This window comes from Corythoichthys intestinalis, chromosome 8, assembly GCF_030265065.1.
Source record: "Corythoichthys intestinalis isolate RoL2023-P3 chromosome 8, ASM3026506v1, whole genome shotgun sequence".
Classification (NCBI taxonomy): Eukaryota; Metazoa; Chordata; class Actinopteri; order Syngnathiformes; family Syngnathidae; genus Corythoichthys; species Corythoichthys intestinalis.
In genome coordinates, this window is record NC_080402.1 from 41,547,212 (window position 1) to 41,666,900 (window position 119,689).

The 119,689-nt window shown below is 38.8% G+C and overlaps 2 protein-coding genes across 3 annotated transcripts; one reads left to right on the plus strand and one right to left on the minus strand.

Moving 5' to 3' along the window:
- Positions 1-41,379: 41,379 nt before the first annotated feature.
- ccdc85al (coiled-coil domain containing 85A, like) lies at positions 41,380-76,986 on the minus strand. Of its 2 annotated transcripts, XM_057843961.1 has the most exons (4): positions 76,382-76,986; positions 74,060-75,143; positions 55,087-55,144; positions 45,584-45,747 (listed from the first exon to the last, which is right to left on the minus strand). In XM_057843961.1, the coding sequence occupies exons 1-4, from the start codon at positions 76,625-76,627 to the stop codon at positions 45,729-45,731; spliced, it is 1,407 nt and encodes a 468-aa protein (XP_057699944.1). In that variant the 5' UTR covers positions 76,628-76,986; the 3' UTR covers positions 45,584-45,728. The 2 variants fall into 2 exon arrangements, with proteins under 2 accessions (XP_057699943.1, XP_057699944.1); XM_057843960.1 differs by lacking the exon at positions 55,087-55,144 and having other exon boundaries at positions 41,380-45,747.
- Positions 76,987-80,663: 3,677 nt separating this feature from the next.
- On the plus strand, positions 80,664-97,235 carry sec23b (SEC23 homolog B, coat complex II component). The gene is made up of 19 exons (XM_057844463.1): positions 80,664-80,825; positions 81,955-82,182; positions 84,427-84,484; positions 84,576-84,662; positions 84,786-85,022; positions 85,321-85,403; positions 85,531-85,675; positions 87,560-87,718; positions 87,821-87,936; positions 89,650-89,773; positions 89,905-89,985; positions 90,064-90,153; positions 90,333-90,439; positions 90,654-90,807; positions 90,904-90,981; positions 91,125-91,286; positions 91,378-91,464; positions 91,580-91,801; positions 96,779-97,235. The coding sequence occupies exons 2-19, from the start codon at positions 81,962-81,964 to the stop codon at positions 96,866-96,868; spliced, it is 2,301 nt and encodes a 766-aa protein (XP_057700446.1). The 5' UTR covers positions 80,664-80,825; positions 81,955-81,961; the 3' UTR covers positions 96,869-97,235.
- Positions 97,236-119,689: the final 22,454 nt, after the last annotated feature.

Below are 119,689 nucleotides of genomic sequence, written 5' to 3' on the forward strand. Positions count from 1 at the left end.
CAAATACTGTATGTATTGATTCCTAAAACTGGGTGAACTGGGTGTTCAGAAGTAATAGGGGGTGTGGAGCTTATACTGAAGGAATAGTATTTTTTCTTGTATTTACGTTTTGACTGTTTGTATTACTCTAACGTACCCAATATAAAATAAATAGCATTTATATCATAGTTTAAGGAAAACAAGCAGAATATATTTGACATAGGGCATAAGAGATACATGACGTTTTCTGACCACGGAAGCCCAATGTGTGTGTCATGCAGCTGACTGAGCAAGATTGACGCTGACTACCAAGTGATAGGCAAGCCTACGTCTGCAACTCCTGCAATCACTTCTTCCGGACAGTTCAGAACAAATGGCTTGACATCTTGTCTTGACAAGAAGTGAACCCTCAGCACTCACATGGCGCTGAGGTGGCAAAATCCACAACCCTCGTTGCCCTGACAACAGTAACACCCGAATCCTCCTGTCCAATCCACAAACAGACAAGAATCCTAAACAACGCCCAAACACACCCTTCTTCCTGCCTGCCCACAGCCCAAGCGAGAGCCTTTAAAAAGACTGAATGTTTAACTAATCGTTGTCATTTTTTCTCAGGAATCTTTTGTTGACTTGTGATATGTCGACCCTGGGACCCGTCTGCCTCCGCACCTGGGTCTGTTGTTGTTATGCCATGCCGTTTCATCGCTGTCGACCTTAATAAATTGTCAACTTGTGTTTCGAAGCCTTTTTCCAGCTTTCAAAATGGAGTCAGTACAAGGGGTTAAGACGAAGGTGAACACGCGGAGTTTGGCCATTTGGCCGGGTTGTCAGGTTTTCAGCGCCCGGTTCGTTGGATCTGCGCCAACGCAGGTCAGGCGATTCAACCGGCATGATTCAGGCAAACTGGCTAAAAGGTCAGCCTTCTTCAATTCTAATGTAGGCATTTGATAATGTAGTGTATTTAAATTGGATCCCCCATTTTTCTGACCAGATGACTGAAAACCTTCTTTCTTTCACCTGCAATAGATTACATGACTAGTATGTACTAACATTTGTAGCTCATTCATCCACATTGAGTCAGAAAATTATTAAACTACATAGTTATATTCATCTCTTTGAAGTAATACTCTTTTTACTGGTAGCAAAATTGAGGAGACAAAATCTTCCACCTCAGCGTTTTACTGTTTGTATTAAATTCTAGAAGCACCATATTTTAGTAATGTTGTGAATTGCTTTGAAATTGAATGAGACGTTCTTTCACTGAGCTGTAAAGTACCTTACAGGGTTGAGGCCAATCTCTGTTCCTTAATTACCCCTTTTCCCCTCAGACCACACATCGCTTTGTTGAACATTCATTTTGTCACGGCTATCGGTGACCCACCTGACAGAAAAATAAATAAATAACATCAACGCAGTCCAAGATGGTGTTTGGTTGAAATTTGCTGTTTAAATTGAAACAACGAGAGAGAGGAAAATATAAAAAGCACAAATATATATTTATTCAAAAAAGAAAAACATTTTGACCCTTTGTTTTCAAAAATTGTAAACCAACGTGCAGCTTCAACAAGCCAACAAACGAAATTGAACAGAATACGCAGCTGAATAGACTGGAACACTGCCTTCTTTGGCACCAATAGGCAGGATTCTTTGCTTATCATTAACTGCTGCGTGCCCACTGCGCACTGTTAATTATCACGCATTGCTTTTTTTGGAAGTTGTAGAACGACTCTAGACATTACGACACATGAAGGATGTTTTCTTCATATGTTTCCGGAAACCAAAAACTCGGGAGGAAAAAATGTGAAGACCGAATCAACTTGGCCAGACTTTAACACCAGCTCGGTGAATCCATTCACATTTCATATGCAGTAAACATTTTGTTGGGTTGGCATGGTCTTTCAGAAGACAAAGAGGTAAGCCATTTTTATATTTTTAACTTATGTTTTACGTTGTGCCGTACTGCTTCTGTCTAACAATGAATGACCTGAAAATAATTACAATGGTATCTGACTGCCACTGTTACCGTTACTGTTATATATATATATATATATATATATATATATATATATATATATATATATATATATATATATATATATATATACAAACAACTTTAGTAAGGGGGGAAGTGTAAAAAAAATATAGAATTAAGATATGTTATCAATGAAAAAATTAAAAGTGTTCGTTGGTTGTCACTGAGTAGCATTTGCCATCGCTACATAAAGCTAACTAAATTACCCCCTAGAACAGTAAGAGACGTAGGACAACCAGAGGATATATAAGAAAGACAGGGCTGATGGTAAAGGATAGCTTGTTGAAACAGGAAAATGTCATTGTCAGTCGCGTCGATAAAAAAGCTAAGGCTATGCTTAGGTCGGCTTGGTTTTTTTCGTCTTTTTCAGCCTTCGACACTCAAGCCATCTCTTTAACTGAACATTTTTATGTTCTTCCACATCTTTGCCAGTGAATTTGGCACCAGGCACATCATTTTCGGAGAGAATTGGTAGGTTTAGCTCTGTAAACATCTCCTTCGTACACGATTTCCATTCTTTTCCTATTAGGGACAAAGGGTGGCTTGTCCCTACTTAGCAACAGTAGCTAAAGTCATGAATATTAATGAGCGCAAGTGACGTGTTGCTTGCGGTACGCCATTGATAGTCAGACAGGTAAGACCAACTAGGAATTTGAATTTAGATTATTTTCTCAAACGCTGAAACCCGCAGTAGCTATTTGATTTGCTTGGCTAAGATGGGGCTCTTTTTTTCTCTCCTTTTGGTCAGCCTTCAGACTAACCCTGGCAGGCCAAGTACTCTGGCTCTTGGAACCACCTTGATGCCCCCTTATACATTCCCTATTTTAGACAGCTTTTTTGTTTCCTAGTGAGCTGATAACAGTTGATTTTGTCAAGATGTCAAGTGTTTTTGTTAGTTGCGTTGTTTCTTTTTATGTTATCAAGAATTTTTGTTCCCCGTGCTGTTGGTGGCTTACTAGCTATTGCCTGGTCTCATCCTTCCCGTTACCGTTGTGTATCAGCCAAATCAGATGTCTTCTCCCTCTAGTTGTCCTTTAGCGGCTTTAGCAGATGATAACATGTCATCAGACTGGTTTAAGCAGGTTCCGGAGGATGGCTATGGTCAAGGTTGGCTGAGTGCAAGTGTCAGCATCTTGATTGCAGTGGACAAGCTATCAGGAAGTAGTTCTCAGCACAGCCTAATCTCTGATTGGCTACGACTGGGCGGATGGCAGTTGAAAATGGGGTTGTCTTCCTCTACTTGTCAGAGAAAAGACAACATTCTCCTCAAAATCATTGGCCTATTGAAAAAGAAAAGTAAAAGCAAATGAATTTTATACAAAAAAAGGACATGAAATTGAATGACTGATAACTTGCACTTGGGTCTTTCCTACAAATTTGCAAAATAATTCACTGAAAAGAAGGCGTGATAGAGGCTAAAATTTCTTGCCGGAATTCCTTAACATATAGATAGCCACAAAGCCAATTTTTTAAATTATTTATTTATTTATTTATTTGTTGTGTCAAGAAAACAGCTTTTGGCACAATTATACCTATAACACACAGTCAAGCACAAGTTTTTAAAAATGGATAATGGTACTGGATTACACCAATTTTTAAATGATGTGCAAAATAGCAATCAACAGAAACACCAACAACCTCTACTTCCATCTACTAATATTTATTTTCCCTCATTTCCTCACATCTAAAAAAAACCCCCTCAATTTTAACTACTTTAAAGAACAAAACTTAAAAACGTGCAATTGCATTTAAAATTAAAGAGAATGTAAACATTGACTTTTTTTTTTTTTTTTTTTAAATCATAAACATACTAGCAACATTTGTTAGCAAAAATAAGTACAAATGACTCATGTTATGCATACTGAAATGGAGTATACTTGAAAAAGATTTTTTAATTTTTTAAATTATAAGTAAATAAATAAGTAGCGTAATATACATGAATTTAAAAAAATGACTTCAAATGTGCACATTTACATGGAGGTTGTGTCCCTCCTTTCTCCTAAGTTTCCTTTGACCTTTTTTATTGGATTAATTCAACAAGTTGTTCATTACCTCTCTATTTTTTTGTGTGAGTGCATTTGTTGTTACAGAAAACGTGCATTTGAGCTAATCAGAGATGACTATCCATCCTGATCACATGTCAGTCTGTCATCCAATTGAACGGACAACTGCTGCACGCGTGTGCACATCAATGCGACTCATCAGACTGAGATATACTGAGACGGAGCCACTGGGCAGAGCTCCGCGGAATAAATAAATATCAGTGGAAATAGATTTCGCTAAACAAACCCTTTATAAGGCTATGTTGTTAACACTTGTGGATGTAAATTTATAGTAGATTGTTTTCGTCTTGGAGATGCATATGTGGCTGCATACGTGTTGCAGCCTGGCAGGTTTTTGTTAAAACAGTTTTGACAGTTGAAGTCATATTTTCGGGATCAAAGCACCATTATGGCCCGTTCAGACCCCGAATATTTTACTGGAATGGTGTACTGGACTGTTCCGCCTCACTTTCACCACTTCTGAAGACAGCAAAACCAACCAAATCGGGAAAAAGTGGCAATTTATAACAATTCAATGCTCATAATGAAGAAAGAAACAATTTGCAGCATTATCACTTGGCTGAATATGGTGCTCTGATTTTAATATTTATTTTGAACTTAAAAGCAAAAACAAAATAGTGATATGACCAATGACAAAAAAAACCTTTTTCAGTGTTTAAACTAGAAGAGGAAGCCAAGAGACAACAATAAACATTGGTACCTCTACTTACAAACGTCTCTACATACAGAATTTTCAGGTTAAGACGCGTCTCAACGGGAAAATATTGCCTTTTGTTACAAAGAAATTTCAGGGTAAGAAAGGTAAAAATACAGTATGGCTGGTACTCGCAGCTTTACTGAACGTAAGATACTTATAGCTGCTCTGCCATTGGCTATTGCCTAGCATTCCTGGCATTCAATTGGCTAAGAGGGACCTCTACTTTATGTTTTTGTGTGTATCCCAGCGTCCTCTTCATTCGCCCTTTGTGTTCCGACAGCTTTACATGAGTGTATTAACTTTTATTCTTTACTCTATTCTTTGTTTTTTCATTATCCACAACTTTGATTTTATGTTATTGTGTAGAGTTATTGTGCAATAATTTAATTGTAACATTTATTTGTTACATGATGCATTTATATGCATTATAAAAGATTTATGTCTTGGCTTGGCATTTACATGGAAAACGCGTCTCTACTTACAGAATTTTCTACTTTACTACTTCCATAACCAATTAATGTTGTAAATTGAGCCACCACTGTATGCTGACTACGTGTACAACTATAACTGTCATGTGTTGAAAATTTGAAGATCAGGTCAATTATGGGAATTTGAAATTGTATCAATACAAAACACAAGATAACATTGGATGAAGATAAATCTTTTGCTCTTTTCCAGAACCTTGACAACTCAACCTCCTTAATTCCATCCTTGGAGCTAGTTGTTTCTATTACACAGTGCACTACAAGCATAAACCACCTATGATGGGTGTAGCTGTAAAGCTTAAGGTTATATGTAAATGGCTGCGAGAAAAGGTCATGCGTCATTCTCAAGACACTACGATCAGTCTTGTGGGTTTTTATTATGGAGGTGAAATACTTCATATTTGATCTTGAATGTTTCAGTAATATATACCATCATCTGAAAGAATATGTAGAAAAATAATCATCTGGAAGTCCTCATTGCTGCCAAATGATATCATTGCACACTGCTAAATGTGCAGACGGGTACTGCAACAAATGCTTTTACCAAAGCAGCCCAGCTGTAAAATATTTATTTGAAACCAAATGTAGTCTAAGATCTGTGCCAGGAGCAGAGACTCATGAATCAATTCAATAAATCTAGGGTAGAGAAGAAATTCACGACCATCCATTTTGGCTCTTATGGATAGTAAGTAGGTGGGCAGGAAACCCAAAGTCTTTCTGTAAGCAGTTTCTGCTCTTGCACCCCTCCTTAAAATAAAATGCTGCATTTTAAGCCAAAAGAACAATATGTCTATATGCTGCCGTAGCAGATTCATGGCGCATGAAGCCCCTGAACTATTTTTAATTTGTCCATTTTACCCTAGAAACCCACATACACAGACATCGCGCAACCACTTTTGTTTCAACCTAGCCATAAAAAGAAGCTCAGTAATTATATTTATTATTCGAAATGTCTGTCATTTTTAGCTTAGAATCATTTATCGATGTCTAATATTTAGATTAAAAAAAAAAAAAAACGACTTTAAAATATTATTCTATTTTAAACTTAAATCACGTCACGATGAAAAAAATGGTGTCTGTAAAAAGGTCATGGATATCTACATCATAACTATTTCTTAATTGTATTTTTTGTTACCTGTCGCATTTCCCCTAATATTTTAGATCGGGGGTGCCCAAGTCCAGTCCTCGAGAGCCCCTATCCAGCTTGTTTTCCATTTCTCCCAACTCCAGCACACCTGACTCAAATAATCAGGATCGTTATCAGGCTCCTGCAGAGCTTGCTGATGAGCTGATCATTTGATTCGGGTATGTTCAAGGAGGGAGACATGGAAAACAAGCTGGATAGGGGCTCTGGAGGACCGGACTTGGGCACCCCTGTTTTAGATGATAAATAATCGATCCAAACAAAGAAAATTTTTAAAATAAACGTTTGAAAGCGTAAATACATGAAAAAGAAAATCTCAACCGCTCCTCGATGTCTGCGATTTCTGCATCGCGACCCTTCTTATATTCCGTGTTATTCAAACGCATCAATCGGCATACGGGAGCAAGAGTAGTGCTCGGCTCCTTGTTTTTACAAACAGTCCTGTTACGGCTCACTCATCATCACCTTAAGGGCCCAAATACACCAGATGCACGATCGTTGCGGTTCCGGTCCGACTCCGGTAAAAAATAGCGCCGGAGCCAATCCGTTCCCATTATATCCTATTGTTCAACGTATACCGGCCGCGTCAGTGCTCCAGATTGACTGCAGACCATCTCCGGCGTGCCACAGCCCGCCGGATGGTATAGGCCAGGGGTTCCCAACCTATTCCACTAAGGCACACTGTGGGTGCAGGATTTCATTCTTACCAAACAAGATGACAACACTTTTTCCCCAATCTGGTGTTTTACAAGTGCAATCAGTTGATTGCAGTCAGGTGTGGCTTGTTTTAGCAGAAGCCTCATTGGTTCAACTGTCTCTGCTGGATCGGCTGGAACAAAAACCAGGACCCACAGTGTGCCTTGAGGACTGGGTTGAAAACCCCTGGTATAGGCTATTTTCTATTTTTGCCGGACACGCATCCGGCAAAATGGGCGGAGCTGGGCCTGGACGTAACAGCCCAGTTGCTTATTCACGGTTTAAACACCAGCGAACATGGACGAAGAAAGTTTCATCATGGAGGTGGAAAGTCACAAAGTGATATACGATGCAGCAGATCGTTATTATAAGGACAGCATTAAAAGCGAAGCTGCAAGGTGTCCTATTATGTGTGTTTTTCTGGCAATGATATCAAACACACGACGTGCTGACAACTTTGAACGAACAAAAAAAGCAGCGTATGTGGAAGTGGTTCCACTGCAGAAATTCTCGTGCCCGGCGCACACACAATGTCGGTTTGTATACAGACTCAAGGGGGAAAAGTACGAAAGAGAATAAAGAGACACCCACAAGTTTCGACCTGGTGGTCTATTAAAGACGTTTCTCTTTCTTTCCTACATTTGACTTGACTTTTCATTGAAAAACCAACAGTTCGCGCTGGGCACAGGAATCTGCAGTGTTGAGACACCAATTCCAAGTACACTGTTTTTTAGTTCGTGTAGTATGTAATTCGCTATCCATTTTATAAATATTGAAGAATATTTAACAGTTGTTCATAACAGCTCTATGAGATGTTATGTGCCATAAATTTTAAATGTGCACAAAGATATAAACCCACCGACACAACCAAGGGCATAATAGGGCCCCGACCCCCTACCCCCTAGCCCCCACAGGAGGAGCCCTGATCTCAACATGATGCAGTCAATCTGGAATTAAGAGACAGGCATAACATAAATATCAATATGCAAAGAAAAAATGTGCTCTCTCTCTGCTTCTCCGATGAGTATAGACTCCGTGTGTTTTTCGTTGTTTTAAATGGCACATTATAGCGCGCGATCACGCGAGCGCTCACGAGGGAACGGAGTTGGCGGACCGCAGCCGTGCACAGCCGGTATGATTTGCCTGTTTTTGACGTACTGCGTGGCACGCAGTTAACACCGGAACCGCAACGATCATGCATCTGGTCTATTTGGGCCCATACATCGTCCTCCCCCTCCTCTGCACACCTGTCACCAATCTCCACACCTGCCTCCACTCAGCAATCAACTGCCTGCCACTGTAAGAGACTGGTCGGCATATCATTTGTCGCCAGAGTTTCACCTAACCACGTATGATAAAAGGCTGCTCTACTTCATGCTTACTAACCTTGCGATTCATCTGTACTTACTTTCTTCACACAATAACAAACCAACTCAGCCTTCCAGCACAGTTAAGAAATCAGCAGAGCCACCTGCTTTCCCTTTTTTGTCTTTATATAATAAAAACACCCTTGGACTTCAGATCTCCGACTTCTCATTGCTGAGCTTTTGGGTCGCACCCTCCAGCCACCATAACAAGTCGCTGTGTTGTAAGTCTAATAAATCAACAACTAAGCCTAATTTTGTTTACATAAATGGAATTTGAGACTACACACTTGCCCTTTGGCCGTCCTGCACTGATGTATATAGCTGGTAGGGAAGTGATGTGTTTTAATAAAAGCACTGTCACTACTACCCGATCGTGACGGGCTACCTGATCGCAACGGATTGGTACTGCGCATTTGTGAAACGATGTCACTTCCTCTTGAATGATGATGGCAGATAGATTTAACAATAAAAATACTTTTTTATTTTTCTGGGATTATAACAGAGTATGTAACGTTAAAATAAAGCTTTTCATTTAAGTTTTAACAGTGTGCATGGTCTCTGAAGCGTTTAATGGGGGTTAGGAGGGAGGAAAACTGTTAGGCAGCCTATGTAAGGAAAGCACTTTTTAATTTCTTGAAAGACGTTGACAACAGACAAGTTGATATATAGATTATCAGGGTAGAGGAATGGGTGCTGCAAATTTCTGTACACTAGATGGCGGTATGCACCTGAAAGTTGCTTGCAACTCGCCAGTAATCACACGAAGAAGAATTTTAACATGCGCAGTACAGCTGCCCAATTTTGACCGGCCTTCCACGTGACTGTGCTACGGCACTTCCTCCATTGGTTTATGCTTTAAATGCGAGAGTTTGGATGTATGTAAAACCAATTATTTTTCGAATGGAATGGCATGTGAGTTGAATAATAATGTTTTTATATGTCTGAATTTGACACATAAATCAATTTAGGGACATTGCGGCATGCTAAAATTCTCTTTCTGGTTCCACCCTTACGATCTACCAGTATATTTTTAAACAGTGTTTTCCGTAGTTACCTAACTGTCTTTCTCTCTCTTCCTCACAAGTAAACCCTTCAGAGACCATTATAGCTCCACAAAAAGAAAATGTATTTTTTATATTTTAATCTATCACGTACATATACATATATCTGCCATCATAGCTCGATAGGATGTGATGTCAGTTTGTGCATGCACAAAACTAATCATGAAAATTCTGTCTTGTGTATGACTTGAGGTCCCACACAGTTAATTTTCGTAATTAAATTTTCGAGATGCATTTTAAAATACTCCAATTTGCTGGCAAGCCCCATCGCTGGCTAAGTGGCCTGTGACAAACGAGCTTTCTCACCAAACAGCTCAGTCTCAGATAGCAAAGTCTACATCCCGTCTCCATGTAATCCACAAGGGGCAGACCTCCGATGGCTGCCGAATTGAAGCATAATGCGATGTACGTTTCAAATGTCCAAGCTCAATGTGTCAATGCAAGAGCAACTTGTCACAGATCGTTATTGTCAGGCGAGCAAGCCGGTTCCCACACTCCAGATGTCGAAGTTGTTGGAGAGACAGATGCGCCCATCAAACCCCAAGAGAAATTGTATTCTCATGCCGGAGACAATAAATACTATTCACAACTGACTTCAGTGAATTGTTCTTTGCACTCGAGTCATGCCGTCTGAACCCCCGCAACAGGTGACCCGGAAATGCCTCTAAATCAAGAGAAAGTGACCTTTAGCCCCAAAATCAACAAGAAGTCACTCGGAATTGCCCTAAAACCAATAGGAAAGGACTCAAAATCAACAAGAAGTGTCCCGAAAGCAATGAGAGTTTGTCGATCGTCATCAAAACATTGTTTTGTAATTTCACCAGAAATTGCATTTACGAGTTGGTATATGGTATTAAGTTTAAAGGCATGATCCCGAAGTGTGTTTTGTTATGCATGAGTCACTTATGAGTAATATAATTTTTTTTCTAGTGCACAATGAAATGGCATTCGTATTAAACATTTCTTAGCAACACGATTGCCACCAAGGGTAATCATGTCAGGCCAATTTACCGACTCTAAATAGGATTCGCCATTAAGTGACGTATTATGACACAGCTTTAGGGGTAAATGCATACCAAGGAAATTAAACCAAATCCCTGTGGCCTCCGGGCCTGTGATAAACTAATTGAAATCAATCAGGGGTCTCTCATTAAAGCAATAATCAACTCTCTACAGAAGTTGGATTGATTGGAAACAACTTTGAGTGACAGTCTTGAGATCCTCAGGGGCAGTTCGAGATGAGTCATGGTGAGTGGGACTTCTGAAGCATCCTGTGTCACTTGTCATCTCCTCACTCATCCAGTGTAATGCTCCAGGTTGCATATTGTGACACTGTCTGTGAACTGTATATTAGAAAGTGATAGAAATTGGGAAGCTTTGGCAAAACATGAGCACGCAAATAGAATTACATGACTGTGCACCATTTAATGCTGACAAATACCAGCAAGTGCTTTCTTTTCTACACTTCGTACATTAAGATAATCTAGTCGGTCTGATGATACGCTTTTAACAAAAGTGGGCAAATGCCTCATTATGAATGTAATGTCAGGGCAAGACAAGCACAGACACAGGCTTCATTGTCAGTATATATCCTGTGCTTTATCTGAAATAGGCACGTAGATGCAGGGACTCAAAACATGAATGGCTAGTATTATACATATCCTGTATCTTCTGTATCTAGGAGTTAACCCTTTTGACTTATGCCAAAGCACACTGTGGAAAACTGGCAAAACCGTCACCTACTGATGGATTATTACAGGGTTTTTTTTTCTTAATTGTTAAATTATAATTCACAAAAATTCCCTATATTGACCTCAAACACTTAAAACAACACACTTTTTGGCACATGCACGTTACTGAATCAGAATGCCTTTTATTGTCATTTCACAAGTTGCAAAATGAAGTTGGAATTCTCCCTACCAGTGCGGAGATTACCAGATATAATAATAAAAACATGAATACTAAGACAGCGAACAGCTATCGAGCAAGTATAAAATATAATTTATAAAAAATATAATAATAATAATGAATTAATTTGATAAAAATTGAAGAGTACACAGGTCTAAGTTTAAATATGACAATTGTAAGAATGAATATTAATGATTAATAGAGCACTACAGTTGTATTGCATTAGTGAAACAATATACAGTATATACACATATGATAATACACAAACTATAATAAAAATACAAAACTAACAAGGAAAACAACTACACAACAGACCTCTGTGATATGTATAAAGTCTAAAGTATAATGTCTTTCACTTTCACCCCACCCATGAAATACACAGAAATACTAATTGTTTGATATTACAAAATTTTAAATCATAAAATTACCCATGTTATCAATTTTGTGATAATCCAACCTGCTCCTGTATTAGTTGAATAGTGCAAAATTGAGACAGCCATAATACAGTTACAGTATAGTGTGTTGGAAAGAGAGGTGTAGCACATTCTGTGCTCCAGAAGGTAACTAAATAACAGTCCACAAGGGAAATCACTATCTAACTGTGGGAGATGTTTGCCTGCCCTGACCCCAGTGGGTGACCAGTCGACTTAGCTTTGCCACATGACCATTACTTGTGTGGGGATGACGATAGATAGATTTGTGTGTTCTTGTAAAGGGTGTACAAATGTTAACATGTCACCATATCAATGAATTGGTGTGTGTGTGTGTGTTCATTTCTAATACACAGGCCACATAATTTAAAAAAATAAAAAAATAATAAATAAATAAAACAAAAAAATAAAACAAAACAAACAACTGAAATATTCACTGGTCTGACTAAACTGGTCTACAAGCAAAATGCTTCCTGGATCAGAGTAGTGGGACTTTACACCATTTAGGTCACTAAAAAAGAAAAATGAGGTCAAAAGTGTCAATTGGCTATAGTTTTTGAGACACGGTATCTGGCTGAAATATTACAATCCAAGCAATTTAGACAAAATGTTTTTCTTAAATCCTGGTGTTTTGAAAGTGGACAAATTAATGTAGATAACATTTCTTCAGCAGTGGAACACACTGATATATCCACCTCTTGTCAACTGTAGCAACTTGTAAAATCAATATAATTACACAAATGTATATTTGTAATAACTAGCACTAAAATATCTTAAATACTTTACCCAACCAGCACTAAAATCTTTTATTTTACAATCCATGGCACCACAGCAAGTACGATTTCGCCATTTTCATCTCTGAAGCAGATCTTTTCCAAAAGTTGGTTGACCAGTGCTATTAGAACATACTACATATATGCTTAATGAGCTAAAGTCCCATTTTAGCATGCCTTGCATGTTGTAACATCAAGACTGTGCCATCATACAAGTTATAATGTTTTGAGATGTGTGTCTCCATAAAATATTGGTCAAACTCGGTTGCATTGTATGTCATAAGAATTTGTTTTTTACAATATCAAACTTGCCTGTAGACTGATTTTTGTGTGCTCAGTGGCAAATAAGCTTGACTTTATGGACTCGTTTTGAGACAGCCAAAACGTCATCCAAGTACAGTATATCACTCTGACAGATTATTGGTTGTGGTGAAGCAGACAATAGTCAAGCCTCTTAAAGCTAATCTAGCGAGAAATATACCATAAAAGGTTAACAAAAGTCACCTCTCTGACTCTTCTTTGTCGATTAATCACAGTAAGTCTATTACGTAAGAGCAATTATCTATCAGTGTGGCCTAAGACAGGTCACTTGGGTATTTGCACAAATTTAGCTTGAAAATATGTTTGGAAATTTTTCTGGTTACAGATAGTGTGATGATTGAGACCACACTAGGTCAGAAGACCACATGATCAAGACCACACTAGGTCCGGGACCAAGATTAGCCAGAGACCAGAAGGCCCCGAGATCAAGACTTTTGGGAGTTACCAAGAAAAGCTGAGACCGAAACAAGATCGATACCATAAATATATATTTAAAATGTTTTATGTGAAATGTGATCACAATTTGATAATGAGTATGTGCTCTTTTATTATTTAAATACATCAAATAAAACCCATTTTAATTTGAAATATAATGGCTTTTTCTTTTTAACAATGTATATACAGTGATCCCTCGCTACTTCGCGCTTCAAACTTCGTGCCCTCAGTCATTGAAGATTTTTTTTTTAAATTAAAGAATATATATATACAGTGGGGCAAATAAGTATTTAGTCAACCACTAATTGTGCAAGTTATCCCACTTGAAATGCTTCTTACGAAGCCACTCTTTTTTTGCCCTGGCTGTGTGTTTGGGATCATTGTCATGCTGAAAGACCCAGCCACGTCTCATCTTCAATGCCCTCGCTGATGGAAGGAGATTTTCACTAAAAATCTCTCGATACATGGCCCTTTTCATTCTTTCCTTTACACAGATCAGTCGTCCTGGTCCCTTTGCAGAAAAATAGCCCCAAAGCATGATGTTTCCACCCCTATGCTTCAAAGTGGATATGGTGTTCTTCGGATACAATTCAGTATTCTTTCTCCTCCAAACACGAGAACCTGTTTCTACCAAAAAGTTCTATTTTGGTTTCATATGACCATAACACATTCTCCCAGTCCTCTTCTGGATCATCCAAATGCTCTCTAGCGAACCGCAGACGGGCCTGGACGTGTACTTTCTTCAGCAGGGGGACACGTCTGGCAGTGCAGGATTTGAGTCCCTGGCCTTTGAGTAGCCTTTGTTACTGTGGTCCCAGCTCTCTGTAGGTCATTCACTTGGTCCCTCCGTGTGGTTCTGGGATTTTTGCTCACTGTTCTTGTTATCATTTTGACTCCACAGGGTGAGATCTTGCATGGAGCCCCAGATCGAGGGAGATTATCAGTGGTCTTGTATGTCTTCCATTTTCTAATAGTTGATTTCTTTACACCAAGCGAAGAGTGAAGAGTTACAGAAAACGTTTGGCCTCCGTTATTGCCAACAAAGGGTACATAACAAAGTATTGGGATGAATTTTTGGTATTGACCAAATACTTTTTTACTCTATGATTTGCAAATAAATTCTTTAAAAATCAAACAAAGTGATTTTCTGTTTTTTTTTTCCACATTCTGTCTCTCATGGTTGAGGTTTACCCATGTTGACAATTACAGGCCTCTCTAATCTTTTCAAGTAGGAGAACTTGCAAAATTGGTGGTTGACTAAATACTTATTTGCCCCACTGTATATACGGATGAGCTGTCCCGAGCCGATCACGTAGTCTCCCTCTTCCTCCCTCCCTCCGTCTCCCTGCTCTTGGTTTGCCAGGCAATGCACTGGGGTTTCTTATTAAAGTTAATGATGATTGACAGATGTTTGGGTTTGAGCTTGCTAGAGACATGAACTTCAAAGTGCAGCATGCGTCAATCATCGTTTAACTTGTTAAATAGTTGCTGTGGCAATTCATTGTGTGTAAGTAAGCAGCTTGAGTGGATTTGAGTGGACTCAATCAATGAAGCATTTAATGACGCCAAGCATTTTTCTACTACTTTACTATTGTTTAAAAGTAATTAGATGGGAAGGTAACATGTTTAAAACTTATCATAATTATTACATTTGAATTGCTTAAAAACCATGTATTAAAATTCATAATACATACTGTATATATATTTTATTTTTATTTTTTTTATTTGGGGGGGAAAATGAAAAGGCATGTCTTATATCTCTCTTTCCAATGCTAAATCTGAATAAATACACTGAACTCACACAAAAAAAATTATTTTGATTTATTTATTTTTTGTTTGTTTGTTTGTTTTCTGCGTGGGGGTGCACAGCTTCGTGGTTTTACACTTATCGCGGCAGGTTCTTTACCTCATTAACCGCAAAAAACGAAGGATCATTGTACTGCATATTCAATGGATGGATAGAGTAAGATATTTGTTAAAAACACCCATGTGCTAAATTATGACAAAGTACACTACAAAAGCATGAAAATATCATAATTTCACTGTTTACATTTATCAATACTGCTGGTCCAACAAAGAGTAGCTACAGAAGAGTCTCCAGCCAGCCTCTTCTCTGCCAGATAACAGGCCGCTCCTGCTGTTTTTGAGTTCATCACAAGTCCCCTACAGTGTAAGGTATAACATGCATCAGTCTGCAGGGTGTTGATTAGTGTGACATCTTTCCTCACACTTCCAACTGCATCTCGTTTCCTAGACTTCCACAGTGATAGACTTTGACATCCTGCTTAATTTTGTGCGACGAGTGGTAACACAATTGCTTCAGAGTTCTGAAGTTGTAGGTTTAAAATCAGGAATTGGCCTACATGTATGGAGTTTGCATGTTCTCCCCATCCTTGTGTGAGACCTGGGGCAAAATATTGAGTTGGTGATTTGATGACTAAAAAGGTGTGAAATTGTGTGTCTCTATATGAGGCCTGCAGTTGGTTGGCAACCACCTGAGGCCCCTTGCTCAAAACTGGAACAACCGTCCCTTAAAAAACAGAATCGTCTCGTATTCAGAAACAGAAAGTACGCATCCCGTATTGAGCTTTTAAGAGATGCGCTTTGTTTTATATTATCATGAAACTCGAAAATAGTGTCTTATTTGTAGAACCAACGAATACTGGTATGCTGCTTTTCAAGAATATGCATGGAAATGCATTCCCCCAACTCTCCTGCTTTTTGACCAATGAGCTGACGGAACAATGACAATACGAAATTATACTCATCTAATTTGTCGAGGTACTGTCGCTTGCCATGATGACAACAGAATACAACATGTTAGGGCCTCTGTCCCTCTCTCCTGAGACCTGGCCCATCTTGGGCAGGTATGCGGGTTTTTATATGATTGCAGGTTGGGTGTCAGACGACAACGCCACCTCATCACCGGATCGACTGTCTGTTTCCTACGTCAGTTGCATCTTTATTTATTTCTCTGATCACCGCCTCACAACTTATTTGCTCCCACCCCAGGTCCTGCTTTTGCACAACTCTTCTGATTCTTTGCCTGTCACCTTCCTAAGCTTCATCGCTTCACGCCGGCTCGACTACCCCAATCGGAAAGCTACGCTATCTGGTTTTGATGCAAATAATTTGTTTTGGTCATCAATACATTGTGCTTGAGTCTACCCAGAGATCATCACCATTCTGCAAATCCTGACACAACATACAGTATGTGTGGGAGATAAGAGGTATTTTTTCATTCGTTTATTTCAGGCCATGATTTTCCTTGTCAAGACAGCAAATATATACAGATCATATAGTCATATAACAAAAAAGAGCAGCAAAACTACCGTAAGCAACATAGCAACATCAACTGAATGCCTGAAAAGGAGTGGGAAGAAGAAAATGTATTTAATCCCACCCCTATTCTCATCTAATTAAGAACAACAACAAAAAATGTAGCTACTTCCTTCCATAAATGTAGGCAACCAAAATCAGTTCAAACAGTTTTGTACATATGCATTTTTATAACAGATGTTGTCCTTTGTGATGAAGTTACCACAGGTAACACCCAAACCAAAAACAATTTCGTACCAACACGGTAAATGAAAGTAAAACCATACCAACTATGGTAAAGGCAACACACACAGGACAAACAAATTATAAATGGCAACAATAACTATACCAACAATGGTAACGGACAATATACCAGCAATGGTAAGAAACATCCAGAACTCATACCAAAACAGCTTATTGATGTAATTAAGACCTTAAATCAGTATACTGTGACGTGACCATAAATTTGTATAACCGTTTAAATATGTAGTTTGGCATTTGCTTGTGTTGCATTCCCAGATTATTCCAAAGTTTCACTCCACACACAGACACACAAAAACTTTTACGTGTTGTTCAAATTTTTGGTATTATGAAGTCTCCATATCCTCTTAAGTTATGAGTTCTCTCTTTCATTGTAAAAAAAAAAATGCAATTTAATTGGTAATAATTTGTTGAATGCTTTATACAGGATTAAATAGGTATTATACTTTTCAAGATCGTTAAATTTTAGCAGCTTTGAGTAAATAAACAAATTATGTGTGTGCTCCAGAAACTCGACTTAACGGATGATCCGCACAGCCCGTTTCTGTAAGGTGACTAAAGGATTTATTGTGCTCTGGTAGGTGTTTCCCCAGACTTCAACACAATATGAGAAGCATGGGAGAACCAAAGAGCAGTATAAAATGTGGAGTCCGTTCTCGTCAAGAAATTGTTTAGCTTTATTTATAATTGAGAGCTCTTGGAAATCTTTGTTTTTATATATCTGATGTGGGGTTTCCATGTCAGTTTGCTGTCGATTGTGACACCCAAAAATGTGTTCACATCTACGTTTTCAATTTGGATACCGTCAATAATTACACGCAAATCAGAATTAGTTTTAAAGCTACCAAATATCATAGCTTTGGTTTTACTTAAATTTAACGATAATTTATTTACATCCATCCATTTTTTAATTTTAATTAGCTCCTTGTTCACGACCTTTACCAACTCATTATAAGTACTACTACCATAGAATACATTAGGGTCATCTGCAAAAAGAATTTATATATAGATTAAACAGTTTTGGCCCCAACACAGACCCCTGAGGAACACCAAAAGCAATATCAAGTTGTTTTGATGTATACTGTCCCATTTTGACATACTGCACCCTTTCACTTAAATAACCTTTTAACCAATCCCCTGCAAACACCGCAAATTCCATATTTTTTCCAGTTTATGAATTACAATTCGGTGATTGATCGTATCGAAGGCCTTTTTAAGATCACAGAAAATACCAATTGCATAGTTTTTTCTGATCCAGGGCATTCGCGATTTCTTCAATTGCTTCAATCATTGCCATAGAGGTTGTTCTTCCAGTTCTAAAGCCATACTGGCATTAATTTATTAAAAATTGGGGCAACAGAGAAATTGGTCTGTAATTATTAAAGCTATGTTTATCGCCACTTTTAAATAACGGTATAGCTTTTGCAATTTTCATTTGTTCAGGGAAACACCCAGATTGAAATGATAAATTTAAAATATAAGTTAATGTTTTTGCAATATTAATGATGACTCTCTTAACCAACGTCATGTCAATGTCATGACAATCAGTAGATCGCTTACTTTTATACTTGAGGACAGTATTAATCACTTCCTGCTCTTCTGTTGCTGAGAGGAAGAGTGAGTATGGATTTGGTTTACTTTTCACACACCCTTCAACACCTCCGTGATCCGGAATATCAAAAGCCAACTCTGGGCCAATATTTACCAAAAAAAATCATTGAAACCATTTACTATATTGTTCATTTTATGTTGTTTGCCATTTTTGCCATAGGTATGAGTGAAGCTTGCGTAAAAAGCATGTTCAAAATGATGATAATTTGTTTTCTTGTTCTTCTGTGTACTTTATTTTTACTAATTGTATTATTTTTTTGTGTTCTGTCAATTTCGTTTGTATTTACACATTATAATTTGGAGTGATCATTTGTGAAAATGTTATTGCTGAGGGGACTTTGTTGTTACACACACACAAAATAAAAAGGTTTAACTCAGAGTTTATGTTTGCACTTTTTGAAAAAAAAAAAAATAAGAATAAGAATAAGAATAATAAATAATTTTTAAAAAATGGCCAAAAACACAGACACAATAAGCCTCAATTATTATATTATAATCACGATTTTTACAAAAATCACTCTTCACCAACAACAACAACAACAAAAAATAAATAAAGGGTGACGATTATCGGACCGGCCGGCTCGACCAATGAGGTGCCCCTTTATGTTTTTTCAGCGAGTTGGCAATCAAAGCCTTCAACTATATACTGGTAAGTACCTTGTTGGGGACAAAAAATGGATAAGTTTATGTACTCTTTCCCACATACTCACTGTGTGTGTGTGTGTGTGTGTGTGTGTGTGTGTGTGTGTGTGTGTGTGTGTGTGTGTGTGTGTGTGTGTGTGTGTGTGTGTGTGTGTGTGCATTTGCACGTTTGTGACAATTGTGATCATTAGTTATTCACATTTATTCCAAATTTCTGAATATTGATGAAATATGAGGAAGTCAAACTGAAAATAAAATAATACATCATATTCTGATAAGAATAATACGGATATGTGATTACTGAATACGCTCATCGCTTCAAGTCCTATTGTATGATGACAGATTTTTGTCTGGTATTGTAACCACACTAAAAAAACATTAAACAGCAAGTCTGCTTTCCCTGTTTGTTTGTTGCTTTTTGTAATGCATTTGCTCCTTGTGTTTTTGTAATATAAAATGCATTGCTTTTGCATCTTTAATCCTCATTAAACATAAGTGTCCCAGGTCCATGGTAAGCACATTTCGGAGTAGCATCAATTATCTCTCTAGACAGCTCATTAGAGATTCTAGCCACAGTTTGGTTGCTTCTGTTGGTGTTGTTCCCTTTACATTGGCAAGTGCCCTTCTACTACGACAGACGAAAGTGCTTCGTCATAAAGAAGAAAATGCCTACAGTTCTAATCTGTCTCTCAAGTTTACAACTTATATCCTTTCCAGTCATTTTGAAAACTGGCACTGCATTAAGAAGAATGTAATTTTTTAATGTATTAAAATTATTTACTGTTAGTTCCTATCTCATTTAAATGCTAAATAGGAGCTGTCAGATGTGATCTGTACAATAGATTGATTGATCAATTACATTAGTGTTATTTCCAGGAGAAATTATTATATGGTACTAAAATTTATGGTATACTTAACGCTGCAGTGACAGTTTTAGGGGCCAACTGGTGATCCCTTTACAATGGCGTCGGTAGTTCTTGTTTACATTTGCAAAATATTTTTAAACATCTGCTCTTGCTGGCAATTTCCATTCATGACTCACTGATATGTTAAAGGGAAAGCGCTGAGATCTGTCATGACACAAATGCCAAAAGCATACACACATTGTGTTTATCATACCCAAACAAGAGGACTGCAGGGTAAAAAGAGCCGATTAATTTCAAGGGACTTGTAAGATTATTCTTAATACTATCTCAAGGCCGATTTTTTTGTTTGTTTTTAAATGTAACATAAAACTACTTAAATGTTAATTTAATACAAAATAAGCAGCACATTGAGAGCTCTATTGGCTGGAGTCACACAGCATCTATTACTGTACATTTTTAAGCCAGATCCTCCAGGATACCTTGTGAGCCAAACAAAGCCTGACACATTGTTGAATATGACTCCAAAACATTGCAGCTAAGGCTTCATTTGCCTAAACTTCACCCTTTTGGGCCCAGAACTTAAGGGGAAATTTGGACAAATGTGAACCGACATATGGATTTTATAAGATGTCAGAATGATATTATTATATGTTTTGTATTCATGAAGAACAAGCAGTCTTTTGACATTACCATGGAAGTTGAACAATATAGTGAAGGACGAAAGTTATGTATGTAACTACGGTTCTATGAATCCCGAATGACCGCCAGAGGCGGTGCTGAAAGCACTGAATGATCCCTTCGCGCATGCGCAGTGCGAGTATTAATACCAAAAAAGTCACCTGTGACCCCAGGTTGACCTCCTGCCGGGGTATAAGTTCCGGCGTCAACCTCGTACCAGCCCCTACAGAATCTTCTCGCGTGTGGCACGAGGATTCTGAGTGACGGAACGCTCTGGCGGTCATTCGGGATTCATAGAACCGTAGTTACATACGTAACTTTCGTTCTATTTCATCCCTGCTAACCGCCAGAGGCGGTGCTGAAAGCACTGAATGACCAATACCAGCGGGGTCACGAAGAAACAGACACAAACCTCACAGGGAAGTCCCCTCCGATCCGAAGACCGCACCCAGCGGGTGGGGAGAGGTGACGTCCAAACAGTAGAACCTGAAGAAGGTGCCAGGCGCCGACCATGAGGCGACGGCACAGATGTCCTCCAGAGGCACCCCTTTCAGGGCAGCCCAGGATGTGGCCACGCCCCTGGTAGAGTGACAGCGCACACCCGACGGCAGGGGGCGACAAGCCATCTGATAGGAGTAAGAAATAGTATCAACGACCCAATGAGAGAGGCGCTGCTTGGAGAGGGCAGAGCCCCGACCACGTGCCCCGTAGCAGACAAAAAGTTGGGACGACCTACGAAAACTTGCCGTGGAGTCCACATAAAGCCTCAGGGCCCTCACCGGGCACAACAGCTCCGGTCTGCTCCCACCCTCCCCAGGCGGGGGGCGGTAACGAGCAAGGCGTAAGGGACGATTGCAACGGGAGTCAGTCAACACCTTGGGCATAAACGCAACGTTAGGCCACAGTGTGACACCTGAACCCTCGGGGTGCCAAAACATGCACGACGGGCTAACCGAGAGTGCGTGCAGTTCGCCAACCCGCTTAGCAGAGGCAACGGCTAGCAGGAACGCCGCCTTGCGGGCGACCCACTGAGGCCCGGCCGCATCCATAGGCTCGAAGGGGGGGCGGCACAAGCTGTCAAGCACCAGCTGCAGATCCCAGACCGGGGCGCGAGGACACCTGCGGGGGTGGAGCCTCAGAGCCCCCTTGAGGAATGTAGCGACCAGGCCGTGGTTCCCCACAGATCCACCAGAGACCTTGGCGTGATGAGCAGAGATGGCAGCGACGTAGACCTTGAGGGTGGACGGAGAGCGACCAATATCAAGGAGGGACTGTAAGAAGTCCAGAACAGTGGGGACAGAACAACTCACCGGGTCATCCCCACGATCCCCGCACCACTTCACGAACAACCTCCACCGGCCAGCGTACTGCAGCCGGGTGGAGGGCGCCCGGGCGTTCAAAAGCGTCCGCCTGACTGAACTCGAGCAGGCGTCAAACAGCGAGTCGGTCCCCTCAGCGGCCAGACGTGCAGGCGGAGACGGCGAGGATCGGGATGCCATAAATGGCCCCCCAACTGGGACAGTAGATCCCGCCTCTCGGGGAGGCACCAAGGCTCGCCGACACACAGGCTGCGCCATAGGCGAGCCGGCCAGAAGGGGGCCACCAGCAGCAATGAGTGCCCCTCCAAAGACACCCTCCGAAGCGTCAGCCAGATCAGAGGGAGTGGCGGGAAGGCGTAGAGCAGGACCCTCGGCCAGGGGTGGGCCAGCGCGTCCTGACCGAGAGGGCTGGAGCGCTCCCCCAGGGAAAACCAGAGAGGGCAATGGGCCGACTCCCGGGAGGCGAAGAGGTCCACCTCGGCTTGGCCGAAAACTCCCCAAATCGCGCGCACCACCTCGGGATGGAGGCGCCACTCCCCCGGCGGGAGGCGACGGCGGGACAAGGAGTCCGCCAGACGGTTCAACTGGCCGGGAAGATAGGCGGCCCGCAGACTCGCAAGACGAGGGGCCGCCCACACAAGAAGACGGCGGGAGGCCTCCAAGAGATGAGCGGACCTCGTGCCCCCCTGGTGGTTGATGTGGTACACGGCGGCAGCGTTGTCTGAACGCACCAGCACGTGCCTTCCCCGTAGGAAAGAGTAAAAGTGCCGAAGAGCCAGGTGAACCGCACGCAGCTCCAGGACGTTGATGTGGACAGCGTGGTCCCGCAGAGACCAGCTGCCCCGAGCAGCCCTGCGCTGCCAGACGGCACCCCATCCCAAGCGACTGGCGTCCGTAGTGACCACCTCGCGACGGACTGGGGCAACCCCCAATGGAACGCCCTCCAACAAGAAAGCCCCGTTCCTCCACGGCGCCAAGGCCACCGCGCACCGGCCGGAGACTCTCAGTAACCGTCGCCGGTGCCGCCTGGCGTCCAGGCGAAAGCCATTCAGCCACTGCTGCAGGGGGCGCAAGAAGAGAAGACCAAGGGGCACGACCGTGGTCAGGGACGTCAGCACGCCCAAAAGACGCAGAAAGGTCAGACACGGACGTACCTGACCCACCGGAAAATGCGAGAGGAGGCGAAGAGCGGCCTCCACCCGACGGGACGACGGTCGAGCCAACATGGCCACCGAGTCCAGAGACACCCCGAGGAAGGTCGCCTGCTGGGAAGGAACCAGACACGACTTCCCCAAATTCACCCTGATGCCCAAGCGATCCACGTGGGCAAGAAGGACTGCCGTATCGCCGTACGCCTGAGCGCGCGACGGCGCACACAGCAGCCAGTCGTCGAGGTAGGGCAGAATCTTCATGCCCACCGACTGGAGGGGAGCCAGACCAGCCCGCACAACACGGGTGAACACCCTCGGGGAAAGGGAGAGCCCGAAGGGGAGCACCCTGAACTGCCAGTGGCGACCCCTGTAGGCGAAGTGGAGGAACCGCCTGTGGCGAGGAGCGACCGGCACATGAAAGTAGGCGTCCTTCAGGTCCACGGAGGTGAACCACTCCCCCCGGGCAACCACCCGCAATACATCCGCGACGGTCAACATGCGGAACGGAAGTACCTTCAGGTACCGATTGAGGCCCCGCAAATCCAGAACCGGCCGAAAACCGCCGGTCTTCTTCGGAACCAGGAAATAAGCCCGGGGATCCACAGGCTCGATGGCCCCCATGGCCAGGAGAGAAGACAGCTCCCGGCTCAGAGCCAGAGCCCTCGCCGGGTCCGAGACAGTAGTCACCCGGACCCGGCGGGACACGGGGGGCCGGCGTCGGAACTGGAGCACGTACCCATGGGTCAAGGTGGATATCACCCAGGGGTCCAAAACTCGAGCAGCCCAGTACCTGAGCTGCTGGTGGGAAAAAAATCCGACGGCCGGCCCAACGGCCTCAGTCCCTGCCCCTCCGGCCCCGACGGGCCCTGGGGGGCTGGCGGGCGGGAGGCACCGCCTGTGCCCGACGTGGAGGCAAGCGGGCGGGTCACGAAAGGAATCGGCTGAATGCCGGGAGGCTGGCTGGGCACCATAGCCCCCATCAGGGGAAAGGTGCGCCGTACGGCGAGGACGAAAACCAGCAGAGGGAGCCCCCAGCCCACCTGCAGAAGCGGAGCCCCGACGCAGGCCCGACAGCTGTTGCCTGGTCGCACGGGCCGAAATAGTCCTCTCCAAGGCAGACACCGCCGCCGAGCCGAAAAGATGGCCGGGTTCAACCGGAACGTCACGGAGCGTCCTCCGGGCAGGCTCAGTCAGGGGGGACTGAGCAAGCCACACCTGACGACGAGCCTGCACAAGATAGGACATCGCCCGCCCGAGCTCCCGCGTCACCAGGGCGAACGCGTGCAACGCCGTGTCGCAGAAGCCCACGGCAGAGGTGTCAGCACCGCTCTCGGGCAAGGACCCCGAGAGGGCCAACAAGAGGTGAGCCATGGAATTACCGATGCGCCCAGCACGCGCACCGGCACCATAGGCCCGGAGAATGAGTTCATCCGTCAGCCGACCCTGTGGCTGAGGGCACCGCACAACCGGGCGGAGAGACTCCTCAGGGGACACGATGAGGGATGCAATGGCGGGCTCAACACCCGGCATGCGGTCCAGGCCCACAGCGGCCGGATCATGCATGGCCGCCAGACCCCGACCATCGGCCGAAAGACGAGAGAGAGCCGCCGGATCCCTCCAGCCCGCATGGAGCTCCCTAACAAAGTCGGCCGAAGCAGGGACCGCAAAATTCGGGGCGGACCGCTGGTGCCGAAAAAATGCGCTCGCCGGCGCCGAAGCGGACCGTTGAGGCAAGTCCAGCTGTAGACGCGCCAACGCGCCGCGCAGCACCGCCAGTATGGAAGCGTCAGGGGAGCCGGCTGACGAGCCCAGCGCAGAGGACGAGGAGCCGAGCTCCGAAGGCACAAACGCCGACTCACCCACGTCATCATGGAACATGGAAGCCGAAGCCGCCAGCGAGACGGCATCGGCCTCCAGGTCAAGGTCGGGCATGCCAGGCGAACGCGGGTCAAAAGCAGCCGCTGAGTCACCCGGGGGACGGTCACCCAATAGAGACCGCAATTCAGCCACCTCCCTGCGCAGCCGCTCGACATCAGAGGCGAGCAGCTCGTCAACTTTCGATCTCTTCGGACGGGGGCCGGACGGAGGAGCCGAAGGACCGCGACGCTTCGAGCGTCTAAGCCCAGAAGGGGGCCGCGTCTCAGATGCGGACGGGCCCCCGAGCACGACAGGGGAGGGGGACGAACAAACATCCGCAAACCCCCCGCGTGGGTCGTCAGATAGGCCACGGCAAGCCGCACACCGGTTCAGGGTGTCGGACGGCCCAAGGAGGGAACCGCAGGCCACACAGCAGTGAGAGCCCTCCATAGCGACGCGACCGTGAAAACAGCGAGCCGAGGGAAGGTGGCGCGAACGGCACCTACACGGCAAGCGCAGGCAAGCTAGCAAAAATGCTAACCACAGGTAAGCTAGCGAAAAAGGCTAACCACGGGTAAGCTAGCGAAAAAGGCTAACCACGGGTAAGCTAGCGAAAAAGGCTAACCACAGGTAAGCTAGCGACCGATCGCCCACAAGCGGCGGAAAAGCGACGCCACACGGCGAATGCCCGCGCGCGGCCAAACAGGGCGGCACGGAAGCCGACGCGGCGGAACGAGCAACGCGCCGGCGGGGACAATCAAACGGGCGAACGGAGCCGGCGGCCGCGCAAACAGCGAGCCAGCCGTGATCACTCACCCAACACAGACGCCGCCGGCCGGGAGAGGTGTCGCGCACGAAGCCGTCACCGGCGCGGGTTGGCAGTAGTCCCAAGTCCGGAAAACGAAACAAGAAAAAAGCCCAAGACTTCCCGATTGCCAATAGAGTGACGCAGCCTTAGGAGGGCGAACCCGCAGCTCCGACTCAAAGTCAAACAAGGCTATACGCGACACAAGTAGCAACTGCCACGCGAGAAGAAAAAAGGGGCTGGTACGAGGTTGACGCCGGAACTTATACCCCGGCAGGAGGTCAACCTGGGGTCACAGGTGACTTTTTTGGTATTAATACTCGCACTGCGCATGCGCGAAGGGATCATTCAGTGCTTTCAGCACTGCCTCTGGCGGTTAGCAGGGATGAAATAGAACTGGTTTTGTTTCTTTGACTTTTTTTTTAATGACAACATAATCGAAAAACGCATATCCAGACAAAAGGGAAAAATAATAATAAACAAAGCTGCCAAACAATAAAATGTTTTCAGTCATATATGTTGATATGCAGTTACTGACAGTTTGCGGAGGAAATAACTAATATAAAGCACTGTATTAAAAGAAGACTTCATCATTAAGCATAAATTTGACATATTCCAGTAATTTTTGCACACAGTACTTGACTTCAAGCTGCAGAAATGTTTTACTGACTTTGTCAGTCACTCGTGAGCATGTACCTTTATCAGCATTACAAAATATTCAGTGGTGTTAAAAATGAACTTCATTTGAGGAATTATAACAACTAAAATACATTATATGACAAAAACATATGTTAAAAAAGGCATTTCCAAGCCACATATGTAAATTTTTGTCTACATATTTAAATTTTTGTCAATTGTAGACAAGTATTACATTCCAAGAGCCTAGCATTGACATTCATTGATTGCCTAGATTATAAGTATTCATTGATCAGACCATAATAAATGTTTTGCCTCTCTAATAAGACAAGTGTTTGTGAAGCATATTATTTCCTTTTTCAAGAGCATGGGTGGCATAATGAAACTTCCACACTGAGGGGCCACTTTAAGAGCAGCTTGGCCCATTTTTGTAACCCTTTAGATGAATGAGTCTTGGACTAAAATCTTGGCTCACTACAGAATAGAACAAAACTTTCAATTTTTTCTTTCTTGTTATCGGGAAACCTTTTTCAGCAGATATGGTTGGCACATATTATTGAACATCACTCTTTTAGGATGACCTACATGATTATGCATTGTCATATCTTTGTATGTGTTAACTTTTGTTTTTTCAGTTTTTGTGTGGGATGCAAGAAAGAAAAATGACTCATATTAAAATTAAAGCAACTATGCCAATGATACACTGCAACTCATCTATGAGTGAATAATGTAATGCTTTGAAAATAATGAGCATATGAGAGCAGGGATCGTCAACGATATTATCAAGGGTCAGTGAACGAGCCTTTGCTCTGAGCATGCATAAGGGAATGCAGATGAACTGAGAAGTGTGGCATGCTATGCCATACAGAAGCAATAGTGGAATTGTCATGCCATGCAATCATGCAGCACAGAGGATTGCAAGGTCTGTTTTGTGAAGGAATAACCCATTTCACAATACATTTTAAACTATTTCCCCACATATCATGACATTAACTTACAGAAAAAATTAAGTACAAATGCAAACACAAATTTTAAATACATATGTAGAAAAGAAAACAACAGAAGCCCCTAGTTTTGAGTGAGACCATGTATGGAAACCTATGTACACCTACCTATCAACTGACCGACCAACCCTCCTACTTGCTTACATACCTATCTATCTGTCGTCTCTAATACCGTGGATTGTTTTATTTTGCTCCATAACATGATGACTACTGTATCATAGTATTTGCAAAAATACGGTATATGGTCATATCTTGACAATAAGACAATACTTTTGATTGATTTGGCTCTCATTAGACTGCATAGGATTCCTAGTTAAATGTTGAAGGACAATGAAGAGAAAAAAAAGTAGACGGTGTAAGCTAAAAAAGAAAAAAAAAACTGTAAATGCAGAAACAAGATTCTATTGTGAAAATATCAGAGTAAGAATGAGGCATCTGCTTCTGCCCACTGGGCTTTCAGCAAGTTCACACAGACACACGCACACAAACACACCAACTGTACGCATGTCACCCCAGTTCTAATTCTAATGAGGCTGAGGCCAGCTGGACAACAGTGCACTTGTTCTAGTACGTTTCTGGCTGTCAGGGTGTTGTCCCAAAGCTCCTCACACGTCAAATTTTTGCTCACAGCATCCTGCCTGTTTTAAACTCACCAGTGTGTCCTTCTTGCGTTATGCCTCAAAGTCACTGATAAGGCTCGGAAATTTCATAGTATCTTATAACATACGTGTCTTTATGATATATATACACTGTATATAATATATATGTGCGTGTATGTGTCAGGGAAGTTCACTTTTGAACCCCAAGACAAGTATCAATCAATAGCTCAAATAAGAGAAAAGAATCAGACTCAGCCAAGGAATGCCTGCTTCGAAGACTTTATAAACAAGATATATATCAAGGGTACACATGATGTAATCCAGGCAAGAGCTGTGATCACGCAGAAGTACAATGAGATAATACAAGTCAAGCCTCTATATACTGATGAAAGGGCGTTACCTACTATGAAATGACACCTACTATGAAAGCAGAAATGAAACTTATTACAGCCCACCTCTGGTGATTTTCCGCTGAAAAACATTTTGAGTTATGACCTTGAGCACTAGCTCTAGCTGGTACAAGAGGGAGTCATATCAGATAAGGCGGTCAACAGATACCCATTTTGAATGTTTAAAGGAATATATGGAGCACACGAACATGGATACAGTCTCACATGCAAGCTTAAGAAACTCATATAGTTTCACAGCAGTTAATGTTTGTGTTTTTATAAGCATGAATAAAATATTCTTTCACAGTATGTTCTCCACAACCTAGCTAGAGTGTATTTTCAGTCGAAGGGCAATACCACAAGAACTAGCCCACCAAGGCTGGGGAGTGAGCAATACTGGAAAGGCATATGGGAGAGGAAAGCATCCCATAACCGTGAGGCACAGGGATTAAAAAATCTAAGAGCAGACCACAGCACCCTCCCTGACCAAGCCAAGTAACCATCACTGTAGCAGACATCCAACAAAGAATCTCAGTTATGAAGAACTGGACAGCACCTGGCCCAGACATGATTCACAGCTACTGGTTAAAGAAAATAACTTCACTCCATGAGTGCCTGGCAGCACAAATGAACCAAATGCTGAAGGATGAAGCCCACCCTGAATGGTAGACCAAGGGACAAACAGTCCTGATCTAAAAAGAACCCTGGAAGGGAACAATCCCATCCAACTATCGGCCGATAACCTGTCTCTTCACAACATGGAAGCTCCTCTCAGGCATTATAGCAGCTAAGGTAAGTGAGCATTTGGATCACAACATGACAGAGACACAGAAAGGAATTGGTAGAAACACCAGAGAAGCCAAAACACCACCAGACAGAACTGTCGCCCGAGACAGCATAACCAGACCGACAAACCTGTGTACTTCTTGGATTGATGCCCAGAAAGTCTATGACTCAATGCTGCACACAGGGATCCTGGAATGCCTGAAACTGTACATGGTCAACACCACACTAAGAGTCTCCAATGCAAACTCAATATGGCTGTGGCAGACCACCCTTGAGGCCAACTTCGAGCCAATTGCGTAAGTCTCCATCAAATGTGGCATATACCAAGGAGATGCCCTACCCCCACTGCTGTTCTGCATAGGCCTGAACCCTCTCAGCCAATTGATCAAAAAGACTGGCTAAGATACCGACTTAAGAATGGGGCCACCGTCAATCCCCTCGTCTACATGGATGACATCAAGCTGCACGCGAAGAGGGAGCAAGACATTGACTCACTGAGCCACACCACCAGGATCTACTGTATAGCGGGGACATCTGAATGTCATTCAGACTGGAGAAATGTGGCCGAATGGTGACAAAGAGAGTGAAGATAGTCCAGCCAGAGGGGGTTTCACTTCCATAGGGCAGGATAGTAGATGATGCAGAGAGCTACAATTACCTTGGAATACCACAGGCAAATGATAACTACGAAGAGGCAAGAAAGAAAGCTGTAACTGGTAAGTATCTGCAACAAATAAGGCAGGTCGTGAGAAGTCAGCTCAATGGCAAGAACAAGATCCAAGCAGTTAATAGCTATGCCCTAGCAGTGATCAGATACACTGCTGGGATATTAAGCTGGCCAAAGGTGGAATTTCAGACCACAGATGTGAAAACACAGAGAGTTTCACCCTAATCCAGTATCCGGAGGCTATACGCTAATTGCAAGGAGGGAAGCTGAGGGTTAGTGGGCATCAGGAGCACCATCCGAGACAAAACATCCAAGCTCCACGAATATATCACAAAGATGGCCCCAAGAGATGAAGCACTTATTGAATGTTTCAGGCATTGGAGACTGGAAAAGGAGGAGTTGGAGGAACCATCATAGGAGGAAAAACCCTTGCATGGGATGTACCACAGACAGATAACTGGAGTGGCAGATATGAAAAAGTCCTACCAATGGTTAGAGAGTGCTGGACTGAAAGACACCACAGAGGCACTAATCATAGCAGCACAGGAGCATATCTTGAACACCAGAGCAACAGAGGCCCAGATATTCCACACCAGGCTTCTTACTGTGCCAAGTGAGCCAACATCGTTATTGGTGGCATTTTCAAGAGATCAGCCAATCGACGTAATTGCAGACAACAGCAAGAGTGGAATAACTGTTTATCTCAAAGCAAATTTGAAAGTACGATTCATGCGTTGCTGACGGACACATTTTATGAACTTGTCTCCTGTGATGTAAAAGCAGTCCTCTTTTCGACCGTTTTAAGGATACAATGGACAGTACTGTTGTGATTTCATGACCTAGTTGAACTGTAGATGCAATAGCATGAGCAGAACCAGGTGATGATTTTTCAAGGGATCATCAAGGTGCCAACTGTGTAACAATGGGTTCGATTTTCTTTTCCAAAAACCATTTGAATGCTTTTCAGAATCCACTTACAATATAAGACAAGCATAAATAACTGAATAAATTGCGCTTTTCAAACCCTGAATTCAATCCCGTTAGGATGTCAAGTAACACATGAATAAAAGCAGAATGCAGTGATTTACCAGTCCTTTTCAACCTACACTATATTCAGTTGGTTGAGAAAAAAAAGCCATCAAAATATCCTCAAGGAATCATCTCATGCTTTCGCTTAGGCCTCTAGCTAACCTAATAAACTGTATTAGAACCATCAAAAGTAGCTGTCAATTTCTTCTGTTCATCTTCTGTACTGTGGACGCTTCAGTGTGCACTTCACGTTTGTGTTCACACTGATGATTGAAGCAGAGGGGCAATGGCACTTCATAGCATTTTGCCTCAAATTTTTCATCTACGCAGGATGATTTATTGAGTCACATACTCTGCAGCCTTCTTTTGAAATGACTCATTCCATACAAATCAGGTGAGCCCCTGCCAGTAGCAACTCTTAAGCCTTTTTAAGGGGACTCAAGCACACTTAAAATATCTCGTTTTAGTTTTTCTTTATTTAAAATGTGTATCATGTTAACAAAACATAAGGTAGCCACAGGATGTTGTTTGTTTGTTTGTTTGTTTGTTTGTTTGTTTGTTTGTTTGTTTGTTTGTTTGTTTGTTTGTTTGTTTGTTTGTTTGTTTAAATCATCTAACCATGTTGTTCACTTAATGCAAGAAATGAAGTTGTCTTCATTGCTACTAGTAACAGTTACCTCCAACTCCCAGCTAAGAGCCAAAAGTCTCGTTATACTTATCTGGCTCGTCGGTCTGGAATGCTTTGTGACAGTTCTGATAATTTAAGTTTAGATGGAGAACTTTAAAAATGGTAACAGATTGCGTTAGATGAGCCCATTCAGGTATGATCATCATTAGTGGATAACAATAATTTAACATAGAGTCTATGAAATGTTTTTAGCAACATGTATCTTATTAAACCTATTTCACTTGAGTTTTATTTATGATCACAAAAATTAGATCATTGTTTCTTGAATTTTATTTAGACAAGGCACACTTTTCCATCAGAAATTTCTTACTCCAAATCCCTAAATAAAATTATCATGATGATTTTATTTAGGCAAGGCAAGGCAATTTTATTTATTTGTATAGCACAATTCAACACAAGGCAATTACAGGTGCTTGACATCACATGAAGATCTGCGAGCAGAGATAAAATGATTAGTAAAAATCACATTAAATCAAATCAATAAATCAATAAAATTATACATAAAAATCAAATAAATTACAAATAGAGTAAAAAAAAAAAAAAAAACTACTAATAACTGAAATCAGAAATGGGCATAAAGTAGGAAATGAATAAAAAGCAAATATGAAATTTGAAATATATAGACAGTTAGGAATATACCGTGGTAAACAAACGCGTTTTTGCCCAGATTTAAAGGAGCTAATAGTTTGAGTGCACTTCACACCTTCAGGTAACTTGTTCCGTAGGTGAGGAGCATAATCATTAACTGCCTCACCCTGCTTGGTTCTTGTTCTTGAAACATGTAGGAGACTGGTTCCAGACGACATTAGGAGTCTAGATGCTTCATAGGGGTCCAGCAAATCAAGCACGTATTTTGGTCCAATGCCATTAAGTATATTGTAGACGAGCAGTAGTATTTTACAGTCTATCCTTTGACTCACTGGAAGCCAGTCTTACGAAAACCGGTGTAATATGGTTGTTTCTTTGTATTTGTAAGGACTCCGGCAGCAGCATTCTGTACTAGCTGCAGCTTCCTGACTGATTTTTTATTAAGACCTGTAAATATACTGTTGCAATAGTCCAATCGACTGAAAATGAATGAATGCGTAGGTTTTTCTATGTCTTGTATAGGCAGAAGCCCCTTAATTCTGGCTATATTTTTTAGGTGGTAATTCAAGCAAATTTAGTGATGAACGTTCTATGGCTATCAAATTTTAGGTCTGAGTCAATGATTACGCCAAGATTTCTGACTTGATTTGTAGCTGTAAGTGACATTGTGCCAAGGTGCGTGCTTATCTTTGATTAGATTTAATAATTATAATATGATACACTATTTGTCACTATCATTATTATCTGAATGCTAATCTACTGAGAATCTCATTTCTCTTACTCACAAATTGTCTTCTATCTGGACCGGGGTACTTGACCATAAGCAACAACTTATTTTGTCGTATGAATGGCAGTAGGTGGATACTAGGTTTATTTTACCTAATGCCGTTTAACGCATGTAACAATATGTGGATTGCAAGATAAACAAATATTAAGTACGATAATTATCAAATAATCATGTATTCATGGATTTCAGTAATATTAGCATACGATAGTTAAAATTTGTACTGCAGTAGAAAATGGACTGGAGAAAAAAATGCTACAAATGTAATGGCTAAATAGCTAGACTTTTACAAGATTTTGGGATCTTTTCTAAATCTAAAATATTTAAATAGCAATTTCTATGAGTTTGCTGTTTGTGAAAATTGTTATCATTTGCTCACAAAGCTCACATACATCTCCTGGGGACTGAGCGCTCAATGTCCAGAAACACCTAGTGACGCTCCTGCATCCTGCCGATTTTAGCTGAGAATTAGTGTACATTTTTTCCCTCCGCTCTGTGTAGGTCCAGGTGCGTATACGTGTGTGCAGGGTTGTGGGTATGTTTGTATGTGTGTGTCTCTAGTCTAGGCTGTCTCAGATTAATTACATTTTTGACAGAGATGGATGGAAAGTCATAAGGTAAAGTGAATTAAAAATTCACCTTTACAATGTGTTTTGTCTTGGTCCCTGGATTATAAGCAGGAAATTAAGGATGCAATCAGAAATAATACACCAAATTTTTTTTTTTTCTTTCTTGATCACAGTATGTTAATGTACACTGTCCATATCAGGAGTGCCCACGTTGTTTTTTTTCTCGTAAACTACTTTCTAAGACAAAGATCAGCCTGTTTGAACAAGCACAAGCATGCTATACAGGCTGAAGGCTGTGACAAGTGTGTATGCCCTCTACAGGCTATCTCTCATAATCTACAGGCAAATATAAGTCTGCAATTAATTACTCAGCCCAGATAAAAATTAATAATAGGGGTCCAAACATCGATGTGTATTTAGGCCTCAAATATACCTACCAAATGTCATTGTGATTGGTCCACGAATAATCGAGGTATATTTCAAAATTATTGTGTACACACCAACAATAGCCTGAGAGGCAGGGGTGAAAGTGGTTAGAATTTCTTGCCAGAACTCCCCAACGTGAAGGTCGCCACGGAGCGAGAAATTTGAATTATTTATTTATTTATTTATTTTGAGCGGGAAGGGAGGGGGTGGAGGGGCAAAACAGCTGAAATGCATAGAAAACTGTTTCGGTCAGTTATTTCTATCGCTCATACAAAAACTGATTTTCATACAAAATTTTAGTTATTCAATGATTTGCAAAATAAAAGTTAACAAAAACATCTATAACCCCAACCCCCAGCTCCTAATTTTTATTTTCCCTCATTTCCTCACATACTAAATGCCAAATTTTAACTACTTGAGAACATAGAATGTTTATTGAAATTAAAGATAGTGTAAACATTTACTTTTTGTTGTGTTTTTTTTATAATAAATATATCAGTAACATACATTCAGAAAAATAAGTACAAATAACATATTATGCAGAGTGAAATGGAATATATTTTGAAGATCGCGCAAACATTGACTTTTTTAAATCATAAGGAAATGAATAAGTAGCCTAACATAAATGAACAAATATATGTCCAAAGTGCACATAGACAGCTAAGATGTTCTGAACCTCCCCATCAGAGCTAATAAAACTAAATATGATGAATAAGCCACCTTAACTCTCTCCTTGCTCTTAAAGATTTGATCCATTTTTTGTTGCATTGCCCTTTTTTTTTTTTTTTTTTTTGCTGTTTCAGAAAACATGCACATTTGAACCAATTAGAGCTAACTATCTCTGGTGATCACATGTCAGTATGTCAGCCAAATGAACGGATAAATGAGTCCAGGCGTTTTGCTTTGCTGCGTGCATTCGCACATTGACATGACTCGTCATCGTCGAACTCAGATAACTGCAGCAGCTGGGGAAACCTCCATGCCGTCTGTGGAATAAAATAAATAATAAATATCGGTGGAAATGGATTACGCTAATCAAGCACTTTATTATGCTTGTTGTTAACACTTGTGTATATAAATCTGATGTTGGTAGATTGTTTTTCTTCTTGGAGATGAAACGCATGTGTGGCAGCTTTGTTTTATTATTTTTTTTTTTACATAGCGTTTTGACAGTTGCCGTCATATTTTTGTAATCACAGCACCGTATACTGGCCCTGAATCTTATACCGGAACTGCGTTCCTGACCGTTCCCGCCCACTTTCACCCCTGCTGAGAGGTGACTTGACAGGCGTCCAACCTTTAAAAAAATAATTGTCTTGATAGGTATTAACTACATTCACAGCAGTGGAACAACTCTGAAATAGGCAACATTGTTCCCCATTTCATTGCTGGTTGATGATGACTCGCGAATCTTATCAGTTTGCTTGAACAATATGTTTATTATTACTTAGGGTAGCTTAGTGATGGATAGAATTTGATAAGAATGTAGAACCTAAATTGGAAGAAACTTTCATTCCTGCTTATTGAACCTTGACTTGAGACCACAAGAATCTTGGGATTAAGTATTTCAGTTGCATGTGTACTCATCCAGGAATGTTGAGGTGCGAGCTGATATGCAGTGGCAGCAGTGGAGGTTGGAAGAGGTGCAGTCGGAACTGACCTAAGAGGCACGACTGATTGGGAGAGACAGAAAAGACAATGAGATGCCAAACTTTCGAAAGAGACGGAAAAGATAATGAGATGCCAAACTTTCGAAACTACCGGCACTCCAAATTTATTTTTTGCCTTTGTTTGTGTGTTGTTGTCATTTAAAGAGGTTTCTTTAAAATGGTAAAATGCAATCTTCTGCATGCCACGATATATTGAGAATGTAGTCAAGATTGCTAGAAATTTGGCTACCTTGAGTGACCCAAACGTCTTCATGCCTCGATGCTAAATTAGAAATAAATTAGATGAAACAATAAGATCAAAAGTACCTTAGTTTTCAGACTATAAGCAGCCACTTCTTCCCTCGTTTTGATTTGTTGATTTATTTGGGTTATTAGGTAACACTTTATTTGACAGCTACGTCAAAAGACTGTCATAAGACCGTTTTATATTTATGACATGACACTGTCATGGGCATTAATGAATGCGTATGACAGATGTCATTAAGTTTAATGTAAGTTTTTTTCACTAACTCCATTTACAGTATGTCCAGCTCAGATGTTTTTTACATCAATTCAAAAGTGAAATAATTTGCCAGATGACACTAAATAACATATGTCATAAGCATTCTTTAATGCCCATGGCAGTGTCATGTCATAATTATGACAGTCTTAAGACAGTAGTATGACGCCACTGTCAAATAAAGCGTTACTGGTTAATATATTTTGGTGTAAATATCCTATAATACAGTCCGGGTTATTGTGTGGTGCATTTTATCAATGGACAAATGCTTTTTTCATGTCAAATTTGGTGGGTGGCGGCTTATAGTCAGGTGCGCTTTATAGTCCGAAAATTACGGTATGACTTTTGGCGAATTGGGCCTAAATCAAACATTTATAAATTCATGTTGCACTATCTATTTTAAGACACGTGTTTGTGCATCTCAGGGTGTTATATCTGCCTTCCAATATTGGTATCTCTAGGTTATACGTACCTGGATAGGGCTTTGTTAATGCAATGCAGGTGATGTGAAAGAGCTATATTTTTGTAATCATGTATCGCAATTAGAGATGTCCCGATCGATCGGCATCGATCGGGTCCGATCACCTCATTTTCAATGTATCGGAAACGGCAAAAAAATATCGGCCATGCCTTTTTTTAATATATATATATTTTTTTAATTAAATCGTTTTGTAATTGTATTTAACGTTACAGACATAATATAGTACACTCATCCAGAGTCTTTAGTTTAGGCTTAAGGTAGGGTTATCAAATTTATCCCAATAACGGTGGTAATTAATTTTTTTAAAAATGTATCACGTTAAAATATTTAACGCAATTAATGCATGCGTTGCACGAACCACTCACGCATTTTCACCTATATAGAGAGATAAAAGGCAGCGTAAAATGAGTAGAGTGACTTTTGGCAGCCTTTGGAGCTTTTTTTTAATTGGCTAACGCCTTACAATCCCTCTCCCTCTTACAATTGATCTTTTTCTTAACACCTTATGTTATTTCCCAACGCAGAGAAGATATATCAATTGGCAGCACTACGCACAGTCATGGTTCCACTTCTCATCATGCATTGGGGCATGGCTACAGTATCATTTACTGAAAGCTCAACAAATACACTAGATGGCAATATTTAGTCACAGTATACAAAGTCACAAGTCTTTCTATCCGTGGATCCCTCTCACAGAAAGAATGTTTATAATGTAAATGCCATCTTGAGGATTTATTGTCATAATAAACAAATACAGTACTTATGTACTGTATCTTGAATGTATATATTCGTCCGAGTTTTATTCATTTTTTTCTTAATGCATTGCCAAAATGTATATGATCGGGAAAAATTATCGGGAATGATTGGAACTGAATCGGGAGCAAAAAATGCAATCGGATCGGGAAATATCGGGATCGGCAGATACTCATACTAAAACGATCGGGATCGGATCGGGAGCAAAAAAACATGATGGGAACAACCCTAATCGCAATGTTAAAATGTCAAGTTTTTGCCGGACCGGATGTGTGTGTACAGTTTGGTGAAATGTTCAGGCCTTAAATAATCTTTTAATCTAATTCTTTACAGTAAATAATAATAATTTCTACATTTAAAATAGCAACGTCACAGCTGTCGCTGCTCGGGCCCTAATCAAAATATAATCACCCACGAAAGCATATAAATAAGAAGCTCTAGAATTCATCTCGATTCATGCAATCAAGATGTTGATTTTTATTTTGTTACATATATCAATTTTTGGAGTTGAATAGCAGAATGAGAATCTGAAATCCAATATTTGGATTACAATTTGGTATGTTATCCTGAGATATATATCGATTCTGTTATGGAAACTGTGGACCACATCAATCATTCTTATTTAATACTGGTTATGATCTTCAGGGCTGCAGGACTATGACTATGGGTAAAAGGTGGGGTAGACCATGGACTTTATAGTCACCTCGCAATTAAAGAGTGCATTTCGATAGATAAGCATCCTATATCACTGTGGGATGAAAACCCATCCAAGCACAGGCTTTTCCTATAACCTCCTTACAGAAAGGTCTGAACTGACATTCTGATGTGCTTGCTAACTGCACACCATTCCTCCCTGATCGCCTCCATTCAACATAATTACGGTATACGTAATTTTGTTGGTCAGAGCACAATTTTTTTCACTCTATAACTTAGTCTGGTTTTCTCATACTATAGGAGCCTTATAAATGTGCCTTGTGTTCCTTCAATGAGTGGGAATAGTTGTATTAATTAGTCTTCCATTCCAACCAAGATATGTGAAGAAGGGTAATGAGAGATCGTTTATCTCTGGTGGCCATTAGCCTTAGTGTGTGAAGTCATTAGCCAATGTAATTAACTCGTGTTACAATAAGATGAGAAGCATATAGCATTGATGTGATTTTCTTAGCTTGTGACTGTGACCCACTTAGAGTGCGGATTTAAACTTGTTTAGTGGCGTTACGTGAAGAAGATACTGTGTCTTAAATGTACATTGTTTTCATACAGTATATGTGCAGATGAGGCTTCCCAATAATAAATTGTTTATGTAAGAGAATGGTGTTTTTCTGAGCCTAGTCCCCTTTTAGGAGTCGCAGATATAGAAAACAATCAAATCTTGAGCAAATCTTACACATGAGTGAATTTATTGCAGTCAATGTAGCATAACAAAAGCTATCCAGAGACTGAGCGAGAGACGATCTTATGTAATAGGTGTTTTGCTCGTATTATTATTGAAACACTGGTTGTTCATGCATAACTCACGTTCTATAGCAGTAGTATCCCTTTGACATGATTGTTTATACAAGAATAGAAGGTGAGAGATAGAATTGACTCTTTGATGTATTTCACTGCAGATGGAAATGAATCAGTCAATTAATACATTTTAATAATTGCTCATGTAATGATAGTGACGGAATAAATACAGAGGAACGAACTAGTAGAAAAGCTAGTAGTAAAAAACTAGTAGCGTTTAGATGACCTATACCTCTCTAAATAATTTCCCTGTATGTAAATTATTGCTCAAGAAAATTAAACTTTCATAATTTCGTAAAATATCAACATTCCCTCTTACTTCATTAAAATCAGTAAACCAGCATGTCTTGGTGATCTTGTCAACAGTACTGGAATGCAATACTAAATACCAAAAAGTGGCACTATTTACAGATAATTTAGATATCCTCAATATATGGTCTTCAAAGTGCAAAGAAAAAGAAAAATAGAGTTAAAAAAAAATAATGGTCACATGTAACTAAACAATCATAATCCTAATCTCATACTTTCAATGGATGAAGTTTAAAAAAAAATCCTGATTATAAATTGACAAAATGAGAGCACAGGTGTTGATCTAATATAAACTGTTGATATAATAAATTTGTGTGCCCAAGCTATTTTCGCCAATTTGAATTTGATAATCTAGCGAAGCGCACGAATCATTGTTAACAGCGATTTTGCTTTGTGTCTCACTGATGTCCTGTTGCCGTTGTAGCCGACAGATTTGGGTTGGTGTTAAGGATTTAACCTCGCGATGGCTGGGTATGCAGATGGTGAGGATTGACCTGCTGTGACCTTGGAGGAGTGCCCTGCTCGGCGACGACGGCGACCTCGTGATGCAAAACGTGCTGCAATGCACCAAAGCGGATCAGTGCTGATGCATGAACACAACCCCCCACCCCCCAAAAGTACACTGCCTGCTGCTCACTATCACAAAGAAAATACACAAAAATATGGATAGTTATGGATTGTTACATATTGGGAAGGAGGAAAAAATTTGTTGATTATTGAACGGATGATACGTGAAAATTTGTGCAATTATATTAACACTTGTAGATCGACAGAAACATAGAAAGTGTCATTTTGATTACAGCACACAGTAGATTGATTGAAGAGTCTAAATTGTCCGTAGTTATGAATGTTCTGTGCAATCAACCAGTGACCAATTACGACCAAAAGTCAGATGGTTTGGACTCAAGCTAAACCAAAGTTAGGATAAGTTGTCCAGAGAATGGACGGGTTAATGGTCTCCTGAGACGCCAGTCACATAATTCCATCAACCAGCAAAATCGACCCACATTAGCACCCCACCCACACAGCACTGACACAAACACTATGATTAAAAAGCAATTAAGCACAAAGAAGAGATTTTCTAAACAAAACAAGTAAGACTCTATAATCACGCTGAGCAAAGAGATCAAAACCTTTAAGCTCCAGTTTGCTTTCACAGAACTGATTGCAGTTAGAAGCCAATGAGCAACCAGCATACTGGATTTGTTTATTTTGTGCCACGGCATTAATCATAAAAGGATTACAAAAATGAACCCTACACCATCTTTCAGTGAGGTTATATTCCTGATGTCATTACCCTACAATCACAGATGCCGACTTTTGACTTTACAGTGATAACAATATGAATGGTTCTTTCCTCTTTGCCCCTGAGGACGTAGCATTCATGATTTACAAAAACAGTTTGAAATTGTTGACTTTTTTTGACAAGGTGTACTTTTCATTACGTCAGTCCATCTCAGATAAGCTTTGTCCAGAAAAACTGGTTGTGTTTCTAGGTTGTTCTAGTTGTTTATATATATATAGCTTTAGGTTGATATAGTAGTTTTGACTTGCATTGTTAGATAAAGCAATGAAGTACATTAACTTCGAATAGTTTTCTGAAATTTTCCTGATAACCCTGGACATTGACTTTCTCATACATTAATGCTGTTTGTTTTGGATTTTTTTGTTGGTTGTTTATTTATTAGTTTTTTTCTAACGCATTGCCACAGGTTTTCCACGTTCGTTTTCAGACATGCCGCTGGCATGCAGCGATTTCTCCAGATTCTCAGAATCTTTTGAGTGTATTATGGACCATACTTGATGGAATGCCATTGTAAGATAGACTTTTTATGCTCATTCAAGTGGTGAACCTCAGAATTTGCTCTATTGGGATGCACCTTTTATAACCAGTCATGAAACTCGACTGTTTTCAGTTTACCTGTTCACCTTTGTAATGTTCCAAAAAGATGTTTTTTTCTGTTTTTTTTTTTTTAAATTTCCCAGTTATCAGTGTTTCTGCATAAAGTTAAAAATGGGAGATCATTTTAGGGTATTAATTATTTTGGGGTTGGGGGGGGGGTTATTAATCAATTTGATAATAAAATCCTGTAATTTTTCTTTGCAGTGTACAGCTATCCAACCATTTTCAATGGCACTTAACTTGTTCAGGGTCACTGAGCTTATCCCGACTGACTTCAAGCAAAAGGCGAACTGAAATCTCAACTGGTTGGATATAAGACTGTCTCCCTTGACTCATTGCCTTCATTGACGGCAATAGATGTCTAATCCATTTAAAGAGGGAAGGTTTGCAGCGAAAGAAACATGGTAGTGAAAGAAACATTTGTTCATTAGCTGCCACCCTCCCCTGTTCAAATAGATTGAACGTCTACTCAAAATAAACTGATTTAAATTCACAGCAGAAGGATAAATTGAGCCTCATGATTGGCCCCCACTTTGGCAGCAATAACTTCAACCAGATGCTTCCTGTAGCTGCAGATCTGTCTGGCACATCGATCAGGATGTCATGTCATTTCCTGTTTTATTTTGAAGGCTTCACCCTCCGCATTTCTGTGTACTTACCCTTCCTCTTGTCACCTAATCGCCCATTGTTTCCACCTGTTATCCATTACCTCATGTGTATATATTGCCTGGGTTTCCCTTGTCTTGTGCAGAAGTGTTTTACTACCCATGTTGGTCACGTCAACCTTGTGTCATAGCAATCGTAGTTGTCTAGGTTTTATCCTCCATTTGGAGTGCTTTGTGTTTGAACTTTTGATCCTAGTTATCTTGGCTTTTTCCTCCGTTTGGAGTGTTTTATGTTTGTACTTTTTCTCCTTTGGAGTGCTTTTTGTTTGAACTTTTGATCGTGGTTGTCCTGACTTACGGTATTCCTCCGTTTGGAGCACTTTATGTTTGCACTTCACCTCATCCCCGAATGCCAGCAGAAGAACCTTTGTTTTACTAAATAAACTTTGTTGCCAGAACTCCACAGCTGAGTCCGCCTCGTTACTTCAGCCTGACACAGGACTAATCTTGGCTCATTCTTCTCTACAAACCTACTGTAGTTCAGTCATGTTCCTGGGATGTCTGGCATGAATCACTGTCTTTATGTCATGCTAAAGAATCTCAATGGCGTTCAAGTCTGGACTTGGCCACTCCAAAATGTGTATTTTGTTCTTCTGAAACCATTATGAAGTTGATTTATATCAGTGTCATCTTTGGTGGACGGCCATTCCTTGGGAGAGAAGCAACAGTGCCAAACTCTCGCCATTTGTAGACAACTTCTCTGACTTTCGATTGATGAACATCCAGACTTTTAGAGAGGGTTTTGTATACTTTCCCAGCTTTATACAAATCAACAATCCTTGATCGCAGGTCTTCAGACAGCCCTTTTGACCAAGCCATGATGTACATTAGACAATTCTTACCAGGTGTGTTTTTTATAGTGGGCAGGGAAGCTTTAAAGCAGTCATCAGTGATTGGACACACACCTGACTTAAATTGTTTGGTAAAAATTGGTTTCAATTGCACTTTAAGTCTTCTTAGGCAGAGGGTTCTCTTACCTATTTTTCCCCCTTCTGTCATTGTTTGCATGCTATCTTCTTTGCATGCTATCCTCATCAAAATTTGAAAACCTATAAATGTCTGTGTGGTTTTAGTTGAAGCAGACACTGTTCTTTCATCTGTGTGATTTTGACATTGATAAGATCACATTTGATGGTGATTTTATGCAGAAATGTGAGAAATTTCAAAAGGTTCTGATACTTTTTCACACCAATGTAGTTTGCTTTCAGAAGAAGAGAGGGAACATGACAGTGCAAATGAATGTCAATGACATATGTAATTTATTCCCCCCTGAGAAACAAAGTCGTTGGCCATTTTAAATATTGGACGATAAATCATTATAGTAATTATCGTGACAAACCTAGTTTAGTTACAAGCGAGTTACTGGGCACATATGGAGAGAGTGACACTGACACTGAGTGCAAAATGAACTCACCCTGCCTGTACCAAATTTAGGCAAGCACAATTACACGATCAATAGGCTTTGCAGTGTATTCAACATAATGTACTGTGGAAATGTATTTGTAAAACATTGTTTATACTTTTATATACATATTACAAAATATTCCAACTTTATTGGAATTTTGGTTTGTACATTAGGGGAAAAAATGTTTTAGACTAAAACATTCTTAGTAGTGCTGTTAAGGTAACAGTGTTAACAACCATAGACTTCAATTATGATGTCTATGTAACAACATTGTTGAGCCAATCCATATTATATTTTAAAATAGCTGCATTATTGTACAAGACAATAAAACACATATTCCAGCATTGCCCCCACTAATACACATTGATGTAGCAATGTATGTTCCCATTAATATGTCCCGTTTGTGTTTTCCTCTAAAATGCTAAATGTCCTCCTCTCCTTTCAAATAGACCTCTTCAAAGAATTGCTTCATTTTCAATCCCTTTAAGTAGAAATAACCGCAACTTCAGTCTGAAAATGTGTTGAATTGACTGTCCACAATAATTACACTGATAGACAAAAATGTAATTGTAGCAGTTTTTGTCCTGTGTGGTATGACATTGTTTCAGTTTTCCTAATAAAGTGACCTTGTGTGTACTTCACATTGCATATCGCAGAACACAGATGTTAAACCTCGATTGTTTAGACAGGATGTAATGGAAGGTGATCGCTGCACAGGAAAGGGAGCTTACACCTCTAGTTCCATTATTTAACAGGAAATCCTGCCTAGTTTGACCATGTTGTTTGTTTCCAATGTGGTTGGGGAAAAACTGGCACAGAAATCAATGAGATAACATTATTTTAAATTCAAACATGTTATTTTTCAGCACATTAAAAAAATATTGAATAAGTAACACTCGAGGTGTTCTGTTTTAGGGAGATTCATGTTACTTTGCTGGTTTGAGGAGTTTTATTTTCGTGTTTGACATGAGTCTCTGGGTAAAAATAAAATGTCTTCACACCAGGCACACATATTGTGCATAAGGCAGACTGAAAGAATTGCCCACACTTTTACATAAAGAACTCTGTTTATTTATTCGATATATATCCTATACATTTTGATATATAGTTCTAATACTTGGAAGTCAAAAATAATGATCATAATATAGTGATATACTGTTTATTGATTATACATATATATAGAAAACTAATCCACTAATTTACATTTACGTGGACTTTGTTTTCTTGTTAAAAAAAAAAAAAATTCCACTATCTGAGCTTTGATCTAGGCGCTTTATCAGAGATGTTAATACAAAATGAAATGACTCCTGGACATTGCATTTTATAGAACTACAAATATCTTTCAGCAGCTATAATGGTACTCTTGGCTTAAGACACAGGAAAAAAAATATATCGATATATATTTGTATCTTTGCTAGAATAACTAGAATGTTTTTCTCAACATGTTATAAGGTCTGATGAAACAGATCTTTACCAATACAATTTTAGCGACCGTAGGCTTAAATTTGACATTGGTGGTTTGCAGGAGTCTTCATGTCACCCTTCAAAAGTGAAGAGAAATAAACGTGAAAGTTGAAGAACATGAGTAGGACGGTATAACGAGAGACCTTCAAAAGTTAAAAGATGACCAAAAAAAAAAAAGAATATGGGAAAGTGAATCGTGCTTCTCCACCAACAAGCTATATTTGTAAACAGATGGAAGGCAACAAGCACACAAGTCTGTTTTTGTGAGAATTTAGTGCAATTTTGCACATAAAGTTATGTTGAGTGATCATAATTATCAACATTAGAGCTTGCGTATTTTGGTTGTAACTTAATACAAATAAAACCAAAATCCTCATCATAGCTTTGGAATCATTCTGATTCAAAATTCTGGCAAAATAGAGCAATCCTAAAAAGCATATAGTTAGCATTTGCATAAAAGGCTAGCTTTTCATATAGCTTCTCAATGTCTTATAACAGTTGTTTACCCAACCATTTGGAGTTTGAGCAGGCACAGCGATGTTCATGTGTCAGGAATATAGTCCAGTTTGAACAAACATCTTTGACTTTTTGTACAATTTCCTTCTAAATTGTCAATAGACACAGCACACAGCAGACTCTTAAATCTCCCAACATGCATCAATCTTTCAGAATTCTCTGCGTGAGATAGCTATATCACAATTGGCAGGGTGGGACTCCCAGTATAATAAATTGACCATATTTATAGAATAAATTCACTTGTATTAAAACAATTAATCAACCCCCAGCCTCCTCCAAAGCACTCAGTTGAGTAGTAGAGATGAGATCAAGAAGGCAGGTTGTTTTCTGGCTCTGTAGACATGAATGAGGTCATGGATGGACAGCAGACCGTCTGATGCTTTGGTCCATGGTGTCACTGAATCTTTGCAGCTATCAAGACCATGGACACAAGAAGGCTCCACCTCTGTGAACTTTATTCCTCTGAGAGATAGGCTGACGGCAGTGGGATCAAGAGGAGGCATCAAAACTGGAAAATAAATGAAGAGTAATTATAGAAAGATGTATTATTTGACCGATACTGACAGAAATGACTTCAGACAGCATTCACATACCGATGCATATTAAAAAATCAAAATTGAGTATACATTTGCATATTATGCGAAGGATTCTGTAGGAAGATTTGGTTTAGCAGTGCATGGTTAACGAGGATCAGAGGCAGGATTTTACACTTAAACTTGCAAACAAACAAAAAGGTAGTTTTTTTTATAACCACACTTTAAAGACAGGGGTGTCCAAACCTTTTGCAAAGGGGGCCAGATTTGGTGTGGTAAAAATGTGGGGGGCCAACCTTGGCTGACGTGCTTTACGTAGAACAATATATTTAAGCAAATTTTAGCAAGCCATTCAGTGTGGCACATTTGCTTTATTATTATTTTTAATTAATAATTTCAACAATCTTGCAACTAGCCTTTGTGGTGTTCTCTTTCGACTCTTGGGCATTTGCGAAATACTGCTGCTGTGAAATTAAACTAGCTTCAAGTTGCTTGAATTTCTCGCTGCGTATCTTCCCTGTAATCTTGTCCTACATGTCAGCGTGTCTTGTTTGGTAATATCGCCTCACATTCAACTCTTTAAAAACAGCGTCTGTCTCTTTGCAAATGAGGCAGACACAGTTGTTGCGTATTTTAGTGAAGAAATAGTCCAATTTCCACCTATCCTATCACAGTCAACTTTCTTTTTTGTTGTTGTCGCCATTTAGAAAATGGAAGTAATGGGTCACACGGGGTAATGTTGCTTAGCCCTTAAATACCTGCAACATGAAGCAATTATCAGAATTTGAAAAAAAAATGGAAATGGAAAAATAAGGTCCTAATGAAACCGTTTTTTCAAATTTGTAAAAAGAAAAGTCAAAATGAATATGTGTAATTAGTGCTCTAATATCTATAACCCATGCTAAATCATGTTTTTTTTCTGATGGAACCTGCAGATGCATGTGTTGACTTGCATCCATCATTTTTTTTTTTTTTTCAAAAAGAAATGTCAAAATTCTAAATCAGTCTCAAAATCATTAAATTTTAGGTGTATCAAATGTGATACATTTGGCAATAAAGGGTTAAAGTGCTGCTGCCTTTTAGTGGGTAAATGAGGAGCAGCATTTCGTGTGTAAGCTACTTCATATGCTGGTTGCAGTACTGCTGACCAATTTATTAAGTATGTGTGCGGGCCAGATGTTATTGATTTTATGACAGATGCTGGGGGCCGGATGAAATTTGACCACGGGCCGCATTTGGCCCCCGGGCCGGACTTTGGACATGTCTGCTTTAAAGAGAAAGACAACACCTTCAACAAATGACTTTCAGGTGAAGGACAGTTTCTCAAAGTATTTAAATAAGTTTTTAATGACTGTGAATTTCTTAGACCTCTGATCTTTAAAATCAAAAAGTGACACATTTAGGCACAGCCATTTTGTGACGTCATTAATATGCACGCACATACACACTGATAGATTGGAGCACGGGTGCATGTGATAATGTAATGTACTAATGCCGACACAAGGACAGGCAGGCAAGTTGGCATACTCACATTTGATGGCTTAAATATTATCAGCATTGATCAAATGAATACCATGTTGGGCAACCACTTCCAGAAAATTCTGGCTTTTATGTATACTTTTCTCCACAATTATACACCAGAAAAAATAGAATTTGTGGGGGATTTTTTTTTCTATGTTTTTTCCTCAACAAGATTCCATATTAAATGTGACTTGTCCACGGTCTACAAATTTGGTATTTTAGCAAAAAAATACGTCGCTGTTCATAGTTGATTTGCTTTTGCAGGCCACACAAAATGATCTAGCGCCTGGGCCTTGACTATGACACTTTGTGCTGTAAATTGTTGCACACTTACATATACTGTACATCATATCTGGGTGCGTTTTCAGTTCCTTTTTTCATTCCAGCACTCCAAGTAGGTCCATCTGCGGCCAGCAGTGTTTAAGCAAGGGGCGTGGTTGGCAGGCAGAGGGCCTGGTTAGGTTGACGGATGACGAACGCTTGATCTGATTGATCATTGAAAGCAAGTGACAAGAGCTAGCTATCTTGAGAAATTTATACATTCATCCTTTAAAGTCATATAGTTAAATTTTCGATAGGATTGTATAAATCATAATATTCCAAGGTCTGGTTAAGTTTAAGTCTAAAGAAACATATAATTTTTTATTTATAAGGAAGACTATTTAAGTTTAGGGCTCAAACCTCTCTAGTTAAGTTTAGAGTGAATCGTGGGTAATTAGGTTCTTAATTAAAAGATGTTACATGTATATGGGCAAGTCCCCTATAATCAACATATCAATTCATTCCTATAAATAACAGTTATGGTTTTTGAAAGCAGGGTGCACGCAGCTGGACCCTTCTCCCTGATTCAGTTGGTTGCGCAGGGCCGTGCGACACACCTGTCGCACATTAGGCGCACGCCATATTTAAAGACTTCTGTCACCGTCTGCGAGTGTCGAACTATTGCTAGCTTACCGCTGTGTCCGTTATGTCGAGTCCTCCAGCCCGCTTACGGTTGTATCTACTATATATTAATTTTGTTTTCAATTGGAAGAATACACATTCATGCGTCGCAGTACAACGCTTCACATATCAATATACAATATTACACACCAAATCACACTGTCTAGATATTTCAGGCAGCTCAAGCTAGTGTATGAAATGCATCACTTACATGGTAAATGCACTCTCAAGTATTTCAATGCTTCTTTCATAGCCCTATTAGCAACAACACTAGAGGCCACTATACGCAAAATGTAGCTAAAATGTATTGAGTGGCTTATAGACTATCTAATTTTATTATTTTATTTCCTAATGATTAGGAATTTTGCAATTGATTTCCTCTGTTTCTGCTGAAATGCCAATAATAAGGGCTAAGTATATAATAAGGAGTCAGAGACAAAAGTAACAAAGTGAAATGATGGCTTGGGTATTTTGTATACCATTACTGTATTTTTCATATAAGTATAAGTCGCACCAGCTGTAAAATGCCCAACGAAGAGGAAAAAAACATATATAAGTCGCACCGGAGTATAAGTCGTATTTTTTGGGGAAAATTTACTTGATAAAGTCCAACACATACAACAAATATGTCATCTTGAAAGGCAATTCAAAATAAAAATACAATAGAGAACAACATGCTGAATAAGTGTACGGTATGATAACGTTACATGATGCATGAACAACGAAATGAATGAATGAAATTTTATCATCATCATCATCGGTATCATTGGCAATCATTGGCAATTACAAAATGTGATATGATTGGCCGAAGGAACCGAAGAAGAAGACAAAGGCAGACGGGATGAAGCATATGCTTATCAGTTTCCCATCCCCCATACAACTAAAGACGCACATTCAGACATGGTAGATACATCAGATGGCCAAGAAACTGTACAATAACACAATCAACAATATGGGTTTAGTAACTCAGCATCCAGTCAAGATTAATTTCAGGGCGTACAAGGTTAAGGCTTTGTCATGTCCCTGACATTTTTTAATCTGTTTGCTGTGGAACATTTTGTTGTGGCTATGTGTGTGGCAAAAGTGTTTATGTGTTATCACAGCTGGTGTGAGTAGCGACTCAAAATGTTTTTCTTATAAGTCTCTTAAAAGGATACATTGCTCAGGTGTACATGGTCGCAACAATTGGCGCAACACAAAGGTCACTGTAACAGTTTCATCAGACATGAATGTATAAAATCAAACAACATGCTGTACATATTTTATCCATAGATTAATGTCTCCACAACGAAAACATGCTTATTATTCACTTTATACAGGATCTTTTCCATATACACAGTAAAGTAGACGTTTGAATCAGGAGCTCGATAGACACAGCAGATAATTATGTTTTTACAATTGGGGATAAGGAGCTCAATTGTAATACATTCCAGGAGATTGTCAATCATAAGTAGAACACCCCCTGCCCCCTTAGATGCCCGATTTATTTGTGTCATGTTATATCCGTGCAAATTAAAGTCAGAGCCTTTGTTATCTTTAGTAGATAATCCTTAATGTGTTCTAGTTTCTTGTAGAGACTCCTGCTATTGATAAGTTTCAGCTTACCGTCCACAGCCCACAAGTTGTTATACTGGTCCGCTGTGTAGTATTTATTGTTATCCAGCTATTGTAGTCAGCTGGTCAAGACTCGTAATAGCTTTAATCTTCCTATCTTACGTCTTGACAAGGATCCTGCTATCTGAGACCCAGGTGTTGGCTATTTTCCCAGCTTTCTTGAGTTGACGTGCTTTTCTTTCAATTTCGGCATTTCGGCGAGTCATGTTGTCATTCAAAAAATCTTCGACCCTTTCAGGTGGCGGCACTGGTTAAGCAGGGCAGTCTTGGTGTTGTGGTCTGCCAGCTTCATGAGCACCGTCGCCGGTCCTCTCCCCCAAGATGGGAGCAGAAGGCAGCGACGGATGTCCAGCGGTTCCATGATTATTCCATACTCTTTCAGCTTAGCAATTGTCACTTGTGCCACTGTATCCCCTGGGCTAGGCATCAGTTGTAATCCAGAAATGATGAGCTCATTTGCACGTCGGCACTGGTCGAGATCGTCAGCCAAAATTTCCAGCCTGTTGATGCGAACATCTCTCTCCTCGACCGCCTGCTTGAGTTTCTCGTTTTCAGCGCGAATTAACTGGAGCTCTCTGACGATTTCTTGATTCTGGTTTTGAATCAAGCCAGTCAAGGAGACCTCCAACTTCTGTATGGAGGATTTTATTTCATCCGAGTCACCAGGTTTCAAATTCTTTGGAGCCATACTGGGAGTCGAGCTTGCTGGCCCTGAGCGCTTATCGGTTAAGATAAGAGAGTGCTTCAGGAGCTCAGAGTGCGTCTGTACACTGTGAAGGCTGAGCAGCGAATGTGAACGTGGCCAGTATGTTAACGTTACGTAGCTATTAAGAGTTATTCAGATAACTATAGCATAAAGAACATGCTAACAAGTTTACCAAACCATCAGTGTCACTCCAAAACACCTAAATAACATTTGAAATGATGTAATAATGTGTCATTAATTTCACACATAAGTCGCTCCAGAGTATAAGTCTCAATAATTTCACACATAAATCGCTCCAGAGTATAAGTCACACCCCTAGCCAAACTATGAAAAAAAACTGCGACTTATAGTCCGAAAAATATGGTATAACCATTTTCCTGTCAGCTCATACACACAAACCGATTGAGAATATTCTTAAAGATAGAAGACAAAAATATCATAAATAAGGTATTATTATGAAACCTGCCAAGAGTGGATTGAGACGTGATAAATTTTAATAGAATAATTAAAAGTAGTTGTCATGGAAAACAGATAACATACTGTAAATAGCTTGATTTTAAGTGGAGAGTCTATTTTCTTTTCTCTTTTTTGGGGGGGGCACTGATTGATCCTCCTGCTCCTGCCTGCACCAACCCTGCACCAGAGAACTAAAGGACGACTCTCAGCTAGCTTCAGTGTTGATGGTTTTGTGAGATCACAAATCATCCTCTTAAAGTGCACTTCCTTTCATCCAACTAGGTGCCAGATACAGTACATGTTTTTCATGCATGATTCAAAAGAAGCAGGGTTGTGTGCTTGGTGAATTCCATGAAGTGAGAGAACAAGAATGTGTGAAACATGTCTGTAATTACTCTATACATGGTAATGCATTGGTGATTGGAGAGGCCAGAGGGGCCTTTAAGCCCTAGAGGGAGGGTATGCCGTATTGTCTTGCAGTCATTAAATATTTAACACAGCCATCTCACCCTGCCACTATAGGTTGTGATTGAAAATATAGAGTAATACAAAAAGGGACAGGGTCACCTCAGACTCTGTTCACCTGCTGAATTTATAACTGGTTAAAACAATGTTGAGATATCACTGTAAATGCTAATATACAACTTAATTAAATATGATAAGTGAACCAGACTCAATTTTTATCAACCAGTTGAGAACACAAATTTTTAATAGGTAAATAATCTGGGGCTGGAAAAAAGCCTTACTTGACGTATCTCAGTTAAGTTAAATTACAAAAAAATAATTTTTTGTACCCAGTGTTCTTTGTGCATTCTCTCAGACATGCACAGACTGCCTCGTCTATTTGGCGCTTTTCTCACATCAAAACATTCCTGCACACTTCCACGGTGAAGCGCACCGTCAACCAGAGCTCTTTTCAACACCTACTCTTACTTTACCTATATCACATTGATTTGCTAAGTAAATATTTTACTCTTTTATAAACGCCCGCATTGCCTTGTTGTATATGGAAACATGACCGTTTATAAAAGAGTATAAAATATAGTGACTGTTATTTATTTGTTCCGCCGCAATGGATGATGGCTAGTTGTGGCAACCATGACTGAAAACTGTGGTTGCTGTATGTCGTGTGTTCTGTTCAATAAAGTGCGCTGTTCCTTGGCGTTGTACGGAGTATGGGGCACAAGTACAGTGGTACCTCTACATACGAGGTTAATTCGTTCCGGAACCTTGTTTGTAAGTGGAAATGGTCAGATGTCGAGCAGGATTTTCCCATAAGACTACATTATTCATTCATTCATTTTCCATGCCGCTTATTCCTCACGAGGGTCACGGAGGTGCTGGAGCCTATCCCAGCAAACTTCGGGCAGTAGGCAGGGGACACCCTGAATTGGTTGCCAGCCAATCGCAGGGCACAAGGAGACACACAACCATTCACGCACACACTCACACCTATGGACAATTTAGAGTGTTCAATCAGCCTACCATGCATGTTTTTGGGATGTGGGAGGAAACCGGAGTTCCCGGAGGAAACCCACGCAGGCACGGGGAGAACATGCAAACTCCACACAGGAAGGCCGAAGCCCGGGATTGAACCCTTGATCTCAGAACTATGAGGCAGACGTGCTAACCACTCAGCCACCGTGCCGCCAGACTACATTATAATTCCATTAATTAGTTCCACAGCATGAAAACCTATACTGAATCCTTAATAAATACTACTGGTACTATTGCAAATAGTAAGTACATGGATCATAACAAATAAATTATTAATACAAACTGGAATAATAACACAATAATAGTAAAAAATAAAAAATAAAAAAAAATAATAATAAAACCTGTAATAATGTTACGAATCGGGTTCTAACGTGGCAGTTGTATTTTTGCATGGTGTACTTGAATGCACCGCGTGGCTGGCGTGTCAGAGTCAGGGAAGACTTTTTACTTTCACTTCACTTGTTCAGCTGCGCAGACAGTAGACGTGTTGTGTTTCAAAAGTTCTGAAATACATGATTTGAAACCTGACAAAGCTAGCGACTTCATTGGCGATGTTAGAGTAATAATAATTGTCACCTTAATTTATAAAGAGTGGCCGAGATCATAGACCGCTTACGGCCGTATTGTTGAGCCAATTCACGGATCCACATCCCACACTCATATTTTTTTTTTATCATTTCCATCTTCATTTCAATGGTAAGCCTCACGTTTTTATTTTTTCACCACTTGCACTAACATTGTTGGAACCCATGTTGATTTCTCTCACAAGAAAATCTGCCGTGCGTCCGTCTTGTGGGAAAACAAAGAAACTGCGCCACTGTCAAAAATCGTCTAGCATGTGGTCGGATGCAGTAACAAATGGTGAGTCAAATTTTAAGTCGGATGTCGAAAAGATCGTGTGTCGAAGCGATCGTATGTCGAGGTACCACTGTATCTACAAGACATTAAGCAGTGTGTCAAGAGCCGATGTCTCTTGTGTCTTAAATGCATTGTTGAGCATCTTAAAATAAAGTTTAATTCCCCTGAGTTAAACCATTGAGTGCTCTCCCTTCATTTATTTGGGAGTAGGGCAAATACTGTTTGAAAATATGTTATTAATTAAATTAGCATGTGCTCTTTAATATTGTTAAATTGTTTTATGTAAAAAAAATATGCATATGACAAATGAGCAGCACTAAAGCTAACTAAGGTATCAGTTCAGTACTGAAAACTCAAAATAAATAAGTTTCTGTAATTTAATTAATTCAAGTTAATTTGAGTACTGCAAACTCAAAATAAACAATTACCGTAATTTTTGGACTATAAACCACTATGTTTTTCCTTCATTTTGAATCCTGCGGTTTTATAGTCCAGTGCGGCTTATTTGTTGATTTATTTGGCTTAATAGTTTAACACTTTATTTTACAGCAGCGTCATAAGACCATCATAACTATGACATGACACTATCACGGGCAATACTGAATGCTGATGACAGATGTCATTAAGTGTCATCCTCAAATTGCGTCACTAACTTCATTTATGTCCAGCTTGGATCTTTTACATCCATTCAAAAGTAATAATTTGCCGGATAACACTAAATCACATCTGTTATAAGCATTCATTAATGCTCATGACAGTGTCATATCATAATTATGATTGTCTAATGAGTCTCTTTGCACCACTGTCAAATAAAATTTTACCGAATACCATAACTTGCAATTAATGAAACAACTGGAACAGTAACTGAAGAAATAATTAGCACAGAACATGAATCTTGATTTTTTTTTTTTTTTTTTTTTTTTACATCTGTAGCGCTGCAATGGATGCTAGGAGGCATATTGGACAACGGTGTTGACAGCAGGTCGCAGCAGAGGTTGCTTGTCTCCCCCAAAGGAGCAGTGATGACCAAATGAAGCTTCTTAAAGCAATGAAGCTTTCCAGCCAATTGGTTCAAACCTTCATGGTGGTTCATTTGGTCTTATGACAGTCGTATGATGCCGCTGTCAAATAAAAAGTTACCGGTTGATACCTTTTGGTATAAATATCCCATAATACAGTGAGGACAGCTGTGGCTTATAGTCCAGTGCGGCTTATCTATGAACAAAGGCCGTTTCGTGTCAAATTTGGTGGGTGGCGGCTTATAGTGCGAAAATTACGGTAACTATAATCCAATTACTGAGGATTAATTTTAGGTAAATCTTCAAACTTAAAATAATCAAGTAAATTTCATCGAATCAATGTAAGTAACAAAAATTACATTATCTAAGGCAGCCAGTTGGCATTTTTTAAGTAAAGTCAACTTATCATATTTTACAGTGTAGCTAAACTAATTAGAAAACATTTCTTTAATAAGGTGACTGTCCGCAAAATCGAGATTACTGTAATGCTATGGCAGGCCTATAGTTTCAGACTAAATAGTTTTGAAAAAAAAAGCGGAAAAAAGGAATGAAAGAGGACTGCATAATAGCATGTAATTACAGGATTATGGACCCTGGTGGAAAAGAACAGACGTTGACCTTCATTTGCCATTCTTTTTTTTTTTTTCTCTGATTAATGCAAACGGCATCATAAAGAAATGGAGCAAAGTGGAAATTCTTACCTGTCCCATAGCTTGACATTTCTGCAGTTGTTGGTGCAGCAGCCGGCTGATATCAAAGCTGACATAAAAGAAAAGGGAAAGACGACAGAAAAGGGAATAAGAGGGAGGAAGTGATAAAAGAAAAAAAAGTGTTTAGAGTATTGCTTTGACATGAAAGTAACGCCTCATTAATCTAATGATTTAGATATGACGTGCTTGGAGTGCCGTAAAAAGCAAAATACTTCATAAATAAAACAATGATGCAATGCCACCAGATTTCATCAGGGGAACACCAAGTGAGCAAAGTGATATACCTTTGATGTGTTTGTTATAGAACATGAAATATAATTAGAACCTGATAGAAACAACTGTTGAGATATTTTAGGGAATACCTTTAGTTGTTTCGACAAGAACAGATTTTCTCTTCCATGTCGAAGCATCACAAGGCACAAACTGGGACATAATTAACTTTTTAAGTTAGTTCAAAGCAAGTAATTCTGTCTATCATCACATCACATATTATTTATTTTGTGCATAGATGGAAATGCTAAAATGGCAGTTAAAAGGCTCAAGATTGCAGTTTGGGAGTCCTAGTTAAGTCATGCTACTATGAGAGAGAAAATATTGAAGTGCATCCTCAAAAATCAATAAGCATGCACACACACACACGCACACATGCACATCTCCACTCACAAAAATACACACAAATACCCTCTCAGTGTAAAGCTGCAATCAGATATCCTGTTAGCAATAATGTATCCATATGGAACAGGAAGTCTGGGATGTACTTGGCGGCATTAAAAGGAAATGCAGGAGATGGAACAGGAAGTCTGGGATGTACTTGGCGGCATTAAAAGGAAATGCAGGAAATGGGCTAAAAGAATTGCAAATTAAAAAAATAAATAAATAAAAAATAAGTACATTTGTAAAAATTCATATACTGTAAACTTGTCACATCATTTACTGTGTCCCTCCTCACTAGGCAAAATTTTACATATATTGGATATTTTATTAGTGTAGCCGTATTGTACTGTATAAGCGTAGTTATGCACTTTCACAACCAGCACATAAAAGGATGTTGTTAAAATAATGAATAAACAATGGTTATTACCGTGCACCTATTTTATGGCGCTGAACATGGTTTCGGCATGAGGAGTCTTAAAAAAAAAAAAAATGTATAGAATAGAATACAATAAAATAATCCCTCTTTGCTGCTGGTAGCCTATTAAGGGGGAAAAAAGTCTTCACTCTCTCACCTACAACAGTTTCCTCACCATGAGTCTTTAATCATGTTTTCAGCACACTTCTTCTCCTTGGTTCGCTAACATCTCCCATTAAAGATTCATAGCACTCTTGTGACCGCATAGTTTGCTAAAGATTCCTCAAGCCACCTTAAATACGCCAACTGCACCTTCCTGCCTGTCAGTTTATCATCACGCAGGCAGTGAAATAAAGCAAGACTGCACCAAGATATACATACAGTATGAAAACTCCTTTCGAAGGTCAGAGGCCTACAGATATTTGCATTATTTGTGTATTGCAAAGGGATATTAGCATAGTATATTTTTCTGCATACGTAACAGCAATAATAGACACATATTTAGTATTAAAAAGAAAATGCATCTTTAAATTCACACAATAAATCTACAGCTGATTCGAAAGGAGAGTGGACACATCCACTTGCTTCATCCAAGCAAAATCTACTGTAGATAAAATGGGTGTGGTCTGTTCGTATGATGCAGATTGCAGAGTAGAACGATGCCTGAACATAATCAAGTGGATCAATAAAGCAACTTCAAGAATGAAATCAATGCACTTACTATGAATGACTGAAGCTTATGAATGATGGTAAATATCACCATTCATCAATGCTTGTGTTTGTCTTTATTTGGTTTACGGAATACTCCCCTAAAATATAGTTCATGATGTACCATTTGCTCGGAGCAGATGGTACATTTGAAAAATAATTTAATAAATACTGTATATGTTCCAAAACTGCATTTTATCACCTTGACAGGTTTAAATTAACATATTAATTAAGCGGTGGACAAAAAAATTCAGTGAGAGACATTTTTTTTGTTTGTTACCATTACTAGGACAGACAAAAAAAACCAACAGATAACATTTGGCAAACGTGCGGCACTCACAAGACAGAACATAGTACATACTGTTAAAATTTTCTATTATTATTTTCATTTTATGCTAGAGACTAGACTAGAAAATTGGTCAAATCTGCAACTTACATTAGAATCGCACCAAAATGTGATTAGACATCAGATCACATTTACATCTCATAGTTTTATGGAGATTGGCTGAGACTAAGGTGTTGTTTGTGCAGCAAGGTTTTTAATGAGAGGGAGGGGTGAACAACTTTTGGGCACCTGGAGAGGATGTATGTAATTTAAGAAATACAAATATAATAGTTATTTTGTTAACCCTATCAACACAGTCTACTTAAACGAGGATTATTCAAATCAGCTTTCTCTCGCCCTCCCTAAAATATTCTGGAGGCAATGCATTGTCTCTTTTTCTAGTCCAAAACTCTAAAAGTTCCAGTAAAGTGGAAACAAATTATGTATGTCTTGTAGATTTGGCTCATTACACAGGAGAGTCATGTTAGCAACCCTGCCAACATTGAATGATTAAAAAAATGTGACTTCAAAAATCATGAAATACGCCTTTCTCTGGCATGCAGTGGGCGAGTCTGCTGAATATGTTGTAACTGTGCTGTGTTATATGTTTGTCTATCAAATACATGTCACATAGCTTATCCTTACAATTGTCACGGCAGGGCTGTAGAGCCTATCCCAGCTAACTTTGGCCAGGAGTCTCAACCCCCCTGCTATAATGTAACCCCCCTATTATAGTCTACAAGTTTGGCTTCAGTGTGTTTTATTAACTCTATTGCAGATCTTACTAGGCCAAGACGCCTGACTAAGGAAGGACCTACACTAGGAAGGATATCTTTTTGCCTTGTAATTCAAACAATATTTTATACCTCTCCACACTATGTTTAAGGTGCATTTATAAATGCCACGCTCCTGCAAGGGATGCCTGCATTTGCGAAGACTACGCCTGTGCAAAAGGGAGCAGCCTCGTGTACAGTGTTGTCACTAATGCATTACTAAGTAATGCGTTACTGTAATCTTATTAAAGTTAGTTTCCTTAGTGTCTGTGTGTTACTATTTTGTTACTGCCTCATAATGTATGTAGAATGAAGAATATTGTTGTCATGTACGAAGAGCATTTTGAATAGAAGATGCTAGAAAAGTGTTTGCTACGTGTTCGTTTCCATGGTAACCACTCACAGTTACTTCCTGATTTGGTGTCAAGTCACACGCGCTAAGTGTTTTGGGACTGAGAAAGGCGTGTGCCAATGCGGGTGCACGTCCGAGCTGAGTGCAGTCACCTATTGAGATGTGCGAGGGAATGTTGATCTGTGTATGTCTATGAATGAATTTGAGGGTTTTGGAGGGTTCCAGCGTTAGTTTGGACCCCCTACATGCGCGGCTTTCGTAGCTTTGCCGTTGCAACGCCGGATAGTCATCGCTCCAAGTTGGCAAGCGTTGTTAACGTCATATTCGTGTTGGACATTTATGCCGAGAGGTAACGTGTTCGTGTAGCATCTTTGGGATGTGTTGTAAGTCCATTTAAGTGTAAAGTGCTTAGTTGCTGCCAAATTGACCACATGTGTGTACGGCGTACTTCCGGGTTGTGCGTGTGCATCCATGCCGCCCCCACCTTTGTGTTTATTGCACTGTGCAATTCATTTGTGTGTTATTGATGATTGTGCAGTCAGTTTGCGTTGTTTTACATTGGCACTGATATGTTGTTAACTCCTAAACCCTAACCCGTAGTTCAGAATTTTTGACATTAGGCTAATCTTCAAGTTAGCGGGGGTTTAATTGATCGGTGGAGTTGATTTAAACAAATTCCATGCAGTTTTGTCAGTTATTTGTTCGTTTAAGGGCTCCGGAGTGGCTAAGCTAGCGCGGGTCAATGGTGGTTGAAATCAACTCCATCGACTAATTGAACCTCCGCTAACTCGAAGATTAAGCCTTATGTGAAAAATTCTGATCTTCCCCTTTAAATTAATTATCGGAAAGTCAATTACATGCGATGATATTTTTCTGTTGTCATTCTTATCTTGAGATGACAAAGGGAGAAAAATTGTTAAAAAGTAACTGATAAATTACCTTTAAAGTAACTTACTCTGATAAAAAGTAACCAGTAAAGTAACTAGATTACTTTTTTCAGGCGTAATCAGTAATACATTCCTTTTTCAAGTAATCTGTGACAACACTGCTTGTGTGTGACGCCATCGTCTGTGCTGGTCAACTCATAACTGGAAGCTTATAATTTATGGGCGTCGTTCGATGTCTTCTCTGGATTTATTCAAGCGTAAAATATACAAGCTCTTTCAGTTGTAAAAAGAGGAGCAGAAAGCCGCATCTGTACCATTCGCCTCCATTGTTTACGATGCCGTAATGCCACACAAAAAATGGCAATGACGCGCCCCATGACGTCATTTCCATTAGCTCCGGTTTACATGGGTAGCTGGCGGCTACAGTAGACAAGGTATCCGCCGCCTAACAAATTAGCTGGCTCTCCAGCCCATGTAATAAAATATTCGGACAAGAGGTACAATCATGTAGCCGACATGTCATATAGACAAGTTTCTGAGGTACTTCCGCATTTTTGCTCTGGACTTCCGTTTTACACTTTCTCCAACCAAAACAACAGTGGAGCTGAGGCGGCATTACTCATCAAAATCCCTCAAAAAAGACAATTTGGAAATGTCGCATCCATCTGCCATCATCACAACATGGAAGGACAACTTCATGTTGTCCTTCCAGGGCTAGGAGGGCTAAGAGTCGCCACAACCAAATAGTTTTCTATTTTATTGATTTAATGGCAGTGGATGGAAATGCAATCAGGGACCTGAAAATCTCCAAAGTATCCAGTTGAATGTGTCCCAATAAATGAATATGGGAATTTTGTGTTCATGAACGCAGATGTGGAACTAAGACAGTACCACCACAAAGCAATAAGATATACATTTATGTTCAAGTTGACAACAATTCTGTGTGTTGCGTCACAGCTGTGACATCATTAGCTTTGCATTAGCTTCAACGATAAAGACATGGGGGAAAAAAACAGTCATCTACTACAAGTCATACACAGGTTTTTTACCCTAAATGCATAAATTGAAGCGTTACACGTTTTTTTGTTCGTTTGTTAACAGGTGGAAAACGCTGTTAGGAAAGAGAAGGCAACTTGATGTGCCTCACAACACTTACCTTGATGGACATACAGTACATCAAGAATACGTGCATTCTACCTTGATGATGGAGAGCTCGATTTATGCTCCACCTTCGTTAAAATTTTTCTCATAATTTTATCATTTGTGATTTATTGACCTGTTTTGCACATGCACCAATCGCTTTAAATAAAACAAGAAATGGAATCATGTTGTTCAAACGTTTTATTGCGATCAATATCTGCAATAAAAAAGAATGACATACTATTTGTATTTATATGTACATGTGTGATGAGCTCATAATAATCATAACAGATGAACAATACCTTGTTGTATTTCCTTGTAACCACAAAATCTGTGTCAGCCCTTCTGCATTCGGCAACTGTAATATTATTTGTAATTTTGCCTCATTTTGGTCACTTAAGTGGTCGGCATATCAATCTATACTTCATGTTAACACAGGCTGTACAGATTATTAGAATTTTGTCCATGAACGATCAACGAAGCGATAAGGATTAACGCATAACACAGAAAGTCCTGGAGCTTCATCTACGTCTAGCTGAATCCATTTTTGGAGATTCCGTGGGTTCATCTGGTTTGATTTTGCAGTTTAAACTTAGTCTACACACTGTTTACTTCATCCGCACTTTCTGTTTTTATGTCTAAACCGGAAGTTCATAGCAGAAAAGGACAAAGATGGCACCGCCTATGTTTCCCTCAGGAAAATTGTCTATAGTATAATAATTTGAACATTTAAGGCCATTATCTGTCCTAGTGTAGACGTAGCCTAAGAGGTATATTGGCTTAAACTGTTTTTTTTCACTACATGCCCATGTCATAAGATTGCATACTGTAATCTTGTTACAGAATGCATACTAGTTATACACAAGAACCCCTTTCAGTATAACTCAATTTCCAACTAGAACTGCACTCTCTGAGACCAGACTTACCCCTCAGCAGCCATATTCAGAGAATCCCCATATTTCTGACCTCTGTGACCATGTACCCTTTCTTTTCTCATCATATCACCTACCCTGTAAATTCAAATTAAAATAGGTTAACCCATTATCAAACTATTTGCAAATTCCTTTTTGGAGCTCTGTGACCCTTGCCCTCATTACCCCAAAATGTTATCATCTCTTTGTTTCGTATTATAAACATACCCTGCAAATTTGATTGTAATCTCTATATTCATTCTTGAGTTATCTTGACCACAAAAATGCAAACAGACGAACATATAGAGCTGAATTCATAACCTCTGCCTTCCATAGGTTTCACCTACTTGCACAGGTAATAACACCCTCCAAAACTGTACTGTGTATGGTTCCTTATCGAGTAAAAACATGTTTTTGTTTCAGTTTCAGTTGGTGAATTTAAATTATGGGTGGGTGTCAATGGGAAATTAGATTTAATGTGATGTGAGATGTGTCAAGCAAAAGGGTTTCAGTGTCGGTCAGAGCCAGAGTGGATACATAACATGATTACCCCAGAATAATATGTAGCTTAAGGTCTTTCTCGGCAAAGCCCTTCAAATTCCTACACACCAAAAGGATAGTGTACATGGGATTAACTTTGAAGGTTATGTCCCCTCACATACGTAGTTGAAGATGATTCAGCATATGAAGTATTTAAAGATGATATAATCCAACAATTTAAGATATTCAATCATATTTGGGATGATATTTAAGATCAATAGTTTAATGAAAATAAATAAAATGACTTTCCTTCAAGGGTGATGAATGACTGATGACTGATATAAGAAAATCGTTTACAAACTGGGTAATCAACTTGTTATTGATGTCAGTAAACACATGAAGCAGGTCTCCTCAGGGCCGCTTATCTCTCAATCTTCTTTTATCTGTCAAGCGTCTTCTCTGCTATTCTCTCAATTTATGGGATCAATGCAAGGTAATTTCACATGACCATTCTTCTCAGATCTCTGAAAATGTGCCACATAAATTATTCAGGCTGGACAAGAAAGCCCATGGAGATGCAGGATGGATCAGTGACCTTCCGATAGGGAGAAGTCAGTCAGATTGGCAGTTAGACAGTAATTCAGGAAGTATGGTGTATTGTCCTGTTGCTAACAGAACAACTGGAGTTAGGATGCCTTAGTCACATGTGTCATGGGCATCGTTGGGCATCGAGCATCGATGGAAACCGGTTCTAACAGTCCGATGCTCCTGGAATCGTTCGAAATTTTAAATTTCGATTCCTCGTTTAGATTTTTAGTTTTTAAAAAATTGCTCGAATTCAGAGACTGATATTTATATACAAATTAAAATTAGCCCTGTGTGAAGTTCATTTAATCTAAAAAATACATCGTGAAGTTAAGACTTTAACATAGAATATGTTTTTTTCTTTTACCCTGCATTTTTTTACCCTGCCTCTTAAAAGAATCGGAATCGAGAATCGTTCGGAACCGGGATCGAAACGTGAAATCGGAATCGGAACCGTTCAATTTCAAACGAACCCTAGTCAGGGGTAGCTGCAGTCATCAGGGCAGTTTCCAGATTCTACTATAGAGAATTTTAAGTCACCATAACTCATACATGAGGTAGAAACATGTAAGCTATTTGTATATGTTAGGTCACTGTATAAAATAGGTGTCTATTCACTGCCTATGTCAGTAGAATAACAGCCTTCTTCCATTTGTTATAATTTTGAAAGCATATTGTTTATTAAGGCATTTCATGCATTTTAGAAACAATGCTGTTATACATGAACACTAGGTCATTGTTACGTTGTACAAGACACACTAAAAGCTATGGTAACAGAGGTGTGATAAACTTTCCAAAGATATCACAGCTCATACAAAGTGCCCAATAATTGTACTGAGCACTTTGTATGAGCTGTGATTTGTGATTTGATTCGAGCTCTGATAACTATTCCATTGATGTGAATGATACTGATATTCTCAGAATGGTATAATATAAAGCAAATTTAAATAAAACCTTTTTTTCAATGCTGTTGCAGTCACTGTGTTGAGAAAAAAAATGTATCAGAAAAACTTAAGCTAAATCAACAATAAAGTGAAATCACAATAAATGAAAGAATGCTATACTAATATAATTATGTTTACTTTTCACTGTTGTATCACTGTGTGGGGAAAAAGTAGACTGTGAACAGATGAGAGCACAAAACTCGCAGAACTAAAGTGGATAATTGGAGCCTGGTTGGCAGATCAAGCATGAGAACACTGTGTTTTGTGTGTGCAGTTCTTTTGCTTCTACATTTTTATGGACTCATTCAAAATCATTCTATTGGAACTATTTCTACACTTGTGATATTGCTATTCCACAGAATATCATAATGATCTCCCATAACTTTGTGTCAATACATTTTTACCCAAGAATGTAACAAAAATATTTAAGTACAGTAAATTAACTAAATAAACAATATAAACTTATTATAGTACTAACAATATCTATAAAACCAATTGAAACAATATTCAATCTAAAAACTACCGAGATTTATTGTGAGAAGCGTCACAAAAGCTTGCAAATGTATGTAACCGTCAACTTCCACATGGGTCGATGTTGTCTGTAATATTGGCAGAGATTAAATATTTCAGCCGACGTTGCAAGATGAACTTCTGTTTTACGATTTTAATATGCGAGCAACCGACACAACTCGATACTAATGAATAAAGCATGATACAGGGCACGCCATGGGGAAAATGAAGAGTACGAATTCCTGCTGCATTGTTATAGTATTTCATGTAAATTTTAAAATACTTTGCTACAGAAGTACTATATTGGAAATTAACAAATATAATGTAATTATTTAATCCATTACACAATAAATTGCAATTACCTTTATGGTTACTTTAGGTGTATATTGTACATATATGTTCATGTAGACTGTATGTATGCCTCTGATGCACTGTTTGTACAAATATTATAAAAACATACAATCGGGTAATAATGGGGCACTACAGTGGAATAGCACTTAACATGTCTGCCACACACAGTGGAATAGCACTTAACATGTCTGCCACACAGTTGAGCATGTATAACAACATGTACAGTATGTTAGTTGAATTAAATACATTACACTGTCCATAAGTGAATCTGACTACAAGATATGATGGTTGAAATTGGGCGTTGTGATGGACCAGCCACCAGTTCATGGCATACCTAGCATCTCACCCACAGTCATCTTGGATCACCTACAGCGCACCTCCATGACCTTCATGAAGACAAGTCATAAATGGATGGATGTTTATGTCGTAACTCAAGAAAATGTAAAATACTAAATAAATAATACTACAGGCATCCACCCTGCTTTCCTGCTGAAAACCAGCATACTGTGCATAAAGTACCAAACTCCACTCTGCAGTTCCAATTCTCCTCCACTCATCAACTGATCATATGATACCGGAACACTGACAGATTGCAAGATGGCACATACATTCTACTTAACTCAACTTTTCATGGCACATACATGAATACGGTTGCTGCTGGTGACTTTGGAATAGACAGACAGTTACCCTCCGGCGCAGTCATGCCCTGCTAAATGACAGCTACGTCTAAACTTCCAGTTAATTACCTGGCCTAGCAAGCTAATTTCTTTTCAGCTCACTGAGCCATTCCCCAGTGGCACTGTTTAAAAAGGACAAAGACCCTTCTCCAGTCCACTAGGTTTGCGTGTCTACCGAATGACTGGGGTTACTGTGAAACATTTGTCACATACCTCAGGGGCTTGTGCTGGAGTGATGCTAGTACACGGAGAGCTGCCTGCTTCCTAACTCACATAGTTACTAGAGTCAGAGTATTTGGAAGCATCCTTCCATTCTTGATGAGTTCATGTATTATGAATGGATTGCTGCTTTTCAATTTTATTCTCAACATCAAATCTTTTCATTCTAAAGAGATGCATTGACACTGCGTGACAGTATATAATTTCTTTTTTGACTGAATCTGAAAAATTCAACACTTATAGTCACTATTATGATCATTATTCAGCTTCACAAAATTTTCATATGTTTAAGACTAGAATTCCAGTTGACAATTGCCAGGAAGTCGAACTGGCATTTACTAAGGGTGTAATCACCAATTCTGTGATGATATTGATTCTTTGGACAACGATACAATATTTGTTGATATTACGAAGTCTTCCATGATTCGATCAGATTTGAGGGCCTTTGATGGATTCAACCTGATATTACAGAATGTATATAGTTAACACAATCTGTTAAATTTCATCTATAACAATATTTTTTGTGTGTGTGTGTGTTTTTTTACAAATGTTGAAACAATTTATACATTCGAAAGATAACCATTCTTCTTAACAAAAGTTTAAAAGACGTCGATGTTGATTGATGTTTTGCATTCCCATCAATTTCAACACGTTATTGCTTAACCAATCGATTTATCGATACAGATCGACCTATCATTACGCTCCTTGTATTTACCACAAAGAAAAGAAGACGTGTTAATATTTCTTTTAACACACGTCTTCTTCTTCGAACTAGCTGCTTTTTGATTTAAAATGACACTGATCTGCATCTGTAGTCATGAACAAAATTCCTAATCACACCCTCCATGGCTTAATAGCTGCTTTAATGGCTTACAGACAAGGTTGTTGGGGATAATTCATCTCAGGTGTGATTACAAATTCACAAATGCCAAGGTAGCAGTTAAAAGTAACATTTAGATAGACATCCTCCTTGAGAAGTGAAGCTTTCTCTTTACTGCATGCAAATGATGTACACAAAGAATTTAAAAGTAAAATTACCTGCAGCAACCTCTGTGATTTGTTTTTAATGGAGGTGTAGGTAATAGAAACACAACATTATGTGCTTGGGTAAGACAATCTAGACAATATCATGCATTTGCTGCAGATTTGGAGCATTGTACAGAAGCGTATTGATGTCACACAAGAACAAAAATATTCAGTGTCACGCCCAATCGTGGTTTCTTATTTAAACAAAATAAAATACACATTTCAATACAAGTGTAATGTTATCAGTTGATATATTTGAACAATTTTAAAGTGATCTTTGTCAGAGTTTAGCATGATGAATTTCACGTGGCAACAGAATAAATGTCGTTCGCATTAAAAGGTGATAAACTTTTTATGTTTAAAATAACAATGTTGACATTTTAACAATATGGGTTGAATTCTAGAATGTGCTATATTTCACATTATAACAGGTGCAAAACACAAAAAAGGAATTCTTTGCATTTTAGGTCACTTCTGGAGCTAAAAACTGGACTAGCTAAAGATGTGCTTTGGGCAGGGTCATAATCAAAGTGACGTCAAAATGTCACAAATGCCCAACATGTTTTTAAAGACACACTCATGCTACACTAGTACACCCAGCTCGGCACAGAGTGTTCAGGAAAATTCTCAACCAGCTACAGTGAAGTTTGCGGTGGTATGAAAATGAAGATTTGTTGCTTTTGGCGCAGCTATGATCAATGCCTACGAAAATAGAGCCCTTGGGATTGTTTTTTTTTCAAAGTATTACAAAAAAAAGTATTGAAGTTCGGAAGAAATTAATTTGTATGAAAACAAACTACCAGTGACTTGAACCAGAGGGAACTGCTTCATTATGTGTGTCAAATTTGTAAGTATAGACTTCATTATGATATTGACAGGACACGGGGCGTGGGGCCGATTAATAGGGGGCCTATCTCCGTCTAAGCCAGTACTTCTCAAATAGTGGGGCGCGCCCCCCCAGGGGGGCGCAGAGTGATGCCAGGGGTGGCGCGTGTGACTTCGGGGAACATGCTTTTTTTTGGCCGTACTAGAATAAAGTGTACTTGCACATCCACTCAGTGGGTGGCAGTGGCGCTCTCATTTTCAAAGTGAGCGCAGTATTTTTGAAGTAAGCAAGAGCACACGGAAAGGACTCATGAAGAGTTGGAGAGCTGTGCGCCGTTTTCAAAAGCCGTTTTCCGGCCGGACTCACGCAGCGACCCACTGTCTTCTCCGGTTCTCACGTGTCCGCCCGAAAGGTGACATTTTCGGCTTGGGATCGTCACGACGACCGCCCTCACCCACGGTTCTCCCTCGGCCGCCGAGAATGCGCTTTTTTCGAGCCGTTTGCCTTTTGGCTTTGACATTTAATACAGTGGTAGACGAGGAAAGACCACTGTTTACTGTGTCTAAAAATGATTATAGCGGACAGCCGGAAGCCAAATCAATTAAGACGCCACTTAAAGACATTAGACCTCAATCTCATTGATAAGCCGCTTGGTTGTTTTTCAGCGAAAACGTGCCGAATATTGCCAACAATCGCCCTGCTTTGTCAGTGTTATATCAGTAAACCAGTGAGCACTGTTAGCATGCTCAGTGCAAAATTACCCCACATCATTGCAAACTGGAGGTGTGCTTTTTCCCCCTTCTATTCAGTTCCGGTTTTTCGATCAAATTTTTTGGCATATTGTCCTCATGAGTTAATGTTTCTAATCAATTTGAATTTGTTATTATTTACTGATTTTATTTTTCAGTATCAAATGGTCAAAAATGTACCTTGAGTGTATTTTTACAGTTTGGATGTGACTTTTTTTTTTTTTTTTTTTTTTGTAGTTCAGGCAAATTGATGCGCGTTAAGTCTTTTCTGTTACAAACAAAACAATGTTAATAAAGTTGTACTTTATAAGTTGATCTGTTATTTTCTCTAATAGAAAAAAAGGATACAATGTGAGGCAGAGGCGTACTTTTAATAGTAATATTATAGACAAATGATACTATTTACAGAGTTTGGGGGGGGCGCGAAACATTTACGTCTTCCTTGGGGGGGCGTAGCAGAAAATAATTGAGAAGCACTGGTCTAAGCTGACCAAGTGGAAACACAGACAAAGAGCTTTTTACATTGAAAATTATTGTGAATAAATGCGCACATCCCTCAATTCTTTATAGATATGGACATAAGACAGTCTCGATTCTTGGTTAAAAGCCAAAAAAAAACACACAAAAAAAAAAAACGGGCAGTTAGCATTTATTTTATGTAAATTTATCGAATGTGCTGCTAGTCTTTAAGTCACAGTGGTGCCTCCTTACCACAACAAAGAGCTTTTTACGTTGAAATTGTTGTGAATAAATGCTTAAGTCCCTGAATTCTTTATAAATATGGATGTAAACCAGTCTCGATATTTGGTTAAAAGCAAAAAAAAAAAAAAACGGGCAGTGAGCATTTATTTGACGTAAATATGTTGAATGTGCTGCCAGTCAAAGTCACTGTGGCGCCGCCTTACCAAAGAGCTTTTTACGTTGAAATTCTTGTGAATGAATGCTTAAATCCCTGAATTCTTTATAGATATGGACTGAAACAGTCTTGATTCTTGGTTAAAAGCAAAAAAAAAGTGCATTTACCATTTATTTTACGTAAACATTACAAACGACGACGCCAATGCCGTAATAGCTAATTTCTCCCATTGATTTTTTTTTTCACAACGTTTCAAAATGCATGCATGGTACCAAAAATGTAATAATTACCTTGAATGCAGTACAGCTTTCATACTTTTTCAACCTAAAGCGGGTGTTAGATCGCTGTGCGCGTGTGTTTGAGAATAATTCCTCTTGATGTGGAGAGGGCTCCTACTTGAAGGCGAGGTGCAGTGTTAACATGTAATTATGAAGTCTTTGGTGGAAGTAAAAAAATTAAACATCTTAACATGATATGACTTATCACTTCTGGTTCAGCTCACTAGCAGTCCTTTTTGTCTCTTGTAAATAAAAAAATACTAAATACAATAAGTACCTATTAAATTTATGATGTTATAACCTGAAATCTATCACGTTATAATGTGATATTGACTTATTTTTATGTGACAGCAATACGGGTCGTTGACTCAACATTGCAAGCGGCAAAGCTGACATAATAGCTGTACAAATGAGGCTTTCTGTTAATAATATTAATCCATTAGAGTTGCAGCAGCCAAACGCTTCTGTAAATCCTTTCATATGAACAGCTGTGACAAACATTTGGGTTTCTTCGTGAGTCGCTGAGGATGAGACACCCCACAATTTATCAGGGAGGACTTCCTCCCAACAAGTAGAGGGGAAATGGACAGAGTAGAATTGGAAGAAGAATGAAATAAGTGAAGAAGGCGGTAAAATGGATGGAAGGGATTGGTTTGGGGGGGGGGGGGGGGGGGTTAACCAGTAATCCACTCAAATACATATTCAATCCTCTTTCCTTGGCTCAGCCTGCCAATCAGTACATCCTCCAGTATCTTCCAGAAAGAGTGCTTTGTAATCATTTTCCATCTCAATCTAACAGCTGTTTTTAACACTGCAAACCAATTAGGATGCCGTAAAAAGTGAGCAAAAAGCTTAAACCCAGCAAACAGGGTGAACTATAATACAGACGAAAAATGACAATTACATTTTACAGGACATTTTACAAGTTAAATCCAATACTGCTACCAGCACATTATGTGATCAAGACACAATAAATTTAATTTGAATAAGGTAGTCTTCATTGAGCGCCAGCGGGGAAATTCAGGTATTACCAAAGTTCAAAATAGTGTATAAAACAGTTTAAAAAATAAAAAAAACATGATTAAAACAAGAGGCAATCTTGAATTCCCCGGTATCTTTTTCCTTTTGACAGACCTGTTCAATAATAAACTAGCAATTAGAAGAAGAATTAGTCTTGTTTCCTTCTATCGCTGGAAAGACCTATTCATAAAACTGGATCGCCTATGAGGAAACACCATTTAAGAAAATAATTAGAAGCATAATGCAGTTCTATCCATTTTCCATGCTTAAGCAGTCAGCCAGGAGAGGTTAAGCAAAAGACCAAAAAAAAAGTCAGCCTACTTAACTGGTTCTCGATCAACATTTTTTTCCCTATCTCCTGTGCATCGCCTCCTAACATCTGCAATACGACCTCTGGCCTTGACGCACCGTCTGAGTGTTGGCCTCGAGTGAGTGAAGGTTTTAGAAGTAGAAGCAATAAGGGAAAAATCTAAGCATTTTGGAACCAGGAAGTCCTAGCGGAAGCCTGCCTCCTGGCTAAAATAGGCCTATTCCCTGCTAAGGAATCCAGCTAATGCTGGTTTCTGTACCAGCTAGACCAGTACCAAAACACAAAAAAATCCAGTAAGGTTCTTCTGAATTTGTTATGTTTTGGTACTGGCATTGCTGGTATAGAAACCAGCATTTACTGTATTTCTTGACAGGGTTTGCATGCAGAAACTCACGAAACCCCCGTTGAAGTGGAAGTTTCAAGTAGGTAAATAATTTATGTTATATAAGAAGATGAAATGTGAAATAACTAGCGCTGTCAAAATTATCACGTTAACGCGTGATAATTAATTTTTTAAATTAATCACGTTAAAATATTTGACGCATTTAACGCACGTGCCCCTCTCAGATTAAAATGACAGCACAGTGCAATGTTACTTGTTACTTGTGTTTTTTGGAGTTTTGTCACCCTCTGCTGGCGCCTGGGTGTGACTGATTTTATGGGCTTAAGCACCCATGAGCATTGTGTAATTATTGACATCAACAATGGCGGGCTACTAGTTTATTTTTTGATTGAAAATGTAACAAATTTTATTAAAACGAAAACATTAAGAGGGGTTTTAATATAAAATTTCTATAACTTGTTCTAGCATTTATCTTTTAAGAACTACAAGTCTTTCTATCCATGGATCGCTTTAACAGAATGTTAATAATGTTAATGCCATCTTGTTGATTTTTTGTTATAATAAACAAATACAGTACTTATGTACCGTATGTTGAATGTATATATCCATCTTGTGTCTTATCTTTCCATTCCAACAATAATTCACAGAAAAATATGCATATTTTAGAGATGGTTTTAATTGCGATTAATTATGATTAATTAATTTTTAAGCTGTAATTAACTCAATTAAAATTTTTAATCGTTTGACAGCCCTAGAAATAACATACTTGCTGTAAATTAAGAATGATTATAGTCTGCGTCTCTATGCTATGTCAAAGGCATCACATAAATTGCCAACACCGATGAGCTTCGCACTGACACACCCACTCCACAGATGGCCAATCAGGGCAAAGTGTTTAAATTTAAATCTTGAATATTCAGTTCCTGTGCCAGATGCATATCAATAAGAATCAAACTTTTGCAGAAACCCATACCAAGACGACTACCCAAATAGCTGGAAAAATCATATTAGGACCTTTCAATGAAAACTGTCATGCAAACCTTATTAATAAAACAAACATTAAAGGAACAATTATTACTTGTAGATGAAATACAAAATAATACATTTTGTTTTTTATCTTATTCAACAGTCAAATAATTTCTTTATTTGGTGCGACTGACAAATGGCCTAAACACATTTGTATACACAATCACTGACCTAACAAAGGCCTTTTTTTCTTTTACCCTTACCCTTTTTTTTACAAGTTTTATGTTTTTTTTGTTTTTTTGTTTTTTTTATTCATTGCTGCACCGATCATTTCAGCAGCTTAAGTTAATATGCAGAAAAGGGGTTGTGTTTCCTGAAGAATAACACATGATGAAGTGCAAATATGCTATAAGATTTAACTTTTTGAGACAGTTTATGGATGACTATTTATAGAAAGAATAATAATCTAGAATGTAAAACTTTAGCCCGTTATATTAGATTATGTCATTTGTATTTCTTCTGATATCACATGTTGTTTAATTGCTAATTTTATTACGAGAATACTGCTTTTGTAGTTCTCCAAATCATTAGATGCAATACACTTTATTATTATTATTATCATTATTATTATTATTATTATTATTATTATTATTATTATTATTATTATTATTATTATATGGGCCTTTTTGGTAATTCTTGAACCCTCAAAAACCTTATCTATAGTGTCTTTTGTTTTCAGATGAGAGAGTGGGATAGTCCTCCTCATGCTTACGTACTAATCAAAAGTAGTACGTGGGTGTGAACTTGTTCTTTTTGCTGCTAAAAAAAATGATAGCTATGTGTGATAAGCTTTGCAGGCGATGCAGAGCAGAGGTCAGAGTGTTATTTTTTCCGGGAATTTAAAAGGCTTAAACTTGTGCACTATTGAGTGCCACATGAACATGAGACTTTCATTTGTCAACGACAACACAGCTACAGAGAAAGCCATCTCATAAACACAAACACGCACACACAAGTTCATAAAATTGAAATAATACTGTGCAAAGAGCTTATGGGATAATCCCAGAAAGTGGAGTGTACTACAACGACATAGGAATTAAATTCCTTCTTCATCCAAAAAAAGAACATATAAGGGTGGGTCAGCGGATGACACACACAGACAGAGAATCGACAGCTTTCAATAGATGGGCCTTGGTCACCCAAATATTTTTTTTTAAAAAGTTGAGAAATATAAAATTGCAATTTCTGTTGAAGTCATTTGTTTTGTGTTGAACTGTTGCTTTCATTTTATTTAACATCTGAGGTAATTGATCCATCTCAAGGTTCCTTCTCAGAATTTTTATGTCAGTGCTGGAAGTCAAGAACTAAGTGAAAATATTGTTGTTTACTGCTGTGTATTTGACAGGCCAGTGGAAACAGAACAGTCTCAGATGAATCATGCGCTTGTTAGATATGCCAGCACAGTGACTGAAAAATAACCATTATACAATATGACTTTATCACATCTCACCTATCATGGGTGAGTAATGACTCACTCATGATAGCAGGCTTAATAAAGTACATATGGACCTGGATAAAAACTATCGGCGCACATGACTCTGTTTTTGCCACTTGCAAATCACCAGACCTGAAAGCCAGTAATTGTGTTTTGTATTTACATTCTACACTTTAGAAGTGATCTAGCAAGGCTTTTTGCAAAGATATTATTTCAAAAAGATACCTTGTTTAGCGTAAAGGAGTTCACTTCTGCACCACTAAAAAGAACAAACTGAAAGATGACCCAAATGAAAAGTTGTGAGAGTGTCTTTTTAGAATAATCCATTGCAATCCAAAGAGATTGCAAAATGACAAGAGGAGAAATGATGTGCTAGACAATCATCTCTGAGGCAATACAGCTAAAAATGGAAGCAGAGCAATTTGAAATTGTAATATTATAACATCTGGGCACTCAAATCGGGTAAAGATTATGGTACCTATTACAATAAAAACAACAATGATTTAATGTACATATTTTGGACCCAGATTGGTCCAAAAACTGTCTAAAACAGCATGGTTTTAATAGTAAATGGTTATTACTACTTAGTAGTTGTTGAAGATTAATGATGTTCACAAAAGCAATCCTCAATGAGATGGTCTATGCAAATCATATTACTTTGTATTGTGCATTAGTTGTACTTGTTATCTTTTTCTGCAGTTTTATATTGCAAAGACAAGCACACATTTCACCTTGAGACAACCTTTAGTGTCTGCCAGCTCTGTGCCACTCAGCACCTTTTTCCGCCCGACTCCAGAAACGATTATCAGTCACTGTGGGGTATTTTAACAGAATCCACCTCAGTACAAAATTTTGATATTCTTTCTACAAACTGATCACTACAATTGCACCACAGATAAGAATGTTGCATGCTTGCGGTTGCATAGTCTAGGTTTCAAGTGTCAAATGGAGCCAAATGGTTACATTTCCATAAATCATTTTATAGATAACCCAACAAAAGAAAAACGCAATTTTATCAAAAATTTTAAATAGAAAACTGTCTAATTCAACTCTATCTAAATCATAGGGTGCCCAAATATAAATCCACACTTATTGGATACCTGGTCATTTGGGTTAAGGTTAGGGTAAAAATTACTCATTTAGATATTGCACATATAAACGTACCATTCATCCCGTTGTAGATGCTCCGATGATGTGGTGACAACTCATCTCCAGGTGACTTCCTCTGTGTATCTCTAACTGGGCTGCCATACTTCCCATGGTCGGGACTCAGACTGTATTGGTGCCTGTGAATCTCAGGACTGCCCCCTTGGACTTTACAACATTTTTCAACATACTCACTGGTCCCTAAATGTGCATGGCGAGGCTCAGGGCTCTCACAACCGGTGCTACTAATACTACTCCTGTGGTGTCTCTGGTAGATGTCGCCGCTGCCACCCTGTCCCAGGTAGTGCTGCCTCTGGCCTAAAAGAAGGTCAGAGCTGTAGTGCTTGGGGTGCTGCTCTGGACTACTCCGTCCCACGTTCCTTCCGTATTTCTCTGGGCTCAAGCCTCGCATGACCCGGCTGTGGTCAGGCACTGATATGGAACCGCAACGTGGTCGACAGAGTTGGGGCAACGTATATGGGTATTCCAGACTGGTACTCCGGTTGCGCCCGGCCGGATGCTCAGGACTCGAGATCTCCCTGTCCGATAGTCCTCCTCCTATGGCACTGATGCTGCTACATCTGGGTTTATGCGCTATCTCAGGACTCCTTTTTTCCCCAGCATTTCCGAGCCCAGCCACCCCAATAGCCAAGTGAGTTTGCTTATGTTGATGGTGATCTGAGCTGTCAGCACTCCCTGCACTGGAGGTGCTGCTCCCATCCCCAACATCCCTCATTAAAAGCCCTTGCCCGGGGACCAGAAGCAAACTGTTTTGGCTGTCTATGGAGTTTCGGGACCCCACACCCATTCCAACACTCCCGCCTGTTACTCCACCTCCGCCTACTGTTCCTTTGTCCTCATCCAGTAGGAGACAGAGCTCTTTCAGCTCCAAGTTCTCTCGTATGACTTCCTCCTGTCGAAGCTCTAATTCCTTTAGTTTTTGGAGATAGAGTGTCACCTCTTTGCGCATAATGTTTGAGCTATAACGGCCCAGACGCTGCCACTCCCTGGACACACGCTTTCCTTTTTGCCGGTCATCATCCAGGAAGCAGCACAAGTCTCGCAGTTCACGGTTGTCTTCCTGCAGCTTCTGATTGATGTCCTGACGGAGAAATAGAAACATGAGTGGAAGACAGATTCATTGGTGTGACCTTTCAGCCCAAGGACTGGCTGCATTGTTAATGCTAATCAGAGCAAGAAGAAGACATTATAAATGTGTTTGTGTTTCAATATTATGTTTCATTGTTTTACAGTGATTTCCAATTTAATTCCATTGCATTGCTCTTACCCATCATGAAGAAGTGAAAACCAAATTCGTAGTGACTCCCTCGTCAATACACTGACTCACTCTGTGGCATTCATTATACAGTACATCAGAAAGCTATGTATAGGAGCCTTGCCCGGAGATAAAACCATTGGATACCGCAACTATAACCTGGGTGGTATTCCCTTAAACTTAACATTCTCACCTCCGGCAAAGACTTCGCTTAATTCCACATTTTGCGACAAATTGACCCTCCTCAATCTGTCCTCTCCTGCTCTTTCACTCTCTTTCCATCTCATTGCCGCCAGTTCTTTTCAGTGTAATTAAGCAGCTTGACTGAGTGAGGAGGTCATAAGGTCTCCTAGAAAGGCAAATGATTCCCATGTGATGCTAACCCAGGTTGACTTTCTGCATTAACATAAACAATGTGAAAATTGGGCCGCCTTTGTCACAAACTAATCGCAAATAATAGTTTAGTTTTTTTTTTTTTTTTTTAACGAAACTTTTGTAAAAATGCCAAATAAACATCATCTGACAGCAAGATATGTTAAAAGAAAACAGCTCATCTTCAAATAAATTATCCAAGTATTTCCCACACTGCTGCTTCAGCCTATCCAATTCACACTCAGCATTCATACACCCAAAGGACAATTTAGAGTCTTCAGTGAAACTAGCATGCATGTTTGTGGAATGTGGGAGGAGGCTTGTTACCCAGTAGAAGCTCATGCAAAAACGGGAACAATACACAAACTCCACACAGGAAGGCCAGGGCCTGAATTCTCACCCATGACCTCAGAACTGTAGACCTGATGTGCCAACGACGTGTCCACTATTCTGCCCGCCTTCAAGTATGGGTAAAAAAAAAACACTCATTTTCTGAAAAGCCATCTGGTGAGTATCACTACATATTGTATACTAGTTTTACCTAGACGTATACATAGTACAGGCCCACTCAATTGCCCAATCAGCTTTAGGATAACCTGACCTATAACGTTTCCAGCTTATTACATGCACTCAGGTGCGATCAAATGGTATAGCTGCATGATCTCATCCTTTAAGAATGCTCACCCCCTCACCTTCAGCCCCCGGATCTCGTTCAAGTGCAACTGTAGGCTGCGGTTGACCTCTCGGATGAGATTTCCGTGGTCGAGAATCACACTCATCTTGTCGGCCTCGGAGCGTCTCAGTCGCCTCACCAGGTCCTCTTTGGTCCACTTTAGCAGGTCCTCATCAGACAAGCCAGAGACATCATCCGCCGGACTGTCGGTCTTGGCTATTGACAGCTGCACCTGAGGCTGGGGCGGTGGAGATGCTTTCTCCATTGGTACAGCTAGTCCAGTACCGACAACAGGCGGAAAATACTCAGAGGGTTGTCGATAGTCCCTGCTCGCATCTGCTCTCCGTCAGACTTTTGGTTAATGGTTATCGTCTAAAGATCCGTGGCATAGTTTTTTGCTGCTGCTTTTCCTCTCGACATGTCTGCTCGCACTCTGCAGGCGCAACAGCTGATGATGCCGGCTGAGAGCTGGGAGGATGCTCTGTCGTCACTGCCGCATCTTCACAGACCAGTTGGGCTTTGTACTAATGGGAGCCGCTCTTCCTTTTGCTTTGTTAACCAGCTACAGTTTGTGAGAATGTGAGGAATACAGTAGAAGCTTCAGCGTTACGCTTGCTCACATAATGACAGTCAGGGAGGAGAGGCAGTGTCAGTATGTTTCTCTCTCTCCCTGTCTCTCTCTCTCTCTCTCTGTCTCTCTCTCTCTTTCTCTCTCTCCCACTCAATAAGGGGTCTGGCTCAGTATCATGAAAAAAAAAAAAGAATAGTTCTATCGCCACCTAGTGTCCGCTAGGATTTAAAACAATACTCAACATGCTGATTTTACCATACGATATTTTTACATTAGCTTTTCTGTTCAATGCCAGAATGCATTTTCAAAATAAAGGAATGCATTCTTCCAATGTATACAAAAATGTATAAGTTTATTGGAGAAAATGGTAGCTGCGACTGCGTGCTTTTGTAAAAGTAGTAACAGAGCCGAAATGTATATGAAGAGAAAATTCTTGTAATGGTCACTGATAACCAGGGGTGAAAGTGGGCCAGAACGGTCAGGAACGCAGTTCCGGTACAAGATACAGGGCCCGAACGCAGTTCCAGGATAAGATTCAGGGCCAGAATGCTGTTCTGGTACACGGTGCTTTGATTCCAAAAATATGACGGCAACTGTCAAAACGCTATGTAAAAAAAAAAAAAAATGCTAGGCTGCCACACATACATTTCTTCTCCAAGAAGAAAACAATCTACCAACATCAGATTTATATACACAAGTGTTAACAACAAGCATAATAAACTGCTTGTGTAGCGTAATCCGTTTCCACCAATATTTGTTATTTATTTTATTCCATGAACGGCATGGAGGTTTCCCCAGCTGCTGCAGTTTTCTGAGTCTGACGATGATGAGTCATGTCAATGTGCGAATACACGCAGCAAAGCAAAACGCCTGGACTCATTTAATCGTTCAATTGGCTGTCATACTGACATGTGATCAGCAGAGATAGTTAGCTCTGATTGGTTCAAATGTGCATGTTTTCTGGAGCAGCAAAAAAAAAAAAAAAGGTTGAATTGATGCGACAAAAAAGAACAAAGCAAAATAAAATGGATCAAATCTTTAAGAACAACGAAAGACACTCTGATTGGTTCAAATGTGCATGTTTTCTGGAGCAGCAAAAAAAAAAAAAAAGGTTGAATTGATGCGACAAAAAAGAACAAAGCAAAATAAAATGGATCAAATCTTTAAGAGCAACGAAAGACATGAGGAGGCTTACTTATCATATTTAATTTTATTTGCTCTGATGGAGAGGTTCAGAACATCTGAGCTGTCAATGTGCACTTTGGACTTAAATTTGTTCATTTATGTTAGGCTATTTATTCATTTCCTTATGATTTAAAAAAGTCAATAGTTGCGCGATTTTCAAAATATATTCCATTTCACTCACATTAATGTGTCATTTGTACTTACTTTTCTGAATGTATGTTGCTCATATCTTTGTTTTTAAAAAAAAAAAACAACAACCAAAAAGTAAATGTTTACATTAACTTCAACTTTAATATACATCCTATGTTCTTAGGTAGTTAAAATTGAGATTTGGCATTTAGTATGTGAGGAAATGAGGAAAAATAAAAAATTAGGAGCTGGAGGTTGGGGTTTCTGCTGTTTTTGTTGAAAGAAATACAATTTTGAATGAAAATCAGTTTTTATATGTGTTATAGAAATAACTGTGCTAAAACAGTTTTCCTTGCATTTCAGTGGTGTAAAGCCTGAGTTATACTCCCGCGTTGCGGTGACGGCGTAGCGACTACGGCGTCATTCGACATTCGATAGTTCTGCGGTGAGGGAACGTGTTGCTCTGTAATTCACCGCCAAGCCACTAGAGGGATGTGGCGTTATGTTTGTACGGTTTTGGGGCATGCTTGTTTACTTCCGCTAGTCGGAGAAAAAATAAACAATGCAAGATGGAACTCTTGAAAGTAAATATTCTGCTCATCAACACTGAATAAATATTGAACATACAAATGTTGACGGGCAGGCGACGCAGAAGACGGTTTCGAGGCGGTCTGGCCGACTTTTGATGCCGCACAGAGACTCGGGTGGAGAGAGCTAGCTGTGGCGGCTAGCTTCAAACTGGCGTCGAGCACTGCGTTCAAGGTCTGCAAAGCCCTCCAGCCTGATTTGTTTGCCGTGTCCTACAACCAGCCAGTGGGAAGCCATAGCAGATTTCTGGCGTCTAGGGAACTTCCCAAACTGCGTTGGGAGGCTTGATTTTAAGGTTATCATAAAAAGCACCGAGGCACTCTCAATCAGTGATGATGTATTGTGTGTGTGAACTGTCTGTTATTGAAAATTAAAGATCAAAGCAACTCTTTTGACACCAGATCTGTGCTTTATTCTTCATATACTTGAAACATATGTACACAGTAAATGATGAAGTGCACCAACCAAAAATACGACATAAAGTGATAAAAAGTTGGCAGTTTTTGGCCGACTGTGTCACCGCTTCGTGTGGCCACTCGATTCCGACCACCCACGTCTCGGTGGTTCTTCCATTTATTTATTTTTTCGATCGCCGACCTTGCCATTTGGCAGTCACAATAATAATTTCTTGACGAGACTTGCTCTTCGATGATACTCCCGTCGGCTTGGTGCATTTTTGCGTGTAGAAAATAATGTTTGATTCTATTGTACAATGGCGGTGTTTTCGCCCGGAAACAACAGTCTGAGCGGACCAATCACAGTCCGTTTTCGCTACGTCTACGCGTCTACGCGACGCGAAGGTTACAAAAATCGAGAGGTGCGCGTCAGGCTACGGCGTAGGGTCGTAACTTGATTCTTCCTTGACGGCGTAGGTCTGACGCAGAAGTATAACTCAGCCTTAAGAGGTTTGACACCCCGCCCCCCCCCCCCAAAAAAAAAAAGAAAGAGAAAGAAAGAAAGAAAGAAAGAAAGAAAGAAAGAAAGAAAGAAAGAAAGAAAGAAAGAAAGAAAGGGAAAAAAAACATAAATAAATCCTGTTCAGAAATTCTAGCCACTTTCACCCCTGCTGATAACGTTGACATTTGCAATGTGAGCCAAAAGGAACTTTGCTGCACGATACTTTAACTAAACACTAAAAATGTTTCACTTTCAGTATATCAGTATATTCTGAAAACTGAAATGAGTCATCGCAACAAAACAGGTGATGTGCTGACTGACAGGAGACATTCCGAGTTTCCGACTCTCAAATATAGCATTGCAATGTTTCATTCACTGATATCATTTTTAAGGCTAGATTTCTTATACGTGCCGTATTCCAATGGGAAGGGTCGTCGTCCCTTGTTGGCCATTTTGCAACATTGTAATCAGTTATATGAAATAGCTGTAAATGTTCAATTTTTAACCGCTTTTCAAACTGTCTATTTGAATAAACGTCAGAGATGCATTACAGTAATAATGTATTTCAAAATAATCGTTTTAGTACTAAAAATAAAAAACAGCCTTAACCACTGCCATGCTGATGAAGATTGTTATGAATCAAATTGTTTATCAACCCGTCAAAATTCAGCAAATAAAGAGTATTTCACTTCACAGAATCACTCAATTTAATTCTTCTGAAGTTAAGCCCGCAAGAAAAGTTTCCTGTTACAAAAAGGCCGTCAGTTACTGACGCTACCGACTCAGTTTCTAAGACATCTAGCCGAATAAATATTCGTGTGTGTGAATTCGTGGAGGAATTCGTGGACGGAAACTTCCTGTTCCGAATGAATGCGGATACGCCCTTTTGACGTCACTCACCTAAACACCAATCGCGACCGTCGATACTTGGAGTAACACGTCACTTAAGTGTGAGCAGAAGCCGGCTGAAAGGGAGCAAGTACCCGCAGTCGCGTCTCTATCCTGTCCGCTACCATTTTAGCTTTAAATGTTGTATTTATTTTATTAGAATAAACACTGAACAATTGATACGGAAGCCACTCTGATAGTAAAGGTAAGCGGAAATGAATATTTTATTTACGAAACGACATTAAACGTTTTGGATGGATTGTGAGAATGTAGGTTATTGCTAAATTCCTATTAGCTAGTACACCACCGAGTCGTATTCTTATAGAACGTCTAGAAATCAAATCATACATCGGTCTCGGTACGACTCGTTTTCTCGTGTTAACGTTTGTTTTTTCTTGAAATATAAGGCGAAGCGATGGTTTTAGTGTGAGTGGCGTTGATGGTGGATTTTACACGTTCATCGCCTCGTATGTAGTGAAAACTTGAATGCTGTACTTTGGATTAACAAATATCCCAAATGCTTTTTATACATAAATTATATATATACATCACCCTGCTGTCGGCCTGATAGCACTTCCTTTTACACTACATTAATTTGTATTTTTCAAGTATGTAAGAAGTTTAATACATGACAAGAGCTTTAAATGAATTTAGTTTTGAGTCATGACAATGATCTGCCTGTTGCCAGGTGTTGTATTACTACCGGACCGTTGAAGTTCTGATGATGTTTTTTAAAGAGCAGACAATGTATGTCATGTATGAATATAGATTCCTCAATTTGTTGCCATATAGAGCTCGTTCTTGACATAAAACGCAATCCCGCAATGTCCATAGACAGTGTATGTTCTGCATTGCTTTAAATCCAGAGAAATTGAGGTTGCAATACTTTGTGGAAAACGTAAATTTTAATCAAACCTATTTCATGGTTTTGGAATGAAACTATCAATCTCAGGAAAGTCCCCTAGAATAACATCGACTCGTGTCATTTTAGGTTGCAAACAAGAGTATGGCCTCAATAAAAGTTCAGGATGCCCAATTTTGTTTGCGAAAGGTGTAACAATATTTTACTAGCACATGCGTGAAGAGGTTCAGAAAAAAGATGACTGAAATTTCTCACACATGGTCATAACTTGCTGATCAGGTTTCTTGGCGATATACTAGTATTTGTGCGTCATGTCTTCAAATTGTTATGGAGATGTAATTCAAACACCCTTTTGGGAGGACCTGTAACACTGTTTCAAGTTACAGAGTTAAATGGTGTTACAAAATAGAAGCACATTTTGTGTCACCTTGACTTTGTCATAGTCATCTTCTGTCCCTTTGCTCTGCTGAAGCTTGCTGATGGCCACCTACCAGGAATTCATCCAACAGAATGAGGACAGAGATGGGGTTAGATTCAGCTGGAACCTCTGGCCTTCCAGTCGACTAGAAGCAACCAGGCTTGTGGTGCCAGTCTCCTGCCTTTTCACACCGCTCAAGGAGAGGCCTGACTTGCCCCCAGTCCAATATGAGCCTGTCATGTGCAGCCGGTCCAACTGCAAGGCAGTGCTTAACCCACTGTGGTGAGTTAAATGCATGTCTTGTAAGAATAACAAAAAAGTTCTTTTATTATTAGTATTAACACCTAAGAGAAAATTCTGACATTGTAGTCCTGCGGCTTAAAATGTGTCTTGTGTGTAAGTCCAGGTGTACTGTATATCATGTTCTGCTGATAACTACTTGTCAAAGATTTGGATTAAGCAGTGCAAAACCAAGAAATGCCACATCTCACTTTCCTGTGATATGATGAGTGCTGACTTGGCATAAGGCATGACAGCTGTTTTTTAATGTTAAAAAAGCAAAACTATTTCTACTGTAATCTAAATGTGTTGTTTAGGATTATTGCTTATTTCAGAATTATACATTTTGAATTTGACTTAATATTTACACGTCCATTCAACAGTAAACAAGGCACATACAGTAATTCTTTTGAAATAGGCAAAACTGTTCCCTCTGTCATTTTTATAAACATTAGCAATAGCCTGCCACAACTAGTTTAAAATAATTTGCATCTTGGTACCATCGGATATTGTTTTAATGTGTTAAGTAGGGGTGTGACAAAATATCGAAATGGTGATATATCGTGATACTTTGTATCCCAAAAGGTTATCGATATGCTCCTGCCAAAATTGAGATATCGTTTTAAAAAGGTGTCAATGTCTAAAATAAAAATAAAAATGAATGAAGAAGTTGCTACCAAAATCTTCCATATAATACTATCTCAGTTAACTCTAAGGCTGCATTGACGGTGCTTGACGCCCAATCCATTTAGACACGGAACGTTCGTTCATTCGAAACCAGAGCATTCACAGTAATTCTGTCCAATTTTCAGGGCATTTACAGGTCACTTGCTCTTCATTTCAGGGCATATACAGGTCATTTTCTGTTGAGTTTGAGTCACTGCCTATTCATTTGGGTGATTACCAGGTCACTTCCTGTTCTGTAACTCAAAATAATCAGGAAGAGACCCATAAAATACCCCAAAATCAACAGGAAGTAACTAAAAATTAACAGGAAAATGACCTTAAATGACCCAAAATGACCTCATTGCCTTGCAATGGCTGCCACTACCGGCCATAGACGTTCAATCCGTTTCAAGTGGGACCCTCCCAGTTCAAATGAATGGGATGTCTACAAGTGATACTCATTCCAGTTCACAGCATAAGCTTGTTTTTCTGTTTATTAGTTGTTTGTAGAATATTCTAGAATGATTTCCTGACCAATGTATTGATAATTGTTGTATCGCCATATCGTCAGACTATCGTTATCGTGAGTTTTGTATCGCGTATGGTATTGTGCGGTACCAAGAGGTTCCCACTCCTAGTGTTAAGTGTGTGTCATTCTAGACTTTGATTACATAGTAAGTCGAGGTCCGACACTAATACTGGCCCGGGGCCACCACGTGGCTGTGTGAGGCCACTCCGAGTTCACTGATGACTGATGCTGGCCTGACCAGGGCACCGTAAGGCTTGAGACTGCGAGCAATATTGTTGCATTGGCAAGTAAAAATTATTTAGAGTTGCCGTTGCATGAATGCCTGTTTGTAATGCTCCCTCACAGTCTCACTATTTAAGACCTAGTGGTTGAAAGTCTCCATCATTTTTAAATACAGTAGTGGCATTTGGAGGCGAAAGCAAAAGTGCATTAACACCTCTGAGCTTTGTGCTGTTGGGTGGAGGCGGGGTCATATCTGCTGCTTGCCGTGCCCGATAGATACACAGCACACCTAGCTTTCACGCTTCCCCAAACATTAAACTCCAGTAGACAAACACAGTAGACACTTATTTTGGCTTCATGTGGACAGGCCAACAAACAAAGCATGTTGTTCTAACTCTCCCCCGTTTAACGCTTTCAATTTTCAATCATTTGTAAAAATAAAAACTACACATACACACAACTCTAGACTGAACAGTATAGATTCATGAAACAATGGGAAATGCACCCAATGCTAACAATATACTGGGCCTGTGGCATTGATAATTTTGTAGCAGCAATGAATACACTATATAATTGCTAAATTTCAATGATCAGAGCTCCTGTTCGCCCCTAAATTGGCATAGTGCAAGTCAATTTTTCATCTACTCTGGCTGGGCCACCACCTAAAAAGCGCTAATGTTGGGCCTTGTAAGCATTAAATTCTTGGTGCAATGTGCTGTCAGGGCACAGCAGATCGACAGTCAAACTGGTCAAAGAAAGTCTTAAATTATTTCACTTGTATTTAGATGAAATTGTATTTCATTTAGATGTTTTACTTCCATTTTTTTCAGTCAAGTTGACTTCCGAGCAAAGATTTGGGCCTGTAACTTCTGCTTCCAGAGAAACCCAGTATGTACTGATGATCACAGGATTTTTTTTCACCCTTCTATCTAGCTTCATCTTACTGGTTGTATTAATTTACCCATCTGTATGTTTGCAGTTCCCTCCCTCCTATGCAGGAATATCAGAAGTGAACCAACCAGCTGAACTCATGCCCCAGTTTTCCACCATTGAGTACATAGTACAGGTATGTTTGGACTCTGATCCCAAGCCTGGACCTAGGGAATCTACATGCCGTAATGGGAAATAACATTTTCAAAGATTACATTGAAATAACACCTAATCTTATGCAACATTATTCTATTCACAGCGCGGGCCTGCAGCTCCACTGATCTTCCTCTATGTAGTAGACACTTGCTTGGAAGAAGAGGACCTCCAGGCTTTGAAGGAGTCCCTTCAGATGTCCCTCAGTCTTCTGCCTTCCAACGCTTTAGTGGGCCTCATTACTTTTGGACGCATGGTCCAAGTTCATGAGCTCAGCTGTGAGTTGATCTCCAAGAGCTATGTGTTCCGAGGCACCAAGGACCTCACATCCAAACAGATCCAGGTGGGTAAAGGTGAATGGGATGCTCAGGGCAACCAGTAATTTGTACAAAAAGCTGTAGAACGTAAACAAAACACTTACAAATGCACATTGCGATAAGATCATATGTATATGATTAACTGACAGCAGTTTGCACGCTTTGATTTTATTTGAAACATAAGTAAATGTAAACACGTGCCATCACTTACGTGCAATTTGAAGCAGACTTTGTTGCTATCTTTAATTGCACATGACACACCACTGAATTCCTCTACTTTAGTCATGGAAAAATGTCTACAACAGAGTCTTTGTTTTCCCCCAGGAGATGTTGGGTTTAGCAAAACCTCCCACATCAGGACAGCAGGGACGTCCTCTTGCACCTCAGGATGCTGCAACATCTTGCAGGTATGAAGGAGAACCAAACAAACTGCATTGCTTTTTGTTTGTGATGAGAATTTTGTTTCTGAAAGTTAGACTAAAAAAAAAAAAAAAAAAAAAAAAAAAACAATGACTGTCTTACCTTTACATCCAGGTTCCTTCAGCCTGTTCACAAAGTAGATATGAATCTGACCGATTTACTGGGGGAGCTTCAGAGAGACCCCTGGCCTGTCCCTCAGGGTAAAAGGCCACTCCGATCCACTGGTGTAGCTCTGTCTGTTGCTGTTGGTCTACTGGAGGTATGACACTCTAATAGTGTACCGCATGTAACACGTCACCTTTGCTTATTAATATTCATGACGTTAGCAACTGTTGCTAGGGGGCGGTGTCAAACTTGTGTTTGTCCTTCATGCTAGATGCATGTAAATAATGTAAATAGTGTACAAACGAGATGCTTACTGAGCTAAACCTACCAATGATGTTCCTGGTGCCAAATTCACTGGTAAAGATGTGGAAAAAAATACAAATGTTCAGTTAAAGAGATGGCTTGAGTGTGGAGGGCTGAAAAAGACAGGGTGAAAAGAGCCGATCTGATCCAGAGGTAGCTTTTTTATCGGCAGCTTTTTCTTGTGTGCATTGCCTTACACCACTCTCATGACATGACATTCTCCTGTTTCAACAAGCTATCCTTTACCACCATATGCCCTGTCTTTCTTATATATTACATCCTCTGGTTGTATTACATCTCTGACCGTTCTTGGGGGTACTTTATGTTGCTATTTTTGTGTTGCAATCGCAAATGCTATTCAGTGACAGTCAACGAACACATTTAATTTTTTCATTAATAACAAATCTTAATTCTATTAATTTATTTACGCTCCCCACTTACTAAGGTTGTTTCTTTACCACAGAAAAGGTAACAACAGTGGCAGTCAGATACCATTTTAATTTTTTTTTCCAGGTCATTCATTGTCAGACAGAAGCAGCACGGAAAAAACGCCACACTAAAAAATAAGTAAAAATATCAAAACGGCTTACCTCTTCAGGGCAGGCAATGGCTCAGCATTGTCATCTGTAGGACCATGGCCCCCAACAAAATGTTTACTGCATATGAAGGTGAATGGATTCACCTTGCTGGCTTTAAACTGGTCTTTTGGACGTCCGCACAAGTTGATCCATTATTCACCTTTTTTCCTGAGTTTTTGGCTTCGGGAAACGTATGAAGAAAACATCCTTCATATTTCATAATGTCTAGAGTCGTTCCTACAAGTTCCATAGCAGCAGTGTTTACTTGGCATGTCCTTTTTTTGGAAGATTAAAGGCAGAAAACAAGCAGTATTAGCATGGGTTGTGGGCGAGTGCGCTTCTATGTTGACCCTTTTCCAGTTTAGGATGGTGACGTCACGCAGCCTTGCCGTCTAATTCGTGCAGTACGTTATTGTGATAGCCCCGATGTGAAGATTGTATCAGTTCTAAGACATTGACCCATTCTAAAATAATAAGAATTTGTATGATGTATTTAAAGTGCTCCTTCTTCTTCTTCTTTTCCTTTGGTTTAATGAATGTATTTACCAACGTCAACTAATATTTTGGAACACTTTCAAAACAATATTTTAGGGGTGTGCTATGTCAATACAGTGCAAGATGATCATTGTTAGGGTTGGGTCAAGGGTCAAACGGATTGTGATCATATGTAATTTGTGCAATGACTTTTTTTATCTTTTGTTCGAATATCACTATTAAAGAATAGCCATGTACACTGAACTTTAGCCTATGTTTCCTCCACATGTTGCCATATACAACGATACACACTGCAGAAAATATTTATCTTTTGTCGAAAGAGTACATGTGGTTGTTTAGCTCAAAGGCCAGTTCTGTTTGCCTTCTGTCCTTAACTGTCATCATCTCCTAATCTGTATTATTATGTAATGCAAGTGCAGCCAACCTCTCTCCTTTAGCTGAGAATAGAGGACTGATAAGATTATATGAGGTTTTTGTCAGTGACTTAAGACTGAATTGTTTATGCGTAGGCACGATATCCATACATTTGTGATCCAACAAAAGTAATTGTTGTCCACTATTATCTTTTATTTTCACTTGTGACATCACCTGAATTAAACGGGGGATTTATATTCACATTTAGTAATTAGACTTCAATATTGATCTACCATTGTCTCGCTTAGGGCACATTCCCCAATACGGGTGCTCGTGTGATGCTGTTCATTGGAGGGCCCCCCACTCAGGGCCCCGGGATGGTGGTGGGAGACGAGCTGAAAACTCCTATCCGCTCCTGGCATGACATCCAAAAGGATAACGCTCGCCACTTGAAGAAGGCAACAAAGGTTAGCGCATGGTTTGCTATTGATGCTAAATCATTAAAGTCTTTTGGACTAATCTATATTCAATGAATAGTACTCGCACTGATTTAATGTTCTGACTTGCAGTACTATGAAGCCTTAGCCAACCGATCAGCTGTAAATGGCCACAGTATTGATATCTACGCTTGTGCTTTGGACCAGACTGGGCTACTGGAAATGAAGTGTTTATCTAATCTCACTGGGTACGTCAGCACCTAACTGTCAAATGCTTGCAGGCGAAATATTGTTTATTTAAGTATTACGTATTGACTATTGTGCAAACACGCAGGAATCTTATTCTTCCTTCTGATTGTAATCTATTCTTGTTCAGCAAGATATTTGAGGAACTTGTTGAGCTAAATATAGCTGGGAAAAAAAAACATTTGATACTAATTTTTTAAGTTGATAACCGTTATCACACCCCCAAATTTTTGGATCAGGTTACTTCATTACAGTGATAGACCAATAAATACCAATCGTTGTGATGACACAACTGGCATTTCTTGAAAAATGCTATGATGCCGTTAAAGACAGGAAAGATTTTGCCGCTTTTCTCACTGTTTTATTCATATCAATCAAATTATTGTATCGCAAATTGCATACCGTAATTTTCGCACTATAAGGCACACCTGACTATAAGCCACCACCCACCAAATTTGACACAAAAACGGCATTTGTTCATAGATAAGCCGCACTGAACTATAAGCCGCAGCTGTCCTCACTGTATTATGGGGTAGTTACACCAAGAGTAACCGATAACACTTTATTTGACGGCGGCATCATAAGACTGTCATAAGAACAAATGAACCACCATGAAGCTTTGAACCAGTTGGCTGCAAAGCTTCATTGTTTCAAAAAACTTAATTAGGCCATCACTGCTCCTTTAGGGGAGACGGTCGACCTCTACTACCACCTGCTGTCAACACTGTTGTCGTCCAACATGCCTCCTAGCATGCGTTGCAGCGCTACAGATGTAAATAACAATCAAAATTCATGTTCTGTGCTAATTATTTCTTTAGTTACTGTTCTAGTTGTTTCATTAATTGCTGCTTATGGTATTTAGTAACACTTTACTTGACAGTGGTGCCATAAGGCCATCGTAATTATGACATGACACTGCCCTGAGCATTAATGAATGCTTATGACCGATGTAATTTTGTGTCATCCGGCAAATTATCTCAGTTTTTGATGGATGTAAAAGATCCGAGCTGGACATACATGGAGTTTGTGACATAATTTGCCGGATGACACTTATTGACATCTGTCATAAGCATTCATTTATGCCCATGATAGTGTCATGTCATAATTATGACTGTCGTATGGCAGTGTTATGACACCGCTGTCAAAGTGTTGCCTATTAACCCAAATAAATCAACAAATAAGCCTTACTGGACTATCAGCCGCAGTATTCAAAATGAGGGGGAAAAAAAGTAGCGTGTTATAGTCCGAAATTTACGGTACATAAAAAAGTAACACAATGTGCTTCATAAAAGAAATGATAAAAAGCACACAAATACACATAAACAAATCCTCTGAATGCCTTGAACACTCGAAATAAAGAACAGGGCTGCTGAAGTATATAACTCAAAATCTAGCAGCTACAGGGAACAAGGCCTATTTCTTGCAATATATTTCTACAGTTTGCAATGATTTCAAAGCTCCGTGGGTTTATTGATTCCTTGCTTCAAGGTTTTGACTTTCCACCTTATTTCCCACCAGATAAAGTCAATGATGTTGACTGCTGTTGTAGCATACACAACAGATGTAAAAACCTTTTTTGTATTAATATGAAACATGTACTTTAAAAGATACATTCAAAGTCTGCATTACACATACAATACTATTTGACTGAGTCTTCAACTACAATGTTGGCATTCACAAAGCAAACATGAGAATGGTCCCTGCTGTACTTTTAGGGGACACATCGTGATGGGAGACTCCTTTAATACCTCGTTGTTCAAGCAAACCTTCCAGAGAGTTTTCAACAAAGACTACAATGGTGACTTCCGCATGGCCTTTGGAGGCATTATGGAAGTCAAGGTAAATAGGTTATGTGTGGTCACAAATTATTTTACTTTTGCAAGCAATGTTAAAATGAATAATAATGTTTGATCAGGAGCTACGTTTGATTGTGTATTCAAAGCTCAATAAAATTGTCTTTTTGTTTGCAGACCTCACGAGAACTGAAGGTTTGTGGGGCCATTGGACCTTGCGTATCGCTCAACTCAAAGGGCTCTTGTGTATCAGAGAATGTAAGCCATTGTATAAAAGTGATGCCATTTGTGGACTCGCAGCCTTTCTTAATTCTTGTCATTTGTTCCTTTGTGTAGGAGATGGGCATTGGTGGCACAAGCCAATGGAAAGTATGCAGTCTCAACCCTTCCACCACTTTGGGGATTTATTTTGAAGTGGTGAATCAGGTAGAACATATTTGCTTGTGCCTCAAGCTCAGGGATGTTAATTTGTTTTGACTTAGTAAACATAGTATCTCCATAATTAATTTTGTAGTTGTGATCTTTCTCGTTCCTTAGAATAATAGGGAGCTGAGTAGAGATGATGAGTTGTAGTCTGACGTGTCTTGCGTGCTTTATGTATGCAGCACAATGCCCCAGTCCCACAAGGTGGACGAGGGGCAGTCCAGTTTGTAACCCAGTACCAGCACTCCAACACTCAGAGGAGGATACGTGTCACCACAATTGCCAGGAAGTAAGAACATTTTTATTTATTTATTTATTATTTCATTGTTATTTCAGAGGATAGACACACAGCCTTACGCAAGTAATACTTTGTCAGTCAGCTGGTGTATATTGACGTAATTAGGCAATTGTTAGAAAGGCACACCTTCAATAAGTGACAACCTGCACCACACCTGTATCCAACTACACCTATAATGTCCTCTTCTTATGTGTCCCCACCCAAGCTGGGCAGATGCGCAGTCTCAGATTCAGCACATTGAGTCATCATTCGATCAAGAAGCGGCTGCTGTGCTCATGGCTCGTCTGGGTGTATTCCGTGCGGAGTCTGAGGAGGGGCCGGATGTCTTGCGGTGGCTTGACAGGCAGTTAATTCGCCTGGTGCGTAATGAAAAGAACAATGCATTAATCCTCTGTCATTAGAAATATTTGCTGAATTGTTCTACATTCTTATGTATGCCGTCTTATTTTTTACAGTGCCAAAAGTTTGGTCAATTTAATAAAGATGATCCAGCATCCTTTAAGTTGTCAGAGTCCCTGTCACTTTACCCTCAGGTGTGTATGACAAAATGGAAAAGAACGAAATGTCTTGATCCTGCTATTTTTGGGATCTCACAAACTGCAAGGGTAATGATAAATGTGACGCTAATCTTATTTTGGAAATGACTTTTTAGCATTGTCTTGTTTCTCACTCGTAGTTTATGTTCCACCTGCGGCGGTCGCCCTTCCTGCAAGTTTTCAACAACAGCCCAGATGAGTCCTCCTATTACAGGCACCATTTTGTCCGGCAGGACCTGACACAGTCACTCATCATGATCCAGCCCATCCTATACTCGTACTCCTTTTATGGTCCACCAGAGGTCAGACTTATGCATTTTTGGCCATTGATCCTAATGTTAGGTGTTGATGGTTGCTCTATTTATTGTTAACGCTGAATCTTCTCCCCCTTAGCCTGTTCTGCTAGACAGCAGTAGCATCCTGCCAGATAGAATCTTGCTGATGGACACTTTCTTCCAGCTTGTTATCTACCATGGGGAGGTATTTTGATGAATGCATTCTTTATACTTGTTTTTCATGATCCTGAACCTAAGGTTTGACCTTGATCATTTTTTTTCTTTGACTAAATCTGATTGATTTGCCTTTTTGTTCCCAGACTATAGCCCAGTGGCGAAAGGCAGGATACCAGGAAATGGCTGAGTATGAAAACTTCAAGCAGCTTTTACAGGCACCTTTGGATGATGCGCAGGAGATCCTCCAGACGCGCTTTCCCATGCCACGTTACGTTGATACGGAGCATGGGGGTTCGCAGGCCCGCTTTCTGCTTTCAAAAGTCAACCCTTCTCAGACCCACAACAACCTCTACGCCTGGGGACAGGTACGCTTGCGTAATGGTATAATAAAAGCGTCTAACGCCATATTTAACTTAAAAAGAAAAAGTTACGAATGGAATTACAGTTCTATGAATTCCTGCTGACTGCCAGAGCGTTCAGTGCGTTCAGCACTGCCCTCTGGCGGTCATATCTGTCGTTTTATTTATTGCTATATTCAGGTGTGTGTGTTTTTCTTGTAAATTACAGTCAAATATGAGGGTGTTTGACAAAATGTTTGCACCTTTCAAAATGAAACATTTCAACTTATAACATCAAAGTAAACCTCTGAACAAATGCAGGGTTGAGGATCATTTTGTAACACTTTACAATAAGGGTCCCTTAATTAACATTAGTTAATGCATTTTTAGACAATAATGTTTAAGTAAGATAACAATAATTTTTTAATCCCTTATCTAACATTTATTAATATATTAATTAACATGACTTAATGCATTAGACAATGCATTTTAAGACGATAACTAATGTTTAAGTAACATTACAATAATTGATATAATTGCTTATCTAACATGTATTAATATATTAATTAACATGAGTTAATGCATAACCAGACAGTAACTAATAGTTTGGTAAAATTATATATATATATATATATATATATATATATATATATATATATATATATATATATATTAGGGCTGTCAAAATTATCGTGTTAACGGGCGTTAATTATTTTTTTTAATTAATCACGTTAAAATATTTGACGCAATTAACGCAGATGTCCCGCTTAGACAGATTTAAATGACAGTACACTGAAACGTTCACTTGTTGTTATGGACTTTTGCCGCCCTCTGCTGGCGCTTGGGTGAATGACCATCTCGCATATTGCCTCAAACAGATTACATCATATGAGGCCGTTTATGGACATTAAGAGTGAAGAGAATGCCACCGGCCGCTTGGGGGCAGCGCCGTTCCATACTCATGTTATTTCTTCTAAACGTGGGAGAATTAGTAGTTGTGAGACGTTTATGCTGTATTCACAATGCAATGCAAATTGCTATTTGTACTCCACACATATTTCGGTAAGTTTTCTTTCTTTTAGTGGCAATTATGTGTCTCTTGTTGTATTTTGGGTAAGATATGTACAAATATATGTTATGCAGTAGAGGCGAGTGGACACAGGCATTTTTTGGACCGCACCGTTTATTGGCAACTCATTCACAACAAACGTACAGTGGAGAGAACAAGTATTTGATACACTGCCAAAGGCAAAACCCACTGGCAGTGTATCAAATACTTGTTCTCCCCACTGTAAGTATCGTTTAGTGAAAGCACAACAAAAATAATATTCCTATCTCTCCCCAAAAAAATAATGTTCACAAAAAGAAAAGCACTTCAGTCCATAGTAATGAGGCCCTATTCTAACAGTTAAAAAACAATGAAAAATAAACTGTCATTCCATATCAAAATAGCTATGCAAAATACACGTAAAACTTAAGACTTTGGTCACTCTATTTTTATTATTGTTATTTGTATTCCTCTTATTATTATATTAACTCTACTTTTCCTTTAATTGAACATTTTACAAATTTTATTAAAACGAAAACATGAAGAGGGGTTTTAATATAAAATTACTATAACTTGTAACTATAACATTTATCGTTTAAGAACTACAAGTCTTTCTATCGTTGGATCACTTTAACAGAAAGAATGTTAATGCCATTTGTGGATTTATTGTTACAATAAACAAATACAGTACTTATGTACAGTATGTTGTATGTATATATCCATCGTGTGTCTTTCCATTCCAACAATAATTTACAGAAAAATATGGCATATTTTAGAGATGGTTTGAATTGCGATTAATTGCGATTAATTACGATTAATTAATTTTTAAGCTGTAATTAACTCGATTAAAAATTTTAATCATTTGACAGCCCTAATATATATAATATATATATATATATATATATATTAGGGCTGTTAATCGAGTTAATTACAGCTTAAAAATTAATTAATCGCAATTCAAACCATCTGTAAAATATGCCATATTTTTCTGTAAATTTTATATATATATTCTGTAAAATAATTTGTTGGAATGGAAAGATAAGACACAAGATGGATATATACATTCAACATACGGTACATAAGGACTGTAGTGGGCATTTCACTCTACTGTCATTTAAATCTGTCTATGCTGTCCTCACTCCGAAGCGTCTACTTTTTCCAAAGCTAGACAGCTAGTGAACGATGCCTTAATAATCAGACTTCTTCCTTTTTCATCTGATTTATTAATAAAATGGCCTCAAACCACTGTCCTCTTTAGACAGTAGTGAAACTACAAAAAAAAAAAAACACAAGCATTGCATTAGCAACAACGTTAGCTTAGCACGCTATACAGGTTCACTAAACATAAACAAAAAGCGTCTCATACAAAAAATATAACATTTCGCTTACTAACATAATATGTACATTCTTTACAACAACCATACTTACGGACAAACCTTGTCCAAGGATCATATAAGCACAACATTACAACGTAGGCGTCAGCCTGAGACGTCGTGCAGCCATATTGAACTGGCAAGAAAGCAATAAACCATGTCGCAAAGCGACCACAAGAGTTCGCTGTTAGACAGCACAAAAAAACCATGCTGTAAAACTTACCAAAAGGCAGAATACTGTCTGAGCGGGACATGTGCGTTAATTGCGTCAAATATTTTAACGTGATTAATTTTAAAAAATTAATTACCGCGCGTTAACGCGATAATTTTGACAGCCCTAATATTTTATTTATATATATATATATAGGTTTAGGGTTGGGGTTTAAATTAAGAATTTATAATTTCTTAGTTAAGGGACACATGTGCTACACTTTACAAGGAGGGTCCAAAAAGCATTCAGTAATGGTTAATAAAGATTAAGGGGAGGGGGGGGGGCTTAAGCATTTATAATTTCTTAGCTAAGGAACACATGTGCTCCACTTTACAATAAGGGTCCAAAAAGCATTCAGTAATGGTTAATAAAGGTTAAGGGGGGAACTTAAGCATTTATAATTTCTTAGTTAAGGGATATGTGTGCTACACTTTACAATAAGGGTCCAAAAAACATTCAGTAATGGTTAATTGAGGTTAAGTAATACTTATGAGGTACGTTCACGTGAAACAATACCATACTTTAGGTTAGGTTATAATATATATAATACATAACATCACATATACATTAGTGCATTAATAAATAGTTATTAATGTATACTGGTACGAGTACCGTAATTTCCCGAATATAACGCGCACTTTTTTTCCCCAAAATCAACTTGTAAACTCATGGTGCGCATTATAAACGGGTACATGGATGGAGACAGAAATATATATGTATTACATATATATATAAACCGATTTTTTTTTCATTGACACGGCCACGTTGTGTTGAAGAAACGTATGCGGCGACCCGTTGCCGACCATTACGGTACGTGACGTCACCATTTTTTTTTCGGTAATACTTCATTCTAATCGGCCGAATGATTTCGTCTGTGTTAAATTCTGCTTTTTTCACTCTTCATAAAGCACAGAATTTAGTTTCTTGAACTCATTTGAATCGACGTTTATTGCAGCTCCGCAATTCGGACCACACTTCCTGTGTCCGTCAACTATATCGGTCCCTCGGGAAACTCAAACCCAAATAACAATAGATTCCTTTTGTTACTGTCGTGTTGACAGCGATGACCTCTCACGGATTTCCGACTTACGTTCTCACTTTCATTTTACCGTATCAATCCATGGAAGAAACATTTATTAATCATGAGGAAACGAGCAAGTTATACAGCAGCCTTTAAAAGAAAAGTCACATCTGTTTTGTTTTCTCCTAGATTCTGGTAAGTTGGAGAAGTTGTCAAATCATATTATTAGCGTAAATATTGTCAGTTTACGGTAATGTTTTGAACTACCAATGTGCTATGCTTGTGCTGTGTTTCACCAGTCAGTAAAATGACATCTCTGTATCTGTACACTAGCTCTGTTTTCTTGTATTCTTCTATTTATTGGTGCTAAAATTAGGGTGCGCGTTATAAACGGGTACAATAATTTTCCCCAGATTTTACAAGTAAATGTGGGGTGCGCATTATACACGGGTGCGCCTTATATTCGGGAAATTACGGTAAGTGATTATGCAATTTTAAAATGAGAAACATTGCTCTGTGAGTCCTTGGGTGCTGCTAACCTAACCTTAAGTATGGTATTATTTTACGTGAACGTACCTCATAAATATTACTTAACCTCAATTAACCATTACTGAATGTTTTTTGGACCCTTATTGTAAAGTGTAGCACACGTATCCCTTAACTAAGAAATTATAAATGCTTAAATTCCCCCCTTAACCTTTATTAAGCATTACTGAATGCTTTTTGGACCCTTATTATAAAGTGTAGCATGTTTGTTCCTTAACTAAGAAATTATAAATGCTTAAGTTCCCCCCTCCCCCCTTAATCTTTATTAACCATTACTGAATGCTTTTTGGACACTTATTGTAAAGTGTTGCACGTGTCCCTTAACTAAGAAATTATAAATTGAACAAACCCCAACCCTATATAGGCCTATATATATATATTTTTTTAATCTTACCAAACCATTAGTTAGTCTGGTTATGCATTAGCTAATGCATTAACTCATGTTAAGTAATATATTAATAAATGTTAGATAAATATTAGTTCTTGTCTAAAAATGCATTAACTAATGTTAATTAAGGGACCCTTATTGTAAAGTGTTACCGATAATTTTTATCTGAAGTACAATAAGATGAAAATGGAATGAATCAAGGAAGGTGTGACTGATGAGGTAAATGCGGCTATGACAGCCTGAGATTGAAATCAAGCACACTCACATAAACTAATCTGAGTGACAAATGCACTTACTTCATTAAAGTGAGCTAGGGATTAGAGTCATAAATGAGATTAGATAGTCTGAATGATTTGGAAGAGGGGAGAAAAACACTCATCACTGTTTTCATCATCTTTGTTTGGCTTGCGACCACAGGAGACAGGAGCGCCGATCCTTACAGATGATGTCAGCCTGCAGGTTTTCATGGACCACTTGAAAAAACTGGCTGTGTCCAGCTCTGCGTAAACCTGTCAAAATCCCACTTTACCATTGAAAAGAACACGAAGAATTGACTTGACATTCCATTTCAGCTGTCAACTTCCATAGCGTGTCTCCCTCCAAACGTTAACTTGCTTTTATTTTCCTGTCTTGAGTCAAGTGTGACCTTTCCAGTGTGCAAATAGCAAATAATCCCATTTCTATTGTATAGTTGATATGACCTTTGTCATGCAAAGTGATTCAAATAATCTATTTTTTTCTCTGTGCTACAAGTGTGTCTGTTGCAGCACAAAGAGTGCTGCATAATGCAAATACATGTTTGTTTGTCTGGAACTAAAAGAGATGAAATGTAGAAAAATGTACCCTTAATAAATTGTAATGTATGTACATGCAACTATGCCTCTCAAAGTCTGACTACTGATTGCACTTTATATGGTGTTTGAAAGGGTGAAAAGTGCACAGTGGATTGCTGTTGAGCGGTTTCTAAGAAAATGCGATCTGAACAGATTGCTGCAAGAAATGGAAGTTCGTCACATCTTGTTTTGGGTGATAAACATTTGGATTCATTAGGAACTTTGTAGACAGTTGTCAATCCTATCTCAGCCACCATCTGGTACTTTGCAGCCAATCGGTACAGATATTTGTAATCAAACTGTGGTTTGGCTAAATCATGTGGCTGGACCCAAATGTGACTTATATAAAGGCTTTTTGCTTTAGATGTGGTCAAACCTCAGACAAAATAATATAGTTTGAGGTATCACACATAGGCCGGTCCAGACAGTACTGTAAAAAGTTTGCGGTAATTATAATGAGTTGTTAATGGTATTGCAACATGACACTATGATGTAATTTTATAAGAGTGGTTTCAACAATATCTTCATGTAATGCACTCTGTAACTGACACTGACAGGGATATTTGCATTGGTATAGAGCACAACTGCACCATAAAGAAGTCAAATTGGGAAACAAGCTTTACAAAGTACGATGCATCACATTGTTTATAACAATATCATGTTATGACAGTCTCAATGTTTTGGAACGTCATGGGTAATTATTTTACTATTATTATGTTTGTGTATAGTTTCACTACACATGGAAATACTTAAAGACTCTTCAAACGTTTCCGATAAATACATGTAGAAATGGAAACCCCCAGATGGTCAGTGATTTCTTTATTAGTTTTTGCCACTTTTTTTTTTTTTTTTTTTTTTTAAAGAAATGAAATTTTACATGTTAAACCAAGTAACTTGGATTGTATGACTAGTCTTCCTTCAGGCTTTTGATCCCTGGACCCATAATTTAGAATTTTGGGAGGTTAAATGTGAACCACTGAGTTTGTCATGTCTCGCCCACGTAAGATGCTTATGATGTTGCCCTAGTTTAAGAGTGACTTAAGACGAGGAATTGTAGGCGAACCCATGTCTACAGTATTCACAATAATGCATTTACAGTAATTTTCGCACTATAAGGCCCGCCTGTCTATAAGCCGCCACCCACCAAATTTGACATGAAACGGCCTTTGTTCATAGATAAGCCGCAGCTGTCCTCACTGTATTATGGGATATTTACACCAAAATATATCAACCTGTAACTCTTAATTTGACAGCAGCATCATACAACTGTCATAAGACCAAATGAACCACCATGAAGCTCTGAACCAATTGGCTGCAAAGCTTCATTGCTTCATTTGGCCATCACTGCTCCCTTGGGGGAGACGATCAACCTCTGCTGCCACCTCCTGTCAACACTGTTGTCCAACATGCGTCCTAGCATGCATTGCAGCGCTCCAGATTCAAATAACAATCAAAATTCATGTTCTGTGCGAATTATTTCTTCAGTTACTGTTCCAGTTGTTTCATTTATTGCTAGTTATGGTATATGGTAACACATGGTTTGACAGTGGCGCCATAAGACAATCATAACATGACACTGTCATGAGCATTAATGAATGCTTATAACAGATGTCATTTAATGTTATCCGGCAAATTATCTCACTTTTAAATGGATGTAAAATAGCCAAGCTGGACATAAATGTTTAGTTAGTGACATAACTCATTCACTCCCAGCCATTTTCACCGGTGCAACCCCCTTCGCTCCCGGCCGTTTAACTGGATTTTGACTGATTTTGCGAGGCCCACAGAAAATTCTGTTGTATTGTTGTATAAACATAAAACCACCAAAAGAAAGATTAGACTCTCTTCTTTCAGCAGGAAAAAAAAGTTGTTCATATCTTTTCCATTCTTTAGAAATCAGCATTAGAAAATAGCTTAGTTTGAGCAATTTTCCAATTTCTGATGAAAAAAACAGAAATTCAGCTTTTTGTAAAAGCATGCATTTCAAACATTACTTTGACTTTAACATAGCTACTTTTTGCTTTAGTTACATCCCAAACATCTGAATATTTTTTTCCTTCTACAAAATAACATCAACAAGACAAATAGAGCTTTTGATAGCAAAGTAACAATTTATTTGCACATGGCTGGACTGTTGGGCTGGGAGATGGCGCTGTTGTGGCCGCCGCGGCTGTCTTGGTGGACGGGGTGGGCTTTCCCTCGTCACCACCTGTAGTGTCTCATCAAGATGGATTTTTTTTTGTCTTTTGTGGTGACCACTGCCTCGTGGCGGAGTTCGCCTGGGGAACTTGTGTGGGCCATGATGTGTTCCTGGGGGGGAAGTGGTTTGGCCGTGCGCGTTTCCGGCTGGGGACACTGGAGGGTGCGGGGAGCAAACGGCATCATCCGCTGCACTGGTGGTCCCGGTCGTTCTGCTCGGCCGTCCAGCGCCTGGCAGCCCGGGCGTCCTCCTGGTTGTTCTACTCCGTCATCCGCCGCCTGGCATCCTGGACGTTCTTCTGGACGTCGCACTTGGTCGTTCGTCGCCTGGTGTCCCGGACGTCCTCCCGATCGTCCTGCTCGGACTTCCCGCGCCTGGTGCCCTGGTCGTCTTCTGCCAGCGCCCCAGCCGTGTGGCCCGGCCGTTCGTTCCGTTGAATCGGGTTGTGGGTCTTACCAAATGCGCTACTGCCCTCCAGTGGCCAATTTTATTGCTTTAAAATGGATTTTCAGCTTTGTGCTTTGGAGCAAAGTTTCATCAGAACCTAGAGTCGTCTCTTGTGAAAAAAAAAACGTAAAAGACGTATAAATACATTTTTGGGACACTGAAACAATTAAAAATAGAACGTATTATATGTTTTTGGGAGCAAATGAGTTAATAACATCTGTCATCAGCATTCAGTAATTCCTGCGATAGTGTCATGTCATAATTATAATGGTCTTATGATGCCACTGTCAAATAAAGTGTTACCTATTAACCCAAATAAATCAACAAATAAGCGACACTGGACTAAAAGCCGCAGGATTCAAAATGAAGGGAAAAAAAGTAGCGGCATATAGTCCGAAAATTACGCTAGATGCATCGACTTTAAGAGCAATCCATTCCTTGTGACGGTTTTCCAAAATCTTGAATGTGATATCTTGACAATCATCTCAAGGTCCTCAGTCTTTTCATTTTGTCTACCCCATGTTTCTTTCCAGGCAACCTTTTACTAATTAATGTTTGGATACCTTCGTGGCTTTCATTGTAAAGTGTCAATGATTGTCTTGTGGATATTTGTCAAGTCAGTATTCAACTGATCCTTTGCAGTTTTGTGGAAGCTGCTAAACTTGACTTGTAGAAATACTAGTACAATTTCTTTCCTTTGGCGGGTGGGGTGTCTATCTTTGTTCATTCATTGAAACACTCCTCATTCACTATTTTTACAGTGCCTTGCAAAAGTATTCGCCCCCCTTGAATCTTGCAACCTTTTGCCACATTTTAGGCTTCAAACATAAAGATATGAAATTTTATTTTTTTGTCAAGAATCAACAACAAGTGGGACACAATCGTGAAGTGGAACAACATTTATTGGATAATTTAAACTTTTTTAACAAATAAAAAACTGAAAAGTGGGGCGTGCAATATTATTCGGCCCCTTTACTTTCAGTGCAGCAAACTCACTCCAGAAGTTCAGTGAGGATCTCTGAATGATCCAATGTTGTCCTAAATGACCGATGATGATAAATAGAATCCACCTGTGTGTAATCAAGTCTCCGTGTAAATGCACCTGCTCTGTGATAGTCTCAGGGTTCTGTTTAAAGTGCAGAGAGCATTATGAAAACCAAGGAACACACCAGGCAGGTCCGAGATACTGTTGTGGAGAAGTTTAAAGCCGGATTTGGATACAAAAAGATTTCCCAAGCTTTAAACATCTCAAGGAGCACTGTGCAAGCCATCATATTGAAATGGAAGGAGCATCAGACCACTGCAAATCTACCAAGACCCGGCCGTCCTTCCAAACTTTCTTCTCAAACAAGGAGAAAACTGATCAGAGATGCAGCCAAGAGGCCCATGATCACTCTGGATGAACTGCAGAGATCTACAGCTGAGGTGGGAGAGTCTGTCCATAGGACAACAATCAGTCTTACACTGCACAAATCTGGCCTTTATGGAAGAGTGGCAAGAAGAAAGCCATTTCTCAAAGATATCCATAAAAAGTCTCGTTTAAAGTTTGCCACAAGCCACCTGGGAGACACACCAAACATGTGGAAGAAGGTGCTCTGGTCAGATGAAACCAAAATTGAACTTTTTGGCCACAATGCAAAACGATATGTTTGGCGTAAAAGCAACACAGCTCATCACCCTAACACACCATCCCCACTGTCAAACGTGGTGGCAGCATCATGGTTTGGGCCTGCTTTTCTTCAGCAGGGACAGGGAAGATGGTTAAAATTGACAGGAAGATGGATGCAGCCAAATACAGGAACATTCTGGAAGAAAACCTGTTGGTATCTGCACAAGACCGGAGACTGGGACGGAGATTTATCTTCCAACAGGACAACGATCCAAAACATAAAGCCAAATCTACCATGGAATGGTTAAAAAATAAACGTATCCAGGTGTTAGAATGGCCAAGTCAAAGTCCAGACCTGAATCCAATCGAGAATCTGTGGAAAGAGCTGAAGACTGCTGTTCACAAACACTCTCCATCCAACCTCACTGAGCTCGAGCTGTTTTGCAAGGAAGAATGGGCAAGAATGTCAGTCTCTCGATGTGCAAAACTGATAGAAACATACCCCAAGCGACTTGCAGCTGTAATTGGAGCAAAAGGTGGCGCTACAAAGTATTAACGCAAGGGGGCCGAATAACATTGCACGCCCCACTTTTCAGTTTTTTATTTGTTAAAAAAGTTTAAATTATCCAGTAAATTTTGTTCCACTTCACAATTGTGTCCCACTTGTTGTTGATTCTTGACAAAAAATTAAAATTTTATATCTTTATGTTTGAAGTCTGAAATGTGGCGAAAGGTTGGAAGGTTCAAGGGGGCCGAATACTTTTGCAAGGCACTGTATATTCCCCAATTGCTAAATAAATGGCATGGTCATGACAAATAACAATTACAAAGCTTTGGTGGATTTCAATTACTCTGAGACTTTTTTTTTTCAATGCATCCCATGTTCATTCTCAGTTTCCTAATATGTTGCCCTGAAGACATTTTTGGAGTTGTATTTGTAAATCTGATCAACACAAAGCTGTTTTAACTAGGGCTGTCAAAATTATCGCGTTAACGGGCGGTAATTAATTTTTTAAATTAATCACGTTAAAATATTTGACGCAATTAACGCACATGCACCGCTCAAACAGACTAAAATTACAGTACAATGTAATTTCCGCTTGTTACTTGTTTTTTGGTGTTTGGCGCCCTCTGCTGGCATTCCGTCCAACTGATTTTATGGGTTAGTACCATGAGTGAGCATGGTGTAATTATTGACATCAACAGTGACGAGCTATTACTTTAGTTTTTGATTGAAAATTTTACAAATTTTAATAAAACGAAAACATGAAGAGGGGTTTTAATATAAATTTTCTATAACTTGTACTAACATTTATCTTTTAAGAACTACAAGTCTTTCTATCCATGGATCGCTTTAAGAGAATGTTAATAATGTTAATGCCATCTTGGTTATTTATTGTTATAATAAACAAATACAGTACTTATGTACCGTATGTTGAATGTATGTGTCTTATCTTTCCATTCCAACAATATTTTACAGAAAAATATGGCATATTTTATAGATGGTTTGACTTGCGATTAATTACGATTAATTAATTTTTAAGCTGTAATGAACTCGATTAAAATTTTTAATCGTTTGACAGCCCTAGTTTTAACGCAATATCATACTTTATTTTATTCGTTGTTCACAACGAGTGGACAACACTTAGTGAAAAGAGGAAATCTTGCGGTGGGAACAATTAAACCACTAATATATGACTTAGATTTTTTGACGAGCTGCATAAAGTTTCACATTACGGATTCACAGTATCTCTACTGTCTTTGTAATATGACTTTTAATACATTTTTCATTCAAGCAACAAATTTCATCATACTCCTGTAGGGTATTTACCTAAACCTTACCAAATAAAAAGTTGATGAACTTCCACTGCTGTGTAATGTTTCATGTGACAAATTAGACAGTACCATATGATGCATCAAAAAAGGGAAGTGCCAGACTCTCTGCTACTTGTACTTCTTGTTAGAATGTGCATGCAATACAAGGGAATGCAGATTGTTAAACAATTGTGATGTTTTCATTTGTTGCTACTGTACATCTGCATGCAGCTGCAATCATAAAACCGCTCGCACACCATCTACTGTCACTGTAAGCTGATTTCCGAGCACCCAGACAGTATGATTTCGAGGATCAGTGAACCACAGATTATGAACACTAATCCTCAGGGGCTATCTGTTTAGCGGAAAATTCTACTCTTAGCAGCTTTGAGGGTAAGTTGCCACTGAAATACAAATGAAGTCTGTGTCTATCAAAAGCTTAGGTCAGAAATGTTACCCTCTGGATCCACATATGCTCAAAAGGTATTCAAATCCAAACTAAATGATGCAATACTGCCTACTCTTTAATCTCTTTTGATATAGACGCTTGTGAAAAATACCAAAAGCTCCTTTTCTGGCCATCTTATTTTCCTGCCCAGAGCAATGGAGTACCATATGGAATTTATGGAACTTGGGACCATTTTGTTCGCCAACATGAAATGATCCCCTCAAGGGACAATAAGTTCAACCCCTGTTCTTGTGTTTTTAATCTGTTTGTTCCTGCGGGGACATTGATGCATGCAAAGACAACAGCTGTGCTGACATTAAGTGTAACAAAAGAGCATTACAATTTCTTCGTGACCACTTTTTTTTCTTTAGGGATCATTCATGATGCTCATGCCCATGTGACCCACTGGCTTAGACAAAGCTGTGAGGAAATGTGTGTTTTACTATTTCCTGTCAATTTCTAACGGATCAGTTGTTGTAGGTCTGCTTGATGAATTATGTAAGGGTTCTAAATAGAATTTTTCTCAGCATATGGATTAACAATGATGTGCTGCTGTCATCAGTGAATGCAAATATACCGTATATTTGTGTATCACATGGAACAACTTGTAACGATAATAAAATGTTTTGATGGTATTGTCAAGATCAGTAATTTAATAGTATCATGTCATTGTTTAACGGTCCTTACTATACTATACTGTGCACAGAGCCTGCCTCGATTAGCTTTCGAGAATGAGATTCTCCACATGCTACCGAAAAATTCTGAACGGTAATAATATTATTGAAGTTCCAGAGTCTGGCCGACCTTGCTAAAAATGCAGTGCCAAATCTCACCCAAAGTTCTTCCATCAATCCAGTTTCGATGTCCTTGTTTTCATTAGTGTCTCGGGTGATCTGAAGCCTATTGTGGCTGCCTTTAGGCGAGATATAGGGTACTTCTCAGCTTGGTTGCCAGGAAATCACCAGGCACACATACTGTGCACGACTATAAAAACTATTCACTCACATTATCACCTTTCAATAATTTAGTCATCATCAATCCAAGGAGAGTTTCCTTGGGTGTGGTCATTTCTTCTGGTGTACAGTATATGGCGGAAAACACAGACTGAAAATGCAGTGTCTGCTCTTTCACCCCTCTTTAAAATAAACTGCTGTATTTTAAGCCAAAAGAACTGCTGTGTTTGATAGAATATATCTATATGCTGCCATAGCAGATTCATGGCACATTAAGCCCTCAAAATATTTTTAATTTGTCCGTTTTACCCTGGAAACCCCCGTTTACAGACGTCGCGCAACCGCTTTTGTTTCAACCTCGCCATAAAAAGAAGGTAAGTAATTCTATTTATTATTCGAAATGTCTGTCATTTTTAGCTTAGAATCATTAATTGATGTCTAATATTTAGTTTACAAAAATATTTTTTTTTTAAAACTTTAAAAAATTATTCACTCGCACATTTTAAACTTTTTAAAAAATTACGTCACAATTTGAAACTAAAAAAGTCTTGGATATCTACCTCATAACTATCGCTTAATTGTATTTTTATCGTTGCTGTGCATTTTCCCCAATATTTTAGATGATAAATAATTGTTACAAATAAAATTAAAAAAAAAAAAAAAAACTTAAAAGGGTAAATATATGAAAATGAACATCTTGACCACTCCTTGATGTCTGCGATTTCTGCATCGCGGGCCGTGTTATATTACTATGTTTCACCCATAAAATCCCCCAAAAATCCGGCTGTGGCCATTCACAGCTGTGTCTTGACACTCGGTGATACATGCTGCATGGAGTTTTTGAATCAAAAAGAGGTAAGTACGCGATAATATCTTGTTAAAATCATGGCGCCTTTAAATATACTCTCGGGTGCTCTCACCTCCAATTAGGGTTTTGCTGTTTTTTTTTTTCTTTTTAAATGCCCTCCTGTTCAAAATTTTTCTTCCCCCAGAAAATTGAGATTTTAAGCTTTCCAATCATGTATCACAACTGCGTAATGGACAATTTTGAAATTTGGCCAAATTAGGGATGTCAGAGAGGAACATCAAGTCACCTGAGTGTTTTCTGCCATATCTATTTATTAGATGCACAAGATGAGGCTAGATCATATTCAGAGACTGGGTTGGCAGACAGGCAAGCCAAGCAGTTGCCGATAAAGGGGCCTCCGAGAGCTGCCAAAATGTACCCCACACAAACACAAGAAATGGCCATTTGAAATGATACCACATTAGCAAACCCCTCTTGTGGAGACACTGGACCAGGAATAATTCAAGAAAAGTGAAACATAAGTGTAATTTTGAGTTTATAAGCATTTATTTCGACTATTAAATCTTTCTCTGTTAAAATGTTTTTTTTAATATATATTGTTTGCCATATTTATTTTTTCTTTTGATGTGGCCTTAACAATTGTTTATTTATTTATTATGCATTTATGTGTGCAAAAAACAAACTTTTGCGTCGTGCACACGTGGTGTGGGGCCCTATGGATTTATTGCTTGGAGTCCCAAGAAACTCTAGCATTGTCACTGTTATATGTGCATATGTATATGGCAGAAAAAACTGACTTGCTCTGAGACCCCCCAATTTGGCCAAATTTCAAAATTGTCCGATAAGCATGTGTGATACATCATTGGAAAGCTTAAAATCTCAATTGTCTGGGGGAAGAAACATTTTGAACAGGAGGGCATTTATAAAAAAAAAAATTAAACAGCAAAACCCTATCTGGAGGTGAGAGCACGCGAGAGCACAATTACAGACGCCATGACTTTAACGAGATATTATCGCGTACTTACCTTGTTTCGATCCAAAAACTCCATGTAGCATGTATTACTGAGTGTCAAGGCACAGCTGTGAATGGCCACGTCTGGATTTTTAGGGGATTTTATGGGTGTAACATGGTAATATAACAAGGGTCACGATGCAAAAATCGCAGACATCAGGGAGTGGTCGAGATTTTCTTTTTCATATATTTACCCTTTTAAATGTTTTTTTTTTTTTTTTTAACTTTTCTTTGGATCGATTATTTATGTTCTAACATATCGGAGAAAATGCGTCAGTAATAAAAAAAAAATACAATTAAGCGATATTTATGAGGTAGATAACTGACTTTTTTTTACAGGCACCATTTTTTTCATTGTGACGTTAATTGTTTAAAATTTTAAAATATGCGAGTGAATGAAGTTTTTTCTTTTTTAAACGAAATATTAGACATTAATTAATGATTCTAAGCTAAAAATGACAGACATTTTGAATAATAAATATAATTAATTACCTTCATTTTATGGCTGGGTTGAAACAAAAGCGGTTGCGCGACGTCTGTAAACGGGGTTTTCCAGGGTAAAACGGACAAATTAAAATGAGTTCGGGGGGCTTAATGTGCCATGAATCTGCTATGGCCACATATAGACATATTGTTCTATCAAACACAATAGTTGTTTTGGCTTAAAATACAGCAGTTTCTTTTAAAGAGGAGCGCAAGAGCAGAAACTGCTTTTTCAGTCTTGTCTGTGTTTTCCGCCTTATACACACTCACTAGCCACTTCATTAGGGACACCTTGCTCGTGTTGGACTCCATTTGCCTTCAGAACTGCCTTAATCCTTTATGGCAAAGGTTCACTAAGGACCATTCCTCAGAGATTTTAGTCCATATTGACATGATAGCATCAAGCATTTGTCAGCTGCAGATCCATGATGCAAATTTCCCGTCCCACTACATCAGAAAGGTGCTTTTAATGTCTCTAGGCTGATGAGACTTCTAGGGTGTGATCATTTTAGTTGTAGTTCATTTTGAACCTGTTTGTGTGCAATTATTTTATCAAAGCTATAAGAAATATGTTATTTGCAAACTTAAATATTTTGAGCAACCGCCTTTCACGTGAAGAAAACACACAAGCATGGAAAATTATCAAGCTCCAAACCAAAACCTTCATAAGTAAGCACGCACTCACAACTAAAGTAGATTGGACATCTATTGGTGTCAGTGGAAGCAAATGAGTTTTATTATTATGTTATAGTTTGTGAATATTCATAATCATTCTTTCAATAATGATTTCACCCTGTGTGTATGTATAAGTCTTGTCTCTTGGTCGCTTTACGTGGGCACGGTAAAAGTAAAGTCAAGGTGGCAATTTCAGTAAATACAATATCAGCAAGTGTTCATTTCATGGAATTTGGTACACTTTGGAGTACGCTGTGGCCTGATTTGGCCATTCTCAGAGTCGTGTTTGAGAGCAGCTTAGCCTTTGGGGGTTGAATGGGGAAGATGATGGCACACTGCTGAGAGATATCAGATCTCTCTGGCCTCATTTACTGTGCTGATGTAAATACTACTTGTGCATTGAGGTCTGTGGCAGTGCGACTATCCAAAATCCCAGCTAGTCAACGGTTTAAACAAAAATTACAAAATAAACAAAAGAAGGTTCTTGGTGAACCCAAAACAAAGTCCTGATTTACATCAGATTCAAATGCAAATTCAAATTGGGAAAAAAAAACAAAAAAAATCAATAAACATGTTCATAGTTGCTGCACTATTAGAAATCTGTACGGAAGAATGTGCCAAAATTTCTTCACAAGAGAGTGAAAAACTTATTGCTAGTTGTAGAATGCTGTTGATTTCAGTTATTGCTGCTCAGGGTGGTCCAACTTGTGATATATTATAGGAGGAACCTACTTTTTCAAAATAAGCCAGGTAGCTTTATTTCCCCCCCCCCTAAATATATAATTATCATAATTGAAAACACTTTTTTTTTTTTTTTTTTTTTTTCATTTAAAAACAGCAGTGTATATTTACTTGGATTATTTGATATTCACGATTGTTTGATGAACTTAAATATTAAAATGGTTACATTATGCATAGAAGGCAAATAATTTCTCATGTCTATCTGTCATCCCTTGTGCTTCGGGAATAATGTTCATAAATTGGCTTCACTCAAAATATTTTATTTAGCAACCAGCATCGTCAATTACAGTGATTCAGTTTTTTTACTGTCTTTAATAGGTATTAACTTTTTTCACTGACATTTGCTTTATAACATTGTTGTATTTTTTTTTGTTTGTTTGTTTGTTTTGGTACGGATTTCATCAAAGCAATAAACTAATAATTAAAACAAAAAAACAGGGGTGTCAAAGTAGTTTAGTAAGACTCCATAATCAATGTAATTATTGGATTGTTACTTTTTTAATTTGTTTAATTCAAAGCAACTCTGCAATTATTAGACTAAAGGCAATTGGAAAATGGAAACAGCTTTGAGTGCTAAAAGTTTGGGAAGGTTATTGATCTATCATCAACAATAGAGGCACTGCAGTCTTTTAAAGGGATGCCGCATTGTATTAAGGGAAATTAGCAGTTACTGGACTCATTGTCTTTAATAGAAGAAAACTTTGCACAATACTAATTATCTGCTACAATTATCTTTTTAAGCTCTTAAATCTGATACCCACATACAGTATATGTGAAGCTTAATTTACATTACACTTATACTAAACAAGGGCGTAGGTTTGGTCTCAACATTGGCAGCCTAACCTGCATGTACACTTTCTGCTGGGGACTGGACATTAATAAAACCAAACAGACTATTGGACGGGGGTCAAGGCTGCATTTCTCATTGATACGAACCTAATTAATTGATAGGCTAAATGATCAATTTAAAGGCACGGGCATAGGCAAATTTATTTATATAGCACAATTCAACACAAGGCAATTCAATAGTGCTTTACATTACATGAAGATCATAAAAATCACATTAAATCAATAGAATGTAAAAACAAAAACAACCGAAACAGGAAATAAGATTATACATAAAAATCCCATTTAATCACGAATAGAATAAAAAATATATATATAAAATAAAAAAATAAAAACAAAATACTACTACTAGTAGTAATAATTGAAATCAGCAATGGAGATAAAGCACAAGATGAATAGAAGCAAATAGATTGAAATATATAGACAGTTATGGATATACAGTATTATATATAATTTAAAATCTGTATTGGCTTGTACCAACTTTCATGTGTATTGGTTAAGGTGATACAACGTTCGATTCAAACCTTTGTTTTCAAAAACTACTAAAGAAACATTTTGAAGTGCAAGTCCTTTTATTACAAAAAAGAAAAAAAAATAAAAAAACAGGTTGTGATCCAAGAATGGTTCCACTTCTGGGGGACACTGAAGCACCCCTAGACCCACACTAAAGTATTGTAATTTAAAAGTGATTTTGGAAAAAATTAATGAAAAAAAAAAATCTGAGATATCCAAGAGTTAAAAAATACTCGATATCTGAGGCATACTAGACCGGTGTCTTTCAACTTTTTCTGATTCACGGCACGTTTATACATTAGAAAAAATCTAGCGGCTCACCGCAAACCAAAAATGTTCCACAATTAGTTTCTGTACAATATGTTTAATTATAAAATAATTTCTCAGTATTTATACTTACTCAGTGTGAAACTTAAGTCTGTTTAGATTAATACAAAGCCAATATCCTGGTAGGAATCTTCTTAAACAGCGCTCAGTCTCTCAATGTTTTTATTTTTTATAGCAGTTAGGCTTGAAAAGCTCAGAATTATCAGACAGGGGACTTCAGACTTCAGCAATGTCTTTAACCGCATTAGGGCCGAGCATCTCGCTGACAATGACTTTGCAGACAGGTAGTATTAATGTCCCTGCCACAGTGTGCGACTTTTTGGATTTAGCAACAAGTTCAGCAACAAGCTAACTGCCTTTGAAGGGCTTACTCATTTACCTTTGTAGTATTTCTCAAATAACTTGCCTGTTTCTCTGTGTTTTCACAAAGGCGAACAAAATAGTCCATAGAGTGAAGCGACGGGTGTTTCGTTTGGAGATGATGTTTAAGCTTGCTTGGCATCATGGAGCTGTCTGCTCGTGTCGCGTTCAAGAACTGCTCGGATTTCTAGCCATCAACCATTTTGCTGTCCTCGACAATGTGTTGGAATAAAACAAAGGGGGAGGATTGACAGTCGTCACATAAGTAAGTAAAGTCGAAAGGACACTTTCGTGTATAACTACACTTGACAAGTAATCAAATTATGTACAGTAGACGTGCTGGGTTCCACATTGTCGCTGACAACAAGGTGGCTGATGGCTAGAAATCGGAGCAGTTTTTGAACGCAACACAAGTAATACCTCGCTCATTTGCACACGACCGAGAACGTTCTACCTCTCCTTCCTTTCCACTGCAACTCCGCCCGACAATGTAAAAAAAAAAAATAATGCGATATTGGATAATTTCTCGCGGCACACCTGATGGTTTAAAAACACTGTACTAGATTATCCCCAAACTCTAACCAAAATACTCTAATGAAATTCTGATGTGATTTAATTTCACGTATTTTTTGTTTTGTGTCAGTTCATGTTCAGGTCAGTTTCCCCCTGAAGTCTACCGATTCTTAGATAGCGCCTCTTTTTTTTTTTCTTAAATGACTTACACTCTGAAACCCCAGCTGTGCATTACCGTACTGCACATAATGCAAATAAATGATCCAAATGAGGGACGCCTGGTTTGACTTCATTGTTCCTTGTAGAGACTGGCCTGACCGCAGTGGTTTACAGGTTAGCAAGTTCACACAGTTTAATATTATGCTAAATATTACAAATAAAATTGAATAATACAACCTTGGCATCTTTTTATATCATTTACAGAAGCTACTGCTGGCCTAAAAAAAAAACTTCTAATACCCCTCCTCTTTGAAGGGTGCGGAGGGGGGAAAAAAATGGATGGGCACATTCATCAAGTGAAAAGGGATAAATGTAAGTCTGGACATAATGAAAATATTCCACCTCATAATGGTAGGGTCTATTGTCTCCTTACAACATATGGGAAGACATTCTAAATAACCTATATAACTGAAGTCATTATATAATGAATTAAGGTTGCTTAAAAGGTGGTGGGACAATTTGAACACCCTGAAAAGTTGGTAGCGTAATTTCCCTCGTACCATCCCTATGCAAACCTACATACACCCTTGATGCTAAATGTTAGCATTATGGCCCACATGACCCAAATGTTGGTGAATGTTATATGAGGTTGAACGTGTACTTTGTGTATTCCTCTACTTGGGGGTACACTAGAAAAAATGAAACATGGTATTCATTAAGGGTGTCAACAATAATCGATGCGGCGATGCATCCCGATGCGGGGCAGGGACGATTCGATTCGATGCGGGCAACACGCTGAATCGATTCAGCGCATTTTAAAATATATAAGTACGTTCAAAAATCTTCCCTGCGCAATTCCGGTGTGGCAATGGATTTGGTTTCCCCATTTGTATTGTTATTCTCATGTTTACCTGTAGAGAGAGCTACTTTACATTCAAAGCAAGCCGTAGAGCTTGGATCGGGCCTAAAAAATTCCAGCCCAACCCGACACAGCCCGCTGGTATTGAAACCCGACCGGCCAGATCAATTAACTAGATTTGCATGCCCGAGCCGAGTGATGCGGAAAAAAAAAACGCAGCAGCAGCAGCAATTTATTTTCATTTCTTCAAGTTTTCTTACTGTTTAAATAGTCTACATATTTTTATAAGAGTTATAAAAGCATTTACACAACGAAATAACGCTGGGAAAGTTTAATATACAAAAAACGCGGTTTTGCAGACACACAGAGGAGAAGATTCGAAAGGATCACATTTGCCTTTGTGTGCATAAATAAAAGTGTCTTTTCTAACAAATTCTCAGTTGGCAGACAAAAAAACGCAAGTTTACTCAATATTTAAATAGTCTACATATTTTTAAGAGATTTATAAAAGCATTTACACAACAAAATAACGCTGGGAAAGTTTAATATTAAAAAAAAAAAAAAACACGGTTTTACAGACACACAGAGGAGAAGATTCGAAAGGATCACATTTGCCTTTGTGTGCATAAATAAAAGTGACTTTCGTAACGAATTCTCAGTTGGCAGAAAAAAAAACGCAAGTTTACTCAATATTTAAATAGTCTACATATTTTAATGAGATTTATAAAAGCATTTACACAACGAAATAACACTGGGAAAGTTTAATTAAAAAAAAAAAAAACACGGTTTTACAGACACACAGAGGAGAAGATTCAAAAGGATCACATTTGCCTTTGTGTGAATAAATAAAAGTGTCTTTTGTAATGAATTCTCAGTTGGCAGGAAAAAAAACGCAGGTTTACTCAATATTTAAATAGTCTACATATTTTTATGAGAATTATAAAAGCATTCACACAACGAAATAACGGGAGGAGAAGAAGAAAAAGAGGGCTGTGCCACAGCCCTCTGCGCATTTTTTAAAAAATAATTTATTAGTCCGGCGCGGCGGCCCGACCCGACCCACCGAAACGTGAATGCTTAACATTTCGGGTCGGGTCGGGTTCGGGCACAAGATCTAACCTCTATGCAGGGGGGACGAGGAACCCAAATCCGCTTCCTCACCGGAGTAACGTCACAGACAAGCGCAGTTATAATCGAGAGAGCAGAGAGATACCGACCCACCGAAACGTGAATGCTTAACATTTCGGGTCGGGTCGGGTCGGGTTCGGGCACAAGATCTAACCTCTATGCAGGGGGGACGAGGAACCCAAATCCGCTTCCTCACCGGAGTAACGTCACAGACAAGCGCAGTTATAATCGAGAGAGCAGAGAGATAGGACATAACATAACAATGGCTGAAACGGAGAAAGAGGGAGCGAGAAATATTATAGATATGATAGGCTAGGCCTACATTTTACTTTTGTTCTACATTGCAATTTAGTTGATGTTTTGTTTGCAACTGAAGTGATCCCTGGATTGATATTGCGATAAAGATGCTGCTACACTACAATATTTTCTTTGTCGTTTTCTTTAATATTTACTTGAATATTTTTATTGATGGGTCGTTGTGACTAAGATACAGTGACTGTTATTACTGATTTTGCACAGTTCAGATGTTGCACTGTGTGAAAGGCTGCTGTGTGTAAAAAAAAAAGAGAGAAAGCCCTGGTCTCATTCAAAGCACTAATTAAATGCTGTGATCCGATTTTTTTAAAAATATATATTAAAGTGTACTATTTTCATTTGACTTCAACCAGGAGTGACACAAGAGCCAATAAAAAGTTGTTTAATGTCTGTCCGCTTGTGTTGGCTCATGATTCACGAAAAATATGCTTTGCTTTAGAATTTTAATGCATCCCAGGCTTTAATGCATCGCAATGCATTGCCGAATCGAACCGAATCGAATCGTGACCCTCTGAATCGAATCAAATCGAATCGAATTGAATCGTGGCCCTCTGAATCATAATTGAATCAAACCGTGAGGGCAGTGTCGATGCACACCTCTAGTATTCATGCAAGAACCTTATTTCAAGTGATTTCACACAACTGCTATAAGTAACTATTAAGTCATGTACAGTAGTTAAATGAAAAATGCCTAAATGGTTTAAGTAACACCTAATAAACTACTTGAACAAGTTAAGCCATTCCCATTCAAACATTTTACATGCAAAATGTGTAACCACGTTTTGTTTTCTTACAATAGGAGTGTTAATTTTGAATATGGCGGAAAACACTCAGGTGACTTAAGTTCCGCTCTGAGACCCCCAATTTGGCCAAATTTCAAAATTGTCCGATATGCATGTGTGATACATCATTGGAAAGCTTAAAATCTCGATTTTCTGGGGGGAAGAACATTTTTTAACAGGAGGGCATTTTTTTTTTTTTTTTTTAAGTTTTTTTTAAACAGCAAAACCCTATCTGGAGGTGAGAGCACGCAAGGGCAGAATTACAGATGCCATGACTAACGAGATATTATTGCGTACTTACCTTGTTTCGATCCAAAAACTCCATGTAGCATGTATCACTGAGTGTCAAGACACAGATGTGAATGCCCACAGCTGTATTTTGGGGCGATTTTATGGGTGAAACATGGTAATATAACAAGGGTCACCATGCAGAAATCGCAGACATCAAGGAGTGGTCGAGATTTTCTTTTTTCGTATATTTACCCTTTTAAACATTTTTTTTCAATTGTTCTTTCTTTGGATAGATTATTTATCATCTAACATATAGGAGAAAAGGCGACAGTAACAAAAAAAAATACAATTAAGCGATAGTTATGAGGTAGAGATCCGTGATTTGTAAAAAAAAAAGTTTAAAATATACGAGTGAATAATTTTTTAAAGTCTTTTTTTAACGAAATATTAGACATCAATTAATGATTTGAAGCTAAAAATGACAGACATTTTGAATAATAAATATAATGAATTACCTTTGTTTTATGGCTGGGTTGAAACCAAAGCGGTTGTGCGATGTCTGTAAACGGGGGTTTTCAGGGTAAAACGGACAAATTAAAAATAGTTCGGGGGCTTAATGTGCCATGAATCTGCTATGGCAGCATATAGACATATTGTTCTATCAATCACAACAGTTCTTTTGGCTGAAAATATAGCAGATTCTTTTGAAGAGGAGTGCAAGAGCAGAAACTGCTTTTTCAGTCTGTCTGTGTTTTCTGCCATATTTAATGTGATGTTGTTAATATTCTGAATGAGTGGGTGACCCTTGTACAAATCATGGGCCTAACTGGCAATTGCACCCTCTTGCAGCGCTCACGAAAGCTTACAGAAGTACTTTGCATCCCATAAGTATGCACAGAAGTCCGGCTCACTTTTGAGTGCTATTTCATCCGAACACACCCTAGCTATTCACAGACAACACTACTTAGTCATGGTGTCACTTCACCCACAAATCTCTGCGCCTACTTTATTTTTTGACACATGCACTTAAACAGGGTGTGGCTGATTAACTGTGGTAGTACACTTAATTGCCAGGGGTGTCTGTGTTCAACTCACTTAATTGACAGCGCGCCAAGAGTGATCTTAACACTACTCATGTTAAAACAACACCCAAATCAACAACAATCATCTAAAAAAATAATTTATCCCAAAAAATCAACTCCACAGATTTTGATTGATTGCTTGATTGATTAATTTTATTTTGAGCAGGAATAACAAAAACAGCAAGAATAGGGAAAAACATAACAATAGTTCCAGTAATGTGGATTTTAACAAAAATTAATAACAAATACATACGTAGCTCGAAAAGGAATGGGAAGAAGCCGAGCTTTTTTTGGGTCCCACCCCCAATTTACTCCCCAAAAATTCAATGTAAATACAGTCACTTCCCAACATCGTCGTCATCATTGCACTATCACCACCACCATCACTACCACCGCCATCATCGTCGTCATCACCGCCGTCCCCATATATTGATTGTACATTCAAAATCAAAATTTATGTAATAACAGCTTTACTGGTGCCAGTGGTGATAATTATTAAAATGTGTATTATTCATCATCCAATGTTATTTGTGGACCTGCTGCCATAGGGAAACAACCCCCAGGCAACAGGACCACTCATTGCTACGTGTCCTAGCTGTGCATTAAAAGACAAGATTTGGGTACCTGAGCCAAGAGGTTAACCTCCAGCGTCAGAGTCCCACTTGCCAGCCCTATACTCCAAGTTTAATTGAATGTGTAGCCATATAACATGTTTGCATACTAGTTCATATATATAACCATTTAACTATCACCATCGGCACCGGCATTCTATTTTACTCAGAGACATGTTCATAACAATAAAATTTGGACTGTCTATATGATGTGATATGATATGATAATGACAACACCAACAATGAAAATTACAGGTATGGCCACAACAGTAATGACAACGATGGCAACAACAGCCATGATAACAGTGATGACATCAATGACGACAACAAAACACTTTTACGACAACTCTACTAATCATAATGATTATACAGATAATAACAATAATAGTTGCAGTGATAACACAATATATCGGTAGTAATATGTATAAGTAACTATAACATATGTAATAATTATACATACAGTACATACCCAAAAACATTTAGAGACCACTTTCTGTGTATTGTGACCAGACCTGATGTTTATAAAACAATTTGAATCTCTGAATACTTTGGCACCGCTTAAATTTTAAATCCAGACTGTTCCAGAATTTTACCCCACATACAGACATACAGAATCCTCTACGAGTACTGCGAAATTTTGGTATTGAGAAGTTGTGAAATCCTCTCAAATTATGAGATTGCTCTCGCACTGTAAAAATGGATTGTAAGTTTAAGGGTAATCATTTATGGAAGGCTTTAAATAAAAATATAGATGTGTAATATTTTACAAGATCATTGAATTTTAACAGTTTGGATTGAGTAAATAAATTATGGGTGTGATCTAAAAATCCCACTTTATGTATGCTCCGGATTGCTCGTTTCTGTAATATGACTAACGGATTTATTGCACTTTGGTAGGTGTTTCCCCATACCTCGACACAATATGAAAAGTATGGGAGTACCGAAGTGCAGTATAGCGTACGAAGTGCAATTACATCAAGGTAATGTTTTGCTTTGTTTATGATAGACAGACACTTAGAGATTTTGTTTTTTGTGTATTTAATATGGGGTTTCCATGACAATTTGTTATCTATTATAATACCCAGAAATTTTACTTCATTTACTTTTTCAATTGTTACGCCTTCAATAGTTATTTGCAACTCAGAATTTGCTATTACATTGCCAAACAGTATAGCTTTTGTTTTTTTTAATATTTAAGGATAATTTATTTATATCCATCCACTTCTTTATGGCTTTTAATTCCTTATTTATGGTAGTAACAAGCTCGCTATAATTATCATTACTATAAAATACATTGGTGTCGTCAGCAAATAATATAAGTTTTAATACATTAGATACATCAAAGATATCATTTATATACAAAATGAACAGTTTTGGTCCCAACACAGACCCTTGAGGGACACCACAACCCATTTGAAGTGTGCCAGATATGTTCTCGTCCATCTTAACACACTGTAGCCTATCCGTTAAGTAACTCTTCACCCAATCCCCAGCCAAACCTCTAATTCCGTATTTTTCCAACTTATTTAGTAAAATTAAATGATTTATTGTGTCAAATGCCTTTTTAAGATCAATAAAAACACCAATTGCATGTTTTTTATTGTCTAATGCATTCGTGATTTCTTCAAGTGCGTCAATTATTGCCATTGATGTAGTTCTTTTAGTTCTGAACCCATACTGTCCCTCATTTATTATCTGATGCTTTTCAAGAAAATTATCAAGTCTAAAATTGAATAGTTTCTCCAGATTTTTTTAAAACTGGGGCAAAAGAGAAATTGGTCTATAATTGGAAAAACAATGCTTGTTATCATCTTTGAATAGTGGAATTACTTTAGCAATTTTCATCTTTCCAGGAAAACAACCAGTTTGGAATGATAAATTGAATATATAGGATAAGGGTTTTGCAATATTCAAAATAACTCTTTTGACCAAATACATATTGATATCATGACAGTCAGTAGACATCTTACTTTTACATTTAAGCACAATGTTTATCACTTCCTGTTCATTTGTTGGTGAAAGAAAAAATGAATAGGGATTTTGCTTAATATTTGAAAAATGTTTGTCAGATCCTAGGTCAGGAATATTAGCGGCCAATTTGGGGCCTACATTTACAAAAAAATTATTGAATTTATCCACTATTTCACTCATTTCATAATTCTCCCCGTTTTCATCTAAAAAATAATTAGGATAGGTAGACTTTGGTGAACCCTGTTTAATTAAACTGTTCAGTATGTTCCAAGTTCCCTTTATGTTGTTTTTATTTTCAAACAATTAATTTTTGTAATACAACTGTTTGCTACTTCTTATAATATCAGTTAATTTGTTCTTATACTTTTTATAACGTTGTTCAGCTTCTGTTGTTTTTACTTTGATAAAAAATTTATAAAGCTTTTTTTTCTTTTTACAAGCGTTAATTAATCCTTTTGTGAGCCAAGGGCTTTTTATACATTTCTTCCTAAGACAGCATTCACTTAGTGGACAACATTTATTTTGCAAGGAAGTGAATATGTCTAAAAAAATGTTATAAGCATTGTTCACCTCTGATTCCCTATATATTGTACTCCAGTTTTGACAGGCTAAACTAATATTCAAAGAATTGATAGTTTCTTCTGTTATTATATGTTTAATCACTGTTTTTAGAGGGTCTTTGTTTTTTTTTTAAAACAGCATTCATATAGGGTGAAGATAGGCAGATGGTCAGTAATGTCACAAATAAATAGGCCACTGGTAATTTGATTGTCCATTATGTTTGTGAAGATATTATCAATAATTGTGGCACTATGTGATGTTACTCTGGTAGGTTTTGTAATTGTTGGGTATAAGCTCAAACTGTACATTGTGTCAACAAAATCATCAATGCTTTTTTGATTCATGGGATTTAACAAATCAATGTTAAAATCACCACAAACAAATAAAGTTTTTTCAGAGTAGAGAACAATGTATCCATCCAATCATTAAAAGTTTCTATATTAGAACCAGGCATCCGATACATACATGATATAATGATATTCTTTTTTTTCTCATTTATAATCTCTACTGATAAACATTCCATTATTCCATCAATTGCTAATGTCATATTTGGTAGAACAGTAAATGTAATAGATTTATGAATGTATAGACCAACTCCACCCCCTGCTTTATTTGCTTTGTTCATATAAACTAACTCATAATCCTCAAGAAAAAAATGTATGCCCTTCTCCATATTGAACCAGATTTTGCTGTGATTTTGCTGTGTACGGCAGTTTTAGAGGGACAAAAGCAATCATGTTACATATACAGTATATTAAGCAATGCTTTTTCATAATTGTTTTAATTGACTCTCTTACATGATAAATACAACAATGGGTTCAGTAATTTGTAAAAACACAAAGCTAATATGTAGATACAATGGAAAAACACCAATTTAAAATTTAATTCAGTCACGTTACATATATATTAAGCAATGCCTTTTCAAATTAGTTTTAATTGACTGTCTTACATAATTAATACAAAAATGGATTCAGTAATGTGTAAAAACACAAAGCTAATGTTTATGTACCATGAAAAAGCAGTTAAATAAAAAAAAAATTAAAACA

What these genes read in the sequence shown, in the direction of transcription:
- sec23b (XM_057844463.1), top strand. Translation starts at nt 81,962, where the DNA reads ATGGCCACCTACCAGGAATTCATCCAACAGAATGAGGACAGAGATGGG. An exon ending in TCACATCCAAACAGATCCAG is followed by an intron (nt 85,023 to 85,320) that starts GTGGGTAAAGGT and finishes GTTTTCCCCCAG; the next exon opens with GAGATGTTGGGTTTAGCAAA. An exon ending in CCTTTTATGGTCCACCAGAG is followed by an intron (nt 91,287 to 91,377) that starts GTCAGACTTATG and finishes TCTCCCCCTTAG; the next exon opens with CCTGTTCTGCTAGACAGCAG.
- ccdc85al (XM_057843960.1), bottom strand. Translation starts at nt 76,627, where the DNA reads ATGGAGAAAGCATCTCCACCGCCCCAGCCTCAGGTGCAGCTGTCAATA. An exon ending in ACGAGATCCGGGGGCTGAAG is followed by an intron (nt 75,144 to 76,381) that starts GTGAGGGGGTGA and finishes TTTCTCCGTCAG; the next exon opens with GACATCAATCAGAAGCTGCA. An exon ending in CATCTACAACGGGATGAATG is followed by an intron (nt 45,748 to 74,059) that starts GTACGTTTATAT and finishes TTTATTTTCCAG; the next exon opens with TTTTGATGCCTCCTCTTGAT.